General features: G+C 45.7%; 2 protein-coding genes across 4 annotated transcripts; both read right to left on the bottom strand.

Annotated features, from left to right (window-relative positions):
• Positions 1-20,512: 20,512 nt before the first annotated feature.
• On the bottom strand, positions 20,513-107,189 carry ZFP64 (ZFP64 zinc finger protein). Of its 3 annotated transcripts, XM_080685183.1 has the most exons (9): positions 106,987-107,189; positions 103,337-103,576; positions 89,684-89,845; positions 88,365-88,427; positions 84,012-84,263; positions 41,893-42,042; positions 41,609-41,671; positions 24,946-25,197; positions 20,513-21,744 (listed from the first exon to the last, which is right to left on the bottom strand). In XM_080685183.1, exons 1-9 carry the CDS (start codon positions 107,030-107,032, stop codon positions 21,041-21,043), a joined length of 1,932 nt encoding a protein of 643 aa, XP_080541309.1. In that variant the 5' UTR covers positions 107,033-107,189; the 3' UTR covers positions 20,513-21,040. The 3 variants fall into 3 exon arrangements, with proteins under 3 accessions (XP_080541309.1, XP_080541310.1, XP_080541308.1); XM_080685182.1 differs by lacking the exons at positions 20,513-21,744; positions 24,946-25,197; positions 41,609-41,671; positions 41,893-42,042 and adding an exon at positions 76,413-78,028 and having other exon boundaries at positions 106,987-107,154; XM_080685184.1 differs by lacking the exons at positions 84,012-84,263; positions 88,365-88,427; positions 89,684-89,845; positions 103,337-103,576; positions 106,987-107,189 and adding an exon at positions 47,266-47,430.
• On the bottom strand, positions 71,689-73,004 carry LOC308256824 (WD repeat-containing protein 31-like). Its single transcript, XM_080685185.1, has one exon. It carries the CDS (start codon positions 72,882-72,884, stop codon positions 71,781-71,783), a length of 1,104 nt encoding a protein of 367 aa, XP_080541311.1. The 5' UTR covers positions 72,885-73,004; the 3' UTR covers positions 71,689-71,780.
• Positions 107,190-144,179: the final 36,990 nt, after the last annotated feature.

The raw sequence follows: 144,179 nt of genomic DNA on the forward strand, positions 1-144,179 counted from the left end.
CACGGCTTCCACAAATGGAAATGGTGTCAGATCTGCATCATAATTGATCCTCCAGATTTCCACCCACAAAAGAAGGATGTGGTCAATAAGAACAAACACTACCCGGGCAACAGGAGCCTTTTGGCAAACGTTCCCCTCCCTCCACCCACCGAAGCTCAGCAGCCGACAACAACCTCAGCATAATTGCTCCAGATACCATCGGGGGTTCATAAAGTGTCCCGAAGAGCAGATCTGTGCTATTTTTTCTCCCTGAGAGTGAAATGCTAATAAATAGCCATGTTAGGAGTCGCCCCCCCGCACCTCCGCCCCTCGTAATTCTTTTGATTCTTCAAAAGCAAAACCATTTGAGGAGTGAAAGCTTTTTGCCTCAGTCCTTCACAAAAAACAAAGGGGAGGGGGGAAAGAGGGCAAAAATGAGGGCGAGTGAGAGAAAAAAGGAAAAATTGGGTAGATAAAAAGAAATTAAGCGCGTCATAAAGTCTGGCCTTTATTTTAACTGGGCTGCGGGTCCAGCTGTGCGGCCCATAATCCAGCTGGGAGAGGGGCCCCTGCTGGGTGGCTAATTAAAACAATTATCAATACAAAGAGGGTATCAATGGCATTCCAAGAGTCAAACAAAGAGATAAAGCACTGAAGGTTTAAATTGTCAGTGGCCGATCTCTTTTAAGGCGGCTCTGAAGAGGAGCCCGGGTCCCCAAGGCTGCCAGCTCCTTTCTGAACATGTTTGCTTCTGTGGGACCCTTCCTTCTACCGGGTTTATAGACATCAAAACATGTCAGTGATGGAATTAAAGCATGTACTTATAGGCTCAAAGACCTCATTGTCCTAGCCTGTCGGGATAGTGGGGCTGAATTTAAAAATAAGATCTTGTATGGGAGCAGGTCCCTGGCCCTCCTTCTTGAATCATATTTTCAAAAACAAGAAACCAGAAAAGATCCTGAGTCCTTTTTGCCCCAAATCAAAGGGTCAAAGTGAACGTCTACATAAAACGTGATTAAATATGAGGTACTTAAAAAGTAGGTAATTTTAGGAATGTTAAACATGTAGCAAGTGTGTTAGAATGTGATTGGCAGAATTAAATTTATTACCCAACAAAAATGAAATTTTTTTTAGTTTCTTAGACCAAACTTCCCCTCCCCGCCTCCCTACCTTCTAGCTTTTGTAGGTTGAACCCTTAGAGCAGTGGTCAGCAAACTGCAGCTCGCGAGCCATATGCGGCTCTTTGGCCCCTTGAGTGTGGCTCTTCCACAAAATACCATGGCCTGGGCGAGTCTATTTTGAAGAAGTGGCGTTAGAAGAAGTTTAAGTTTAAAAAATTTGGCTCTCAAAAGAAATTTCAATTGTTGTACTGTTGATATTTGGCTCTGTTGACTAATGAGTTTGCCGACCACTGCCTTAGAGGAACACTCTGACGCATAACGACTAAGAGCTGCATAAATTGTTTCTCTGATTATGGCAAATGTTCTCAAAAGGTGTAGAACTGAAGCCACAGGTAAGACCGAGGAGAATGTCCGGCAACTTTGAGTGGTTACAGAGCAGGACGAAATGTGGGTGGGACCTGGATTGAAATGTGGGAAGTGCAGTGTCCCGATTCCTGTGGGCAAAAGCAATCTGCCTTCTTGGAAACAAGCCAGCCTCCTACCTACGGAACAGGGTTCCAGGTATGACTCTGCACACACCTTGCGACTTCTCAACCTGCATGTGCAGCTGAAGGAACCCCTGGGGCTGCAACCTGATGACCAGCCACTGGCAAATGTTCCCCAGGGAGTCCCGTGGGGAGGGGGGCCCCCTGCTCTCAGAGCGGAGCTGGCTGTGACAGTGAGTCTGTGGGCTGTGCTTCAGGAGAAAGAACCAACAGCTCCAACTTGCCAAGGCTCACCCACCCTACAAGGAGCAACTCTCCTTAGAGGAGGAAGGCAGTGAAGGTCGAGGAGGCTGAGCTGAACTCAACAGTGGGGGTAGGAGCCCTAGAACCTTTCCCTTCCTCCTCCCCTCCCCCTCCCTCTCCTTTCTCAACTCCTCCCCTGCCTCTTTCCCTCTCTCCTCCTCTTCCCTCTCACTCTTCTCACCTTCCCCCTCCTGTTATTTTGCCTCCAATTGTGTGTGGGGGGGGAACATCAAGGGTCTCACTCTTGGCCTCTGTGCTATTTTCTCCGTCAAGTTTCTAGAAGGTTGTCTCCTCCTGGTGTTGAAGCATCATTACAGAGGTCGGAGAGACTGAAGGGAAACGGGCCCAAAGCATCCGCAACACACACCCCGGTGATTAGGAGAAGGAAGGAAGGAGAGGATTTGACCAGGATGAATTTCTTTTGCGGGGAGTGGGGGATAAAAATGTTGCCTGAAAAATAAAAGAGATGCTCTATTTTTAAATTATTATGTAACCAGAGCATTAATACAAACCACACAAGCTCCCCTGAATGAATGTTCAGTTCAGAATTTTTCTTGATTTGAACAAAACTCCACATGCAAGCAAAGGCTTCACAACTCTGCCCAATGCAACAGGAGGCGGTAGATACTGGGGTGTGTCACTTGAGTCCCCTCAAATTGTTTAGGCGATGGGAAGACTGGAACTCAAATGTGCTCAGTAGGCGGACCTTCCAACACCATCTGTGGGCCCAGGTAACTTATGCCAGGATGTCATAAATCAAGCCAAACAAAGCTCGCATGAAACATTTAATCCTCCTGCTCTGACACATCTACACCCTTCATGACAAAAGCAAAACACAGATATCATGCTATTAATTATGGCTCAAAGTCAGAAAACTATCCAAGATGAGAGAATTTACTTATTATTGCACATGTCTGGGTATTTTGTTGAGAGGCCTGTGATATTATTAGTATGAACAAATAGAACTTGTAAATTATATATTTATCCCATAATATTTCTTTTTGTTGCTTCCATTTCAGTAAAAAAATCACTAAGTATGTAGTTACAGTCAAGTTTTTACATAATTACATTCTAGTAACCAAAGGTTGGCAAACTAATTTTGTAAAGAGCCAGACAGTAAATGTTTTCGGCTTCGTGGTATATATATTTTCTCTCTCATGTATTTTTCTTATTTTACAAACCTTTAAAAATATAAAAACCATTCTTAGCTCATGGGCTAAATATAGCCCTTAGGCTGTCAGAAATAAAATCCTGTCATTTGTCAACCCCTGATACTGACAATAATCATCTAAGAGATGAAAAAAAGTCGAATGCAATTATATTCAAAGTATGAAAATTTGAACATATATTCATTAAAAAAGTAAATGTTAAAAAAAAATAAATAACTTCATAAATGTTTTAAGATATTTGTTCTAGCCTTGGCCAGTATGGCTCAGTTGGTTGGGCGTCGTCCCATGCACCGAAAGGCTGCAGATTCTACTCCCAGTCATGTGCCCGGGTTACAGGCTCAATCCCTGGTAGGGGACAAGCAGGAGGCAGCGATCGATGTTTTGTTCTCACGTCTATGTTTCTCTCTCTCTCCCCCTCTCCCTTCCTCTCTCTGAAAAAAAAAAAAAATCAATAAAAAACTGAAACCCTTTTTCTTCTAAAAACACTCAAAATTATTTAAGATGGAAAGGTAAAATACAAATGATAATTGATATCAAGTGTTATATCAAAATTATCTAAACAAAACTAAAATACAGATATTTAAAAGTTTCAGCTACATCCCACTGAATATTTGTTATAAAAATAAGACTATTTTAAATTCCAGCATTCAGTCCTCATCCCGTTGCCAATGTAAAGAATCTAAACATGTTACTCAAGACCAATCGATAAGCAAATCTGAGAGCAATAGCAATGATCTAATACTACAAAATGCTCCTTAACTGCCACGTGGGACTGGCACAAACAGCGTGTTCTTTGAACCCCCTTTGGATAATGAACTGAGACAATGAGACAAGAAAGCATTGCCAGGGAGACTGGCTATCCAAGTGTCCGATGCATGCATGCTTCGGGAGAGAAGCCAGCCAACTCCATTGTCAGCAGCAGTACAAGGACCAAGTCAAGGCATTCAGAAGCAAGTGCCTTTCGATTTGCAAGCAGAGGACCCAGATGTGAAGTGTCCCCGGGGCCTGACCATGTCAGTCACAGAGTGGATGTGTAGTGCCATGAGGGGGACGTTGCCACTGCTGAATACCAGACACTGAGAGGGCAGAGTTGCCCGTGATTTTTAATACATTTGTGTGTTTTCTATTCAGAGTCAGGGAAATGAGGAGTCCAGGGCAGGGGTCCCTCTGGCCAACCTGAAAGGTTGACTACAGGGGAGATTAAACAACAACTCGAGTGGGACCGGAAAGGGCTGTTGACACGCCATGGCAGAAGCACAGATGCCAGGAAGTGGCGGAGCCTTCGGCGACCTTGGAGCTGTGCCCTAAGAGAACCGCCCATACTCCGCCCTTACCGACACGCAGGGAAGTGGACCGAGCTGGCTGATCTCTCCAGACAATGCCAACTTGGGTTTCTATGTGAAAAAAGAAAAAAATCATACTGAGAAATAATCCCAGTTTAAAAACGAAAAAGCGCATTTGGAGGGAACTCACATCTTTAGGCGAGGTTTGCTCCCGACGCCACTACCATCAGCCCTCTGCTTATTTTTGAAGCGTTTATGATCAGTAATTCCTCATTTTGAACAATTACTAAAGCAATGACAGGGTCAAAAGTGTGGAAGAAGAGGAGGCAGGTGATTAGGTTAGAAAAGAGAGTGCAGGCTACATTCACACGATGCCACTGACCTGCCGGTTAGCAGAGTAGTCTCCGTCGCTGCACGGTCGTCTGCTTTCGGCTCCGCCACGAAGTTTAGATACTTTTTTAGAGATCTTCACTGTACTTCCACTTATTTTCAGGAACGTACTCCCGTGCATGTTTGAAAGTTGATATCTAAAATGCTTTCATATATTTAAATAGCTCAAAAGAATTCTGGGGATAGTAATTATTTGTTACATAATCTCTTTAAAGCATTCAAAGTGATCTAAATACCAAGTACGCTGGATTTCCAATGCTATCCGTTTAAATAACACATAATTGAAAATGTACATCATTACTGAAGCAGCTTTTCTCCTTAGGTCTGTACGTTAATTCTATTTTTCCATAGAATTTTATATTTATGTAATAATTGGGGGGGGGGGAGGCTAAGAAATCTTTTATTGATCACCCTTATCAAACTTCTTAGCATAAAATTTATATATAAATTTAGAAAGGCGGGAAGGGGAGGGAGGGAGGGAGGGACGGGGGGAGAGAGGGAGAGGGAGAAGGGGAGAGAGAGAGAGAAAGACAGAGAGAGAGAGAGACATCCATCAATGTGCGAGGGACACATTGACTGGTTGCCTCCTGCATATACCCCAACCAGGGGGCAGGGAACAAACCCAAAACCTAGATATGTGCCCTTGACTGGAATCAAACCTGGGACCCTTCAGTCTGAGGGCCAACTCTAACCACTGATCCACACAGGCTACAATCATCATTTTTAAGTCACTGATGAAAACAAGCTGAATGCACTACAAGATCAGAACGACTATTAACTGTTGAAGCTGGGTCATGAATGCAGACAGAAGCATTGAGATTCTCCTCTGTATTGTTTGAAATTTTCCATAATAAACAGTTCAAAATCATACTGAAGAAATTAGTATGACCTAAATGCTGGTTAATCATCCTAAACAACAACAAAATTATTTTTTTATCCTCATCCAAGGATATGTTTATTGATTTTAGAGAGAGAGGGAGGGGGGAAGGAGAAGAGAAAGAGAGAGAGAGAGAGAGAGAGAGAGAGAGAGGAGAAACACTGATCCCTTGCCTCCTGTACCCACCCTGACTGGGGATCGAACCTGCAACCTTATTGGTATACGGGATGACCCTCCAACCAACTGAGCCACCGGCTGGGGCAAAAAGTAAAATTTTATTGGCAATAACATTTTAAGAAGATGGATATGACTTGAATGGTCCTTTTCTTTGATGCTGATCAAGTAGCAGCTATTATCAGGATCTTTCCAGTGATAGTGGATGAATATCTAAACAAACACATACTTTTAAACATACAAATGGTAGCATATTATATGTACATTCTGCACCATACTTTTTTTGCATATGTATCTTCACATATGACCCTGTTCTATCAGTATCTATGTACACACACACATACATACACTTGCTTTACATCTATAATAATAAAAGCGTAATGTGCTAATTAGACTGGACGTCCTTCCGGATGACCTTCAGGATGAAGCTGGGGCTGCGAGGGAAGCCCGGGACCTGGGTGCCAGATGAAAGAGAATCATTGATCAGCTGCCTCCTGCACCGCCTTACTGGGGATCGAACCACAACCCAGGCATGTGCCCCTACTGGGAATCGAACCATGACCTGCTGGTTCATAGGTTGACGCTCAACCACTGAATTAACACAAACCAGGCCGTTTTACATTTTTTAATGTCTTTAGAGAATTCCACAGAAAGAATGACCATAAGTTATATAGCTAGGCCTCTCCCTACCGGGGACATTTAGGCCGTTTCCGATCTTTTGCTGCAGTAAATAACCTTCACAAATACTGCTCTGCACATCTCTGGGTTTAGCTTGGAAAACAACACACGTTTTTAAGACTAGTTCCACTGGAAGCACACCTTCTTTCAATAGTTTAAGAAATACCTTTCACAGATTTAAAAACTGATCAAAGTGGACTCTCGTGGCTCACATTCAGGGGGGACCCTAACCCCCCTTCCTGCTTTTCTAATTAACACTGGCCAACCTCCATGACCCGGGTACACATCTCACCTCTCATTATTCATCTTCCCAGTACCCCAGTGCAGCTGGTCACCCCCTTTTCTGAAATGAAGGACAGGGCAAAGCCAGCATTTATCGAGAACCTATGATGCGCAGGTACCATAGCAGATGTGCTACATGACATATGTTATCTCCTGGAGCCATCACAACAACCCTACAGAGCAGACATTGTTTAAAGATAAGAAAACAGAGGCTCTGAGAGGCCCCTTGCCCAACGTCGCAGAGCTGGTAAAGGGTGGGAATATTCATTCCCAGGTCTACTTGGTTTCAGGAATTCACTCATTGCCTTGGGAATCCTACAACATATGCCACACCATCCACGCCACCACAGTCTTGCACACTTTAAAATGACTTAGACTTATGGGAAGGTCATGCAGAGAACTCCATAGATGTTTCCCCCAGCTCCTCCTAACAAACGAAGACATTAACAGGGTACACTTCTGTTAACTAAACTAGACATTTTTTGGTATTTTACCAGTTTTCCCACTGATGTCCCTTTTTCCTGCTCTGGGATACCCAAATACCACATTGCCTGCAGGATTTTCTATTACATTTAGTTCTTTCTTTCCTGTTGTCCCAGCTCCCCATGACTTGAGGGCAGAAATATCATTGGGCATATGAAGTCTACCCCAGGGCCCTGAGGGACAGAGGTGGGCCCGCAGCATGGAGTCAAACACGACATGATTTCCCGGGCTGGCCTGACTTAGGAAGGTTCTGGCTGCATGGAAGGTTCCGGGGCCCCGGGGTATCAGGTGTGCTAATGGGCGTCCTGCAAAGCCAGGGCACATCGGCACCCTGTCACCTTATCTGCCAGGCACTGGAGGAAGCAGGAGATTTGTTCCTAGCATCAGGTCATTTCCTCCCTTCCGGTCGGACCGCCCAGCTCTGTCACCACCAGCCAGCGGACGCCATGGACAAGGCACTTAGTGACATCTGAAGGTGAGGCCAAAACTGGCAAGGCTGCTGGTCCTACACTCAAGGGTATCTTCCAAATCCAGAGTCCCCTTCCTGGGCAGGTTGCCACACAGCAATATGCGACGTCTAGACAGTGAATGGACAACAGGAAGTACTTTATAAAAGGAAAAGTCTGCCATGTACAGGTCCCCATGATTATCCAGTACCTACTACCCACAATAAGGTGATTTTTTTTTTTTCCAAAATGTGTGAGGTTCATTCATTTACTCGTTTAACAAATATTTACTGAATTCTTACGATACTCCTTGCTCTTTTTTTAGGGGCTAGGTAAAAGCAAAAAGCAATAAATGACAGAGTCCTAAGCTCAGCCTGAAAAGAGTTTATACGGATACAGAGAGCAGCTCAGCAATCAATTAGTCAATTAATCTATCAATCAATCAATCAATCAATCCAGTACATAGGCAGGTGAAATGTTTGCCAGTTGTTTAGTAAATGCTTTGAGCACCTCTGGATGCCAGGCGCTGTTCTAAATCCCGGAGATGTGATCAGAAAGAACACAGTCCCTTAGCTCTGAGACACTAAGACAGAGTCTGATAAAAGGGGAGTTGATTTCACATAGAAAGGGTCAGGGAAGAACTCTCCAAGAGCATATGTACCCTTCAATCTGGGATCTAAAGATACAAAAAGAGTTAGCCTTGGGAAGAGGGTGGAGAGCATTCCAAGCAAATAGGGCAGCATGTGTAAAGGGCCTGGGGTAGAAAAAAGTTGGCAGGCTTGAAGAACTGAGAGAGACAGAGAGAGGGGGTAACATGGTGGAGAGGGTGCCTGTCTCTTGAGGTTCATTTCCGCAAGTCAGGCTTGGTCTCTAGCCCCTGGGGCAGACACGCCCATATCTGTCTGTCCATAGCCTTCACCCATGCTTCTCCCTATTGCAGTGGTCGGCAAACGGCGGCTCGCGAGCCACCGTTTGCCGTTCTGTTGACTAATGAGTTTGCCGACCACTGACCTAGACTCTCCATTCCAATAATTACAGGCTGTTGTTGCTCCTTGTGATTAAGCCCCTATCCCAGTGGTTGGCAAACTCATTAATCAACAGAGCGGCAAACCGCAGCTAGCGAGCCGCAGTTTGCCGACCACTGCCCTATTGGCTTGCTTGTCCTTTACTTTTGAGTTGGAAAGAGTTCTTTGTTCATCCTGAATGTGAGTCATTTACTGTTACTGGTGTTTTCAATGTGGAGCTGTCAGATTTCTTTCTTTGGTGGTTTTTGTGTCTTTTGAAAAAAGTCATAAATGTACTCTTCCATATTTTCTCCCACAGCTGTCCGTTTTGTTGTTTAGGTTTTGTTACTTATGTAACAACAGGATTTATTTTTTGCAACTAAAGTAGAAAATATATAACTTTATTTCTTTCCAACTCAACAGTTTCCCCAGCCACATCTATTGAACTGTCCCCCATCATTCTCTTTTTAAATTATAAGATTTTAATCTTTTACAAATGATCATGTATTTTTTATAACAATAAAGACAACTAGTTAAAAGGAATAAAATCATATAGCGATGTCTAACTTGCATCTCAGTGTCTTGCACAATGCCAGGCACATAGTATGTGCTCAATAAACACTTCTGAACTGATAGCATCAACTATTCTGTTTTCTACGTAGTGTTTTGGCAATAGAATCTTATGTCAGCTACGGCATCATTACAGGTTTTTGGAGGTAAGATGATGACACCGGGGGTTTTGTTCTTCTAGTTTTTCGGAGAGATTATACCGAATCCCATTCTACAGATATAAAAACAGTGATGTTCGGTGCCAGGATTCTCTATTTCATAAATGAAATCAGCAAACTGCATATAATCTTCCAGCTCTCTTATGCCCTTTTCTAATTTTATTTTTTCTCTTATGCCTTTAATCATTAACAGATTATTCATATCACTCATTTTTAGCTGTTCCTAAACTAAGATACTCTTCCTTCCTTTCAACTATGTAAAGTTTTACGTAATTGCCTCCCTCCATCTCCCCCACCCATTCCCAAGGCACCCATTCATTTTCTGACATAAGCAGCTTTGTCAGCTACTGCACATTTCCAGTTTTTAGGCTGCCCTCAGTTACTGAAAATCCGGCAAAGCTGTATATTCATTTTTTTGCATGGCACCCATCCCCATCCCATTTCCTTGATCACTGCTTTGTTCAACTTTCAAGAATGACATTTAATTATAGGAGTAGAAACAGTCTTTGAGGCTATTAGCAATGAAATATAATCAATTGAAAATGGTTTCCTGATGGGCAATTTCCAAGTAGAGTCATCACCCAGCACCAACTGTGCTCACAGCGTTTGGTCGCCATGAGCATCACTGTCCAGCGAAAGTTACGGCATTCAAGGAGCCCTGTGATTTACATACAAATGCTATTTAATGTTGATGAAGCAAATGGAGGCCCATGGGATAAATGCCCAACATTATTCGGGCAAAAAGGCCAGATTTTAAATAATTTCCCCTTTTGCTGCTTACTGCAATAATTACATGTTAAACGAAGTGGTGAAATATCAAATGATTTTATGTCTACACAGTGCTTACTCTGCTGCTGGTAGAGGGTTGGTGGATTTATGTTTGTTTTATTGTTGTTGTTGCTATTAATCCTTACCCAAGGATATTTTTCCCATTGATTTTTTTAGAGAGAGTGGGAGGGAGGGGGGAGAAAGAGAGAGAGAAGCATTGATGTGAGAGTGACACATCAATTGGTTGCCTCCTTCATGTGCCCCAACTGGGGCCCGGATTGAACCTGCAACCCAGGTACATGCCCTTGACCAGGAATCGAACCTGTGACCCTCCTGTGAGTGGGCCGATGCTCTAACCACTGAGAACACCAGCTAGGGTGGGTTGGTGGATTTTATATTTGCACTAGAGGCCCGGTGCACAAAATTCGTGCATGGGGTGGGGGAGTTTGTCCCTCAGCCCAGCCTACATCCTCTCCAATCTGGGACCCCTCGAGGAATGTCCGACTGCCCGTTTAGGGCCTATCCCAGTGGGATCGGGACTAAACGGGCAGTCGGACATCCCTCTCACAATCCAGGACAGCTGGCTCCCAACTGCTCACCTGCCTGCCTTCCTTATTGCCCCTAACCACTTCTGCCTGCCAGCCTGATCACCCCCTAACCACTCCCCTGCCAGCCTGATTGATGCCTAACTGCTCCACTGCCAGCCTGTTTGCCCCTAACTGCCCTCCCCTGCAGGCCTGGTCCCCCGCCAACTGCTCTCCCTTGCAGGCCTGGGTCCCCCCCAACTGCCCTTCCCTGCAGGCCCAGTCACCCCCAACTTTCCTCCTCTGCCGGCCTAGTCACTCCTAACTGCCCTCCCTTGCAGGCCTGGTCCCTCCCAACTGCCCTCCCCTGCTGGCCATCTTGTGTCCACATGGGGGCAGGATCTTTGACCACATGGGGGCAGCCATCTTGTGTGTTGGAGTGATGGTCAATCTGCATATTTCTCTTTTATTAGATAGGATAGAGGCCTGGTGCATGGGTGGGGCCAGCTGGTTTTCCCTGAAGGGTGTCCCGGATCAGGTGGGGGTTCCCTCTGGGCATGGGGTGGCCTGGGCGAGGGGCCTGTGGTGGTTTGCAGGCCGGCCACGCCCCCTGGCAACCCAAGCGGAGGCCCCGGTATCTGGGGTTTATTTATCTTCTACAATTGAAACTTTGTAGCCTGGAGCGGAGCCAAGCCTTCTGCTCGCTCTGTGGTGGCAGCCATTTCTGTTGGGATTTATGTATCTTCTATAATTGAAACTTTGTAGCCTTAAGCGGAGGCCTGGGCCGGCCAGGGTGTGCGGAAAGCTTGGCTTCCTCCATCATTGGGGAAACCCAAGCCTCCCTCCTGCCGCAGCCATCTTGGTTGGTTTAATTTGCATACTCGCTCCTGATTGGCTGGTGGGCGTGGCGTGTGGGTGTAGCGGGGTGGTTAATTTGCATATTATTCTTTTATTAGATAGGATAGTGACATCTTGGTATTTTTATTTTTTTACATTCTTTTATTTAATATACTATACATCACTTAAACTATGCAAATATGGTTTTTTATTTTTAAAAAATATTTTTAATTGATTTCAGAGAGGGAGAGATAGGAACATCAAAGAGAGACTCACTCTTTGATCGGCTGCCTCCTGCACTCACCCGACTGGGGATCGAGCCTGCAACCCAGGCATGTGCCCTGATCAGGAACCCAACTGTGACCTCCTGGTTCATAGGTAGACTCTCAACCACTGAGCCACGCTGACTGGGTCATGTATGAGTATTTTTAAAGCTCCTCTACGAATGCCATTAGGAGTTACTGATGCAATAAAGATAAGCAGCTTATCCAAACTACACGGCACTTAATAATAAAAACCTGGTTTTGGAGAAGGGGAAAGGATACTTGCCATTCTGCATTGCTGATGGGTGCAAACTGGCACAACCTTTGTGGGAAGCAATTTGGCAACATTTAGCAAGAGCCTTAAAAATGTTCATGAACTCTGATCCAGTCATTCCATTTCCAGGAATCTACCTGAAGAAAATAATCCTACATACAGAAAGAGATGCACACATTAAGATGACAGATGTAGCATTATTTTTAATTCTAAATAACTAGAAGAAAGCCAAATGTCCACTGAGAATAATGAAAAGTAACTTATGTTTGTAAGTTGTATATGGCAACACGGGGAACTGCCATATTAGGTTTCAAAGTGCATACATTAACATATGCTAGATAATGATATAAAACATACTTAGTCAAGCAAAAGACTAATAGAGGAACACACAAGCAACTATTGCCTATGAGTTTGGGACTAGGTTATAGATAATTTTACTTGTCTTTTTTAAAAATATATTTTTATTTACTTTAGCAAGGAAGGGAGATGGAAAGAGAGACAGAAACATCAATGATAAGAGAGAATCATTGATTGGCTGCAGCCTGCACGCCACACACTGGGGATTGAGCCCCCATACTGAGCATGTGCCTGACCTGGAATTGAACTGTGACCTCCTGGTTCGTAGGTCAACACTCAACCACTGAGCCATGCTGGCCTGGTGGAAATTTTACTTTTCTACATTATTTTGTATTTTCCAAATTTTCTGCAAGCATGAATTTAACATATAATAGAAACAACTGACTTATTATAATTAAGATGAATTTTTTCTTTTGGTGTGAAAATACCAATGATGCGTTGTACTGTCCCCTCGTAAGGTGTTACTTGTTCTTGGGAGTGATGTTCTTTGGGAATATTTTATTGAAGACAAGTACCGGAGTGGAAGGTAAGTTGTGGATGGAATGAGGGACAATCCAAAAGGTCAGCTGCTGAAATGCCTACTGCGTGAACTAAGTGAATAAATTCTCGCTTTATCCCAAGTTAGAATCCCAGAGGGTAGCAGAGAAACGCACGAAAGCCATCAACCCCTCCAGGCTCATGCTGGGAAAGAAGAAGTCTGTGCAATCCACAGACTGATCTACGAAGAACTCTCTTCAGCTCGGCACCCACCCAGGGATTTCCGGAGACTGGCAGAAAATGAGGTTAAAATGTGCAAAGGTGGGAGGCAGGTGGAGAAGTGAGAGTCGATGTAAAAAATGAGAGATGTTCACAGAATTTTTAAATTCCAAGAACTTTTTCAGATTAAAATGAATGTATCGTGCATATTTAAAACATGGTTATCAAAGTGAAAAAACCAGCCTTGGGCAAACTACAGCCCGCGGCCAGATTCGGCTGTTCTATCGGGTTCTCTTGCTCTCCCCTCCACTCCTTTACTTTGAATTTATATTAGTTCACACAAACACTCCATCCATGCTTTTGTTCCGGCCCTCCGGTCCAGTTTAAGAACCCATTGTGGCCCTCGAGTCAAAAAGTTTGCCCACCCCCTGGAATAAACTGTCAGAGTGAGTGGGAACCTGGCAGGAAAATAAAGCTATTTTAATCATCTACTTAATACAGGCTGTTGTAAAAACAAGAACAAAACAGAAGGGTATCCTATATAATAAAGATGTAATATGCAAATGGTCGTTACACTGTGAAGCGTAATGACCGACCACGTAACGACCGAATCACGGATCAGCAGGAGGGTGGGGCAGCGAGCTACAAGCGGGCGGTGGAGAGCTACAGGAGGGGGCAGGGCAGCAAGCTATGGAGGGGGGGGAGATGAGGGGAGCTACAGGAGGGCTGGATAGTGGGCGGAGAGCCGCTGGAGGGCAATAGCCAGCAACTGGCGAGCTACTGGCGCACGGATTTGTGCGCAGCTACTAGTTAAAGTAATAAAAGCCTTCCTAGTCTCCCTACATTTCCTTCACTTACCAGAAATAGCCACCATTCAAGTTCTTTCATATCCTTTGAGACAATGTCCATACCTTCATTTTTAAACATCAGCAGGGACTGTACTGAACAGAGCAATGCAACTTACTTTTTGTTCATTTAATGATTGACCTTCAACCACTCTCCATGTCAACACACTGCACCAAACAGGCCTTTGTGTTTCTGGAAAAGCTTTGTGTGGTCACCGGCGAACTTGACCAGCCCTACACTCACAGAAACGTTGGTTGGTTCCTGCTAACTGCTCTCACGAACAAGGCTGCTCTGAACATTCTGGCACATACTCATTTGAACACTCCATCAAATTCATTCCACGGGAGAAAAACCTGTGCACAGAATTGATGAGCCAAAGGGAACTAGCAGCTTATATTTTGGTATTATCGCTAAATTGCTCTCCAGTAAGTCTCCCTCTAGCAGAGCATATGAATTCTCTTCCCCCGTCTGTGTGTGTGGAGAGCGGCTACAGTGTTTGGACAGGTTCAATCCTCAGACTAATGAGGAGGCACAGTCCTCTCATTGCCACGTGCAAGTCCCAGCTTGGAAGGCAGGGCCCTCCCAGCACTATTATAGCCAACAGCTATAGTTGTAAGCTTGAACCTATGGTCCAAACATGTGGCCCCACATGCCTGAGTGATGTGGGCTTGATAGAGTTCAGGTGCATGTAATTGAGTAGGATCGAAACCCACCAGAATGTTGTAAACATCTTGACCACGCCCTTACTTTGCCTCGTGGCATCTGGCTATAAAATAAAGACATGGCTTTTAGTCTATGGCGCTGTCGCTAGCTCTCCATCAGAGAGGCTCTCCATCAGAGAGGACAGCGTCCCAGCCTGACCCAGCTTTCTTCTCTTGTCTGTCTTTTCTCAATCCTTTACTGCCCTCTCAGACTCACTGAACCTGGCTGAGCTGCTGGTTCGGCACATAAGGCGCCCTGGTGCTGAGTATGCCATGGCCCTGCTGGCTCGCCACAACTGTGGAATTCAATTTTGTTTATAATGAACAGATGATTTCTGTTCCATTGTGTTCACTTATCTCTCTTATGTCCATTTATCTTCAAAGTACAGGCACTTTTTTACTTGGCCAGAGAGGATAAAAGTCACAAATACATGATTTGGGGATTAAGGAAACTCCTGCACATCCTCGTAGGCATGAGTAATTCAGAATTATTTGTAATTAATAACTACTCATTAAAAAATATAAATTCTAGCCCTAACCGGTTTGGCTCAGTGGATAGAGCATCGGCTTGCGGACTCAAGGGTCCCAGGTTCGATTCCGGTCAAGGGCATGTACCTTGGTTGCGGGCACATCCCCAGTAGGAGGTGTGCAGGAAGCAGCTGATCGATGTTTCTAACTCTCTATCCCTCTCCCTTCCTCTCTGTAAAAAAATCAATAAAATATATTTAAAAAAAAAAAAAATTCTAGCCCTGGCTGGTTTAGCTCAATGGATAGAGCATCTGCCTGCGGACTGAAAGGTGCCAGGTTCAATTCTGGTCAAGGGCACATGCCTGGGTTGCAGGCTCAATACCCAGTAGGGGGCGTGCAGGAGGCAGCCGGTCAATGATTATCTCTCATCATTTATGTTTCTCTCTCTCTCTCCCTCTCCATTCCTCTCTGAAATCAATAAAAATATATATAAAAAAATAAATTCTAATTAGCTGGCTCTTGATCTGGGGCTTACTACCGGTATGTGCCAGACACCCTTCTAGCTCTTATTTAATCTGCATAACAATTCTGGGAGGCAGGCACTCGGATGATCTCCATTTTTAGGTTAGGAAAATGAGGCGCAGAGGTCTTAGGTAACAGGACCAAAGTCACGCAGCAAATAAAATGACAGAGCCAGAATTCAACCCGGGCATCCTGACTGAGCCTTTGGGCTCCTGGGCACCGGGCCATATTCCAAGCTCCTCGTTGGGAGACACGGACGCACAGCTCCCTGCAACGCTTCATCTCAGCATTTACAGCAGGAAGCTCCTTATCTGCCCGCAGTGGGAGGCGCCCGAGCTGCCGCTGCAGCAATGGCTGGACGACAGGTTTTTATTTTTATGTTGCTTTTCTACCTTCCCTCCAGTGACCACGTATTGCTTCTGTAATAAGAAAGCAAAGTTATGTTAAAATATTGACAGTTCTTAAGGACAGAACACTTTCAATACCAGAAAGTGGCTCATCTCTAATGTCTTAGCCAACCTGCCTACCCACAGCCGCTCAGCATTAGGAGGGTTTCGTGACCTCAAACCACAAAACCACGGAGATGCCAGAGGCAGATTCAAAATTCCCGACGGTAACAGCTGTCATATTGCTGTCTCACACACATCTGGGAGAGCCTGTATGTCCACAAAATGTAGCACAGACTGAGCACCATGGGGTCTGCACCCGATGGAGTGTACCACTGGAGGGGAGTGAGATGTTCGGGACAGTAACAAACAATACCCCCTCCTCCCTCAAGCACGGTCTAATGAGAACTGTCTGCTCTGGGAGAAGAGGCGGTACTTCTCTGGGGCCAGGGTAGGAGGTGGCATTTGAAATGGGCCTTTGTGACCACAGATCACAGCGTGAAGACCATGCACGTGCAGAGTTCCTGGAGAGCCTCAGACCTGATGGACAAACACATGATGTCTGTTTTCTAGAGGCCGACGTCCCACACACTCACGTGAGGATCGAGCCATCTTATGAGCCGTTTATCAGAAAAAGGCTGTACATAGGTATTACACAGAGCCCTAATGGGTGATCCCTCCGAATGCAAAATTTGTTTTGGTGGCAGTGGGGGGATTAAGTATTCAAATGCTGGCACTTGATCTAGTCAGGATGGAAGCAACTTCAAGTTCAAATTTTACCGAAAAAACCAGACCCCAGAAATTCCTTTAGCACTGGAGGTCCCAACGTAGGGTCAGGGCTTGGATGAGAAGAAAATGATCTTTATTTCACTAGCCTCTACCTGAAACTGAGCAATTCTGTCCATTCTGGATGTGGGCACCAAACCACAGTAGCATTAGCAGGACCTGTGATTTGGCCAACAAATTAGATTTCTGTATAACATCCTGGTTGTTACGCAGATCTCGAAATACCACTTACGCTCATCACAGATCCCCAATGTCACAAGGTCACAGTACTACATAGTTATTGGTTCCTTCCCACCCACCCTCTCCCCAGACAAAACAAGAAATGAGAAAAGGACAGACGGGTAAGCCAAAACCAGCTGATTGTTATCACTCGGCCAAAAGGCTGAAAAGGACCCATTTTAGAGATGAGGAAACCGAGAAGCTGAAGCAAAATCTTGAGCCAGGTGTCAGCCAGTTATTACCAGAGGCAGGGTTTTCTCACCTCCTTCCTCCTCAACCCCTTAACTCAGTGGTCGGCAAACTGCGGCTCGTGAGCCACATGCGGCTCTTTGGCCCCTTGAGTGAGGCTCTTCCACAAAATACCACGTGCGGGCGTGCACGTACAGTGAGATTGAAACTTCGTGGCCCATGCGCAGAAGTCGGTTTTCGGCTCTCAAAAGAAATTTCAATCATTGTACTGTTGATATTTGGCTCTGTTGACTAATGAGTTTGCTGACCACTGCCTTAACTCAAACAAAAGGTGTTAGGAGTTACCCTTCTTTTGGACTGTTCTGTCTCCACCCTATTCAGGTCAATTTGTTACTCTAACAAAATATTTCTATATTGGAGACCCAGCCCAGCATTTGAGTTACAAATATGGATTCTGGAGCCATACTGTCTGGGAATGAAGCCTACTCCATCCTGGGAAGTTTCCTCACCTTCGTGCTTCAGTTTCCAAATTTGAACAAGGGGAGGGACTAGGGTAAGGTGAGTGAGGCAGCATTCTCAGGTGCAAATATAAAGTGGTGTCAAAAATCTCACTGATCGCCCGGCTGTGGTGGCTCAGTGGATTGAGTGGCGTCCCATGGACCAAGAGATCCCGGGTTCGATTCCCAGTCAGGGCACATGCCCGGGTTGTGGGCTCAATCCCCAGTAGGGGGGCCTGCAGGAAGGAGCCAATCAATGATTTTCTCACATCATTGATGTTCCTCTCTCCCTCTCCCTTCCTCTCTGAAATCAATAAAAATATGTAAAAACTTAAAAAATAATCTCACCGATCAAGGTGAATTCTAAATGCAATTTTCTAAAATCCAAAATCCAATGCAATAAAAAAAATCCACAATGAACAAAATGCCAGAATTTTAATTAGTCTCCAACTCTGCCCTGCAATTGCAGGGCTCCCGCCCTAACTACCCAGCCAACTTCTAATAAAATTATTTACAAAAACAAAGTGGCTGACCTGTGGTCATAGTTGCCAATTTAAAAAGCACTGTAGTGAAATATTATTCCTTGGCTACTGAGTTTTTGGTGCCCTGGGCGAATGTGCCAGTGGCCTCCTGGTCCCAGCTCTGGATGGCACGTGGAGAAGCAGATAAGTGAACACAGGCCAAGTTCTCAGGATAGCGCCTAGCTCAGAGGAAGGACACATCACCATGGCAACAGAATGAGGCTCATCCTTTTTCTTTAAGGAAGAAATTAAATGCAGGGACAAACAGAAACTTCATGTTCTATAGTATTTAGAAGGCATCAAACGTCGTAAGCAGAGGCAAGCAAGAGGAGGTTACTTTGATTTTTGGACTCTTCACTGCAGATTTCATAGGTGATTTGACTCAGGATCAAAAGGACCAGTTTTCCCAGTGCCCACCTGGAACTCCCCATCTTCTGCACCGAGCCCCACCTTCCTCGGAGGGATCCCTTCATTCTTAGCACTTCTCCCCTGCATTTACCCAGGACCACTTACCCTGCTGTTTGCACTCAAACAGGGGTCAGTAAACTGAGACCCTCCAAACCAGGGCCTGCTTTTTGTAGACAAAGTTGACTGGCACACCGCTATACCCATTTGCTTGCCTATTACCTGCGGCTGCATTAGTTACAATGCAGAGTAACTACAACAGCAGAGGTGACAGCGTTGAGCAGTTTTGACAGAGACTAAAGCCAGCAGAGCCCCACCCATTTACTATCTGGCCCTTTGCTGAAAAAGTTCACCCACCCCCTGGTCCAAGCAAAGTCAAACTACAAACACACTCATTCATCAATTTCCCCTTCCGACCCACACCAGCCTTGCAAACCAAGGTGGGTATAGAAACGGCTTATCTGGGCTGCACCACGCCGGCCACCCCTTGGCCATTATGGCTGTTTCCCATCTTATCTGGTGACAATCTGTATTTATTAGTCTCATCTTAGCGGGATGAGCCAGTCTATTCTCCCACTTCCTGAATTATTTCATGAAGTTTTATTGGAACACAGACTCACTCATTCTTTTTCTTACTGCCTATGTCTGCTGCTGTGCTAAAACCAGCGTTTACTCCCAAAAGAGACTTAGGGCCCCACGATGCCTCAGATATTTACTAGTATCTGGTCCCACACTTGTCACTGATCTCGGCTGCACTGGGAACCCAAACTCACAAGATGAGGCCAGGGTAGATCTAAGACCTGAAGTTCATGCAGCTGTTAAAGAAAAGAAAGTCTCCTAAGAAGGCCGATGTCTTTCCTGTTTATCCGAGGAGATAACACCGGAAGGAGAGGGACATTTGTGTGATTCTGATCTCTGGGCTCCCACTTGAGAGGTCAATAGCCCTCCTGTTATTAGAAGAGATGCGCAGATAAGACTCCTGCAGACAGCAGCCGGGTGACAGCGGGATCTGCACAACGCACCGGCATGCCGCGAGCCGCGACCACGTGCTTCTCTGAGCCACTGGAAACAATGTTCGAAAGCAAAGCAATGATCAATTCTATCATGGGGGGCAGACTCCTCATTTTCATCATTTCCTTACAACAAAGGGATTCAACATGGCATCACTCGCCTGACGTCAGCCCTTAATGCGATCAGGTTTGTTCCAACGACAAGATTCATGACAAAAGAAGCTGCATACCTCTTGCTATTTCAGAAGGGAAATAGTCCCTTTTATACAATCTATAAACATTTGTTTTCATGTCCCCTTTCCCACTTTACCGAAACCAATGGATTTAATCTGTCTTCACGGCATCGATTTTCAGCCTGATCAGGGACACACAAGAACTTGTATCAAACAGACTGTATTTGAAGAAAAGATGCCAAAGCAGGACAAAAAAAAAAAAAAAAAAAAAGCCATTTAAAATCAATCACAAACCACTGGTGTTCGCAGCCTCCTAAGCTAAGTACCTTGTCCATTTATAAGAGGTTTGGATGTTCACTTCTTGGTTGGTTCACACACGTGCTTCCTGTGCTGAAAAGACGCTGGTCTCAGGCTGTCCCATGTACCGCAGGCCCAGAAACCAGCCCAGAGCCCACTGAGCCCCGCGTCCCTTTTTTACACAAATCTTGAATTTTACAAAGCAGTGACAGGCTGAGCTTTTGTTAGCTTATCTTTGCTGCCACCTACAGGTCACACTGCATCTCCGGTCCCCACAGCACTGACCATGGGAGTCTGTGCATCTCTGATCCCTGAAGGAGGGGTGGGCGGAGAGCAGACCACAGCCTGTCCACGGAAGGAAAACGAGTGTTCCTCTTACCGCATTAGGCAGATGAGTTTTATTTTAAGATAACTGACAAAAGGAACCATACAAAAACGTATAAGGCGAACACTCTTCAACCAACCACCACCAGGGTTAAGAACTAGAGCTTCCCAGAGCCTCTGCGTACCCATCCTCACCCTAACCTTCCCCACTAACAGGTCAGTTTAGTTTTCGTGTCCCATGTAGTCTAAGTCGTTTAATAATTGCACCAGAGATGGACCTGTCTTAGAATTGGAGTCCATCATAAAGAAGCTGGTCCTACTGGACAGAGCAGTGCTCAGTCGGCCCCACCCTGGGATGACTGGCCACCTTGCCTCGTGGGTTCCTGGAGGGAAGACAGCGATGGGAGGCATCTGCTCTCCGGCCACAGGGACTGCAGCCCTGGCGTCTGGAGGCCCATGAGTTGGGGGCAGCCAAGCCCAGAGCTGGTGACTAAGCCTGGCTTGATGGCCACACACAATGGCTGGGAACAGCATTTGCCTGGGTTTCTGGGCAGCTCACCACCCTCCTTGTGTGATCAGAGGCCGGGCTCCAGGGCGGCCTCCAGCTGCCCCGCGGAGACCAGGGGGCCCAGCTGCCCTGAGGCACCACTTTCGGGCGGGAAGGTGACTAAGTCCGCGTTCTTGTTCTCGCTCTGGTCGCTGTGCTGCTTCCTGTGGCATCGCAGAGAGTCGTCCCGGACGAAGGCGGCCCCGCAGGTCTCGCAGCGGAAGGCCCTCTGAGTCACGATTTTGGCCACGTGCGGAGAGCCGCCGTCTCGGGGCCCCTCCTTGCCCTGCGGGGCCCGGTTCTCTGTTTTGGCCTCGTCCCTGTGCACCTTGTCAAAGTGCTTGGCCAGGCTGCTGGGCCGCTTGGTGTCGAAGCTGCAGAAGTCGCACTTGAAGGGGCGGTCCTTGCAGTGGACCCGGCTGTGCACGCGCAGGGCTGCCGCGCTGGAGCAGGAGTAGCTGCACTCGGGGCACTTCTCGGGGTGGTCGGCTTGGTGCAGCCGGCTGTGCTCCAGCAGGTCCGCCCGGTCCTGGCCCTGGAAGCTGCAGTGCAGGCACTTGAAGGTGTGCTTGATGCGGATGTGCGACTTGAGGTTTGCCTTCATGGTGCAGCGGACGTCACAGAACTCACACTTGAAAGGCTTCTCCCCGGAGTGCACGATCATGTGCCTTTTCAAGTCCGAGCTGATTTTGAACTTGGCGCTACAGAGCCAGCACTGGAAGGGGGTGTCCCCTAGCAACGGAAGGTGTGTTTCCATTAGAGCAGGCAGGCAACACAGAACTCCCCCCAAACATGTGTCAGAACACTTGGCTGCAAAGGGACAGTTGGGTTTTTGAACTCCAGCTACCTGTAGCCTTCTAATAAGACCATCTACCATGTATATTAACTCACTGAATCCTCACAACAGCCCTGTAAATGGGTACCATTACCCCCCTACCCCCATTTTACAGATGGGATAACTGAGGCTCAGAGGGGTCAACTTATTGATCCTAAATAGCAGGGATCTGAACCCAGGCATCGTGGCATCCAAGTCCATACTCCTCATGAGGACACTTCAGTTTCGATTCTAAACTCTCACTTAACCTGACATTTCAAAACTTAACACAGAAGGAGGAAGAGGTGCATACAGTGTTACAAACCACTGTCCCACACCCAGCTAACACTTAGAAGCATGCTTACTCCAGTGTTTAAGCTAAATTACATCTGTTAACTGCCTTGTATTCCTCGCGGAAGTTTCACATTTTTCCAACGACAACACCGAGTTTTATTTATAGAAGGAACACGTGAAGATGGCAGCAGGAGACACATACTGAGAAGCTGTAGCCTCCTTTGCACCCCGGAGGACTGCGAAGGGTTTTTAGTTCTTGTGGAGGTCGCTACTTTACGTATCATCGTCATGACGCTAAGCCAAGACGAGGTCTCACTCCTCCTACACGGGCATCCTTTCCCCCTGCGCCCTCCCGCATTGCGGGCTTCTAGCATTCCCTTCCAAACGGACAGCCTCACAACTGTGAGCCCATCAGCTTCAGAGGTGTTTTGAGGATTCCCTCTTCTTGGCAGGAAGTTCAATAACATTTGCGAATTCTCAAGCTTTAACTAGTTGTTTTCAACTTTTATTTATTTTTTTGTTAGTCCTCACTCGAGGATATTTTTCCACTGATCTTTTTAGAGAGAGTGGAAGAGAGAGGGAAAGAGAGAGAAACATCAATGTGAGCGAAGCACATAGATTGCGTGCTTCCTGCGCACGCCCTGACCGGGGCCTGGGCCAGGGAGGAGCCTGCAACCAAGGTATGAGCCCTTGCCTGGAATCGAACCTGGGACCCTTTGGTCCGTAGGTGGATGCTCTATCCACTGAGCCAAACTGGCTAGGGCTGTTTTTAACTTTTAGAGTCCAGCTCCATTGAGTTCTCTCTTAACGTCGTCAATGGGTTCTTTGACTTTAAGTGGAACGACGTGTAATGAAACCAGTTTTACCATAGGCTGATATAAACAGTTACATTCCTATCAACATTATAATGAAACAACATTGAACAGAACAGTGTGATTTGAGGACTGCTGTAGAAGTAATTTATATTATGACTGAGAATGTGATATTCATCAGAGCCAACTATGGATGTCCACCCCCTTCCAGGATCATTGCCACAACTGTGTCAGTTGATAATACACATCAAGGTTGAACTGATCCTCTTTTCCTGCAGGCGCATTTTCGGCCACATTTTATCATGCATGCTCTTGACTATACTGTTCATTTCTTGAGTAAATAGAATCTCATCATCATCGCAAGTTGTCCAGTCTTTTAGTTATGTAAGCATTTACATGGAATTTCTAATGAATTTTCTGAGTTTTTGATTGACTAATTTTTTTCTCTTAGCCTCCTATACAAGTATCTTCTTGCTATTTCCCTTTACTGCAATCCCAGCTAGCTATACTCAGATATTCACATATCAAATACCTCATGTCAAATTTTTCTCCCTTGTTTTGATAGTGTTTATCTTCCAGTACCTTCCCTAGAATGGTGGCTTTGAGAAAAATCTGAGTCCTTGTATACACCTTTGTCTATTCTGTCTTTGGACTTGAGACAGTTTGGCTGGATATAAAATTCTACATTCAAAATGATTTTCCAACTTTGAAGGCACCGTTCCACTGTCTCCTAGAAGCCAGTGTTACTGAGAAGTCTTTCTAGGTAGAGACTGCTCTAGCCCCTCCTTTGGCCCTGCGTGGCATCTTGTGAGGCCTTTCACGCCTACGGCCCCTTAGAGTTATGAAATTCTTTTTCTCATTTGATTTTCTCACTTCTATTTTCTTTTCTTCCTAGACCTAGTCAGCAACCAGACTTCTGGCTTCTTATTTGTTCTCAGTTCTCCAACACATTTTTTTTCCCCTGATCTCTGGATTTTAAAAAACTTTAGAGCCAGCAATCCTAGTTTTAATTCACACCTCTTTGTTCTTACTACCTTTTCATAGAACTGTTCTTGGATGTAACATTTCTGCCAGTGGACAGATACCAATTAGAACTGAAAAATTCTCATCTACCAACCAAGTACTCTGTTAGCTCCAGAATTAGTTATTTGTTAGACTTGGCGCTTTTTACACCATCATTTTCCACAAATGACTCATAATCTACAGTTGATACTTTGCTTAGGAAGAGTGGATCGGCCTAAGGATTAGACACAGGTGCCCTAGATATTTACCTGCTGGGTAATAGTTTGTGCCATTTTGCCAATAGGCTCAGCTTCTCTGAGCTCTGGGGCCTTGGCTGTCTACAAGTCCAGAACTCTCAGGACAGCCAGACACGGGCTGCAAGGGCTGGCTCCAGCTGCCTGGCTGCCTCCCATTTGTCTGCTAAGACAGTTTTCTTTACCCAATTTTAGATGACAACATATTTCTGTCTGCTTGCCATCTTCCATGAATTCACTGAAAATTCTCATTTTAGGAACCTTCTTATGAGACTCCCAACCCCCATTTTTCTGTGCCACGATGGATTATTTGGGTCTATCGATTGATCATTATTTCAACGGGGTCTCACAAAGAAGGGAAGGAAAAGCTCTTTGCAAAGTCCAATTTCTAGAACTGGAAGTTTGTAATCTGCAGTTATATTCCACTGCTTTTGCTACATGTTTCTGGATTAAACTATGCAATCAGAGTTTTAGTGAAAAGACTGAAACACCGAGTTTATACTTCAGATAATTCAAGATACGCCTTTGCTTCCTGGCTGCTGCACTGCGTCCTCATCCAGCTGCATTCTATGCAGTTACGTTAGGAAACCCAGCTGTTGGGTTTTCATCTTTTAATTAAAACCACAAGCTTCACCATCACCGCAGAGAGCCCAAGTTTCTTTGCTTAACCACCAGGTGTTTACGTTGCTTGTGTTTTAGGTAAATAAAGGTTAAGAAATTGGCAAGTCAGGCCCAAGTTTCCATGTCAGGGACTTACCCGTGTGGGACCGGAGGTGGACAGTGAGCTGGCTGGAGTTGCGGCTGGCGTAGGGGCAGAGCTGGCATTTGTAGGGCCGCTCATCGGAGTGGATCCGCAGGTGCTTCTTAAGGCTGCTGCTGTCCACGGCGGCGTAGTCGCACAGGTGACACTTGTGGGGCTTCACACTGGTGTGGCACCGCATGTGCATGGTCAGATTGTCCTTCCGGCTGAAGCACTTGTCACAGAACTCACACTTGTGTGGTTTGTCTCCTTCAAATACATCAAAGATTCAAGGATTTACGGGTTCCTCTTATCAAGATTACTGCAAAGAGATTTGACCAAAATGGTAGTTTGGGCACATGGGTCTGCCTCTTCCTTCTGCCCAAATGCCTGGTTTAGAACGATTCTTAAATCTAGATGCCCACACGGGGAGGAGGAGGCGCGTCATGCACTGGCAGCTCAGGAATCATGGAGAATTCGAAGGGACAGGGTAGATAAAATCAGACTAAAAAAGAAAATCACAGGCCAAACCCCATTTGGGAACATGGGAGTGGTCACAGGAGGGTCCTCCCTTATGTATACCAAACTGCAAGTAGCAACAGTATCCACCCTCCCATAGTCCCCCTGCCCCAGCTACTAGGAAATGAAGGTGCTTAGACCAGAGAAATAATGCAAACGGCCCAAGAAGTTAGAGATACCCTGGGAGACAGAGAACCCCATGCTCAGAACGTCTCTGCCAAATCAAGTGTTCCTTTCCTCCCTACAACCACTTCAGACAGATAATGTCCAAATACACATGATTTCACCCAGGAACCAAATGCTTGGGAAAGCCAGAACCAGGAAGACATGCCTAAATCGATTTGCTCAAGGTTGAAGTTGGGATTTGAACAGAGGCATTTTTGCTCCAGTATCTGCTACATTGTGCTGTCTCGGCAATCTTTTTTTTTTTTTGGACATGTCCAAATCAAGAACTTGAAGTTATAAAAGCAGTTTTCATTCCCAGAATATTTCCATTCTCTTCCGGTAAGTTGACTAGCAAAAGGATGTTACAACAGGGAAAGTAAAAGAAAAGATAAGACAGCTAGTTCTAGATTGGGTAGGACAGAACAGAGCAAATAATTATTTCTCAACACCAAACATGGCCATGGGTCTTAAGATGCCTTATCTAGAAAGGGTGGCCAAATTTAGAAGCCCAGAATGGTAAGCTATTAAAGGTTTCAGAAAGAAAAACATTCAGATCAGCACACAACTCCTCAGTAGCAAGATGGAAATCCTATATAATAAAGAGGTAATATGCAAATTGACTGTCACTCCCACACACAACATGGCTGCCCCCTTGTGGTCAAAGATGGCCGGCAGGGGAGGGCAGTTGAGAGGGACCAGGCCTGCAGTGGAGGGCAGTTAGGGGTGACCAGACCAGCAGGGGAGGGCAGTTAGGGGTGACCAGGCTGGCAGGTGAGGGCAGTTAGGGGTGACCAGGCTGGCAGGGGAGGGCAGTTAGGGGCAATCGGGCCAGCAGGGGAGGGCAGTTAGGCATTGATCAGGCTGGTAGGGGAGTGGTTAGGGGGCGATCAGGCTGGCAGGCAGAAGCTGTTAGGGGCAATCAGGCAGGCAGGCAGGCAGTTGAGCAGTTGGGAGCCAGCAGTCCTGGATTGTGAGAGGGCAGTTGGACATCCCTCGAGGGGTCCCAGATTGGAGAGGGTGCAGGCTGGGCTGAGGGATACACACCCCTCCCCCATGCATGAATTTCATGCACTGGCCTCTAGTAAAATCTATAAAGTTCAGCCAAAACCAGTTTGGCTCAGTGGATAGAGCGTCGGCCTGCGGACTGGGGGGTCCCGGGTTCGATTCCGGTCAAGGGCGTGTGCCTTGGTTGCGGGCACATCCCCAGTGGGGGGTGTGCAGGAGGCAGCTGATCGATGTTTCTCTCTCACTGATGTTTCTGGCTCTCTATCCCTCTCCATTCCTCTCTGTAAAAAATCAATAAAATATATTTAAAAAAAAAAATCTATAAAGTTCTACAGGAATTACTTAAATAGAATCCTACATTTGAACTAGCATTCAGTGGAAAAAGAAAAGCCAGCTGACAGATGACTCAGGGTATCATACTTGAATTGTATATACACATCAGGGGGAAAAAAGGAAGTGGATAAAATGTGGGATATGAGAAAGTAATGAAATGGAAAGTATTGCTTCCATACCACAAGAGAGAACCAACCATTAAGAAAAAAAACAACACACAAAATGTGGTAAAAATCAAACTAAATGTAAGTACAACAAACATAAATGAATTATATTTACTTGTTAAAAATTTCAAAAAGTCAGCCTGGCTAGTGTGGTGTGGTTCTGTGGTTTGAGCATCGACCTATGAACCAGGCGGTCAAGGTTTGATTCCTGGTCAGGGCACATACCTGGGTTACAGGCTAGTCCCAGTAGTGGGTGTGCAGGAGGCAGCCGATAAATGATTCTCGCTCATCATTGATGTTTCTATCTCTCCTCTCCCTTTCCTTTCCTCTTTGAAATCAATAAAAATATTATTTTCAAAAAATTTCAAAAAGTCAGCTTGATGTGCTTAAGAGACCTACGTAAAAATGACAAGGAATAGAAAATGATAGAAAAACATTCTAGAAAAATGCTAAAAGAAAGCAGGAATATCAATTTTAATATCAAAATTGTGATGATGAAAGCCACTAGAAATTTCATATTAAAGAAAAGATAAAACTCACCAAGTAGACGTGACTCAAACTTTTATGAATCTAACATGGTCTCACAAAAGGTTTTCGAAAAAGTCAGCCTGAAAATTGTAGGACATATTTTCAAACAATTTTTGTTCATGAATCCAAATCAGATTACAAACCTCCTATGGATGGGCAGTGTGAGTGCCATGTATCAAAACCCACAGCCTGTCACTTTTCTGTTGTTGTTAATCCTCACCCCAGGATATCTTTTCCATTGCTTTGTAGTGAGAGTAGAAGGGAGAGGAGGGAGGAGAGAGAGAAACATTGATGTGAGAGGACACACTGATTGCTTTTCTCCCACATGTGCCCCAATTGGAGCTGGGGATTGAACCTGCAACCCAGGTGCATGCCCTTGATGGGGAGAATCAAACCCAAGACTCTTTGGTACATGGGCCACAGCTCTAACCACTTAGCACACTGGCCAGGGCGCCATAACGTTATCACTTTAAAAAAAAAAAATGTATTTTATTGATTTTTTACAGAGAGGAAGGGAGAGGAATAGAGAGTTAGAAACATTGATGAGAGAGAAACATCGATCAGCTGCCTCCTGCACACTCCCTACTGGCTATGTGCCCACAACCAAGGTACATGCCCTTGACCGGGATCGAACCTGGACCCTTGAGTCTGCAGGCTGACCCTCTATCCACTGAGCCAAACCGGTTAGGGCTAACCTATCACATTTAAGTTCATTTTTAACAAAAGACTGAAAACAAGTGAACCATATGGGAGTCAAGAAACTAGAAGGAATAAATGAAGATTCCAGCACTTGATCAAGAAAACCAAATTTGGTTGTTAAAAGGGGAGGTTTGCTCAAAAAGAGAAGATTCTGCCCAGATGGTGTTGCTCAGTGGCTGAGTGTCAACCCATGCACCAAGAGGTCGCTGATTCGATTCCCGGTCAGGACACATGCCCGGGTTGGGGCTCAATCCCTGGTGGGGGCCATGCAGGAGGCAGCCGATTGATGTTTCTTTCTCATCACAATGTTTCTATCTCTTTCTCCTCCTCCCTATCTCTCTAAAAATCAAAGAAAACATTTTTTAAAATGTATTTTTTTTTAAAAAAGAGAAGATTCTAATAGACCAGGGTTTTCTATCTCTGCACTATCGCCATTTTGGGCCAGGTTCTTCTTTGCGGTGGGCTGCCTGTATATCGCAGCGTATTTCACAGCATCCTTGAGCCCTCCCCACTGGCTGCCAGTAGCACCTCCCTCCCCAGTTGTGAGAGTTAAATAACTCTCCAGATGTTGCCAAATGTCTCCTGTGGAGGGAGGGGAGTAATGTTGTACCTGGTTGAGGACAGAGGCGTTGCAAAGAGAAAGGGGACTATAGATGGTCAAAGTCAATCACAACTATCAAGTAGAACTTCACCCCAATAAATTTGGAAGACGTGATAAAATGGATGATGGTCCAGGAAGATATAAAATTACAAAGTAAAACGGATAGATGACAATGTAAAAAGCTGCTATGTCAAAGATGCACCCCGAAGTAAGTTGTTTACTACTGAGGTGTCTGCTATCCTTCCCGGGAGAATTCTGCTTCCCTGCCCCAGGGACTGCGGGTGTGTGGCTCGCTCTGCCCAGGGAAATGCGATCACAACTGATGAGTCACTGTTAGGCAAATGCTCTTCCGAGCCAGTGTGTCATCGTTTCTCTTGCCCCAGATGACCTGTAACATTCCAGATCAGGGATTCTTCATTTGGGACTTGTAGATAAAATCCAGAGAGTCAAAGATCTTGTATGGGAAATGATCACACTTCTGTTTCTAAAACTTCTAACTGAATTTCAGCATTTTCCTCCTGTTTTGAATTTGGTTAGCTGACCACACTAATAATGGTACCTGAGACCCTTGTGAAGAGACATGAGCCAGTTCTCAAAGCAACATTTATGTTCATCGCTGCTCCATAATGCAGGGAGTTAGTAGACCAGCCACAAGGTCCTAACATTCAATGTGGGGCTTCTCAGTGCTAATGCCAATACTAGTCATCTGGGGGGTGGGGATAGGGTGTCATTAAAATGCAGAACCCCGCCCCCTAACCTTGAGATACTATAATCCTATATAATGAAAAGGCTAATATGCAAATTGTCCTTTCCGGAGTTCGACCGACCAGGATTTTGACCATTCGCTATGATGTGCTCTGATCACCGAGGGGCAGCGCAGAATGAAGGAAGGCGCCGGCCAGCAGCCAGCAGCCAGCAGCCGGGGGAAGGAAGGTCCCAGCCGGCAGCCAGTCCTGATTGGCCCGGATCACTGGGGACCCTAGGGACCCTACCCATGAACAAATTTCATGCACCAGACCTCTAGTTGACATATAATATTGTGTAAGTTTAAGGTATACAATGTGATGATTTAATATCTATGTATATTGAGAAATGATTAACTAACCTTATTGTGGTCACAGCTCCATCACCTCTGATAATTACTTTTTTTGTGTGATGAGAACATATAAGTTACTCTTAGCAACTTTCAGGTATATAACCCAGGATACAGCATTAATACCAGTCACCTCACTGTACCGCGGATCCCTAGAACGTATTCATCTTATAACTGGAAGTTTGTGTTCTTTGACCAATATCTCACTTCTCAAGCTGAACTCATAAAAACAAAAAATAAAATACAGTTTCTGACTCAGTGGACCTGGGTAGGGCCTGAGATTCTGCATTTCTAACAAGCTCCCAGGGTCACCGGAATTCAGCATATTAAAATACCATACACTTAACACTTTGGTAGCAATTGTACTAAAATATAGTTTTTAATGGGATTTTACTACATTTAAAAAACTATTCTGGGAAGGGTCCTAGCTTCACAAAGTTGCCAGGAGTCCACAGCAGATACAAGGTCAAGCAATGCCTTTATCTGGCGTGTTCCAGACAGAGGCTCCCGCTGGGTCCTGCAGAAAAGCCCACAGGCACGGAGCTGTAATTCACCTGGATGGGGTCGGGGACAGGGACAGGTGGGGGTGGAGAGGGGACGCTGGGATGAATGGTGCAGTCTCCAGTTGCCACTGAGAGCAATTCTACCAGCACAGCCTCATCTACAGCCCCTCCCCACCCTCTGAAAAAAGGCACAAGCAGAGAGGATTGTGGGCACAGACGATCAAATGTCCTAGCAGTGTTTCCACATTGGATTAACTGTTTAATAGCATAGGGAAAGATAAATGCCTCAACTCACTTCATGAGATGAACTCGGATATCAATGCCAAATGAAGAAATACAAAGTGATATTAAAAATATAAACATTATAAGTCAATCTCTTTTAAGAGACCAGAGAAACCCCATGGGACCACCTTAAAAGGAGCAAAACATCTGAAAGTCAGCCATCATTCTTGATTTAAAATGGTGACAGGAGAGCCTTCCTTTTAGATAAGGAATTAGGATACGATGGCTTCTTCTCACTGTTGCTCTTCAACTCAGACCTGGAGCACTTAGACAGAGGTGCTCAAGATCAAGTAGAAAGACAGCAGAAAACTCATTACTTGCATAAGATAGTCTATCAAGACAATCCAAAAGTACACTTGAACTATTCGAGTAAATGAGGGTTTTTTCCCATTGATTTTTAGAGTGGAAGGTAGGGGGGGAAGGGGAGAGAGAGAGAAACATGATGTGAGAGAGACCCATTAATTGGTTGCCTCTTGCATGCACCCCGACCAGGGCTGTGGATCGAACATGCAACCCAGGTATGTGCCCTTGATTGGGAATATAACCCATGACCCTGCAGTGCATGGGCCAACCCTCTAACCATTGAGCAACATTGGCCAAAGCTCCAATTTCATTTTAAAGTGGCTTTGCTACTATGAGATCTCAATCAACTTTCTGCCCATTACCACGTTCTGAACTCTGAATTGGGAAGGGTATGGCAATGACTAAATTAAATGCAAGGTGATATATGGTGTTCTGCAATTCACTATGTTAATACAACCAGATGAAGAAAATACAGTATTTAGATTGCATTTTCCTTTATTGCTTATGGGCTTTCAATGAAAATATTGGCATTTTTATTTCTTAGGGATTTCCTGTTCATATTCTTTCCCCTGGGATTATCTTTGACTTGTAGGAAACCTTGTATGTGCTGAAGATTAATTCTACCTTATGTTACAAATTTTTTCTTGTGGGACATTTGTCTTCCCTTCTTAGTGGTGTCTTAAGTTTTAACTTTAGAAACATTAATCTGTTTTCTCTGTGGTTTTAATTGTCTACTTACACCATAAATTTGCCCTACCTTTCCTAATACATTATAGACTTTAATCCCTAACTTATTTAATATATTTGGAATTTGTGAATGAGGTGAAGGGCAATGACTTTTGTCCCAATAGACTGCCAAGTGTCCTGCCCCCACATTACCAGAGTTCACCCACGACTCCTCCAAGTCAAAATGCTGCCTTCAATTTGCACACACACACAGCTCTTTCTATGCTCTGTCCCATATTTACTTATTCCACTTCTATTTATTCACACTGTTTGATTTATAGCTTTTTGGTTATTTTAATTTCTAATAAAGCAAAAGGTTTTGCTGTCCAAGATTTTGAGGCTACTTTTGTGCCTTCTTTTCTCTTCCAGATGAATTTTACTCCCCAGAAAGCAGGTGGGAGAGTGGTATGGAAGTAGAGGTGGCAAAAGACCTCATCCTGTCATTGCTAGCTTTCAAACAATACCATATTCACTTTCGATAGAAGGACTTAGAAACTTGTGCAGCCTTGTGTGGCTCAGTTGGTTGGAGGGTTGATTCCGTCAGGGCACATACCCAGGTTGTGGAATCGATCCCTGGTCCGGGAAGGTACCGGAGGCAACTGATAGATGTTTCTCTCTCATGTTGATGTTTCTCTCTCTTTCCCCCTCCCTCCATTCTCTCTTAAAAAAAAAAATGCCCCCCCAAAAGAAAGACAATAACAGTTATATATATTCAATGTATAAAGTTGAGGAGAAAACTGATGCTGTTTTTATAATTACCTAGATATATTTACTGTTTACATTGACTTTTCTATATTTTCTTGCTTAAGATTTTACTGGGGAAAAAATAGAAATGAAGCATTTTCTATCTTGTTCTTCCTCCCGCTCACTCCTCACTCTGTTTCTATTGTCTATTTGAAAATTTAATTTTTCTTTCCATCCAAGACAGACTCCCATTTAAGGTATAAACGCATATACATACACATACATATACCCCAACATGACTTTAGAATACTATCTAATAAAAGAGTAATATGCAAATTGACCGTCACTCCAAGACACTAGATGACCACCCCCATGTGGTCAAAGATGCCTGCCCCCATGTGGACACAAGATGGCCGCCACAAGATTGCCTGCAGGGGAGGGCAGTTGTGGGCAGTTAGGGGTGACCAGGCCAGCAGAGGAGGGCAGTTGGGGGAGACCAGGACAGCAAGGGAGGGCAGTTGGGGGAACTCAGGCCTGCAGGGGAGGGCACTTGGGGGAGACCAGGACTGCAGGGGAGGGACCAGGACTGCAGGGGAAGGCAGTTGGGGAAGACCAGGACAGCAGGGGAGGGCAGTTGGGTGTGACCAGACTGGCAGGGGAAGGCAGTTAGGGGTGACCAGGCTGGCAGGGAGGGCAGTTAGGGGCAATCGGACTTGCCGGGGAGCAGTTAGGCATTGATCAGGCTGGCAGGGGAGTGGTTAGGGAGTGATCAGGCTGGCAGGCAGAAGTGGTTAGGGGCAATCAGGCAGAGGCAGGTGAGTGGTTGGGAGCCAGCAGTCCTGGATTGTGAGAGGGATGTCCAACAGGCGGTCAGACATTCCTCAAAGGGTCCCAGATTGGAGAGGGTGCAGCCTGGGCTGAGGGACACCCCCCTCCACCTGTGCATGAATTTCATGCAGCAGGCCTCTAGTAAATGTAATAAAAAAGACTCAATCCAAGTTCAAGGCCTGATTTTCCAACACTCCCCAAATAAGCCTTCAGCAAGCCTGCATGCTAGGCTCACAGATGCCTGTCCTTAGCCACTCCTGTATTTGCCTGTCACACTCAACCTCCACAGCCCTTGAAGTACAGTCTGGTAGTGCCAGGGGTCCTCAAGACTCATCTGGTTGAGTCTGTGGTCAAAGTATTTTCATAGCCCTCCTACAACAAGCTTTGCCTTTTTCATCGCTGGCATTGTCACTGAGGAGGAGTGATGGTGGGCAGGTCTGCTGACACCTGAGCTCTCCCTGCTGTCCCGACAGCCTTCACAGCCGCCTCCCCACCTCCCCACTCCCCAGGGAAGCCAGAGCCAATTTCACTTAGGAATAATATCCTTTCCAGCAGTTGAAACCATTTGATTAAATCTCTCCCCCTGAATAAGCCTCTTTAACACCCTGTGTGGTGAAAAGGGATGTAGGATGTGTAAGTTGTTGCTGCTGCAAACCACAATACACGGTTGTCTGACAAGCACTTGCAATCTTTATCCAGGCCACACCATTTTGATTTGAAACAACTGACAAACTATGGCTTTCTTTGTTTTTTGTTTTCAGATCTGGTATTTGGCCGAATGAGCTACGTGAGCCTGTCATTTCAAGGACAGTGACCAATACCACAAAGATAACATTCAAGAATGCTCTAAAAAGGGAAGTTAGGATTTCAGAACACAGATCCGCTACTCTGGGCTTGCAGCTTCCTGGTTCTTAGATTTTTAAAACGAGATTGGTAATATTAACAGAAGTGATTTTTCCCTGTGCTGTAATGAAATGAGTCAACATTTGGAAGAATTACAAAAGTTGGTAAGCCAGTGTTTTCCCAACAACCAATGCATGACATGTCAACAATCAAGCTTGGGTAAAAGCATTCAGAACAATGGATTTTAACTGAATAGTTTGAAAAGTTTGTGGATATGCGGTTGCAGATTCCATTTAGCCACTAATCTTTCAGAAACTACCATTTATTGTGTTGTGGTTTAGTGTTAAAGGAAAATAATTATCAGCAAAGGCTATCAACATATCCCTCCATTTCCAATCACATTCAGGGTGGGGCAAAAGTAGGTTTACAGTTGTTCGTATAAAAAAATGCAATAATCCTATCTAATAAAAGAGTAATATGCAAATTGACCATACCTCTGCTATACCCACAAGCCACGCCGAGCAGCCAATCAGGAGCAAGTATGCAAATTAACCCAACCAAGATGGCTGCAGCCACAGAGAGAGCAGGAGGCTTGGGTTTCCCCAGCAATGGAGGAAGCCAAGCTTTCCGCTTGCCCTGGCCTGCCTTGGCCTCCACTTAAGGCTACAAAGTTTCAATTATAGAAGATAAATAAATCCCAACAGAAATGGCTGCCGCCACAGAGCGAGCAGGTGGCTCGGCTCCACTCAAGGTTACAAAGTTTCAATTATAGAGAGGATTCAAGATGGCGGCGTAGGTAAACACCTAAACTGCTGCCTCACACAACAATTTCAAAACTACAACTAAAAGACAAAACGTCTATCACCCAGAACCACAGGAAAGCTGGCTGAGTGGAAGTTCTACAACTAGAAGGAAAGAGAAAAGAGCACTGAGATGTGCACAAGCGCCGAAAAGCTGAGGTACGGAGGCACACGATCTGGGCTGGCAGCGGGTGACTGGGAGTGCTGCTTTTTTCAACCCGAAGGGAGACAAGCTCCCAATTACTCCGAACTGCAGTTTCTGGGGGGACACGGGGGACCCAAACTCCTATGGGGAGAAGCTGGACTGTCTGCCATCGGGTTGGAAAATGAGGGTGGCTTGCTTGCAGGGCTGCGTGCAGGAATAACTGTTTACTGCGCTGGGGCACGCGGTCGGAGACACAGAGCTGGCTAACTGGCAGCCATCTCTGTTTGCCACGCCCTAGCCTAGTGACGCCCTGAGACCCCGCCCTGCACAACCTACAAACCCACCCAAGCTCCAAGCAGCGGCTTTAACATATGAATGGCCTGCCCTATCGCAGCTTAACATAGCAAACTTGCAGCCGGGTCAGACAGCTCCAAAACCTCCAAACCCCAAGAAAAGAGGAGAAAACTGTAGTTCTCACTGTAGCTCCTGCTGGGTGGCCTCAGACAGTAGCTGACCTGCACCCCATTGGAGATCCAGAAGCCAGTGTACCTAGTGGTCAGTGTGAGACACCAGATTTCAACTCCTCACATCCATAAGTGACACATTCAAAAGGCAGACTCAGTGAGCACCAAAGCCCCACTGCACCATAAGCGTGTCTCCAGCACAGCAGTTCTTCCATTATAGACACAGTGGGTCCTCACAGCCAATTGGCCTGGAGGTCAATTCCTCCCAGTGTACCAACAGCAATCAAGGCTTAACTACACCAAGACTTTGCACTCAGCCCACAAAGGGGTGTACCAAGAGCGTCCACCTCAGGTGATTGGGGAGGCTGAGCTATTGGCCCCTATAGGTCACCTACCACACAAAGCCACTCCATCAACACAGGGAAGCAGCCAAAATGTGGAGACAAAGAAACATGTCACGAATGAAAGAAATGGAGGAAAGCAAACTACTGGACAACAGAGTTCAGAACCACATTTATAAGGTTACTCAAGAATCTTCTAAAAACAACTGAGGAATTTAGTGAGACCTTTAAGGATCTTAATGAGAATGCCAAAAAAATGAAAAAAGGACCAGTCAGAAATTAAGCATACACTGTCTAAAATAAAGAATATACAGAAACTCAACTGTAGATCAATGTACCCCAAGAATCAAACCAAAGGTCTGAAATATGAGGAAACAAAAAACACCCAACCAGAAAAACAAAAAGAAAAAAGAATCCAAAAATATAAAGATAGTGTAAGGAGCCTCTGGGACAACTTTAAGCGTACCAACATCCGAATTTTTGGGGTGCCAGAAGAAGAGAGAGAGCAAAATATTGAAAACCTATTAGAAGAAATAATGACAGAAAACTTTCCCTACCTGGTGAAAGAAATAGACTTACAAGTTCAGGAAGCGCACAGAACCCCATACAAGAAGAATCCAAAGAGGACCACACCAAGACACATCATAATTAAAATGCCAAGGGCAAAAGACAAAGAGAGAATCTTGAAAGCAGCAAGAGAAAAACGGTTAGTTACCTACAAGGGAGTACCCATACGACGGTCAGCTGATTTCTCGGCAGAAACTATGCAGGCCAGAAGGGAGTGGCAAGAAATATTCAAAGTGATGAACAGCAAGAACCTACAACCAAGATTACTCTACCCAGCAAAGCTATCATTCAGAGTTGAAGGTCAGATAAAGAGCTTCACAGACAAGAAAAAGCTAAAGGAGTTCATCACCACCAAACCAGGATTACATGAAATGCTGAAGGGTATTCTTTAAGAAGAGGAAGAAGAAGAAAAAGATAAAGATAAAAATTATGCACAAAATGACATCAAATACATACCTACCAACAAGTGAATCTAAAAATCAAGTGAATAAAAAATCTGAAGAACAGAATGGACTGGTGAATATAATAGAATCAGGGACATAGAAAGGGAGTGGACTGACAATTCGCAGTGGGGAGGGTGTGTGAGGGGTGCGGGAAGAGACTGGACAAAAATCTTACACCTATGGATGAAGACAGTGGCGGGGGGTAAGGGCATGGGGTGGGGTGGGGAATCAGGTGGAGGGGAGCTATGGAGGAAAAAAAAAAGAGGAACACCTGTAATAATCTGAACAATAAAGATTAAAAAAATAAAATTAAATTAAAGTCCAAGGGGAAAAAACAAAACAAAAAAACCCACAAAGTTTCAATTATAGAAGATAAATAAATCCCAGATACCAGATCCTCTGCTTGGGTCACTGGGGGGCATGGCCGGCCTGCAAACCACCACAGGCCCCTTGCCCAGGCCATCCCATGCCCCAAGGGAACCCCCACTCTGATCCGGGACACCCTTCAGGGCAAACCAGCCGGCCCCCACCCGTGCACCAGGGCTCTATCCTATCTAATAAAAGAATAATATGCAAATTGACTGTCACTCCAACACACAAGATGGCTGCCCCTATGTGGTCAAAGATGACTGCCCCCATGTGGACAAAAGATGGCCACCACAAGATGGCCAGTAGGGGAGGGCAGTTGGGAGGGACCAGGCCTGCAAGGGAGGGCAGTTGGGGGCGATCAAGCCTGCAGGGGAGGGCAGTTGGGAGGGACCAGGCCTGCAAGGGAGGGCAGTTGGGGGTGATCAAGCCTGCAGGGGAGGGCAGTGAGGCATGACCAGGCCGGCAGAGGAGGGAAGTTGGGGGCAACTGGGCCTGCAGGGGAGGGCAGTGAGGCATGACCAGGCCGGCAGAGGAGGGAAGTTGGGGGCAACCGGGCCTGCAGGGAAAAGCTGTTGGGAGGGACCCAGGCCTGCAGGGGAGGGCAGTTAGGGGCAAACAGGCTGACAGGTGAGCAGTTAGGCATCAATCAGGCTGGCAGGGGAGTGGTTAGGTGGTGATCAGGCTGGCAGGCAGAAGCGGTTAGGGGCAATCAGGAAGGCAGGCAGGCGAGCAGTTGGGAGCCAGCAGTCCTGGATTGTGAGAGGGATGTCCGACTGCCCATTTAGGCCCAATCCTACTGGGATCGGGCCTAAACGGGCAGTCGGACATCCCTCAAGGGGTCCCAGATTGGAGAGGGTGCTGGTTGGGCTGAGGGACACCCCCCCCTCGCCCCATGCACGAATTTCGTGCACTGGGCCTCTAGTTAATACATAATGATACAAGAATGAGCTCTGTATTTTGTGTGCTCACAATTGTAAACTTCCTCTTGCCCGCCCTGTATGTGAGGCCAGGTTTTCTTCATATGCTTCAACCAAAACAACACATGACAATGGACTGGACTGTACACAGAAACAGCTGAGGACCCAGCCGACTGTGAAACCAGACATAAGAGTTTTGTGAAGGCATAAACAATGCTACTTTTTGGTTTGGAAAATACTTTTTATAAAAGTGTTATGTTAATATAGAATGGGTTTTCTGTTATTTTTAAACAAATAAATATTTTAAAGTTTCAGATTGCTAATGCCACAACTATAGATAAAACAAAAACTTTTTTTGGGGGGAGAGGAGGCTTTAATTTCTAAATGTAAAAGGATCTCAAAATAGAAGTTTAAGAACCACTGTCCTACCTCTTTGGCAAAGATGGGGCTCAAGACTTAAATGATCACCTACAGATGCTTCCCACCCAGGCTGGGTCAGACACACCACTAGCCTGCATGTCATTTCTCCTTTTTCTTGGTGAAGAGACTGTTCTCTTCACACCTGGGCACTTGGCCACACGGATTCAAGACTTCATTAATCCAATTGATGCGTGTAGCTTCTAGGATTTGTCTTTTTTTCCAAATAGATTTTTATTGATGTCAGAGAGGAAGAAAGAGGGAGAGAGCAATACAAACATCAATGATGAGAAAGAATCATCAACTGGCTGCCTCCTGCACACCCCACACTGGGGATCGAACCCACAACCTGGGCATGTGCCCTGACCGGGAATCGAACTGTGACCTCCTGGTTCTTAGGTTGAGGCTCAACCACTGAGCCACACCGACCAGGCTAGGATATGTCTTTAAGGTGGCAGTAAAGACCATGCCTGTGTGAGGAACATCCTTGGGATGTCAAACCAATAAAATAAGAGCCGGAGTCCCTGAAGCCATGGGGCCAGCCACCACACTGAGCGTGGGCTGTGTTGCAGGACAGAAATGCTTTGTTTCTAAGTCACCATTAGCTGGATCTCACTATTTCACTAACCACGAGGGATACTACTTCTGGGTCATGCCCTGAGAGAGATGCTGTGAGACCCCAGGCCGTCTCCTACTTTTCACTGGGTAAGAGAATCCGAGAACTGGAGCAGTTGCCTTGGACCCAGAAAAGTAGCCCAAGTATACATTTATTAAGGAGCAATCCGTCTGCACCACATCTGCACACCTGACTCATATCTGCACACCTGACTCAGGGTACCCACCGAGGACAGAGCCTTGCCTAGACTTCCTGTACCCCCATCATACTCTGCATGACTCCACTAAAACACTATTATCCCAGCCGCAGCCTCTCTCTCTAGGTCCACCCTAGCATTTGGGGCCTGATAACAGGGCCTGTCCTGTGCAGGCAGGATTCGGACAGCACTTTTGGCCCCACCCACTAGATGGCAGCAGCACAGCCACTGCTGAGAACAACTGCTCCACTGTTTCCTTCATTTCAGTCACCTGAGGTTGCCCAAACCCGCCATGTTGGGGGGAGACGGGGTTCTCAGCTTTGCTCCAATGGCTCCTGCAAGTTGCATGCTCTTACTGACCTCGTCATCCCGCAGCCTCATCTTTCAAGATGAGGATCATCCATTCCTTTCACTAAGAGGCCTCTCATGGTCTACCCTTCCTGGGAAAGAGCGACCCTTCATTCTTATTTCCACAGCACAGTGCTGACTGTCCAGAAAGCTGTCCTACTCCTGGTGCTGCAGCGTTTCAGCTGGGTATGTGGCTGCCCTTCCTGAAACCATTCCCAGTTTCCTCCCCGCCTCGATGCCTGAGCAGGCCTAGGTCTGCTCATCTCCCACTGGCCACAAGGTTTGCTGCTTCTGGGGCACGGTTGGTGAGGGAGGCTGTGAGCCCTCCCCCTCTACTTCTGTTTTCCACTGGATAAGGAATCTGGACCAGAGATGAAGCACTATGTTAAGGATGACAAAGCCTGTCTAACAGCTGTGGATCTCTTGCTTCTGAGAGAAATAAACCTGATAATGTTTAAGCCACTTAGCTTGGTTCTGTAAGAGCAAACAGACTAGTATCCTAACTCACACTACCTGGTAGAGGGTCTACACTACGAAGGTTGGCAGAGCTTTGTAAAGAGCCAGACAGTCAATATCTCAGGTTTTGTGTACCATCCCATTTCTCCAGTAACTACTCAGTGATGCCACTGCAGGGCCAGAGCAGCCACAAAGGTAGGGGGACAAGGGGCATGCCAGCAGGCTGCACGGGCCCACGGGCCAGGGTGTGCAGACCCTGATGTAGATCAGGGAATTCTTCCACTCCAGCATCTTATTTCTGTGTTCTTAGCAGCTGGTGGCACCTCGGAAGGCACCTTTAAGAAGCAACCTTACTGCTCTTAGCTAAGATTACTGTTCCAACCTGTCCAACTTCATCACATGCCCATTTAAAAACAACAGCAAACATTATCTCAGTAAATTTCTGAGGAGCAGGCTAGCTGATTAGTTCTGGCTATGGTTTTTCATTTATAATAATAGAAGCATAATATGCTAATTAGATCAGACAGTCGAATGACCTTCCAGACGTCATGAAGCTGCGGCGGCCGGAGCCGAGGCAGAGGCAGTTAGGGGCGATCAGGCAGGCAGGCAGAGTGGTTAGGGGTGATCAGGCAGGCAGGTGAGCAGTTAGAGGTGATCAGGCAGGTAAGTGGTTAGGGGCGATCAGGCAGGCAGGCAGAATGGTTAGGGGCGATCAGGCAGGCAGGCAGGCAGGGCAGTTAGGGGCAGTCAGGCGGGCAGGCAGGCAGAGTGGTTAGGGACAATCAGGCAGGTAGGCGAGCGGTTAAGGAGCCAGCAGTCCCAGATTGCGAGAGGAATGTCTAACTGCCGGGATTGGGCCTAAACCGGCAGTCGGACGTCCCCTGAGGGGTCCCGAATTGTGAGAGGGTGCAGGTCGGGCTAAGGGAGCCCCCTCCCTCATGAAGTTCGTGCACTGGGCCTCTAATTAGGTTATAACTGAGATAATGACTGGACCTGCAATACTGTGAAGGCTTGACTAGGGCTGGAGAATCTGTGTTCAAGTTCACGTACACCTCATACACAATTTTGCTCCTCCCAAGCTTCTGCAGCTAGATCACATGCCTCAAACATAGGTTCCTGAGCACTTTTCCCTTATCCCTGTTAGCTAACATTTTAGCCTATTTGTTACTTTTTAGGTCACAGCCCACCCCACTGGACTGAGTTTCATGAGACAGAGACCTTATCCATCCTGCTCACCCCTATATACCTAGCACGTAATTCTTATCCCTTTCCTTGTGTGCTGTTGTTTGTTTTTAACACTAAAATTCTGAGCAAATGGACACCTACCCGTATGGATTCGTAGGTGGCGGTCCAAATCTTTCATGCCGTGAACAGTTTTGAAGTGGCAACCTAGAAGAGAAAGAAAAAAATATAACCTCAAAAAGAAAGCTACTATGAACTGGAGTTCCGGTGAGGCACACTCTGAGCAGCGATGCTCAGGACCCACAGAGGATGGCCCTGCGCTGCGCATGCGCAAGAGAAGCACAGGGATGCGCTTAGTGCTCAGCGAGCGAGTTCCCGCAGCGCTGGACAGCGCCCCAGGGGCTCCGGTGCTCCAGGTTACCCTTTACCTGGGTAGCAGCAGTTGAATGTCCTCTCTCCGAGGGTCGACGTTTGTTGCTTTGACTTGGAGGGAGGAGCCACGACAGGGGCTTTCTGGGTGTCGCTGCTGTCGGAGGAGGGACAAGTTGTTTTGGGGGCATCATTATCTAGTTCTGAAGCTGAAATGGAGACCAAAACGTGTTCCTTAATTTCTCAAATATTAGCACCATGTTAAGTCCTATAATAGAGCAGGTGCGGGCTTACTCCACCTCCCTTCATCACTTCTCAAAAACACACACAAAACATGAAAACCTGAAAGCCACATGCATTCTGGCCTTAGAAAAGTCATCTTCATCTAATGACTGGTTTCCAGGATATATAGGGGACAAAGAACACAGCATCGCGACAGGGATGCGATGGCCAGATCCGGGCTGTAAAATTTGGCAAAAGCACCTCTCAACAACCTGCTTTGTAAGAGAATGTCCGATCCATCACAGGCCACAATTTTATAAAAGGTAATGAACACAAATTATGAGAAAAGTAAAGTAAGACAAGAACCAAAGGCCAGGAGTTATGATGGACAGAACAGAAAGCTGGATGTCACGGCAATGCCAGGCTATTTTTAAATGCTTACGTCCCATATCCGAACTTGTTTGCCTCAACGCAGTACAGGTCACAGACCACATTTCGAGCACCACCGCTCTCCAGGACGAAATGCAGTTGTTTCAGCAGATAACATGAAAGAAGGGGGGAACCAGGGACTAAGACTTGATGATGGTCTGTAATACCAGGATTTTTATTCCGATTTCAACAGACTGTAAAACCAATGAAGACGGTGGGAAGCTGAACCCAACTAAAAGCTTGAGAAGGGTTTTTATTTTTATTTTTATTTTTTTTTAAATATATTTTATTGACTTTTTTACAGAGAGGAAGGGAGAGGGATAGAGAGTCAGAAACATCGATGAGAGAGAGACATCGATCAGCTGCCTCCTGCACACCCCCTACTGGGGATGTGCCCGCAACCAAGGTACATGCCCCTGACCGGAATCGAACCTGGGACCCTTCAGTCCGCAGACCGATGCTCTATCCACTGAGCCAAACCGGTTAGGGCGGGTTTTTATTTTTAAAGTGGGAAGATAAAATTAGACTTTTACTAAAAACATTCTCATAGTTTAGAGAGGAATATTCATAAATTGCATATATGTCTGATTCACTTTAAAACAACCCCAGGGAAGGGGGATAGCTATATGGAAGAAACAAGGCCGGCCACCTGTCATTACCTGTTGAAGCCCAGCTATGGGTACAAGAGACCTCACTGTGTCATTCTATTTTCAGTAAGGTTGAGCCATGTGCAATCCTCGTTTTCATGGGCCCAAGTGATTGGATGACAATTTCATATAGCTCAATTTAAATACGCAGTTTAAAAAGATTCCATAACAATGATTAAGTACTCCCTCCTGCAGACGTGCGAGCCATGTCTGAAGTCTTTAAGAAAAAAGATCTCGACTAATTTATGAATTAGAGGCCACGGTCTGAGGCTTTTGGTTTACCCTCGTACAGAAGGCTGATTCCATTTTCCTTGAGGGTTTATCAAGGTAAACCTTCTCTGACCATGAGAGGCTGTGCAGCACATTGGTGTGGGCTTCGGTTCTAGGTACAGGGTTTGCTTAGCCATGAAACTAGCTGTGTGCCTATTAGCACCTTACTTAACCTTTCTGAGCCACAGTTGACTCACCTGTAAAAAGAAATCGCTGACCTGTCTCAAGGTTAAAAGATAGCAATGTAAATTCTCAGTATAGGGCCCAGCCTGTCTGAGTATACACTTCAGTTAGAAAGGACTGTGGGAGGCCCCTTAACAGGGTCTGAACAGGTGACCCAATCCTGTGGCTCTTAACTGGGGTTCATTTTGCCCCCAGGGAACTTTTGGCAATGACTGGGGACATTTTTAATTGTCAGGATCATGTGGGGATAGTGGCATCTAACAGGTTAAGGCCAGGGATATTGCTGAACACCATACAATGCACAAGACGGTCCCCATACCTGGATCAGCATCACCTGCATTGTGAGTTAAATGTAATGCCCCAGAGGGAGGGGGTGTTAGGGTAGATTCCCAGGAACCTGCATTTTAAAGCCTTCCCCAAGTGACTGTCTTACTACTCTAAACCTCTGCTATTCAAAGGATGGGCCACAGAGCACTAATATCAGCATCATGGGAGCTAATTAGAAAAGCAGAATCTCAGGCCCCACCCCACCCCAGACTCCGTCCTACCTACAGAGGCAACCTGCACTTTCACAAGAGCCCTAGGTGATTCCTCTGCACCAAGCATGTCAAACTCAAAGGCGAACACGGGCCAAATAAACAAGGCATGCAGCCTGCGGGCCACGAGTTTGACATGCTTGCTCTGCACGCTAAAATCAGAGAAGCACAACTCCACGCCCTCGCTTGTCTAACACAAGTGCATCAGAATCACCTGGAGGGCTCATTAAGACACAGGTGTCTTGGCCCCACCTCTCGAGTTCCTGATTCAGGAGGTCTGCAGTGGAGCCGGTGATTTTTCTAACAAGTTCCCTGCTGATGCTACTGGTCTGGGGCCCACACTTTTGAGAACTTCTGCTTGGGGAGGATGTAAAATGACTCAGAGGAGCTGCTCAAGATCACAGGGCTAGAAGTTTTCAGCCGACTAGAACCCACACTTGCCATCTCTGAAGCTCATCAGTAATGCCCCTCACAGGTAACCAAACCTGTACTACTTAGCAATTCCCCCTTTAAAAAGAAACCCATCAAACTCTTGAGTGTTTTAACCCCCCAGATAGAATTAGACTGAAAAGCTGAAATCTAAGTGAGAGGGATCTGACTGGGAAGCCAGCTAGTAAGTTTCAAATTCCAATTCTATCATCTATTACCTGTGTGACCCTAGGTAAGTTACTCAACTTTGCTGTTCCTCAGTTGCCACATCAGTAAAATGGGGATTTAGCCCCTAACTTAATAGGGTTACATGAAGATTATTAAATTTACCATCCATAAAAGAACCTTGTACATAAGTGAGCACTATGTAAACATTATTGGTTTTATTCATTGGTGTGTACATATGTGCACCACCAGATTCTTGGAGAGGGAAATGCATTGTGCAATGCAAAATTCAAAATAGGCAGAAGAGAGATGGATGAGTTCTGGTTATCAGAAAACTGTGCCCAACAGCTATCAAGGGCCACGAGAGACTTCCTTCACCTTTAGACACCCAAGGATCCCACGCTCTCCTGGGAAAGGTACAGCGGGAGCAGAGATCTTCTGCTTGAGGCGGGGTGGGGGGCGTGGGCAAACATTTGGCAGTTAGAACCTCCTTGAGCACAGTGGGCCTTTTTTAACCCTTTGAGAAACTGCTGATGTTCCTTTGTAAGGTTGTTGTCCTGCCCGTTACTTCCTTCTTTTACTGGTGGTGCCTCAAGTCTACATTATACTTCCTCCAAAGGTTACTTTGGTTGCAAAGCGACTTATTTGCAAGAGTGACCTAACTTAAGAAGAAAGGCAAGCCTCCAGCTCAGCGCCACAGATGTAAAATACAGGTGAAAAACCCCATCAGTTGTAAGGCTGCTTTTTCTCTGCAGTGGTGGCTGGTGTTGAGGTGTGTTTGGGGCATAATTCTGATTATGCCCTGCCCACAGGGGGTACCCCAGTACTGCAGGGTACAGAACACCATCCCCAACGCCTTGGAACACAGGCCCACTCCAGGGCCAGCGCTGCTGGTACACATAAAAAGTAGCCGGTAGCAAGAACTTTGAAAAACAGCCTGGGGTAATTCAGGAAGTCTTCAATAATCGCTCCCCGCTAAAGATTCAACATCCCCAAGTCCTTTCATGAGGACCAGTAGGAGGCCTGGTCCCCACCCCAGAAAGACCGCCCTTGTCCAGCTACCTGTCTCCATTCAAGGCCTTGGACAAAGAAGTAGTTATGGTATTTTGGTTACGGCAATTCACGCAGCCAAGCTTTAGTTTCAAATACAAGCTATTAATTTAGGAGTGGCTTGGTTAAGGTTTTTTCCCCTCCGCCACCTCCTGGGGAGAGGGTTTTCTTTTTTTTAAGCGCTGCTGGGGGTCTGAGCCTTCCCGGATAAGGGACTGGAGATCCCCCGTTCATAAAAACGCAGGAAGGGAAAAGACAGTGCAGTTAAAACTCCACTCCACTTCCTTCCTAGGAAAAAGGTATCAGCTAACCACGGGCGGGAGGGGGAGGCTAAGAGGAGGGAGGAGGAGGGGAGGCAAAGAGGAGGGAGGCGAGATTACTTAGTCTTAATCAGTGTCTGAGTGCAAGATAATCAGAAGCGGAAGCGCTTTAGAAATGCAGATTCCCCGACCTCCCCCCCCTCCCCCCGACATTCCAAGGGGTGGGGTACCTGAGAGTGGCCATAAGAATTTGACCAGTTGGCAAAGCTCCCTACCCCGAAGGCGCTTTAGAATTGGTGGCCCCAGGGGCCCCAGGGTGAGAAATACCGCCCCCAGGTGTTAGGGGAGCCAAGGGTCTTTCTGCTTCGCTGGGGCTCCAGCAGCTACGGGGCACCCGAGGTGAGTCCGGCAAGTCCGACTGTGGCACCGCCTACCCGACACCCCCTCTCCCTAGCGGCTCCACTTCTCCAGGGTAAAAGGCACAATCTCAAGGAGTCCTCGGCGTCCCCGTCACCCCTCGGATCTCGTCTGACCCACCGCAGGTTCCAGCCCGCCGAGCCCTCCCCTCTGAACCTGCGGTTCCCTCCACCTGGAATGCGCTTCCCCCGGGCATCGCTACGGCTCGCTCCCTCACAACCTTCAGATGTTCACTCCGCGGCCTGTCCGGACAACGCGTGTGAAAGAGACCCCTGCTCCCGGGCCCACACCTCCCTCCAGTGCTTTTCTGGCGTCCCCCGCAAAGCGCACCCCTAACCACTTCGCGCACCGGGCTCCAGCGGAGCCAGAATTCTGTCCGCCTTGTTCGCTGCTGTGTCCCTCTCCAGCTCTAAGCCCGGGTACCCGCTAAGCTCAGACATTTTCAGACATTTCTCCATCCTCCAGAAGGTCGCTCTGCGCGCGGGGCTCAGTGCCTGTTTTTCAGGCGCGCAGCCTCGCCAGAGGGCTTGGGGACCGGCATTTCGACACCCCTAAGGCAGCCCCGGAAGGGGTCCCAGGACACCCTGGCAGCGTGCCTGGCGATGCACCGCCGCTCAGAGTCCGCGCAGACCCAGGAATTCACGCAGGAGGGAAATTTACACGGTGGGGGAGGGGTCGGGGCGCCGCTCCTCGAGCCCCAGGACAAGTTGGAAGCTTCATCCCGTCTTCCACGCCCGGTGGCGGTACCTCGCCCCCGCGCGAGCCCGGAAACACCCGAGAAACGGCATCCAGCCCCCTGGCGGGGCGACCGCAACGCTACTCACCCGACTCCCTGGCCGCCTCGCGCGCCACCTCCGCCACCTCCCGGCGCGCGGGCTCCGGCTCCGCGCGGGCCAGCTGCTGCGGCTTCGCTTGCTTGCGCCGCGACATGGCGTGACGACCCGGCGCCCGCGAGCGGCCTACTTCCCACAACCCGGTCGCGGAGTTGGGAAGTCACACCCCTCTGCTGAGCGCGCAGGTCCCGCGATTCCGCGTCTCGGCTGAGCGGGGCGATTTAACACGAGTCCTGACGGCTGATTGGCCCGGGCCCAAGGCTTCGGGGTCCCGGGAGCGCGGTCCGCGCCTCGCAGGCCGCACCCCCCGCAGCTCCTGAGAAATGCAGACTCTCGGGCTCCGCCCAGGCCTGCTGCATCAGAATCTGCATTGTAACGAGCTCCCAGGTGATTCGCATGCACATTAAAGTTTGAGAAACCACGTCTGCATCTTAACAAGCTCCCCAGGTGATTCGTGTGCCCATTAAAATTTCAGAAGCGCCACTCGCCTCCAACTCGAATGTGCGCAGGAACCACTGGGGATCTCGTTAAAATGCAGATTCTGATTCGGTGGGTCTGGGCTGGGGCCTGAGCTTTTGGATTCCTAACGAGCTCCCGGGTGAGGCCCTGGCGGCGCTTCCAGATTCGGACTAAATTGGCCTGGACGGAAACCCGGGCGCTGCGGTGGTGGTTGTTAAAGCTTCCCAGGTTGTTCTGAGCGGGCGTTAAGGCACGACTTCCACTCGTGGCTCTCAGCCTTGGCTGTATATTCGAATTTAAAATTTAAATGAGGCCAGAGTGTCTCCAACTGCAGGGTGAACCACTGTTCTTGGAGAAGCCGATTAAAAATACAGATTCCGAAAGTTTTGGCTCCAGACGGCGGAGCCCGGGAATCCGTGTTTGCGCAGCGCCGCGCGGGGTCCAGCGCCGCACACCCGAGAAGCCCCAGCAGGCAACTGAGGCGTGGTCCTGGGGGGGTGGTGTGTGTGTGTGTCCTTGATGAGACCCGAGGGGTGTTGGGGGGGAGGGGGAGGAGGGGGGAGACACCAGGTGAACTACATCCTATTGGGATCAAGAAAGCCACCGACTTCCCAGGTGTTTACTTGTTCCCAGGTGGAGTTGTTACTGAAGGCGGGGCTTTGCCCCGAGCTTGCTGGGACCTGATAATCACGTGGAGCCCGAGTTAAAAAGACCCAAGTTCAGCTCCGAATCCGGGAGTGGTCTGGGAACCCGTATTCCCAACACCTCCGCGGGCGCGGGGGGGGGGGGGGCGGGGGGTTCCGCTGTGGTGAGTGCGGGCCCCGTGGGGTTTCTCCGCGTCCTGTAAACCACCTGCTGTGAGGTTACTACCGTTGACAAACCCTAGGGGACAGCCTGCGAGAAGAGCATTTTTATATTTCCCCAAAACCGAGCTGTTTTCCTCAACCTTCCTGTTTTCAAGTTGTGAGTTGATTCTAGGATGTTTGTGCAATGCGAGGTGAAGTCACTCAGGGTTAAACAAACAAAAAATTAAAGCAATTTTAAAGATTTCTTTGGGATGTATATACACATAAACGTAATGCCATTTGAAAACATGCCATGTGAAAACGTAATGCTAGGGTCTCCGTCTGGAATGTTGCAGAAGGACACTGGGTAAACTGGGGACAGTGGTCATTGCCTCTGGGGAAGCTGAAGGGGAAGGGCACCCAGCATGGAGGATGGGTGACATCTGACACCCTTATACTGCTGGAGCCATGTACCTGTGTATTTACCTGCCTGAGCTCTCTGCACTCTTCAGCTCTAGGGCACACAACTGGATCAATCAATCCTTGCTACAGGACACCTTGTCAGTACTGATCCATCCCTGGCCTGTATTTGGTTGCTTGTTTGTTCCTTAGCTTATTATGACATAATAAACACCAGGGGACCCACCACCCAAAACGAGGCCCTTAACCATAACCTACATCTCATCCACCTTCTCCTTCCCTCTCCTCTAGTTTAATAGCCATCAACCTAAATCCTACATATTCATTCCTTTTTCTTTATAGCAAGTTTTTTTTTTGCACCTACAAGTATTCTTAAAAATATATACCATTTTAATTTTAAAAGAACTTCATATAAAGGGTATGTAATCTTCCGGGAATTATTTATCCCACACTTAGTAGATTACGAAGATCATCTAAATTGCTGTAACTGGCATTTGTTCATTTTAATTACTGTGTAATCTTCCATGGTGCGAACATACCAGAGTTTATCGTCTGCTCTCCTGTGGATGGGCACGTGGATTGTTTCCTGGCCTTTGCCATGTGTGCAGTGTTGACTCTGATCTAGGATCTTTCTAAAAAGTGCCCTAGTTTCTTAAGTGAATGTCCATGTAGGTTGGATGGTAGGTGACTAGGAGATAATGGCACTGATTTATACCTGCCATGCAGGGCAAGAGATACTGTGGGGCCACATCCTGTCTTAATTTTTGCCAGTCAGACTCACACACAGTGATAGTTCACTATGAGCCTGCATTTTCACTGCGTGCAATGTTTCAAGAAAAACAAAACAAGATTGATGTTTTCCACAAATATAGTGACAGCAACTGATAACATCTGTTTCATTTTTCAAAGGCACTTTTTAAATATTTTACACTACATGCATTCAAAGTTGTGCTAAGTTAAGTTGACTGCTGTGTTTGGTTTTAACGATTTGATTTCAAGGATCATAATTGAAAAACTATAACACAGGATATAGAAATCTAAATGAAATTCAGGTATGATTGGCTATGCTGAATAAGTTGTTCTGCTCTTTCCATTCCATTTACCAAGGATACAAATTGACTAGTCATCTAAAAAAAAATCCAGCTTGTAAATGCTCACCTTCCCTGCTAATCATCTGGGGCTTTTGCAAATTCAATTGAAGCAGGTGCATCTCCATATCTTGAAGTGGATTTCCAACCCACGGAAGATGCTTAAACAGATTAGAAATTCTGTTGCTAAGTTTAACCACTCAGATAAAGGTGTTTATGTAATAATTTTTCATTGTTTTCAGTAACAGAATCACTTAAAAAGGGGATCAAGGCCAAATGCACATTTCAAAATACTTTCTCCATAGGATGTTCCTCTTGCAAACTACTTTCTCATTCTTTATATATCACCTTTACCCTGATTTTTTTTTAAATGGTTAAGTAGTCTCCTTTCTTCATGGAGAAAGTTAATAAATTTTCAACACTTGTCACTTCATAAAAGAAAAATGGAGAATATCTGTAATTTTGACAACTCTTTAAGTATTTTGCCAGGAGATGATGGGGCACCTCTGAACTATACAAAGGTTCTCCTGGTCACTCCACACCTCTTTACGGAGCACTGTGAAGACCCGGAGGCAGTGGCATGGAATGATAAGTGCAGCGTGGAGCCGCCAGAGTAGAATCCTGGCTCTGTCGCTGTGTGGCCTGGAGAAAGCTGCTCCGTGCCCCACTTTCTCATCAATAACATGGCAATGCGATACCTGGGGTGGTTGTGAGGACAGATTCATGTGTGTATAGTACACAGAGCAATGTACAGTACAGAGGCAGTACTCTCTACGTGTTATTATTTACAACCATAGAGTAAGAGTTACAGTTACCTATAATAATAGCTAACACTTATATAGAACTGGTGCTTCCAATTGACTAGGCACAGATATTATTTTACATGGAAATTAATTGGATGCAAACAAGCCTGTGTTGACATTACTCAGCCCTTCTGAAGTGTTTCCCATGCTTTGCATACCAGTTCCAATACATAAGTGAAGAATTTAATACTACTCATTTAACATTGCTCAAGTAATTGCCTTATTTTTCAAGAGAAATAGATAAAAATAAATTATCATGATCTCCCTGACCGTCCTAGGCCTCCTGGGGGTGCGCTCACCTCGCCTGGCGCGTGCTCCCCTAAGCCACCTCATTTGACTTCTGTCATCACCACTACAGTTCTCCACTATGAATACAGGACTGAACGATCCAGGTACAAGTGATTCCCAAATGGGGTGTACATCTAGACAGAAGCTAACCTTATTTCTTCATCGGCCAGGAATTAATTTATTTGTTTATCTGCTAGCAATGTTTTGACCCACATGACTTCCTGGTCTGTTGCAGGTGTTGGATATAGAGTGATATGCAAGACCAGCAGGGCAGTCAGAGAAGGAAGGAATGAAGAATGAAGAATGAATGAATGAATGAGGTCATGCATAAGGTCATTTCGGATAACAATGGGTGCTATGATCAAGAGGAAATGGGATAGTGACAGGGAGTCACTGGGTGGTGGTGGTGGGGTATCTGAGTTGGGCTAGAAGGGGCCCTTAGAGCTAAAGCCATGGGAAGAACCAGGGAGATGGCATCCTGGGAGAGGACACAACAGCAAAGGCTCCAAGGAGATCAGCTTTGGTGTGTTCAAAGCAAAGTAACAAGATTCACTGACAAGCTGGTTCCCAGAAAGGAAAACCTGGCTTGTAAAAAAAATATTAAAATGTCTAAGCTCACTTGTGATTAAAGACGTGCAAGTTAAAATAAACTGAAATACTGTTTAATATCCTGCCCGAATAAAAAGACTAAACACATATTAGTAAAGGTGAGCAAATGCTATGATCCCACTATTCCTGCCCCACCCTGCACTCTCACACGTACCATGCATCATGAGAATCAGCCAGGACCTTGCTAAAATGCAGATTCTGACTCCGGTGTATCTCAGAGAGTAACAGGCACAGATCACCTGGGGATCTTGTTAAGAATCAGATTCTGATTTCTGTGCTGCTCAGACTTGAATGGGAAGAAGAACGACCTGGAGATCTTGTTTAAAGTGGATTTTGGGTAGCAATCGTGCAAGGGGGGTTTAGCCTCACTAATTACAAGGAGTGAATATTAAGTAGCCAGGAATTCCTCTCTTTTTTTTTCTCCCACCTACCAGATCAATAATTATTGAGAAGGCTGATAGCATCTACTGCTAGCAGGAGTGCAGGGTAATTGGTTTCCTAATGCATTGCTAGCAGGAGGGTAAATGTTTGTAGTCACGTTGGAGAGCAATTTGGCAATAAAATGTAAAATGTGCCCTGCCAATGATCTAGCAATTAATTCTCCTTTCCATCTAGTCTTCTCCAGAGAAACATCTTCGCATGCGCACGAAGGACTGTGTCCGAGGATGTTTGTTGTGACATCGTTGCCACAGCCAAAAAAATTGAGACACAAACTAAATGCCCAATCATAGGGCAGTGGTTCGATTAAAGTGAGGGTTAGCCACACCGCAGAATACCAGGCAGCAAATACAAGTAACCAGCCAGATTTCTGTATACAATCCTGGCTCAAGTCCCAGATCTACTGCACTGAAAAAAATAAAACAGCAAGTTCTCCCAGATATACACACATTCAAATTGACATATACTTCCAATACTGCAACATGAAAACCCAGGATAAAAAGGTATTGGAAGGCAACACACTGGCTATGTGTGAAGCAAGGTGGGGGCAGGGGAACAGCTTTGAGGGGGAGGGCAGAAGGATTGAGGAACCTAAATTTTCTGTGTATTCGTAATACAGAAATACTTCCTTTAAAAATATGAATGTATTCACAGACTATAGTTAAAAAGTAATAAATAATTAAATTGTGATTGTGTCATACAATGGAATAAATTCTATATGACCATAAAAAAGAATAACATATTTCTGTGTGCTTTGATAGGGAATATTCTTCAAGATATATAAGTCTTCAAATGTTCAAATAACACAAATTATGCTGCTGTGTGTATGCAGATATATGTATGTAAATAGATAAAGATCTAACAGCATCTCTCTATATAAAATTTAATATATATATAGGGTTTGGCAAAATTAGGTTTGCAGTTGTGAGTATGCAAAACAGAGTTTATTCTTATTTATTAATTATTGTATTATTTTCTATATGAACAACTGTAAACCTACTTTTGCCGCACCCTGTACACACACACACACACACACACACACACACACACACACTTGTGAATGCGGAGGAGACCAAGGAGTTATTCCTGAGGACAGGGCAGCAATATTTGTGATGTGATTGTCTGAGTGATTGACATCTTGCTACATAGGTACATACCTTTCTGCAGTCTTTCAAGTTTTAAAATTTTGGAAAAAATAATAAAATTTGGCACACATACAAGAGTGTATAAAACATTAATGTGCAATTTAAGGAATAAAACTAACACTCATATAACCACCAACATTAGATCTAGAACATTCTTTGTACCAGGGAAACCCTTCACATGTTCCCATCCATGAGATTCTCCTTCTTTCTGCCACCTTGTTCCACTATTTCTAATTTTGCATATGATTTAAAAGTAGTTTTGCCACCCAAATAACACGTTGCTGAGTCTGGCCACCGTTTGAACTGTACGAGTAACTTTCCTCCACTTCTTTCAGTCTGTGAGACTGAACAGGTTGCTGCAGGCAGCTGTAGCTCATTCATTTTCACTCTCGCGTGACTTCCATTGCATGCATAGACCACATTTGGTCTGCACTGTCACTGCCAATGGGCGGTGTCCAACTTGGTCATTATGAGTAACGTAGCTGTTTAAACATTCTCGCTCAGGTTCCCTGACTCATGTAGGGAAGCTTCTCTTTACCATTAAAAGCTGCTTCTCCACAAGGTTCCCAGGTGACCTGTGCCCATGTTATAGCCTGAGACACACTGGGCCAGAATCTGCATTTTAACAAGCTCCCCTGGTGATTCTCCTGCATGGTAGCTTGGAAGCACAGTGAGGGGAAGGAATAGCTGGATCCCACCATATGCTCCCTTTCAACTTTCCTAGGAGATGCCTAAGTATTTTCCAGTGTGGCTATATCAACTTACATCCTCACCCGCATATATCATTTAAAATGAAGGAAAAAAAAGTACTAGTTTAAAAGTCACTAGGGCACAGTCTTAGTTGAAAAGGTGCATAACCAGATACAAATCTTCTCTTCCTCCTTCTCTTTCCTTTCTGCTCCTACCCCCACCCAGTCCCTCTCCGGAATCTGAAATGAAGAAATGACACCCTGGAAGCAGCTACTGTGTGGGCAACAAAGAGGATCAGGGCCTTTATTCACAGAGAAAATAAACAGCCGCCAATTCACCTGCTGGCTCCTCCAGGTTTGTAAGCTCCTGAATTGTAAAGGAATGTCATCTAAGCATAGGAATTTGCAGATTCTAGATCTGGAGCAGGGGTGGCAGCCTGAGGCAGTGAGTTGTTTCACCTACTCCTGAGAAAAATGAGTTTTCGATCCCTTTCAAGCAACACTGAGATCACCCAGACCTATCATCGTTTTCCATGTCTTATGCCACAGTTTCCCTGACTCTGACATCCTCTATGAGGGTTTGTTCCAGAGCCATTCATTTGTTTAACAAACATTAATTGGGTTCTATCTGGGTGTGAGGCATCATGCTAACCTCTAGGAATGCAACAGCAAACTTTCAAGGGAGTCACATAATAATCATGAGGAAAAATAAGTGAACAAGACAGTGCGATAAAGGTTCACACAGTGGTCAGGTAAAGCTTCCTGCAAGAGGCAGATTCATAACCCCAGATGTGTAGGTTTTGGGCAGGCAAAAAAGTGAGGTGAGGGGGCTTCCAGGCAGAGGGAATAGTTTGTGCTGAGACCAGGAGATGGCGCATCTTAGCAACCTCAGTCTCGTTGTAGGTGGGTGGAGTGCTGGATATAAGGTGAAGGAGGTAGGGGGAAGGTAGAGGCAAGCAGGATATGATTAAACTATTTCTATTTCTCCTTTCCCCTCTTTCACTATTAAACCTCAGACACATCCAGAGGCCAATCCTAGGCTGGTTTGGAAGGTTACTTTACCCTCCTTACCCGAGAAGCAATGAAGTTTTGGTGGTGGTGGTAGTAATGACAATGAAAAAAGTGAACATTCACAAATGTTCTCCATGAGCTAAGTACTGTTTTAGAAGATGTTTTACATGTATTATCTCACTGAGGCCCAGCTCTTCACAGATGTATAATTTTGAACCAGCTTTTAACCTCCTTGAGCCTCAGTTTTCTCATCTATAAAATGAGGATAATAATCCTACCTTCCTCAAATGGTTTTTCTTTTTTTTAAAACAAACAAATGTAATGAGATATGATTCACATACTATACAATTCACCCTTTCACTGTACAACATAATTACTTTTAGTAGTTCAGAGTTGTGCAACCATCACAGTTTTAGAATATTTTTATCTCCCTAAAAGAAACTACCTATTATCACTCTCCATTTTCCCCAGCCCTAGACTATTGATTTGCTTTCTGTCTCTACAGATTTGGTTCATCTGTCTATCAAACAGTTTTTATGAGTATTAAAGTGAAATATTAATATATGTAAAAGAGAGTGACAAACAGTAAATAATCAAGGATACTGGTTATTATTATTGGCAGTCATCTACCTACTATCATTACACCATAATAACTTTTAAAACTATTTTATAATCTACACTAATAAAAGAGTAACATGCTAATTGACTGTACCTTCGCGATGCCCACCAGCCTATCAGGAGTATGCAAATTAATCCAACAAAGATGAAGGTTAATTTGCATATGCAGGTGCCATGGTGACAACGCAGGCATTCCGCACCACCCTAGCCACTCCAGGCCTCTGGGCAGCGTGGGAAGGTGGAAAGGTGGCTCCGGGCCAGAGCAGAAAGGCGGCTCCGGGCTGGAGCGAAAAGGCAGCTCCAGCCAGAGCGGAGGCAGTGCCGGCAGCCAGGGGAAGGAAGGCCCATTCTTGCATGATTCTTCATGCATCAGGCCTCTAGTATAATAATGATAACTGTAAATTTACTGATTCTATTGAATACTGACATTGTGCCAGGCATGCTGGGGATACATCAGAGAAAAAGACAGGAGGGGTGTGTTTGGAACACTTATTTCAGCCATACCATAAAATAGGCCCTCCTATGATCTCATCTTTAGTTAGGCTATTGCTTTGGGTTCTTTAACAGAAATGAAGTAAAAGTGACTTAAGTAAAACAGAAGGTTTATTTCTGCTGGATGATGCTCCATGAGATCATCTAGGGACCCATCTCCTAGCTTGTTGCTTTTCTATCTCCTTGAGGCAAAGATCCAGACCAGTGATCTAGCCCATGGGAAGGAGCAAAGAGGAAGAGGAAGGCGAGCAGCTGCCTTTTACAGAAGTGACCAAGGGTATGTGTCATTCCTGGTTGTGTCCCATTGGCCAGAATTTAGTCACATGGTCACATGTAGCTGCAAGGGAGCCTGAGGATGTGGATTCTAATAGGGTGGTTGTGTGTCTGACTTAAACTCGGAGAACTTCTGGGACTTATTCTACAGACACACAGGCACACACACCAAATGACCCATCTACAAGATTATTCACTGTAGCACTCCTTGAAATGGCAAACGCCTAGAAAGAACCCAATTGTTTGTCTACAGGTCACTTGCTAAATCAACCATGGTAGAGCCACACAATGGAATACTCTGTAGCTGTAAAAAAAAAACAAAAAAAAAAAGCTCTTTATGTCCTAACTAGAGGCCTGGTGCACGAAATTTGTGCACGGGTAGGGTCCCTAGGCCTGGCCGGCAATCAGGGCCAATCGGGGCCTTCCGGTTGCCAGCCAGGGCCTTTCTTTGTTCTGCACCCTGATAATCAGCGCACGTCATAGCGAGCAATCGAACTCCTGGTCTCCGGTTGAACTCCCAAGGGGACACTTTGCATATTAGCCTTTTATATATATATATATAGACTAGAGGCCCGGTGCACGAAATTCGTGCACGGGGGTGTGTGTCCCTCAGCCCAGCCTGCACCCTCTCCAATCTGGGACCTCTCTTGTCATATCCTATCTAATAAAAGAGTAATAAACGGGCAGTTGGACATCCCTCTCACAATCCAGGACTGCTGGCTCCCAACTGCTCGCCTGCCTGCCTTCCTGATTGCCCCTAACCGCTTCTGCCTGCCAGCCTGATCACCCCCTAACCACTCCCCTGCCAGCCTGATTGATGCCTAACTGCTCCCCTGCCAACCTGTTTTCCCCTAACTGCCTTCCCCTGCAGGCCTGGTCACCCCTAACTGCCTTCCCCTGAAGGCCTGGGTCCCCCCCCATCTGCCCTCCCTTGCAGGCCTGGTCCCTCCCAACTGCCCTCCCCTGCTGGCCTGATCACCCACAACTGCCCTCCCTTGCAGGCCTGGTCCCTCCCAACTGCCCAACTGCCCTCCCCTGCTGGCCATCTTGTGGCAGCCATCTTGTGTCCACATGGGGGCAGGATCTTTGACCACATGGGGGCAGCCATCTTGTATGTTGGAGTGATGGTCAATCTGCATATTACTCTTTTATTAGATAGGATAGAGGCCTGGTGCACGGGTGGGGGCCAGCTGGTTTGCCCTGAAGGGTGTCCTGGATCAGGGTGGGGGTTCCCTTGGGGCGTGAGGCGGCCTGGGCGAGGGGCCTGTGGTGGTTTGCAGGCCAGCCACACCCCTGGCGACCCAAGCGGAGGCCCTGGGATCTGGGGTTTATTTATCTTCTACAATTGAAACTTTGCAGCCTGGAGCGGAGCCAAGCCTTCTGTTTGCTCCGTGGTGGCAGCCATTTCTATTGGGATTTATGTATCTTCTATAATTGAAACTTTGTAGCCTTAAGCGAGGCCTGGGCGGGCCAGGGTGTGCAGAAAGCTTGGCTTCCTCCATTGCCGCGGGCAACCCTAGCCTCCTGCTCTTTCCAGCTCTGTGGCTGCTGCCATTTCTGTTTGGATTTATGTATCTTCTGTCATTGAAACTTTGTAGCCTTGAGTGGAGGCCTAGGCCGCAAGAGCAGGCGGAAAGCTTGGCTTCCTCCATTGCCGGGGAAACCCAAGCCTCCCTCCTGCTCTCTGTGGCCATAGCCATCTTGGTTGGGTTTATATGCATATTCGCTCCTGATTGGATGGTGGGCGTGGCTTGTGGGTGTAGCAGAGTAATGGTTAATTTGCATATTACTCTTTTATTAGATAGGATATGACAAGAACTTCTGAACATATTATTGAAAAAAAAGCAAGGTATAGAACTGTGTATATAGTATGTTTTTGTTTTTTTTTTTTTTTGCAAAAGGAAAGAGTAAATGGAAGAGTATATTCATATTTGCTTATGCATTTGCATAAAGAAATGATGAAAGGCTATACTAGTGGTTGGCAAACTCATTAGTCAACAGAGCCAAATATCAACAGTACAACGATTGAAATTTCTTTTGAGAGCCAAATTTTTAAACTTAAACTTCTTCTAACGCCACTTCTTCAAAATAGACTCGTCCAGGCCGTGGTATTTTGTGGAAGAGCCACACTCAAGGGGGCCAAAGAGCCGCATGTGGCTCGCGAACCGCAGTTTGCCGACCACAGGGCTATGCAGTGTAGCAAATGCTGTTGCTGCCTCACCCATATCCCCTCGTCCATGTCACTTTGGTGCACACTGGACTGACTTCCAACTGCCAGCCCCTGTATGTCTTTTCCTGAGGGTTTTCTCTGATTGCCAGCATCCCCTCTGCCTAACTGTGCAACAACTTGAATGAGTTGGGCCCTTCATCTCTTCCCACCAGCTCAGGAGCAGCCCTCCACCAATGACCGCTGGGATTGCTGGACAATACCTCAGCTCTTGCCCTGCAGGTGGATAACTCTGAGGCACCAATTCCTCCCTCTTGTCCAGGGGCTTCCAGCAGGAGTAAGCACCAGCTGCCCACAGTGGTGAGAATGTTGCTAACACACTCTAATCTCTCCTCCCTACTGCTGCTGGGGAAACTCCAGTAAATAAAAAAAAATAATAATTAAAAAAAAGTTACCTGAACAAGCAGACCAGAAACAGACTCATAATAAAAAATAAATTTAAAAAAAAGTAAACAGACTTAGATACAGAGAACATTTTGACAGTTGCCAGATGGGAAGTGGGTTGGGGAAATGGGTAAAAAGGTGAAGGGATTAATAACCAATTGGTTGTTACAGAATAGTCATGGAGATGCGAAGTGCAGTGTAGGGACGATAGTCAATAATCCTTATAATCCTATATAATAAAGAGGTAATATGCAAATTCACCCTCATGCTATAACGCCATCACAAGATGGTGGCACGCACAGCGGGGGCGGGGCAGCGGGGGCGGGACTGGCGTCCGCTTGGCGCGGTTTCTGCTGGGGTTTCCCTGAGCCGCACATGCGCGTGTGCTGCAGGGGTCCTGGCGGCCGCTTTGTGCGACTTCTGCTGGGGTTTCCGAGGCAGCGCGTGTGCGCCGTGGGGGCGGGGCCGGCAGCTGCTGCGTGCGGTCCGGAGGCGGGGCATTGGGGCAGCACTCCAGGACTCCGGGCCATCCCATGGCTTGCTGGACACGCGGGGTGGGACTCCGGGACTTGGGGGGGGGGTCCCGGGTCTTGCGCGATTTCACACGATGGGTCACTAGTAGTATAATAACTGTGTATGGTGCCAGATGGGGACTAGATTTATTGGGATGATCACTTAGTAAGTTATATAATGTCTAATCCCTGGGTTGTACACCTGAAACTAATATGATGTACATCAACTATAACTGATAAGTAAAAATTATTTTTAAAAAATTATTTTAAAAGCAGTTCGTCTTAAGGACCGGGAAAGGAACACAGGATGGGAAAGAGACATCTCAGTGTATACCATCTTATACTGTTTGGACATTATGAATATATGAACTATTCATGAAAGACCTCACAAAAATGCGTTTGCCAGAGCACCCATTACTGCTTTGCTTACGGTATTTCTGCTTGATCCCAAACCACTTCTTGCCATATTGCAAAGGTGTGAATCCCCCATCTCCTCTCTCTCTGTTCTGTTAGGGGCACAAGTCCAAGGCTGCAAATAGAATGGGGGAATTAAGGGTGATGGTGAATCCCGGCATTGCTTGTCTGGCAGTGAGCAATGTGGCCCTAGGACTTTGGGGCCTCAGTTTCATCACCCGAGAAGTGAGCATAAACACTCATCTAACCTTTTTCTCAAAGTTGTAAGAAAAATGACCCCTGTTGGATCTAATCAAGTTCACCCTCAATAAGTCTGCAGGCCTAAGGAGCTTATGGATTGCTAAATCAATCAAACATCGGTCAATCAATCAATACGGTAAATGTATTTAACTTGAGGTGCTGGGTTTGTAAAATTTCTACAAAGAAGTAAAATGCATGATGTTTTTACCAAAGAGGCATTCACTGAGAAGTAATGTAGCCTCATGAATGCTCAAAAAGATATAAACTCTGACATAAGACAGAGCTGGTCAAGCCACAGTTCTACAGCTTGGAACAAATGGTTGAACATTTCAGGGCCTGGGCTTTCCCAATTGTGAAAAGAGCATTATTGCACTAGCTACTGTTTAGAGCTGTCACAAGGGTTGCTGAGGTAGCTGTAACATGCTTAGGGCATTACTTGGCACAGTCAATGAAAAATGACCTTTCCTCTCAATTACTATAGATACCCAGGTGGCTTTGGACTAAATTTCTGTAATGGAGCATCTTTTAGTTGGGGTTATATGCTTGAAAGCCACAAAACACTCAACTAATACCTTAAGAAAAAAAAAAATACGTTGTCTTAAATAACTGAATGGTGAGAGTGCATTTTTATTTTAGCTCTGGCTTGATCCAGGGCCTCAAACTCGGTCATGTCAGCTCAGTCTTGCTCTGCTCCTCTGAGCACGACTTTGCTGTGTGCTGGTTTCTCCAGGGAGTTCCTTAAAGGGGAAGACAGCTTCTGACATGGCTCCTACTAAGCCCTAACCCCCTAATATTCTTGCTCTTGGCTAATCACCTCCCCTACAGCTAGACCCAGAGACCCATTTCTAATGAATAGACTCTGACAAAAGAGATGAAATGTCACTTTTGAGACATGAAATTACAAAAGAGACACTGGCTTCTCCTTGCTCACCCTGTCCTGTTCTCTCTTGGTTGCTCACTTTTATGGAAGCCAGCTGCCATGAGGTGAGCTGTGCTATGGAGAGGCCCAAGTGGCACAATACTAATTACAGCCTCTGTCCAATAGCCAGTGAGGAAATGAGTCTTTCAGCCCAGTGTCCCACAAGGAACTGAATCCTGCCAACAACCATGTCAGTGAGCTTGGAAGCAGATGTATCCCCCAGTCCAGCCTTCAGATGAGACCCCAGCCCTGGCCAACAACGTGGTTACACTCTTGGGAGAGAACTTGAGACAGAGGATCTAGCTAAGCTATGCTTGCATTCCCGACTAATTGAAATTCTGAAATAATACATATGTTTAAGCCACTAAGGTTTGGGATAATTTGTTACATAGCAGTAGATAAATAATACATCTCTACTTGGAAGTTCAGGCAGGACCAGCCTTATATTTTCATAGATGCAAGGTAAAGAAAGTGCCTTTTTCCTGATCACTCAAAAAAAGTCCTATGACTCAGCCCTGGTTAGGCCTCAGTGGCTTACCTTGATTCATATGCCCATCCTTTAAGACCAGGAGTTGGCAAACTATGGCCTGTGGACTAAATCTGGCCCACTGCTTGTTTCTATAAATAAAGTTTTATTGGAACACAGCCTCATTCACTCACATGTATTGTCTATGGCTGCTTTTATGCTAAAACCAGAAAGTTAAGTACCTGTAACAAAGACTGGATGGCCCTCTACATCTAAAATATTTACTATCAAATGTTTCTGTTGAAACCAGCAACCATTTCTGTCACTTTAGGAAAAACATTGCTGGACCTTGCATTAGACCAATAACTTTGACCAAGGTCACTGGGTACCATGATTGGCCAAGTGTAGGACCTGCCTCCCCTTATGTAAAGGGTATGTCAGCCCCATTTGAAGCATATGGCTGAAAGTGGGGGTGGACTGGACCCCCAAGGGTCTTTGGATGATGGTACTTACCCACCTGTTTAAAGGCAATTTGGGTGTGTCTGTGCTGTCTACATGGATTAGGTTGAGAGCCACTCTGTAAAGATGACTGCTGATTTGCAAGAACTTTTAACACTCCCCAAAATTAAATGCTTGCTGAACCTTCAACATATTAATCTTTCAAGCTAATCTGAACTAGGCTTATCTTTCTGAAGATGCATGGTAGCTTAGAGTTGGCTCAAGATGAACAAAATCCTCTCTAGGAAGGTGTAACATCTCATAAAAACGGAGGCATCTCCAGGAGTTTGATCCTTTCATGCAGCTTCTCTTGGGAGGGGCCTGGTCTCGGAGCCAGTACAGACAGGCTGCCTCTCCACAGAGATGTCCAATGGAGACTAGTGGGTCTTCGGTAGATTGGATGGGGAGTCCTATGGGCAGGTTCTCCTCTCCTTTCCAATGAAAGGGAACTGACCAGAAATTAGGGGGGGGGGGGGGGGGGAGGGGAGAAGAAGAAGGAGGAAAAGAAGAAAAGGAGGCAAGACAAGATGGGAAGAGACCTGCTGAATTTGCATCCATATTTTATAGAGACAAATACTTTTTTCATTACATGTGTATTAAAAGTGGTTTTAAAGTAGAATTGTAGGGAAGACATCATGCCATTCATTCACATAAATACTGTACATTGGCTATGGCCATTCAGTAGGTCATCCTAAGTTGAGGATTGTACCAATAGTCTCTCGTATTAGTTTTTGCCATGTAACAAACAACTGTAACATCTCAGTGGCTTTCCATAAGAAATGCTGATTTTCCTTTTCACGGGTCTGTGAGTTCATTGGGGCTGTGCTAGGTTTGGCTCTGGGCTGCCAGTGGGTTCACAGGCCCATATGTCTGCTCGTGTCTCATTGGGCCATCAACTACACAGGCATGTTCTTCTCATGACAGGTCACATGAGAGCGAGAGGATGAGCCAAATTGTACATTCACATTTAAAGCCCCTCTTCCAATGAGGCCCACTGGTATTTCATTAGCCAAAGAGCCAAAGTGAAACAATGGCTTGGCCCAAAACCAATAGGGCAGGGAAGCACACTCAACTCACCATGATGCCAGCAGGCAAGGGTGGATGAATATAATTCTGTACCAGGGAGGGAATGCCAACTGGAAACAATGATCTCATTTACCACATTTACTAACATTAAAAATAGGAATACAATCACGTGGCTAAACACAAACGGATTGATAGATATATTTATAGTAATATCAATGTTTATATAAACATTACATAGAAAACCCAAATTTTGATCAGCTTTATGGCATGTGATATATTTTTCTGGAAAACTGACCCATGGGCTGTGGAATTCTAATCTTTGCTGCTTTGCACCACTAGGGTAAAGCACTGTCTTTATTTTACAGCATCTGGCTTGGCTTTTTACCAGTAACTAGAGGCCCGGTGCACGAAATTCGTGCAAGGGGGGTGGTCCCTCAGCCCAGCCTGCACCCTCTCCAATCCGGGACATCCCTCTCACATCCGGGACCGCTGGCTCCTAACTGCTCACCTCCCTGCTGCCTGATCACCCCTAACCACCTCTGCCTGCCAGCCTGATGTCCCTTACTGCTCCCCTGCTGGCCTGATTGCCCCTAACTGCCCCCCCCCCCCAGCCTGATCACCCCTAACTGCCCTCCTGCCAGCCTGATCGCCCCTAACTGCCCCCCCCCCTTGCCGGCCTGATCACCCCTAACCGCCTCTGCCTTGCCCCCGCCGTGGCTTTGTCCGGAAGGACGTCCGGAAGATGTCCGATCTAATTAGCATATTACCCTTTTATTAGTATAGATAATGGTAAATTAGAAGCTGATTTACATACCTGTTCACCCAGCATAATGATCAATAATGCCACTTCACTCTCAAAGGTGTCCCAGTTTGGATGGCAAGCTATATGATCATCTTATAAATACAATATAAATACAGGATTTTGTTCTCCAGAAACAAACCACCTTCCTAAGAGCTAACACTCGCCAAGAAGCACCAACCTTTAAAAAAATGCATTTTGCTTTCCCGTCTAGAAAAATGCTCGTTACAAATGACCTCTCTTCTTTCAGACCTTCATATGTTCCAGCCCGCCATAAGCTGCTCACCCCCATTTCTGTTTTCTGCATTCAACTGTGTAACTCCTAACCCTCATTTTGACTCTATGATTCAAGTCAAATGAAATAAACTAGCTGTGTGAGCCAAGGCCAGCTGCTTACTCATGCTGTTTCTCAGCCTCATCAGCCCTAAATGGTGATGGTAATAACAGCTCCCGGGTAGGACTGGTGGGAATGGTCCATGAGTTAATGTGACTGACACAGAGCAACTGCTCAATAGGTAGTGGACACCCTGATAAAAATTCACAAATGATTCTAAAAGCCTGAGTATAATGATATCTTAAAAACTATGGCAAAGAGTGGGAACAACTTTCTATCAGTTGATGAAGGGATAAATGAATTGTAGTATAGTCACACAATGAAATATTATTTGGCCATAAAAGAGGAATGCAATACTGATACAAGCTACATGGATGAACCTTGAAAACATTATGCTAAGTGAAAGAAGCCAGACACAGAAGATCCCATTGGTCTGATTCTAATTATGTGAAATTATAAAAACAGGCAAAGCAACAGCGACAGAAAGTAGATGGGTGGTTGCCAGAGCCTGGGGAGAGGCAGGGAAAGGACAGTGACTGCTAGTGGGTACAGGGTTTCTTTTGGGGGTGATGAAAAGGTTCTGCAATCAGCTGAAACTGGTTGCAAAAACACAATCGTAGTGAGATGTTTAAAAATACTTTCAAAGTTTATCAAATAGACAAAATCTACGGGAAGATTATAAGAACTGAATAACAAGTCAACATGCTTCATTCATAGATATCCACCAAACTTTTACAAAAATCATTTACATACATGGCCATAAAGAAATCTAAAATTGTCCGGCCAATGTGGTTCAACGGTTGAGTGTCAACCCATGTATCGAGATATCAAGAGGTCCTGGGTTCTATTCCTCTCAGGGCATATGCCCAGGTTTCCAACTTGATCCCTAGCAGGGGGCATGCAGGAGGCAGCTGATCAATGTTGATGCATCAGTGTTTCTATTTCTCTCTCCCTCTCACTTCCCCTCTCTCTAAAAATCAATAAAAACATATTTTTAAAATAAAAAACTAAAATCACAAGAAGTACTTTTACAGGTCACATTCTCAGACCATTATTATCAGAAACCAAAAGCATGGTTTCACATATTGGAACTACTTGAAAAATAAAAAACATACCTTGATATAACGCTCATATTTGTTCCCCCTGACCACCAAACCCAACCAACCTGAAACTAAAATAACAAAAGATCTAGACATTTATGAAAGGATGCTCCGGAGAAAAAACTATACAAATATGGGTGCCATGAAAATTTTTGAAAGACTTCAAAATAAGCAAAAGAGATTTCTGAGTATCCTGTTAATTTCCAGCTCTGGATTGTCTAACTCTATAGGAGTTAGTGCCTTTCATTGTTTCTGAGGTATTTTACAACCTTGTGGGGTATAGTAGAATATAATAATGCAAATAAATCATCTACATAAATGCACACAGACTGTTGCCCTGGAGATACCGACCAGTTGCATCTGTCTGTAAATTTATTTTTGTGTTTCTGATGGCTGTTGTAAGTATGCATTTGTTGAATTAATTCTCCTTTGAACCTGTTGTACGGTTTTACTGAATCCCTAATTAATTAGTTAATTAATTAAATAAAATCCCTAATATGTTCATTTTATATTTGTATGACAGTCATTTTAAGTTTTTTAAAAATTATCTTTTTTAAAAAAATATATATTTTATTGATATTTTACAGAGAGGAAGGAAGAGTGATAGAGAGTTAGAAACATCGATGAGAGAGAAACATCGATCAGCTGCCTCTTGCACACCCCCTACTGGGGATGTGCCCGCAACCAAGGTACATGCCCTTGACCGGAATCGAACCTGGGACCTTTCAGTCTGCAGGCCGACGCTCTATCCACTGAGCCAAACCGGTTTTGGCTAAAAATTATCTTTTAACATAGGTCAAGCCAAATGGAAAATATATAGCTTTAAATGCTTTCATTACTACAGGCTGAGAATAAGTGAACTTAGGGAAATTAGAATAACAAAATAAGTGGTAAGAAAAGCACAGAAATAATGCATAAAAAGATAAAAACTGAAATGAATAAAATGGAGGAGTAAAGAAAAGAAATAAAAGCAAAAGCTTTACTTTTACTTAATACAAATGACAAAATAAACTCTTGGCAAACTAAGGCAAAGAATGAAAATACAAAACAAAAACAACAGAAATAAGAAAGCTGCTAAACAAATGTCAAAGATTTAAAAATAATTTTAGAAGAATGTTAAATGGAAGGGCCACAGATTTGAAAACTTAGAGCAAAGTGAAAAAATTTTTTTCTTTTGAAAACTATAAATTACCTAAATTGATCCAGACTGAAAATTACAGAAAAAATTGGAAAGGTTATTAAGGATGTACAATGATAAAAGGCATCAGCCCAGATGATAAACAGATTAATTACTGAGATAATTAAATATTTGCTGGTTACTGAGAAAGAAGGAAAAAGTCCCAATTTATTTTCAGAGTAGAATAACCTAAAACAAAGAAACCAGCAAAACTCCAAGCACAAAAAAGAAAACTAGACATCAACTGCGCTTACACATGTAGCTGAAAGTAGTCAAGGAAAATATCAGTAAATGAGATCCAGCAATGCATTAGAAGGTGAATCCAACACAACCAAGAGGGCTTATTCCAGGAAAGCCAGGTGATTCAGCACCAGGCTATGTCCTGCACTGATTTACTATATCCTCATATTTAAGTGCAAAATCCAAATATTTATATCAAAAGATATTGAGAAGATATTTGATAATAGTAAGCAACTCACCCTAATGAAAACTCTAAGTAAAAATTAGAGTAGCCCTAGCTGGTTTGGCTCAGTGGATAGAGCGTTGGCCTGCGGACTGAAGGGTACCGGGTTCGATTCCGGCCAAGGGCACATGCCCAGGTTGCGGGTTCAATCCCCAGTAGGGGCATGCAGGAGGCAGCCGATCAATGATTCTCTCTCATCATTGATGTTTCTATCTCTCTCTCCCTCTCACTTCCTCTCTGAAATCAATAAAAACATATATTAAAAAAAAAATTAGAGTAGAAGAAAATGACCTAAGTATGTAAAAACCAACACCCAAAGGAACCATGTATTTTACATTAAATTTGAAAATTCTAAAACCATTCAAGTTAAAGTTAGAGATGCAACAAGGAAGCCAGCTGTAGCAACATTGCTTGAAGGTTCTGGCTACTGCAATAGGACAAGAAAACAAAATTAGTATATATACTGTCAGGAAAGGATAAAACAATCTGGAGATGAAATGACTATATCATAACCATCATATATCATATTTATCAGAGACCAAGAGTTTCTAATAAATACCATCAATTAATAATAATTTTTGCTACTAGAGATTGGGACTCACAGAAGATCTACCTAATACACAGACACAAACCCAACAGGCAGCCAAAATGGGGAGACAAAAAAACAAGCCCCAAATGAAAGAAGAGACTTCTCCATAAGGAGAGCTAAATGAAATGGAGATAAGAAATTTATCAGATATAGATGGCAAAGATGTTCAACAGCCTGAGAAAAGATATAATAACTCTGAAGAATAACACAGCACTAATAAAGAATACAGTGGAAGGAATACCAGATTGGGGGAGGCTGAGGATTGGACCAGTGAATTAGAAGACAGGGTAGAAAAAACCAATCAGAGAACCAAAAGAAAAAAAAAACACAATAAAAAAACAGGGGGACAGCTTAAGAGAGCTGTGGGACAACATGAAACATAACAATACCTGCATAATAGGTGTGACACAAGGGGAAGAAAGTGAGCAAAGGATAGAGAATGTGTTTGAAGAAATAATGGCAGAAAACTTCTTTAATCTGGTGAAGGAAAAAAAAATCACACTATTTCAGAAGGCACAGAGAGTCCCAAGCAAGAAGAACTCAAAGAGTTCCATGCCCAGACACATCATAATTAAAATGCCTAAAATTAAAGACAAAGCGAGAATCTTAAAAGCAGCAAAAGGAAACTGTTACTTACAAAGGAGTTCCCATAAGGCTGACACCTGATTTCTCATCAAAAACTCTACAGGCCAGAAGGGAATAGCATGAAGTACTCAAGGTAATGAAAAGCAAGGATCTGAAACCAGGATTACTATGTGCAGCAAGGCCATCATTCAAAACAGATGGTGAAGTAAAGAGCTTTCAGACAAAAAAAGGTAAAAGAGTTTTTCACCACCAAACCAGCACTGCAAGAAATGCTAAAAGGACTGCTGCAGAGAGAAGAAAAAACAGAGATAGAAAAAGAAAAACAAATGGAACTACATCAAAATAAAAAGCTTCTGCACAGCAAAAGAACCCATCAACAAAATGAAAAGGGAGCCCACTGTATGGGAGAACATATTTGGCAATGATACACCTGATAAAGGGTTAATGTCAAAAATATATAAGGAATTCATTCAACTTAATAAATGGAGACAAACAATCCAATTTAAAAATGGGCAAAGGACCTAAATAGGCACTTTTCCAAAGCGGACATACCAATGGCCAAGAGACATGAAAAAAATGCTCAAAGTCACTGATCATCAGAGAGATGCAAATTAAAACGACAATGTGGTATCACTCACACCTATCAGAATGGCTACCATCAACAAATCAACAAATGACAAGGGCTGGCGAGGATGCGGAGAAAAGGGAACCCCTGATACACTGCTGGCGGGAATGCAGACTCGTGCAGCCACTATGGAAAACAGCATGGACTTTCCTCCAAAAATTAAATAAATTTGACCCAGCGATCCCACTGCTAGGAATATATCCTAAGAAACCGGAAACACGAATCAGGAAGAATGTATGCACCCCTATGTTCATAGCAGCACAATTCACCATAGCTAAGATCTGGAAACAGCCCAAGTGCCCATCAGCAGATGAGTGGATATAAAAGCTGTGGTACAGAATACTATGCAGCAGTAAAAAAGAAGAATCTTTTACCCTTTGAGACAGCATGGAGGGACCTGGAGAGTATTATGCTAAGCAAAATAAGCCAGTCAGAGAAAGACAAGTATCACATGATGTCACTCATATGAACAAAATAAACTGATGAACAAAATAAACTGATAAACAGTATAGATTCAGAGACAGAGAAGCATGGAAGAGACTGTGGAATCTCAGAGGGAAGGTGGGAGTGGGTGGGAAGAGAGCAACCAAAAAGAATTTGTATGCATACGTTCATAACCCATGGACACAGACAATAGGGTGGTGAAAACCTGGGGTAGGGGGTGGGGGTAAGCTATAAGGGGTCAATGAGAGTAAAAAGGGGATATGTAATACTTTCAATAATAAATATTAAAAAAAAAAGATTTTTTGCTAAGCTAGCTCAATATATTCAATTATACCAAAAATAGCTATTCTTTATGCTTGCAACAAATAATTATTTTATTTTTTTTTGTTGTTTTTTTTTGTTATAAAAACATTTACATTTATTAATCTATTTTCTACTTAAAATGCACAGGTAAGGAATTTATACATCAAGCACATGTGTAGAGATTAGGGAAACAATTTTACCGTTAATAGAAGCCTGCTAATCCATCAGAGGCCTACTATTTCCTCACAGGTATGTTCCCTCTCACAGCAGCCCGTTTTCCTTTCCTGGGACCCCCTCCCAATCCACTCCCGTGGGTTTTCTGATTTACTGCTTGTCTTCCTTCTGGAAGAAAGGGTCAACTGTAGCACTGATAGGTGCTCTTGAACTTCCCTGAGACATGTGTCTATTGCTCCTAGGCATCTCGCCAGGAAGATCTCTTGGGAGCCAAAAAGTTAATAACTGGTCTAGAAAGTACACAATGTCATGGTCTGTCCATTTCTAAAGCGAACTTTATGACATCAGGCAAAGACAAAGGGAAAGGGAAAGAGAGGAAAGTAATCTGGCTTTGAGTCAGGCTGACCCAGGTTCAAATTTAAGTTCTTCTCCTTCCTACTTATTTGTAACCTTAGGCAAAGGACTAGATCTCCCTGAGCCTCAGCTTCCTCATCTGTGAAATGGGAATAACAATAAGAGTCAGAGAGAGAATAAATCTATAGGTGCTCAATGAAGCAGTTTCCATGCTCACTATCCCTTTGTGTTTTCAGAGTGCCAAGGGCCATAACTTAAGGAATCAATGGGGAAGCTGAACAATGATTAAAGTCTTAGAAAATAAGATCTAAGGAAAATAGATGACTGGTAAATGTGTGGAAAAGAGAGCATTTGGTCTGGACAGAGGGCAATAAATACCAATGGTTACCATTTATAAGCACCTGGTACCTTGCTTGGCATTAATATAGTTCTATTCAGTCCTCAGAACAGCCCCGTAAGGAACCTATGATTATGGCCCCATATAACAAGTGAGGATTTCATAACTTGCCCAAGATCCAGCTAAATGGAGAATTGGAGAGTCAAATTCAGGCTTGACACTTTGCAGTAGCTTAAGATTCTCCTGCCCAGGCAGTGGAGACAGCTTGAGGGAGCTGGACTTACAGAGGAGCAGGAGGGAGACAGGAAGATGGCTGTCAGCCACGGGAATCAGGGGCTGGCAGGGGCCACAGAGACAAATGCAAAATCTTTCTTTCCTCAGAAAGGGAATCCCTCTGCGGCAGCTGCCTCAGGCATGGGCTTACCTGAAGGCAGGAGGAACCCTATTTTCCCTGGAGGAAAGTGGGCTTGTGAGTACCAGATGGGATTGATCTCCTAGAGGCCGCACAAGGCAGATCTGAGCACCCTGCCCTCCTCACTTCGGGGGCTCAGTGGGAGCACACAGTTGAGTCCATGCCTCTACTTTATCCTATATGTCCTATTGTCATTGCAGATATTCCCTTTGCCTCATTCTGGCCATTCTCTGGAAAGAGCTTACATAAAACAATAAAAATATTAAAATGTACAAATAAAAATGTTTTAGCATTAATCTCGCAACCTCTCCATTTTCTTATCCACAGACGCAGTCTGGTAACTCCTATAATTCTGACTAGGTCCTTGGCGTTGTCAGCCTCTTCAAACCATCTCAGGTCTGATTTTCATGTAACCTCGCACTGGTCTAGCAGGGATCTGCCACCCTCTCTTCTACTATTTTGAGTAGAAGCCAAGCTTTTTGCTCTCTTGCGAGGAGCAGTGACTGGAGCTGAGTCTCATGTCTGCAATCTATTTCCTCTATGGAGCTGCACTATCCTTTCCCGTGTGGGTAATTTTGAGGCAAGCAAAGCAGAGTGTCTCTCCCCCTTGCTTTTCTTTCTTTTGTGGAGACATGGAACAGGTCAGTTCAACAGACTCAGAGCCTGTGTCTTGAATCTCACTGAGGCCTATGACATTGACCTAACAGGTCACCATTTGAGTCATAAATATTTTTTCTGAAGAGAAGTCCCAAGAGCTCACTAAAACTTGCATTTGGATTTAACATAGATTGAGAACCTTATGTTTAATCCATGTCTCTAAACTCTGTACCTGATTTTGAACCACTGGCTTCAAACTGACTTCTAACACTGATATACCTTCTAAGTGAACCTAAGCAAAGAACACCAACCCTACTCTGCTCTCCCCCGAAGATAACATGGAAAAACAAAGCCACACTGAGAAAGGAGAGGCCATGGCTTGATTTTGTCCAGCAAACTTCTCTTGGCCTCAGAATACCGCCACTTCCCGCAGTTCCAGCCCTGGGCTGTGGTCCACTCGGAGCAAGTGAATTCCTCTGCGGAAACTTGCACATAACAAGGAGGTGGTGTCGCCAATGGCCAGGGAAGTCAAAGGACCTGATCCATCCAGAGACAAGGTGAACAGGCAGGCTCCAGTATCTTGGTTCCAAATCTTCACCTTGCAGTCATGTGATGAGGTAGCAATTACAGGCATCAAGGCCAATGCTCTTGGTAGAAAGACACAGGATGCCACAGTCTGGAAATGCCCCTTATACTCACATATTCTGTTCCGCGTCTGTCTTAGGTCCCACAACGTGGCTTCACAGCCTTCTCCTCCAAAGCCATTGCTGCAGGAGAGACACCTGTGTCCATCCTCACTGACCTCACAGTAGGTCTGAATGTGTTGCTTTGAAGGAAATATATGAGCCACCTGGAGCCCCCGACTATCCCATAATCTGATGGTTTTATCTTCAGAAGTCTGTAGTACATAAGGTTCTCTGGGGACCCAACATAGGTGAGTGACCAGGTTCCTGGAGACCGAAGCTCTCTCCACACACTGTCCAGTCCCCACATCCCACAGGAGTAGGGTGTTGTCCCGAGAGCCAGTGCACAGCTGTGATGCGTCAGGACTCACAGCTAATCCGGTGACCACCATGGCGTGGCCCGAGAACTGCTGCCTGGGTTGTGAGGAGCCGTGCAAGTCCCACATCATGACCATCCTGTCCCGAGAGGCGCTGAAGAACTGGTTTGATTTGTGAAGACAGGCTATCTTGGTGATGTCATGTTCATGTCCTCTGAACCTTTTCACCACGTTTCCGGTTTTCCAGTTATAGGCCACAACTGTCTTATCTTTTCCTCCGGAGACACAGAGGTCTGAGTTCAGAGCAGCAACAACAGAGACGGTGTCCACGTGAGCTGGGCTATACTCATGAAAAGCTGTAGTTTGAGTTCTCTCTTCTATAATTGCATCGGGCCTGCTGTATTTATAAGTGCTGTGTTTGAGTTTGCTTTGCAGTTTCCCCATCATGGCACAGAACCTACACAAAATCTTCTGAGGAGGAGCTCGTTTCAGATGGCACTTGAAGGGTAGCATCCCTTGTGGCTGCTGGAAGTTGGAAGTTGTGTTCTCCCAAGTCAATAGGATCTTCGTGGTGAACTGCAGTATTCAATGCTTTGTAATGTTTATCCTTTGGAAAATACTTAAGGCAGCCACTTCCTAATCTCCATCGGCCGGCTGCCCAGCCGGGAGGTGAGGCTGGCGGGGGCGCGGAGCCGAGCTGAGCCCGAGAGCTTCTGCAACCTCCGCGCTCCAAGGCCCGTGCCCCCGCCCAAATAATTATTTTAGTTGAGTTTTTAAAAAGTAATTTTTATTTATTTCAGAGAGGAAGGGAGAGAGAGAAATATCAATAATGAGAATCATTGATCAGCTGCCTCCTGCACACCCCTTACTGGGAATTGAGCCCCCAACCCCGGCATGTGCCCTGACTGGGAATTGAACTGTGACCTTCTGGTTCATAGGTCGATGCTCAACCACTAAGCTATGCAAGCCGGGCTAAGTAATAATTATTTAAAATTGGAAAAAAGACCTATTTACAATTATAGTAAAATTCAGAATATGAAAATACAGGCTTATATAATAAGACTAGACTGTGAAGACGAAGACTATGAAGAAAATTATGTAATTCCATTGACTAATGTTTACAACAGCATTTGAATAAAAGTTTTTGGGTGGAAGATTTAACATTTTAATCAATTTATTCTTTTCCTAAGTTCATATATCACATTGATGCAATTCTAATAAAAATCCTCAATGGGTATTCTTTTTCTGGATGGGGGGAGGTACTGGACAAGTGACAGTTAATCTAGAAGTATGAATACCTAAGAATTGCTAAGAAAATTTTGGAAAAGATTATCTACAGTCTTAGTAAGTCCGAAAGCTATTAAGGTTTACCTTAATGCAAACATAATCAAATACGTGATGTTGGCAAACCAGAGAAGATATGAAGATCAATGGGGCAAAAGAGAGATTCCAGAAATAGATCCAAGTATACTTGGGTACTTTATCTAAAGGTGAAATTAAGATTTCCGCCCCAAGGGAAATAATACCTTGTTTAACAAACGGGCCTGGTATACGTGGGCAACCAAACTCCTACATCAAATGTGTACAGATATGAATCCTGGCAGCAGCAAGGTGCTAACTAAGCCAAACAATAACAATATTACAGAAAGGCCTCAGGAGGGAGGGCTTTCATAGGAGAGACAGGAGCCACAAATTAAGCAGAAGAATCCAACTGCATAAAAGGACAGTTATTTTTATATGGGAACAACACCATAAGGAAAGTCAAAAGACAAAGGACAGGAGAAGAGAAAACTCAGCAATATGTGATGGACATGGGTTCGAATCCTCGAGTTCCCAAAAACCCAAGGAAAAGAATGAGTGTGTAGTAGTTTAAAGGTCACAAGAGAGAAAAATGCAAATGATCAAATAGTCTATGTAGAAACAAATACAGATCAAAACACCAGCTGGGGAAACGCATAAGGACTAGACAACTCATTTCTCTCATCAGATTAACAAGACTTCAAAAGCCGGAAAACACCCAACGTTGGTGATAATTGGGTGTACACCAGCTGAGACTACCATTTTGAAATCTACACAGGTACAACCTATGGAAATGCACTGAAACTCCAAAAGTACTGAATATGAGGAATTATGTAGGATGTTTACTGTGGACGTTGTAATGGCAAACAAAACAAAAAACAACCTAAATATTCACAAAGAAGATGGCTGAGTAAAGCATGATTTGGTCATAGCCTCACTTTTGCTTAAAAAAATAAAGTCAGGGCCTGGCTGGAGTGGCTTAGTTGGTTGGGTGTTGGCTGGTGCAGCGAAAGGTTGCCGGTTTGATACCCAGTCAGGGCACATTCGGAGGACAACCTATCAATGTTTCTCACATCGATGTTTCTCTCTCTTTCCCTTCCTCTCTCTAAGCATGTTGTTGGGTGAGGAGGCATGCAGGAGGCAGCCAATCCATATCTTGCTATCACATCGATGTTTCTCTCTCTCTCCCTCTCACTTTCTCTAAGAAAAAAAAAATCAATTACAAAAAAAAAATAGTACATAGATAGGAAATAGTATGATCAATTCAACATCAACTCTGTAACTGGAGTAGAAAACATAGAGACATAAGCAGGGAAAAAAAGATCAGGAGAAACTCCATCAAAATGGTCCCAATGTTTACATCTGGACAGTAAGATTAGTGACTCATTTTTCTAGATAGTTTCCCATACTTTCTATATTTTAAAAAATATGTTTATTTTATTGATTTTTAGAGAGGAAGGGCGATAGAAACATCGATCAGCTGCCTCCTGCATGCCCCCTACTGGGGATTGAGCCCGAAACTTGGTACATGGGATGGTGCTCAACCAACTGAGCCACACAGGCCAGACCCATACTTTCTATCTTGAACACACATTACATTTACAATTAGGGGAAAAAATCTTTAAAAGCTGAAAAAAAGGGGTACTCTGGGTAAAAAGAGGTAAAAAAACAGGTTCATGACAATGGAAGTTTCCCTGCTAAAATCCAATAGCTGAGCTTCCTAAAGAGCTACAAACAATAATTTTAAAGCAATGACATTATTAAAATACTAACATTGGACCCCGCAAGCTTTTTCAATTTCTTATCAAACAATAGTTAATGAATCATTATTACCATCGCTGATATGAAAAGAAAGAAATTCTTGCAAAGGAAACACAATGAAAAAAAGGAAAACAAAAAGAAAGCACAATGAATATCAGCATTGTGTTCAAATAAGTAAGGAGCAAAGAAAGACAAGCCCAGCTCAAACTCTGTATCTATTTCCAACGGACAACTCTCAAGGGTTCCAACTTTGTCATTTTGTTATTTCTTTACTTTGCTTTATATCTTTTATGTAAAAGTAAGCTGATGTGCATGAGAACTTTAATTAAAGTGTGTGTATTAGGGAAATAAGTGTAAAAACTCTGATTAAAAAAAGTGTTCTTATATTTTAAATACACTTCTCTCACAAGAATAACCTAACTCACAATCCTTGCTGACATTCTGTGAGAGCATGCTTCATTCATTCAGTACTTACTAAGAGCCCATCATGAGCTGACGATCATGTGAGAGGCTGGAAATCAGAGATATGACCCTAGTTCATGTATGTCGTACAATCCTAGCTTGCTCTCTGGCGCCACCTACTGGTCAAATAGCATTTCCACTCAAATCACTTTAGGTACCACAGATATTTGACTGTTGAGGTAAGACGTTTCTCTAATACTTATAAGCGAGGGCTACACACCTTTGCTTGTTCAAGTTCTCCTTAATGATATGCTCATTCACATCCCCTCAACCTCAAATCATACTGTGACTACAAAATCATTAACATTCAGTATATTTTAATCATGTATTAATTTATTAGAAAACCTTTCCCTTTTTATGTTATTAGAACTAAACTTTTTTCTGGAGGGGGGTGTCAAATACCCATGTAACATTATGTAGAAAATGGTCCTTCATACCATAGATTTGTAGCCATGTATTTTGGGGGTGTTTCAAAATGGCATGTGAGAGGCTGGGAAGTACCATCTACTCCACAAGTTTAATGAGATGGAGAAAACCTTTATTAGAGTTGGGAAACCAAGTTGGAGACAAATGTACTCACTACTCAATGCATTTAATTCCAAGCTCTAATCATAATTATCCCGGTAACATTGAAGATTCTATAACAGTTACAACACTGTGATTCAAGAGGAGGTCTCAAAGTTATTACAGCATTAAAAATTACAGTAGGCAGTATAAAATTACAATTTATTATGGGGATGTGTGTTTTCACAATAATGTTTAAAAACATAAAGGGCATACCTCTTGCAGAATTCTATGTATGACTAGTCACATTTTCCCCCCTATTTTTTTTAAGCTCCCCCTTCCTTCTTTTGTTTTTTAATCTGGTATGGAATCCGCTGGGCAGAGCAAAGCTGGGTGGGCCCCTCCTTGAATGACAGAGTAAGTCTGCTTAGGTAAGTCTTGCTGGGAAGAGAATATGGGTGGGGCCGTGGTGGCCACAGCGATGTTCTGGCCCCCATCGCTCACCACAGTCACCTCGGCCGTGCCCTCCTGAATCAGAGCGTTAAGGCCTTCAAAGTCGGTGCAGGTAATGCCGGAGCTGGTGATAAAAGTCTGGTTGCCAGCGCCTTCCTGGGGGCCGCCTGGGGCCGCGGGGATGAGAGTCTGGTGCAGAGTGGCTCCGTCCGTCTGGTCATGCGTGGTCAGCAGCACAGTGGGCTGGGTCATGGCACCCACCTCGCTGGGGCACCCTGAGGGCTGGGGAGGGGCGATGAGATTGACCTGGCGCAGGATCTGCAGCCGGCTGTTAGCGGGCAGTTCCTCTGGGTTCTGCGCCACCAAGGCCGACGGCACGATGTTCACGGCGGCAGCCGCAGCCTGGACAATGGTGTTTGTCTGGGGCACCTGATGCCCCACAATGATTTTGACTCTCCCCTCACTGAACTGGGGCACTGGGCTGGGCTGGAGGGGGACCTGGAGGTGCCCCACCGTGAGGGGCGCGGCCGGCTGCTTGCTGGGGTCGATTTGAAACTGCAGGACAGTCACATCCGAGTTCTTGTTCTCGTTGTACTCACTGTGCTGCCTCTTGTGGCTGCGCAGCGAGTCCTCCCGCATGAAGGAGGCTTCGCAGATGTCACAGTGGAAAGTCTTCTTGGCGTCCAGCTTGGCCACCTGCCGGCTGCTCTGGCGGCCCGCGTCCTTCCTCTCCGAGGCCTCGCTCTTGACCTTGTCCGCGTGGAACTTCTTCATGTGCTTGCTCAGGTTGCTGGGCTGCTTGGTGTCGAAGCTACAGTAACTGCACTTGAAGGGGCGGTCGGTGCAGTGGATGCGCTCGTGGACGCGCAGCGCCGCCTTGCTGGAGCAGGAGTAGCTGCACTCGGTGCACTTCTCAGGGTGCTCCGACTGGTGCAGCCGGCTGTGCTTCCGGAGGGTGGCTTTACTGTCCCCTAGGAAGTCGCAGTGCGGACACTTGAAGTTATTCCCGCTGTGCTTGATGCGGATGTGGGACTTGAGGTTTCCCTTCATGGTGCAGCGGACATTGCAGAACTCGCACTTGAAAGGCTTCTCCCCCGAGTGCACGCGCATGTGCCTTTTCAAGTCCGAGCTGATTTTGAACTTGGCGCTACAGAGCCAGCACTGGAAGGGGGCGTCCCCTGTCAACACAAGGTGAGTTTCGATGAGAACAGGCAGGCAACAACCACAGCGGATCCCCCCGAAGCACACACCAGAAAATCGCCTACACCAGGGCGGCGGGTGGAGACCTTCTAACTGCAGCACCTAGCAGCCCCTGGGAGAAAAAAAAGGGGGTGGGGAGTGGGGGGCTTCTCTTCTTTCCCCAAACCTAAGCCACCACCACATGCTTGGTGCACCACCATTGTCTCAAAACCCAGGAGAAAAATGGAGATTGGAAAGTGCTCTTTAATTGTCCCAAGTAAAGTAAGATGTGTGAATATCCTCAGCACAGTCTTTAAAACAATCAAGCTATCGCTCCCAGGGTTACTATGACCACTCTGGTTCAAGGTTGTACCATGTTGCGTGATCCATTTGTTGTGACTGAGTTACATGTTGTAACAGACTGAAGGACACATTTCGAACCAGTCATCTCCGTGCTCACTCATCAGAATATTCTTTTTACAGGGATTCAAATGGCCAGCTTATACTTCAGGCAGATTTTCATTAATAAAGACGTGTTTATTGTGCAAACTTTATCCCACATTGCCAACTGCGTTCTTTGCTGGTGAAGTTATAAAATCCAGCCGCTTGACTTTCTACTTTTTGTTTATAAATTCATATTCGCTGAAGGATGAGCAGGGAAAGCGAAACTGCCAACATCTGAACGGCGTGATACTCCAAAGTGATTTGGTCAATGAGTGCCAGGTCCAGGGTATCTAAGGCACCTTGGTGGCCCCGCCCATGTCAGTTATTGTATAATTAGGCAAAACAACAGCAGCTAACATTCTTCAGGGTTGCTTCCCGGACGGCAGGCACTCTGCTGAACACTCCACAAGAATGGTCTCATCGGATGCTCCGACAGTCCCAGGAGGTAGGTGTATTAGCAATATTACCATTCACACCATTGTACACATGAGGAGCCTGAGGCCTAGAGACTACAGAACTTGTTCACAGTCACCTGGGAGCATGGAGCAGGGCCTGGACTCCAAGGCTCGTATGCTTAGATGCCAGGTAATTAACCATCGGTACCTATGGCCAATGTTCGCTGTCTTAGGCCACAGGCTTCAATAGACTAAGCCTGTGTTCCTGCTTTTAGGTGTAAGGCCTAACACATCACCATGAGCTGCTTAATTCATGCAATTAAAGATGACAGGGAGTGCCCTAGCCAGTTTGGCTCAGTGGATAGAACGTCAGCCTGCGGACTGAAGGGTCCCGGGTTGGATTCTGGTCAAGGGCACATGCCCGGGACTGCAGGCTCAATCCCCAGTGGGGAGTATGCAGGGGGCAGCTGATCAATGATTCTCTCTCATCATTGATGTTTCTATTCCTCTTCCTCTCTGAAATCAATAAAAAAAATTAAAAAAATAGCCCTGGCTGTTTTGGCTCAGTGGATAAAGTGTCAGTCACCCTGCAGACTGGAGGGTTCTGCCTTTAATTCCAGTCAAGGAATGCCTGGGTTGAGGGCTTGATCCCCAGTAGGGGGCGTGCAGGAGGCAGCTGATCAATGATTCTTTCTCATCATTGATGTTTCTCTCTCCCTTCCTCTCTGAAATCAATAAAAATATATTTAAAACAATAAATAAATAAATAAATAATGACAGGGAGGGGAAATAGCAAGCTTCAAGAAAATTGGGAAGCCCAAACCTAAACAATGCTTTATGTATAACTAAATACCACCAAGATCAAGCACACTAAATTCTAGAATGGTAAGCTATGGCCAAATCCGGCTCACAGCCTGTGTTTGTAAATAAAGTTTTATTGGTATGCAGCCACACCCATTTGTTTGTGTGTTGTTTATGGTCACTTTCAAGGCAGAGGGAGCGACTGTGACAGAGACTGTGTGGCCCACAAAGCCTAAAATATTTACTATCTGGCCCTTTACAGAAAAAGTTTGCTGACCCCCTTTTCATACCATCAACCCCCTTTTCCCAGTCAGGTGAAACCCATGGGCCCTTTCTCAGAATAATGCTTAAATATTCAAAGTAAACTAAAAATGAATAGGAATACAAAAGGAACCGATTACATTGAAGTAATTATTAAAAATTAAAAGAAAAAAACCTGTGATATGCAATGTATGTGCTTACCAATGTATTAAATAATAAGATCCAACTGCAGGTCCAGTGACTACAACCCTTTCTAAATAGAGAAGAGCATTAAGGAAATTCTGATCTTCCTGCAACCACTGGTATGGAAGGACCTGTGGTTTCTACTGGCAACGAGTTCCACGCACTGTGATCAGACAGGTTGCCAATTGCTGTAACTGAAGGACACATCACATTTCAGTACGGGTTAGTGAAAATGAGGATGTAAAATCTTTCCCCATCCAACTTCATGGACTTCCCAAATTCTATCCATGGCTACGTGGGTGGCCGTGTCTGTAGACTCAGAGGAAGACTCTCTGCTCCAGAATGTTTTACTAGGTTTTCCCGTTACATCCCTGCTGAAATTAGTGACAATCTTTTGCCGTTTTTTTTTTTTTAAAGCATCAGCAGAGGTGAAACCCAGAAAAAGCAGATAACCAACTCTCACAGAGTTTAACAACACTTTTGACATGAAAGTCAACGGTTTAAATCCCTTTGCCATCTTCTTCTTTATTCCCCTTTAACCACAGATTTATTTCTTAAATGAAGAGTGCCTACTACCTCATCCTCAGTGTCCGGCAGTGGGGACTTAATGGGTGTTGTTGAATGAATAAATCACTAACACATTTAAGTGGACAGATCTTTCTTGAGTTTAAGTTGCTCCTAAGATGACTGACAACATAGCTGATCAAAGCGAAGAAAGGGTAAGACAAAATCCTATTAATTTTACAATTTGTAAAATGTTTTAAGTGCCGCAGACTTAAAAAGGGGAAATGAGTACTCCATGGAGACACTGCATAAATGGAACACATTCAAATTTTTAGATAATACACTTTTCTGGACCAAGTTAAAGATGCTACAATAAATGGTAAGTTTATTCATGTAAATCAAAATGATTCTGAACCGTTTCCATAAATGAATCCTTCAGCTCCTCTAACTTAGGTTGGGGAGATTTCTGAAGATCGGTCGGGCATTAGTTATGTCAATTCTTAACGTGCTATATGCCACAAAAATGTCCCCAAAATTCCCACCTACCATTTCTCTCTGTAGCCATGGCCTCTGTCACATATGTCATCATGCATGCTCTCCTGACCTGCCATGACCTCAGACAACAGGACCCATCATGTCATCAGATTCAGCTCATGATACACTGCGTAAACCTGACATAGTAAATGGCTTGAAATGGGCTTGTGCATTGGGATTTGCTCGCTTGCACGTCCGTCATCCATCGCCGTGAGAAGGTCAAGCCTGGCCTGGCCCACTGGTCCCAGGAGGAGGAGAACAGGTGCGTGGAGCAGAGCTGGGGTACCACGGTAAAGGCCAGTGCACAGCCAGGCCACGGCCAGCTGAGTCTCACACTTGGAAGTGAGCCTGGCCAAGATCAGCAGAGCTGCCCAGATGACACCAGCTGATCCCCAACGTGGGAACAGAAAAGGCATGTTGTATCCACTGAGGTGTCGGGTTGTTACACTGCATTATTGTGATACTAGATAATGGATACAGATACCAGGATCGAGAAGTGGAGCGTTGCCACAATAGAAAACTAAGTTATGTAGCACTGGCTTTCGGAACGGTTGGCAGGAGAAGGCTGCCTGTACACCATGGAATGGCAAACATTCAGTAAAACTGTCACCTGCAGGAACTTAAAAGGTAGAATCTACACCTACTGAATTGTGGACTTGATCGAAGAGGTTAATTCTAGGCAAAACACCGAAAGTGTCTCACAAGCTGCACATGATGAGCTATCACAAGAAAGAGACAAACACACACAAAAAAAACTCTGGCCATTTTCTAAATGGAACTTAGAGAGAGAATACAGAAAATCAAAGATGCGCTGGGTTGAATAAAGATGCTCATCTTGCCTGGCCAGTGTGGCTCAGTGGTTGAGCACCGACCTATGAACCAGAAGGTCACAGTTCGATTCCTGGTGAGGAAACATGCCCAGGTTGTGGGCTGGATCCCCAGGGAAGGGTGTGCAGAAGGTAGCCGATCAATGATTCTCTCTCATCATTGATGTTTCTATCTCTCTCCCTTTCTCTCTCAAATTAATAAAAAAATATTTTTTAAAAACCACAAAAAGATTCTCATCTCCAGCAAGCAGAAGGTTTTCAAAGAAAACAAATTGTGGACAAAGATCCTATCCAGGGAGTTGATCTCAAGATGGCGAGGAATAGGGGACGGGGGGAAGGTGAGGAGTTGGGGAGAAAAGACTGAATGAGAAATGAAGGATGTGAATGTAGGTTCTCTGTTAAAATCTCTAAAAGAATGAAGCTGGTGCCACGCAGATTCTCTCAGCTGGACAGAGTCCTACAGGTCTCAAGGATTCGACCCACAGGAGGTTATGTGCCCAAAGTGCCTGCAGTTGGGTTCAGAGTACGGCAAGTCTTGGGAGGGACTGTGGTGTGGCTGCTGGCACAGACACACCACAAGCTCCAACGTGTTACGACAGCTCTGCCAGCGAAGCTGTCCCCAACCTGGACTAAAACTCGAAAGAGGTGCCCAGCTTTCGGCAGCTGAGACGCAGGCTGAGAAGTCTCCCAAAGGTGCGTGTTCACTCCTTTTCAGAAGTAGCCAAGAAAGGTGAAGGAAAGGATGTGCCACGGAACAATCTAGAAACCAGGGAGCTGAGCCAAAGCTAATCACGAACCACTCCCTCTCCACAGAGTGGGGGACCGGGGACACCGGTTGAGGGACTTCAGAAATGTGTGGACCAGTGACTGCCACGGGCCTCAGTCCTTACTCGTTCCCACAGCAAGGCGATTGCAGCTGTCCTGGATCTGTGCACTGGGAGTGGGGGATAGACTTGTCTTTTTACTGCAAGGGTCTCTAGCCAAGAGGACACGTATCCAAACCTGACAGAGATCGGGAGATCCTGGGCTTGGGAGGATGTGAGTGCATTTGCATGTCAGAAAGATGTGAATGACAGTGGGGTGGCCTCAATTCTTTATCCCTTCCTGCATCTCTCTGGCCTTTGCTATGTAACCTTGTGGTGACCTCCTCCTGCAGGTGAGCTCGGCCCCAACCCTTTACACCAGGCCCAAAATAGAATTTTCTTTAGCCAATGGGATACAAGTAGAGGTTTGAAATGGGGTTACACACTGAGACATGCTTGCTTGTATTACTGCCACTGTCATGAGAAGGACAAGCCTGGTCCCAGAAGGAGGAGATGTATGGGGAGCAGAGCTTAAACCCCCACCTACCTGCCCCAGCCAAGGCGATGGACCGCCAGGTAGCCCACAGTTAACAGATCCCCAGCCAAGGGCAATGGACACCCAGACTTCCCCACACATGTGACTGAGCCCAGCCAACATCAACAGAGTTGTCTAGCCACGCCCGTGCTGACCTGAAGTATGTGAGCAATGAATACTTAGTATGATATGCCCCTGGGGTTTCACGCTGGTTGTTACATAGCATCATTGTATCAATAGCTAACAGATACACTTGCCAAAAGGAAAACACACACAATTTGTTAAGTTACCTACTCTGCTGAGATTTTCCATCAAGCTGTCCCACGCTGAACTAATCAGAGCATACTTTAAGACGGAGGGAAATGACTAAACAACCATTATGCAGAAATGTATTAAAAATGCACCACTTGTATCTCTATTTCGTTTAGCATATCTCCTCAGTTAAATACTAGTGAGTAAATTATAAAGTTACGTAAAGCTATATACAGAGAGAGTTATAAATTGGAGGTTTCCCCTATTTTACTGAGGAAGGCACTTCTGGGCAGATGAAAAGCAAAACTGCATACAATGGGATCATCAAACGTCCCCAGTTCATTTACCCATGTTGTGCCTATGACGGAAGCAAGAGCAAGTTGTGCCTATGACGGAAGCAAGAGCAAGTCAGGGGCACAGAGCGGGAGCGGCAAGGGACTTACCCGTGTGGGACCGGAGGTGCACGGTGAGCTGGCTGGAGTTGCGGCTGGCATAGGGACAGATCTGGCATTTGAAGGGCCGCTCGTCGGAGTGGATCCGCAGGTGCTTGTTGAGGCTGCTGCTGTCGGCGGCGGCGTAGTCGCACGTCTTGCACTTATAGGGCTTCACGCCCGTGTGGCACCGCATGTGGGTCTTCAGCTTGTCCTTCCGGCTGAAGCACTTGCCACAGACCTCACACTTGTGGGGTTTGTCTCCTTCAAATACACAGAGGGCATCAGGAAACAGCGTAAAGAAGAAGGCTCATCTCCCACTGCCTTGTGAAGAGAGTAATATGTGATCACCAAAGTCTATTTAGAAACCCCCCAAGTGGGATGGGTGGTTGGCAAAGAGCTAAGATCTTGGAGGGGGGGTGGGGTGCCTCTATTTTGAAGATGAATCTGCTATTACTGTTATTTTCTAATTTTTCCTATGTTGAATATGAATTTCTTATTTATTAAGAATAGAATGCAACCCAGCCAGTGTGGCTCAGCGGTTGAGCATGGACCTGGCAACCAGGTCACTGGTTGATTCCCGGGTTGCAGGCTCAATCCCCAGTAAGGGGCATGCAAGAGGAAGCCGATCAATGATGTTCCTCTCTCACGCATGTTTCTGTCTCTCTGTACCTCTCCCTACCTCCCTCTCTAAAAATCAATAAATACATATATAAGAAAAAGAATAGAATGCAACTTAAATTTTTGAATTACAGCTCAGTAAAATAAAGTGTCCACTGTCCCTTGTATCCATTCTATTTCCCTTGTCACCACAGACGTACCCTAACCCTCAGACCCCTTAGGTTTTCGGGGCTCGTGGCTGACCAGCTGTGGACCACGTCTCTCGGCCTCATGTGCAGTGAGGTGTGATTCTGCGACCACGTCCTCGTCAGTGAAATGGCAGAGAAGGAAAATGTGCCCCTTTTGGAAAAAGAAACTGTGCTTTCTACCTTTTCTCTCTCCCCTCCTTCTTGTCAGCGGTAACCAGGACATGGGGTGAACTGGCAGGTGTGGGCAGGTTAGGCCAGCACACCTGCAGACGGTGGGGAACGTAACATAATGTACTGTGATGGCACAGAAGGAGCTTAAACCCCCACCTACCTGCCTGGACCACCTGCTTACCTCTGGCCAGGCATGTGACAGAGACACAAAGCCCTGCCTTGTCCGAGCTGGTGTCGGGTTTCTTTGCTATACCTGCTTCATCTGGACTCGCTAGACACATGTCAACTTGTCACCATACGTTTTTTGACATAAATTGTTCCAATCTCTTTTGTATCTGTGTGTACCTGTACTTTTTTTGGTACAAAATGACCTCTTGGCTGACATCAATTAAAACACGTCCTTTCTGAAAGGCACTGTGCCTCTGAGTGGTTTTACTGAATTCTCTCAACAACTGGGATTAGAATCCAGGACTGTCTTGCTTTCTTAGCCAAAAGCAACACTGCCTCCCCACTGACTACATCTTTTCACATCATTAATAACTACACGATGCCCTAACCGGTTTGGCTCAGTGGATAGAGCACTGGCCTGCGGACTGAAGGGTCCCAGGTTCGATTCTGGTCAAGGGCATGTACCTTGGTTGCAGGCACATCCTTAGTAGTGGGTGTGCAGAAGGCAGCTGATTGATGTTTCTCTCTCATCGATGTTTCTAACTCTCTATCCCTCTCCCTTCCTCTCTGTAAAAAAATTCATAAAATATATGTTTAAAAAAAACTACATTATTTTTATTGATTTCAGAGAGGAAGGGAGAGAGAGACAGAAACATCAATGATGATAGAATCATTGATCGGCTGCCTCCTGCATGCCCCCTACTGGGGGCTGAGCCCACAACCGGTGCATGTACCCTGACCAGGAATCGAACCATGACCTCCTGTTTCATAATAGGTTGACGCTCAACCACTTAACCACACCGGCGAGGCAATACCCACATGATTTTTAAGGCTGAAGCATTTCGTGTGTAGAGGTACCGTGAATTACTGAACCAATTCCTTACCTGGCCATTGAAAAGAGTAAAATAGGTATGTGCATACTGCTGTGGGAAGATGTCCAATAGTCAACGAAAAACAGCAAGTTGCAGTGATAATATATACAACATTACGCTTGATCTCCGCCAAAAGGCTGAGAAGCTATCGTATATACAATATTACCTTAGTAAGAAATGTAAAAAGTAAACTGTGTGTGTGTCTTAGGCTTGGTACAGGAATGCCAAATCTAAGAATAGACCTACTGGACGATTAAGACTGGTGACTTATGGGCACCAGACAAGAAGGAGATGGGATGCAAGTTAGGATTTTCACTTTTACTTTATATCAAATACGTAAATAACCAAGTACTCATATCATTGTCGGCCCAAACTGATCACTACCATCATAGAATAAACATCTGGAATTCAAGAACACCCCTAAAAATGTATGAAATATGACAATTTTATTATTAAAATGCTAATAGTCAAATTTAAATATCCAGGAACAATAATTTCTCATTATTGTCAGCTATTAGGTGGCCACTGGGGTCCCTGTCCGTGTGGCTGCAGCACTGAGCAGATGCTGGCCAGCTCTGCTGGTACAGAGCCCTGCTACTCCTTTGTTTTTGGTCAAATATAGTTTTACTGATGTCAGAGAGGAAGGGGGCGGGGGAGAGAGAGAGAGAGAGAGAGAGAGGAACATCAATGATGTGAGAGAATCATTTATTGACTGCCTCCTGCACACCCCACACTGGGATGGAGCCCACAACACGGGTATGTGCCCTGGCCAGGAATTGAACCGTGACCTCCTGGTTCATAGGTCGACGTTCAACCACTGAGCTATGCCGGTCGGGCGAGCCCTGCTATTCTTGCTCCTGGCCACGTCCTCTCCTCTGAAAGTAACTAAAGTAAGGACGCCTTCTTGTCAACTCTCCACCTTGAAGATGTTGGTGGACATACTGCAGTTATGTAGAAAATACCCTACGAAACCAAGCCTGGCTAACTGTATGTAAAAGGTGCTTTTTGAAGATCTCATGCACAGACTGAAGGTCGTGGCCCTTACTTATACTTTTTAAAAGATCTTTTGATTTTTCTAGCAAGAGAGGGTAGAGAGAGAAAGAGAGAAAAATACCAATGTGAGAGAGATACATCGATCAGCTACTTCCTGCACACCCCTGACCGGGGATCGAGCCTGCAACCCAGGCATGTACTCCGACTGGGAATCAAATCAGCTACCTTTCAGTGCATGGGACAATGCTCAACCAACTGAGCCACACCAGCCAGGGCCTTACTTATATATCTATAATGCTTCCCCAATCCTCATTAATAGTTACAGCACTGTACTCTTGCAATGTTGAGTATGTGACACTTGACTGATGGAACTTCAGCACGTGAAAGCCACATGGAGAAATTCACTTTTTGTTACATTGAGAATGCTTACCAATACTTGAAACTTAAAACTGAACATTCTGATCATTAGAATAAATTCAAGTGATATGTCACTGTGAGGTTGACTGGATCCGATGGTGGCTGCCAGTGCAATAAGGCAATCATTGGCCAGGGCCAAGGAATATCAGAAACAACCGATCTTCCAAATGCTGAGGCCAAAATGTGGTCTTCAGGCAATTAGTGACACCTAAGCCAGATCTCAGTGTGTCTCGATCTCATACACTTGTTTTTAAATTTATACATGTCTGTATCATCGAATTAGGGGTATCTCATACTTTGTTAAAAAATAGTGTAAAAATGCAATTCCTTTTCCTTGCAGAAAATTGGGGAGACATAAAAACAATATATTAAATAAATTTAAAATCACTAGATATAATCACATTTTTCTTTTTTCCACACACTGATTATTTTCTCTTCTTTTGATAAAAAGTATTTATTTATGAAATCCCCCCTTCAAAATTGCATGAATAACACACTCACTACATCCAATCATACGATGTAAAGATACATAAAAGAAATGTTACTATTCTTCCCCCTCATTCCTCTCTTCACGAATCATCTCTCTCTCACACACAAACATCCAGAGACACATTTATAGGATCATCTCCTCAAAAATGACAAAAATAGGTGCATTTAAATTTTAATTCATTCTGGCAAATTAAAGTTCCCAATGGCTGTAGTAGCAGTTCACATTTCCACTAGTGAAGTTCGCTCAGGCCTGTTTCAGTCCTGGATTTCTCGCTTTAGGCATTTTCTGCCAAAATCATGTTTAGGAACAGCATCTTGTTTTTATTTATTTGTGTGTGCAATGCACTGAGGTTCTATGTCATGTCCTGAGTCTGACTGGTCTGGATCCCCAGCTCTTAGCACAGAGAACATGTTCAGGGCATAGGTGCCAAAGAAATGTGACTTACCTGTGTGGATTTTTAAATGACGCTCCATGTCCTTCATGCCATAGGCAGTCTTGAATTGGCAACCTTAAAAAGGCAAGGAGAGATTAATTATAAGACATAATCACTTTAGAGTGGAGAAACTTGGCAGAAACTTCCTCAACCAAGTGATGAGAGTTAACCCGCCAGAAACAGGACACACAGGTGTCCTGTGCCCCCGACGTGATGAACCAAGGTCATGACATCACTCCTGCGCTTCCTGCCCACACTGCAGAGCCTATATCTAATCGGGAGGAAACCTCAGACAAACACAACTGAGGGACACTGTACCCAATAAATGGCCTGTACTTTGTAAAAATGTCAAGGTCATGAAAGAAAAGCGCAGGATGAAAACTAAATGCAATGTGTGATCCTGAATTGGATTCGGGACCAGGGGGAAAATGTTTTTCTTTTGACACAGAGACAATTGGTAAAATCTGAATAAGGTCAGTAACTTGACAATAGTGTGTATAAATGTGAATTTCCTGACTTTGATGATTGTACTGTGGTTATAGGAATTTCCTTGTTCCTAGGAAATACATATTGAGGCATTGAGGGACAAAGGGACAGCATGTCTGCAACTTACTCTAAAATGGTGTGAGGGGGAAAATACATAAATATATATGTATATAGGAAAAATGACAAATTACATGTAATATGTTAACATTTTGAAAATCTAGATAAAAGAATACAGAAATTTTTTTGGAACAATTTATTATTATTTTTTTAATATATTTTTATTGATTTCAGAGAGGAAGGGAGAGGGAGAGAGAGAGATAGAAACATCAGTGATGAGAGAGAAGCATTGATGGGCTGCCTCCTGCACACCCTCCACTGGGGATCAAGTATGTGCCCTGACTGCGAATCGAATTGTGACCTCCTGGCTCATAACAACACTCAACCCTGAGCCACGCCAGCTGGGCTTGAACAATTTTTGTAACTTTTCTGTAATTCTGAAATTATTCCCAAATAAAAATTTGTGGTTTTTTGTTTTGTTTTTTAACTAAGAACAGAACAATCTTTCTAGATGTCTTCCTAAGCTACCACCCCACATGAAAAATTCACAGGAACCTGAAACTCTCACATGTCCCATTTCAAAGTCCCATGGCTGTGCAAGTCTCAAGAGCCTCTGTACATGGTGACCCGGGATAGCGGAGGTAGGGCGTGGGGATGATGCACATACGGGGCTCTGACTTGTAAGCCAGGGAGTTTGGAGCATATCTACGTTGAGTTCACGATGTAGGACCCTGGAACCTGCACTACGTCACATCCTTCCCACAAGCAGGACACAAGGCTGCCTCTACCTGGGTAGCAACAGTTGAGCCTCTTCTGAGCAGGGGGTGCCGAGGGCTTTTTGACACGTGACTTGGAGGGCAGAGAGATGACAGTGGTGGTCTGGTTTTCGTTGCTTTCTGTGGGCAGATACGTTTGGTAGCCATGCTCAAAAACAAACTCTGGAGCTGAAACTGAAAGACAGGGCGGTTATTAATTTTCATAGTATGAATACCCAGCAGCCATTCCTTTTGCCTACCTGCCTCTCTAGAGCATGAACGTGTTAGGTTGCTTTCCCAGCCTCCCTAGCTGCTTAGGCGTGTTCACGTGGCCCCGTTGCAGCCAGTGAAGCATAGGAGGAGACATGCTGGGGTTTCTGTAAAAGATTTTCTCCCGGATTAAAGCCAAACAAACAAGTGGGGGAAGAGAGATAGCGGAGGAATGCTCATTCCTGTTGCCCTGGTTACCCCACCACTTCCTGTCTTTGGACATGCTGGAGTGAGGATGTGATGCCTGCCTCTGTGGCAGCCATTCTGTAAGCACAAGGGAACAGCAAGAAAAGCAGATGTTGAGCCAGAGTCGTGAAACCATCCAAACCTAGGCTTCTTTAATAAACAAGGAATGTCCCCATCATTTACACCAGGTAGGTTTTCTGTTAATTCAGGCAAATGCTTTAGGTACTTTCTTTTTTTGTTTGTTTGTTAATCCTTACTAGAGGATATTTTTTCCATTGATTTTTAGAGTGGAAGGAAGAAAGGGGGAGTAGGAGGGGAGAAGGTGGGGGGAGGACATCGATGTGAGAGAGACACATCAACTGGCTGCCTCCTGCACATAACCCAACTGGGGCCGGGGACTGAACCTGCAACCCAGATATGTGACCTGGAATCAAACCCAAGACACTTTGGTGTGCGGGCCAACACTCTAACCACTTAACCACTCCACCCAGGGCTTTACCACAAAAATCCTAACAAACAAGTGGAAACAAACGGATTGAAAAAATCCTGGGAAAAACTACAAGTTCTCCCAAAAACACTCTTTAACACAAGTACTCCTAAAAAAAGTAATCCCGTACTCTGACTGAAGTTCTGAGGGAAAAAGAAAAAAAGGGGACCGCACATATTTATCATTATACAAGATACAACAGGTAGTCTCAAACCTCTTTATTTAAATCAATACAGACCTCACGTCATTACCTATTTGGGCTGTGGCTGAAGCAACAACATCTCTGCCACAGGTTTGAGGTGCTGTATTTTCTCTTAAATATCTTCATTCTCTGAATGTAAGGCATTATAGATTGTAAGATGTACCATTGTTTTGTGTATAACAGATTTTAAAAAGCTGCCAATTAAACACCTGACGATGCAATGCTTTCATATTCCTCATTTTGTATCAAGTATGGATATTCCTTAGAAATTTCACACATACTGAATGGGTCCTTTCAGACCTCCTTGGCTGTTTGGACCGCCACCTCCTGGACACTGTGGCAGGAATGAAAACATCATTCTGATGCATGTCAAGGAACACCTGGTTCCATCAGCATCTGGTGTTTGAGTAAACCCATGGCTTCCATTGTTCTCAACTGAAACGTGCAGAAAGAAGCTAAGCGGCTTTTGCTCAAAGTTGGCCAAACCATTCTGAAAGCGGATGTTCCGCCTTCACGCCAAGTCTCTCAGATGTGTCCATCAACCACACCTGCCTCTACTGACATGTCTCATCTACTCCGTGGCCTTTGGCTCTTGGCTCCAGCTTCCTTCGCTCTGTCTGGACCCCAGGCAGCAAGCACTGACCTACCTAGGAACTTGCTACAAAGGCAAATTCTTGGGTCCCACCCCAGCCTATGGAATCAGAAACTCTGGGGTGGACCCAGCACTCTGCATTCTAACAATCTGCCCAGGTGAGTCTGAGCCTGAGAACCACTGGCCCAGATGGCCCTTTTCTGTGCATCTCAGCAGGAAGAGTTAGCCCAGCTTTGTCTAGCGGAGGCAACCCATCTTTCTGATTGCTGCTTCTCACGAACAAAAGGGCTGTTCCTCCAACACAAACACGTGCTTCATCACTATCAAACTGAGCCCCTATGATGGTTTCCAGGTATCTCTGGGTAGAGTTACTTTTCATCTTCAACCTGAATCATCACGCAGCATCTGGGAGATGTTCTAAACAGCAATTAAACTCAAGGTGCGTAGTTCCTGAAAAGGTACACGACTCTGCCGAAGTGACCAAAATGTGCTCCATACGCTTAAGTTTGTTCACAGGTCCAGAGAGCGTCTCGTTTGTGACTGCCTGTTGGTCGACAGCAATCTCACTAATTCTAAGGTGCACCTCCCTGTCAGGGACCTTACACTGTGCTTTGGACCGATGTGTCCAGGTCCAGCTGTTTACTCTGGGAGACCGCAGGCCAGGTGTGTGAGCCTCAGTTTCCTCCCCTGTGAGCAGAGATAATCACTGTACCCACCTCATAAGGTTGTTGCAAAGGTTAATGAGAGAAGCAGAAGCCAGGAAGTGCCCATGCTCGAGTCTACAGGTGAACAGAACTGGGCAGTGGCACTAGATTCTCAAGGGGAGTTTGACTGAGACCCAGGAAGACCAACCGCCTGTTTGCCCAGGGCAGAGGGTCATCCAGGACACAGGATTTGCAGTGCTAACCTAGGATGGCTGGTCATGTGCTCATGACCTCCCAACTTTCTGCTCCACAACTTTCTGCACAAAAAGAAGGCTGGCAGGTGTGTGTGGTGGGTGGGTGGGGGCAGGGTTGTGGAGTGGCCAGGTCCCCCACAGCCCAGCTCAGGGAGTCCCTCTCAGTCCTCCCGGGAGGTGAATGCAGGGTCCCTGTCCTCCTGAGATGAGCATGAGACTCCCTGGAGATGGGACTCCCTGGAGATGGGCGGGGCTTCGACTCCTGACCTCCTGCCGGCCCCTCTCCTGTGAGCCTCAGCATCCCAGGATTTCATGGAAGGTCACAGCAGAGGGGGCTCCCGGGAGTAATGTAAATATTAACCAGGTTTCAGATGTGTGGCTTGCAAACATTTCCTACCATTCTGTAGGCTGCCTTTCCAATCTGTTGTTGCCTTTGATGTGCAGAAGTTTGATGCAGCCCCATTTGTCCATTCTGCCTTGGTTGTGTTGGAGAGACGGCAGGAAGCAAAGGGCTAGGCACCCAACTGCAGGGATCATTTAAGAGGCAGGGCTACTCACACATAACATGTGAGTCACCCAAAATAGATGTCTCCTGGACAGAATGGGTTTGTTCAAGAGCTTGGGCTCCTAAGTCTTATCTTCCTGAGTCTCGGTTTCCTCACCTGAAAAATAGGGGCGATTCCCATTCCTATCTCCTCAGGCTGTTGTGAGGATTAGAGATCAAGCCTGTGAAACTGTTACTGCTATTGCCATTATTCACTGATTTATTCAGCAAAAATTTACAAAGCACCTACTGTGCGCTGTGCATAGAAACACATCAGTGAGCCAGAGGCAAAACCCGTCTTCATGGAGTTGGCACTCTAGTGGTGAGCGTGCAGGCTAAAAAAAATTTAAATAAATACCCTATAGCTAAATGCTATGAAGACAAATACAGCAGGGAAGTGGGACAGGAAGTGCTCGGGGCATGCAACTTTAAGTAAGGTAATCCTGGAAGGCCTCAGTGAGGAGGTGACATTTCAATACAGAACACAGAAGTATGTAACTATTAATTGTCTTCTGTTGCAGGTGTCTGGAATTCAATAGCCAAGTAACCCAGGCTTGTTGGAGCCTCCTGGATGGCTTTATCAGAGTCCCCCTTTCAGGCGCCCCCACGCTCGGCTTCTTGCCAGGGACACTGTGAACAATGAGACCTGCGGGTCCCACAGGAAAAGCCTTCAGGTGGCCTTGATCACGAAGGGGCTGCTTTGGGTGTCTCAGTGCAGTTTGATGTTGGAGTAGCCACTCGTTCCCAGGGATGAGTGTGAGTGTGTATGTGTTGTGTGTGTAAACGCCAGGCTGACCTGGGACCAACCTCTGTCTCCACCACTCACTAGCTATGGGGTCTTGATCAAACCATGTCGCTGCTCTTCAGTTCTTTTGCCAGTAAAATGGAGATGTGAGCTGTGACTGCACGCTCATACCTTCCTGTCCTAGCAGACACCTGACAGGCTAATCAGGTCCACTTGCCCTGGAATTAAGAATTGGGACTAAGACTGCATTTTGGCGTGGACCTTCCTTCTGCAAAAAAAAAGCATAAAGCTTGGGAGCTGTCACGCAGACGGCGTGCTCCTCCCCATGTAACAAGCACACAGGCCGTCCTGAGATCTCTTTGACATGCAGGTTCGGAGCCAGCAGCTCTGGGAGGGCTGAGGCTGGGTTCCCAACAAGCTCCTGAGCGGTGGGCATGGTCCCGGGCCACACTTTGAACCGTTAACATCTGAAATCCCAATCACATTTCTGGTTTCTGGTGTCCATCGCTTTTTAAATTCTTATTCTTTTAAAATATATTTTTATTGATTTCAGAGAGAAAGGGGGGGGAGAGAGAGAGAGAGAGAGAGAGAGAGAGAGAGAGAGAGAGAGAAACATTAATGAGAGAGAATCACTGATCGGCTGCCTCCTGCATGCCTATCAAGCCCGTAACCCTGGCCATGTGCCATGATTGGAATCGAGCCTGCAACCCCGGGCATGTGCCCTGACCGGAATCAAACCCAGACCCTTCAGCCTGCAAACCGAAACTTTATCTACTGAGCCAAACTGGCTAGAGCCACTTTTTAAAAAATATATATTTTTATTGATTTCAGAGAGGGAGAGAGAGAGAAACATTAGTGATGAGAGAGAATCACTGATTGGTTGCCTCCTGCACACCCTCTACTGGGGATTAAGCCCACAACCCGGGCATGTGCCCTGACTGGGAATCAAACGCTGACCTCCTAGTTATAGGTCAATGCTCAACCATTGAATCACACTGGCTGGGCAGCATCGCTCTCTTTTGAGTTCCAGCTACATCCTTGCCCTTGGTCCTTAGTGACTCCCTATTTCCTTCTAAATAAAAGTCTCCTCTTGGGCTTAAACTACGATAGCCAGAGCAGGGGTCTGTCACAGGCAAACAACAAACCGTCCTCCCTAAAACAAAGTGAACCTGCGCTAGATTGGGAATTCACTGAATAGGAACAAAAACAACACCACAAGTGGAATGGAGCTTTCTTCCCACTTCCCACACCCGCTTCCCACTCCAAGTGCTGGGTTCACTTATTCATTCAGATCTCTTGAGCACATACTATGTGCCAGACACTGATGCCAATAGATTTCCTTCCTTTCTCCCCTTTTCCTGGTCCAGTGGTTCTCAAAGTTATCATGTACCAGAGATTCTGCTGGAGATACCAGGGGTAAAGTCTGGGTATCTTTATAGCTGTATTTTTTAACTAGATTTTTATTGATTTCAGAAAGAAAGGGAGAGGGAGAGATAGAAATATCAATGATGAGAGAGCATCACTGATCGGCTGCCTCCTGCACATCCCTCACTGGGGATCCAGTCCACAACCCGGGCATGTGCCGTGACCAGGAATCAAACTGTGACCATGACCTCTTGGTTCACAGGTCGACACTCAACCACTGAGCTACACCGGCCGGGCTATAGCTGTACTTTTAAATAAGATTTCTAGGTAATTCTTCCTTCCCATCAGCTCTGACTCCTGTTCTGGTCCAGTCTACAGAGACTGCAGTTGGGTGGCTCTCCAGAGGGGCCCTTGGCTTGGATTCCACTGCTGAGCCCTCTTCTCTGTCCCTTGGTGGCCCAGTCGCCTCCACGGCAGTGGGACTGGGCCCGTGTCCCATCTTAGCCAATGGGGTCTGGAGTTTCTGGGAAGCATGTCCTCCCTGATAAAGAGCAGCTGTCCCTCTCTCCATCTGTGGACAGGGCTGAGCGAAGGCTTGAGGCATAAAGCAATGGCAGCCTTCTTTTCACCATGAGGTGCATGAGGGTCGAGGCCAAAGGACAACACCCACCACCAGACACCAAAAAGACGCAAAGAACCTGTCATCTTTGAACTGTGGAACGGACCCTGGGTGTGCCCTGCCCGTTCTTGTCCGAAGAGATAACCAATGTCTTGCTGCCCGGCCCATCTGTAGTTGGGTGTTCAGGGCAATGGAAAGCATTGGCTGGTTCTGATTCCCAGGACCCTGCCTGGGTCCATGGGATGTTATCCTGGGGAGGGGTCTGGGGTCTGCCTTTTTCACTCAGCTCCAGGTGGTCCTTTTGAGAGATGCTGCCATGAGTAGTTTACTAAGGGACGGTGTGGCTTTGAGAGCGGTTCTGGCGATTTCTGGCTCTATCATCCCAAACAAGTTATTTAACCCCTTTGTTCCTTATCTTTGTTGAAATGGGATGACTCTCAGTATTTAATTTACCATTGTGAAAAGGACTTCAGACAGATTACTTCATAAGAACTCCTTAAGAATTAGCTATGCCTGGACCAGGAGGTCACAGTTCAATTCCCTGTCAGGGCACATGCCTGGGTTGCGGGCTCGATCCCCAGTAGGGGGTGTGCAGGAGGCAGCCGATCAATGATTCTCTCTCATCATTGATGTTTCTCTTTCTCTCTCTATCTCCCTTCCTCTCTCTGAAATCAATAAGAATATATTTAAAAACAACTACAAAGAATTAGCTAGTATTATTGTTGCCAGATTGTATGACAAATCATTACATAGTTTGTCTTACTACATCATTCATGTGCTCAACAACCTTCAATGGTTCCCCAGCTCCTTCAGAAAAAAGGCCAGAGATGAAGCACGGCTCCTCCTACTACTCCCAGTGTCATCTCTAGGCACTGTTATCAGATCTTGCCTAGAGCTGCCCCACCCGTAGACCACCATTAGGAAATGCCCCCTTTCCACCATCTTCCTCCCACAGGCAGGCGATTCTTTCAAGACTTATTATATGTTTGGCCTCACAATATTTTCCCTGGCTTTCCCCAGGGGACTAACTACTCCTTTTACTTTCTGACAAGGCTGTGCTCATCACACATGGCTGGGCGTGCATGTCTCACACCTTGGTTCTCCTCCCCTGCTCATGGGCCTGCAAGTCTCCAAGGGTGAGCATCTCCGTATCTCGGCTCCAGCGTCTGGCGCACAACAGTCCCAGAGCTACTGTCACTGGGCCCCGGGATGGGGCAGGCGCCAGGCCTTGTGCTTCATGCACGTTAATGAACTTCATCCTTACAGCTGAGCCACCAGCTCCTGTTCTCACTCGGTAACTGCTTCATTGAGTGCCTGTGAGGTGCCAGGCCTGCATGCAGGGAGACTGACAGTCTAGTACAGTGGTCGGCAAACTGCGGCTCGCGAGCCACAGTTTGCCGCTCTGTTGACTAATGAGTTTGCCGACCACTGGTCTAGTAAACTAGAAATTAACCCACTAATTAATGGCTCACAGGCCAAAACAAGCCTTCAGATTCTTTTTTAAGGCTTTCAGAATCAACGAGGTGTGTTTGGTCTTCCCTATGTCAATGTCCTCTGGCCACAGACCTCTGGGACACACTTGCAGGTGACTAAGTTTATTACTCACTGAATGGAGGGAACCCTCAGACCATGGGAGCCATGGAATCTCAGTGACAGGGTGCTAGAAAGGACTCAGATTTGGGGCTCATGCTAGGTGATTTTAGGGGAAGGTTCAAGGAAGCCTGCAAAAAAAGTTGCCAGAAAGTGGGGGAGCCTGGCCGGTGTGGTTCAGTGGTTAAGCGCCAACCTATGAACCAAGAGGTCATGGCTCAATTTCCGGTCAGGGCACATGGGTTGTGGGCTCGATCCCCAGTAGGGGGTATGCAGGAGGCAGTCAATTGATGTTTCTCTCTCATCATTGATGTTTCCATCTCTCTCTCCCTCTCTCTCTCTCTCTCTAAAAATAAATAAATAAATAAATAAATAAATAAATAAATAAATAAATAAATCATATTTAAAAATAAAAGAAAAAGTGGGGGAAAGTCTGTGATTTGACATCTTAATAAATATTAGCGAGAAGCAAAGGAGGCTAAAGCTGTAACAGGTAGAGAAGCAGACGTCACTCAGATGAGTGTGGGGGATGTTTGCTATTTTGTGGCTCCAAATGATGACGAAGGCATTTTTTTCTTCCGGTTCCTCCATGGTCACAGAGTGGCCCTGACTATGCTGATGCTCTGTGACACTGTTTATGTTCGACAGAACAGCATGGCCTGTGAGAGCCAGCCCGGCTCCTAGCAACACCAAAACCTCCCTGACGATGGATCCTGGCTGTCCGGCCGCTTTCCTCTCTCAGCTGGCTGCCCACGGCCCTCCCACTCTCCGTCTGCTGCATCCACCACACTGTCAGACCGCCAGCAGCACCTCACTTCACTTCTCCGGCCAAGTAAAGACTGCTTGCCACCAAATGCCTGGTTAATTACTACTGTGGTAAGTGCTAGGTGGGAAGCAGTGAGAAACCTAATCTCAGACATGGAGGGAGGGGAAATCATGGCTAGCTTCTAGGTGGAGGTGACTTTTAACCTGGAACCTGAAGATTGAAAATTAACCAAAAGAGATGAAAAGGTAATTCTAGGTCAGCCGTGGGCAAACTACAGCCCGCGGGCCGGATCCGGCTGTTCTATCCGGTTCTCTTGCTCTCCCCTCCGCTCCTTTACTTTGAATTTATATTAGTTCACACAAACACTCCATCCATGCTTTTGTTCCGGCCCTCCGGTCCAGTTTAAGAACCCATTGTGGCCCTCGAGTCAAAAAGTTTGCCCACCCCTGTTCTAGGTTAAGTGATCAATTCAAGTAATACTGGTTGGGGACCTGCCATGAGCCAGGCCCTGTGCCAGCATTTTCCGGGTGCTGTATCATATAATTTTCACAGCCTGATTCACCGGACAAGAGCTAACACCGAGTGCTAAGTGTCTTCCATGCATGAGCCCTACAGCCTGGTTAGAACCCGCCAAGGCGACTGCAACCACATCACTGCTATGTTACAGTTGGGGAAACGGAGACACAGGGGCTAAGTGACCTGCCCATGGTGACCGCAAGTGCTCACGGCAGGAGCTCCACCCAGTCTGGCTCAGGGCCCCGGATTTCTATTTATTACTGTCCCCACTTTATAAACGGGACACCAAGAGTCCTTGGCTCCTACGGCCCTATGCAGCCAAGACTCGAACCCAGGCCACTGCCTCCAAAGCCCCACAATTTAAGCCAGAACTTGAAAATGCATGTGGGATGCTATTTTTCCCCACCAGCATCAACATCTAATTTTACTGCTCCTAGAGGCAAGTTCTTCAATCCAATGTGAAACAGGAAGCTTCCAAAGCCAGCGGCGGAGAATACATTTTACTTTATATCCAACTATTGTAGGACAGAGAGAGACCCAGGAGCTGAGTGAGGAGGAGGTCAGCTTAATCAAGGACCAAAGAGCGAGAAATAAGCCTGGACAATGTCCGGGAGAGGGCATCTGGAGAAACCTGCTGGTGTGGTGTCCGGGTTCGGGCTGCGGCCTCGGGTGGTGAGGGGCTCTCCCACCTGGCTGGGACCGGAGTCCCCCAGGAGCTTGTTAAGCACCAGGTGCCCGCGCCTCAGCCAGAGGTGCAGCTCCGGGAGGCGGAGCCCAGGCACAGGGGTCCTTAACAAGCTCCCTGGGGGCTCTGGTCCACAGGCAGGTCTGGGCACCGTCACGAGTGGGTCACTGAAGCCCAGGCTTGGGGGGAGCTGGGTTTAGAAAACCAAACTAAATTGCGTGAAAGGAAACCAGCAAGATTCTGCTTGTTTTGTGGCACTTGCGCAGGAACGATCGGAAAGAGCTGCCGAGTCGGGCAGAAAAGCTGCAGATCTCACCATCTGTTCCTTCATCTCCTCCTTAAGAAAAGCAGTCGCTTACCGAGTCCCAGTCCTCTGCCCCAGGTCCTTTTTGTGATCACTGCAGTCCTCACAATACCCGGTGATATCAGGTATCAGCCACCTAGCTCTATGCCCTAATAGTGTTAGGTACCATAATGATCTCTTTGTACAGACGAGGAATTGTTCTTTTTAATCCTTACCCAAGGGTATTTTCCCACTGCTTTTAGATAGCATGGAAGGGAGGTGGGGGGAGAAGAAGTGGGGGAGAAAAACATCAATGTAAGAGACACATCCATTGGTTGCCTCCTGCACAAGCCCCGGCCGGGCTAGGGATCCAGCCTGCAACTGAGGTACGTGCCTTTAAACAGGAATCGAACCCAAGACCCTTCGGTGTGCAGGCTGACGCTCTAACCACTGAGCACACCAAGGAGGGCCAGATGAGGAATGTTAATCAGAGTGCGGAAGGGACTTGCCCAGTCCAGGGCTGTGGGGCGTTAGACTGGAATGTGAGCCCAGCAGTCTGTCTCTGGGGCTCGGCGCTCCCTTCGACATGTGCAGTGGGTGCCACCATGAGTTGGGCAAGAAGAGGACTCCAGGTCTGGCCTGAGCGTACAGGACGGTACGCACAACTGAGGCACAGCAAGAGTGAAGGAACGTGGGCAGTGGAAATGCTGAGATGGGTGTCATCGGATAGAGGAGGAGCCATTGAGTGTGGGGTCAGCTTCACCGATGAATGTCACTTGGGCAGTCAGTGGTTCATTTACTCAACCCAGAATGAGCACCCTGCAGCTTAGCACCTTCTTGGTGCTGGGGATGCAGCGGTGAACATGAGGGGTGCAGCCCTGACCTCATTCATGGTGCTTATGGTTCAGCGATGGGGCAGACCTTAAGGTTCTTGCCCAAATGATGATTGAGTTATGGAACTTGACTTGGTCTGAAAGAACAGTGTGTGTGTGTGTGTGTGTGTGTGTGTGTGTGTGTGTGTGGTGTCAAGGAGGGGGGTTGGAGGAAATGCCTCTAGGTGCAGCTCTGAGGTCCACCTAAGAATTAAGTCAGTTCCAGGCAGAGGAACAACACGCATGGCGGCTCTGAGGCCAGAGGAATCCTGGCTCCTCTGGAAAACAGAAAGGTGTGCATCGCGGCTGCTGCAGTTCACAGGGGAGGGGGAGTTCCAGGATAAGCCAGATGCTCTGTGTGCAGACAGTCATGAACCTAAAACAATTAGGCGGAGTTGGCGTCAGCCAGGCAAAGACAGGAAAGGTATTTCAGGCAGAGGGAACATCATAGGCAAAGGCTCAGAACACAGAAGGATGTAATTAACAGCCACCAATAAAGTGTGGGCCTCGACGCCTCCCCACACTGCAGCAGCACGGCATAGCGTGAGGTTACTGGGCGTCTGCCTCTGAGGACAGGGAACTGAGTCTGCAGAGAGAAGGCACCCAGGGTAAGGGCTACGATACCTAAGTCCCAGGACTGTATGATCTGTGGTGGGACCCTGGCCATGTCCCCTCCACATCCATAGCTGCACTGGTCTAGCTGTAAAATGAGAAGGTTGGACCAGGCCCATCTCTAAGGTGTATTTTAGGTTTCAAATTTTCTTGGTGACTTCCTCTAAAATAATAATTAAGATAAACTCTGGAGGAAGTGGGAAGACCTCGAGGTATTATTATTAAGGTTTGTGAGGTGATCGGTTAATTATATTTCAATGTTTTAAAACTCAGCAGAAACATTATTTTGGGTGCATTAGGGAAACAACTACAGAACTTTGCTTATTCCCAAAAAATTCAAACATCACAACAACATATATTTGATGAAGAGAAAGTGGGTGATGTTCGCCACACCTCAGCTCCAAATGAACTGTTTGGTAAACATGAGAATATGCTTAAAAAAAAAAAAAAAAGCCTGTGGCTCAGCCAGGCTCACAGATGTATTTTGTTTGGCCATCATCAAAGTTGTAACGTTTGGGAAATTTCACATTTGGTTGGCTTCTCTGAAAACTCAAGTATATGATTGCATCCAAAGAGCAGCTTTCTCTGCTTTCCCACCGTCCTCACCATTCCCTAATGTGCACAGTTTACATTTCTCTCACTGGTATTACCTGCCTCATTCCTGTTCTAGAAGCTTCCCTTGAATATAATGATATATATGTATGCATCTGTATGAGTTTTACACTTTGAGATTTTTCTATGTCTGCATATAGATCTAGCTCCCCTTTACAAGGCCAAGTTTTACTCCACTGTCTGAATCTCTGATATTGATTTATCTAATTTCCTCTTGTTGTAGACATATAAAAGTTCCACTCTCTTTACAGTATATGCTATAAAGTTTTATAGGATAAATACCTGGGAGTGGACTTACTGGGTAAATGTGTTTTATGTAAATTTTGAAAGGTGAAAAATCTTAAATCTAACATTAAAAATTCGAAAGATATCACAAAACCACCCAGGTTATGTGAATTTACCTCCCCAGAAAGGAGAGCAGCTCCTCCCCCAAGCCTTGTCGACATGCATGTCCTTCACTGCTGAGGCAACATGCATACTTTCATGCACTTTGCCCTTTGCTGACTTTTCCAATTGGTTCTTTTTCTCCACCTCATTGATTTTTAGGAGTTCTTTATATATGACTAGTAGCCCTGTGCATGAATCCGTGCGTCAGTAGTTCTTTGTGGGACCTGGCTGCTCCGTGCCCGCTATCCAGAGGCTCTCTGTGGCCCAGAGGCCCATCTGCCGCTGGGCACAGAACACTTGCCTCATCGCCATGGCGACGAAGCAAGCATTCTGCCAGGCCATTCACGCTGCCCACTCTCAGTGCCCCCCCTCCCCCGGGACAGGGGGGACTCTGGCAGGGCTGAGTGGACTGGGTGCCGCCATCTTGTGGCTATGGGCACCGCCATCTTTGTGATGGAGTGACAGTTAATTTGCTTATTACCCTTTTATTAGATAGGATGAACATTAGGCCTTAGTCATATATGCTGCAATTATCTTCTCCAGTTGTCTTTAGACTTTTCAATACATTGTTTATACTTTGGAAAAATTGCAAGTTAATCTGCAACTACTTACACACTTCTTTTCCTTTGGGGAGGGGGTATCCACAGTATTTTTTTTTTTAATTTAAAAATGTGAATGCCTTTAGCTAAGGAATACGTTCTCTTAATTCCTCACAGGACCCCACAATGTCAGTGCTAACTCATAAATGGGTTACTTCATATTTTAAAAGTTTTCTGTCTGACCCCTTAAGACAGATTATATAGGTGTACTAGTAAGTGTAGGTGTACGTGTGTGTGTGTGTACACATGTGTGTGCGTCTGTGTGTATAGTATTTACTCTAGGACTTCCATGGTTTCATTATACACATTTAAATTTGGGATCCATCTACACTTTATTTTTGGTGGAGTGAACAGATACCACCCAGAACTGGGATGAACTTTTCTGTGTTCCTGGTTGTAGCCCAGGGGAGGAAGGCATCAGTGCCTGCTTATAGGGTTAAAAACAAACAAACAAAAAACCCTCTTTTTTTTTTAATCCCTTAATATAAATAATGCAAATGCAAAGACCATATACATATTCCCATCACCCAAAATAACTATCTTTTTTTTTTTTTAACTGCAGTGCATTTCCTGCGAGTATTCTTCCTCTTAGTATTAGGTTTTTGCTTTAGAAACTTGTTTTTTTTAAATTTTGTTTTGTTTAACATGTGACAACATTTGTAACTGCTAACACTTAATGTTTTAACCCAGCAGTTCCCAAACCCTGCTGGGCGGCTGGTTTCCTAGTGGAGCTTGTTAAAAATAATGAACCAGCAACCCTAGGGGGTGGACCCTGGGAAACTATATTTTTCACAAGTTTCATAGCGGCGTCTGGGACATGACCCACTTTGACCGGCTCCACATCCCCCCGCCATACCTGTGATGGTCTGGGTCTCCGAGGTGATGGTTCTGGTGGTGGTCTGAGTCTGGGTGGCAGGCACCGTTTCCTCGGATACGAACTGGACGGTGCTTGGGGCCGCCCCAGTCGTGCTGGTCAGCTGGCAGCCACTCTGCTTGTGAGCTACAAAGGTGTCCAAGTTGTTAAACTGCTGCTTGCAGATGCCACAGATATGGATGTCGGGGGTCAGCTCGACCAGCACCGTTGTGCCCCCAGGAACTCCATGGGACAAAGGGAAAGTAACAGGTTAATCCCCAACAGTTTGAAATTACAATACAAACCAAATCCATGTAGGAAAACAGGGCATGGTGGCAGACATGGCTAGTTGCCAGCTCAATGTCCATTCTACTTCCCTCTTCTTCCTTGCAAACAGATTTCCAATTCTGTCCTAGCAGTAATGTACCCAGACCCAAGTAATGGCTCATAACACATTTTTGTCCTTAGGGGCACTAGTGGCATTTTACACGAGAATGTTCTTTGATATGCATGTCTGCCTGTACTTCAAAAAATCAGCAGCCATCTACTAGCCCAGCTAAAGAATGGTTGTACCGCTTTTTCTCCCCCATAAGGATTAAAAAAAAAGATAATCAAAACAAGAAAAAAAAGAAAAAAGAATGGTTGTACTTTCCAATCATGAAAACTAATCCCTCGCCCTAGCTGGTTTGGCTCAGTGGATAGAGCATCAGCCTGCGGACTGAAGGGTCCCAGATTCCATTCTGGTCTGGTGCACATGCCTGGGGTGCGGGCTTGATCCCCATTAGGGGACATGCAGGAGGCAGCTGATCGATGATTCTCTCTTATCATTGATGTTTCTATCTCTTTCCCTCTCCCTTCCTCTCTGAATTTTTATATGAAAGTATATAAAAATTATATATATATATATATAACTAATCCCTCTACATTTCCAAATCCTATCCACCCATCCCCTCAATTGTAAGAACCACCGCTCCAAATAATCTTGGTCCCCTACATACTTGGGAACCCCTGCAGCACACTGCTAAAGGAGTTTCTAGAGAAAGTTTGACTTTCATGATAAAAAGGGAACAGACATTTTGCCTTGAATGCAGGTGTGATAACAGGGGCTTGTGCAGCCATATTGTAACTATGAGAAAAATATTAAGATGCCTACAGATGCTGGTCCTTACTTCATTGATCTCCTAAATCAACCAATTCCAGACTTCTCATTAGGCTAGTGTAGATCAGTTTTGTTACTTATGGCCAAAATTCATTCCTAACTGACAGGGACATTGTGTCTCCCGAGTAATGATACTAAGTAGTAATACTGTGTTAACATTTACAAAGTACCTGCCACAGTACCTGGCACTATATTAGAAAGTGCTATGGAAATGTTTTTTTTTTATTTTTTTTTTAAATTTCTTTATTGATTAAGGTATCACATATTTGTCCTCATCCCCCCATTCCCATCCCAAACCCCTCCCCACGCATGCCCCCACCCCCCTGTTGTCCGTGACCATTGGTTAGGCTTATATGCATGCATACAAGTCCTTTGGTTGATCTCTCCCCCTGGAAATGCTTATTGAATAAAGAAACATCACTAGTTAATAAGTCTCTAACATGAGAACCTTAATTTTTATTTTAAGAAATTTCTTTGTCTTCTTATAAGGAAACTCATGTTTATAACAGTTATATATAACAGAGTTATTTCCTTATAAATTTTTTATAACAGAAAATTTAGAAGAGAAGCAGCATGTGTACCACAAACATTACAAAATATTTTCTTCCATTCACCTTCAATTAAGAATTGTCTTTCAATTGAAAATTGTTTAAGATCATAATGTATTGTAAAATTAACCTTTCCCCCACATAAGATCACATAAGCATTGTGCTACATCTTTAAAATGTATCTGTAAATACAATTACGTAATAATACATTCACATTATTTCATGTTACCCGTGCTTCATAAATTTCAGTACTTATTAGGCCTTTATATTATTTCTAACTTTTCCCATGCCTAAATTATATGAGACATACTTTGCGCATATATGGCTGGCATCCATGTATCAACTTTCTGAAAAAATTCCAAGACAGTTACATTATGTTCAATTTTCCCCAAGTCTAACTAAGACAAGAGATCTTTGTGGGGAAATGCAATGTGGTTGACTGGCTGAGGAGCGAGCTCTGAGGCTGGGCGTGGCAATGCTTTATCAGCCATCTTGCACTTAAGTACTTTGAAATCAATGGATGGGAGGAAGGAAGCCTTTCCTTCAAAACCTCCCGCACAGTTGCTGAGGTGCTCGGGGGACTAACTGGAAACGAGGGACCAAGAGATGATGGGACCTGCATCGGGGACGATTCCAATGGAACACGGCTGATGCCCAGGATGAAATGGGGAGAAGTTTCTGCTTCACAGCCTGGTTAAAAGGCTTCAATGAGATGGTGCTTGTAAAAGGCCAGTGCAGGGGTCCCCAGCCCCCAGCATGTCTCCTGGTTGGGTTATTACTGAGGCACCCCACTTGAACTGGCAAGGATCCCCCTCTGAAAATCTGGAGTGATAAAACATACCTACCTTTATAGTGAGAATGAACTGAGACCAAATAAAAAACTCTGGGCACAGCTCGTGCTCACCACCAACAAAAAGAATTTATTTTTCTTTGCAAAGTTCTCCAAACCTGTTTCAGCATCAGAATGAGCTGGGGGAGGTGGGCTAGGAGTTAAACATGGACACACCTGAGTCCCACTTCCGAGAGGGGTCCTAAAGGAGGCGGGATGAAGGGGCGCTGGGGTTTAGGAAAATCTGTGCTTTTCACAAGTTATGCAAATTACATACCCAGCCAAGTTTGGGAGCCAAAGTCTCCCAAACTGTTAACAGGAACAGCTAACAGGCTAAGCGCTTACTATGTGCCAGGTGTCTGCAAACCCTTGTGCCAGGCGTTCTCAAACTTTACGTGCTCCCGAATCTCCCAGGGAAAGGGCGGATCTCTCTTCCCCTCCATCATCCTCCAGCAACCCAGCCCCGACCAGATGGGTGGGGCCCCGAGAGCTTTCTGTTTTTTAAAATAAGCGCCCGCGCTCCCAGGTGGCTAGCGTGCGCGCAGTCCCTGGACCACACTTTGGGAAACAATGCTTCGGGCGAAACCAGGGACTGCTTGTCTCATAAGGAATATAAAAATGAACCCCAAACTCCGATGAACGACGACGGCTCCATTCCCCATTCAAATCTCCACCTTTAATGTGGACAAGGCTTTGCAGTAAGGCGGCAAGCCCCGCCGGCCAGACCTCGTGAGACCCTCCGACCCCCACACTTCAAGGATCTGGGGTCACCGAGGCAGAAGTTTTCCCACCAGCGTCGCAGCGGTTACCCCAAATCTCCCAAACTCCACGGGGGGTGGGGGGGGCGGGAAATGTCCCAAGGGGGTGGCAATTGTCTGAACGGCATGCCCTCCCCTTCCAAGGGGTCTGCGAAACTGAAGAGCGCCCCCAGCCTGGCGCCGCGTAGGGTGCCCGCACCCCAAACCCACCCCGGCGCCTCCTGCCCAGCGCGCCCGCCGCGTTCTCCGGGACGCAGACACGGCGTCACCCCGATTTCGGGGCCCCGGGCCTGCTCGCTGCGCGCGGACGGGCCTGGGCCCGGGCCCCGGAGCGCGCACTGCTCCCGGGAAGCACTTACTTTGCACGGAGCCGGGGAAGCTCTCGCCCTCGCTGGTCGCGTTCATGGCCGCAGACGGGGGGTCCCGGCCGGTGATGGGGTGGGGGGCACTGGTCTACATGGTAGAGGGCTTTTCCTTTATTTTTCCACACCCCCCCCCCCCGCCCTCCTTCTCCCAACTCCGGCGGCGGGAGGACGGATGTAAAGCGAGCTCCACTTCCGCTGCCTAGAGGGCGCTAGGCCCGGCGCCCCGGCCCGGCTGCAAAGCGGCTCCAAGGCGCTGCGCACCAGTCCCGGTACCCGCCGGCCTCGGACTCGCAGGGTCCCTCGGGACCTAGACGGCGCACCCGCGTCCGGGAGGGTAGGGCGGACACGGGTGGGAGGGCTGTGCCCACTCCCGCAGCCCTGCGGTCTGGGCCGATGCGTTTGGCCTCCCCTGCTCGGGCGCCTTTGCACCTGCAACCCTGGGCGCCTGGTCCCCGAGGTGGCCCAGCAGCCGCACCGCTGGGATGGGGGGTTGGGTTGCGGAGAGGGCCCCCTCGGGCTGCAGTTCTGGGTGGGTGCTCCTGTGGGCCTGGGAGAAAGCCCGCCTGAGCGTCAGCGCGCGGCTAACCGAGCGCTGGTGGGTGCCCGGCCAAACTGGTGAAATAAAAGAGGACCGTGATCACGTAGAGAGACTAACACCTGGGACCAAGCTTCGAAGACCCCTGCCCCAGAGGCCTGGGAACCTTCCAGGCACAATCACCTGGAGGGCTTGTCAGAGCACTGTCTGCTGGTCCCGCCTCAGAGTTTCTGATTCAGTAGGTCTGGGGCGGGGCCTGGGAACGAGCATTTCTAAATTCCCAGGGGAAGTCCCTGCTTAGAGAGACCATCCTTGGCTTGTCTAGTCTAATACTGCGGCCCTCTTCCCCCCACCCAACCGCCTTGTCTCCCTCCCTCTGCTTTAGCTTTCTTATTAGAACTCATTATATCCAACTTTATACTATCTGGAGTCTGTGTATCTATATCTATCTATCTGTCTGATCATAATTTATTTGTGTATTACATTTCCCCTTCCCCCTAACATTCAATAAGTCCCCTTGAAAGTGGGATTTTTTTTTTCTTTTTTAGAAATCTCTGCTTCACTGATACATCTGTCCCCAGCAACTTGGCCGAGAGCCTGGCACATAGCAGGCTCTGGGTAAATAAGGTTGTAACGAATGGAGTTGCCTCTATGCTTCCTTTAAGGGTGTGTCCCTTCCTCTAGGGACTCTTTGTTTATAAGTATTTGCAATGTGCCAGGCACTGTGCTAGACCTCGGAGATGCAGGGGTGATCCAAAAAGAGAGTTTTGTGAGTGGCTAGCAATGCTCATCAAATCAGCAGGCTTCTTGCTTGACAGTGCTAAGGTCTCAGAAGACATAAAACAAGGATGTGATAGTGGCTGTGGGAGTGGTCAAGGAAGGCCTCTCTGAGCAGGTACTACTTGAGTGGGGATGGAGGACGGCAGAGCAAGAGGCCTGAGGCAGGGATGAGCTAGATGTGGATTGGCTGTTGTCCACCAGTCCAGCTTCCTGCCTGCCAGTCCTCTCCTGCTGTGCTCAGGCCCCTACCACAGCCTCCCAGCTGTTGCTCAAACACCAGCTCTCCCTGCCCCTGAGGCCCTCTCTCTGCTTTTCCCTGGTCTTTGCAGGACTGCTTCTTTCTGCCAGTCAGGGCCAAATGGAATGTCCCTTCCCAGGGAGACCTTTCCTGTCTCTTTTTTTAAAAAAATATTTTATTGATATTTTACAGAGAGGAAGGGAGAGGGATAGAGAGCTAGAAACATCGATGAGAGAGAAACATCGATCAGCTGCCTCCTGCACACCTCCCACTGGGGATGTACCCGCAACCAAGGTACGTGCCCTTGACCGGAATCGAACCTGGGACCCTTCAGTCCGCAGGCTGACGCTCTATCCACTGAGCCAAACCGGTTTCGGCCCTTTCCTGTCTCTTATGGAAAGCACCTGCCCCCTTGGGACTCTTTACCAGGTCACCTTCACTATACCTGTCCCTAAGTAACACGACTAAAATGGTGTGCCGCTGAGGGCAATATTTCTTTCTTATTGCTTATATATATACTAGAGGCCCAGTGCACGGATTGGTGCACATTGAAAGGAAATTAATTAGAAGAAATATTTTAGAGGCTGGCGAGGGACCACGGGAGGGCTCCAGGGCATGTCCAGCCCATCTCACCCAGTTCCCATCGGCCAGACCCCAGCGGCAAGCTAACCTACCAGTTGGAGTGTCTACTCCCTGGTGGTCAGTGATTGGTTGAACGGTTGGACACTTAACATATTAGGCTTTTATATATATAGATATGTGAGTGTGTGTGTGTTGTATTCATGTATTTTATAAAATTATGACTAAAACTTACATGCTGTTTTTAAATCTCCTTTTGGGGTATATATTATGACCATTAGGTAGGTAAGTTGGATGTAGTCCAAGTCGCTAACTATATATATATATATATATATATATATATATATATATATATATATTGATTTCAGAGAGGAAAGCAGAGGGAGAGAGAGAAAGATAGAAACATCATTGATGAGAGAGATTCATTGATAGGCTCCTGCACACCCCACACTGGGGATCGAGCCCACAACCCAGGCATATGCCCTGACTGGGAATCAAACTGTGACCTCCTGGTTCATAGGTCAATGCTCAACCACTGAGCTATGCCGGCTGGGCTGCTAACTTCTTTATGGAGATGTCAACTAGATTGCCTACTTCTGAGCTTCATGAGAAATGCATATTTATTTAGTGTCAGGTACTGTTATTTGTGTGTGTATTTGGGTGGGTGTTGTTTCTTTCACATGCAGCTGAATCAAATCTAATCAAACGCAACACGATGCTTACTGTTTCATAACTGGCTTTGATTCTGAAGAGTTTTCACAGTTCGGTTGGTGCGTTAGGAGGACCTGTGTAGTTGTTAAACGAGCAGACACACCAACCCCATTTGTGGAGACTGCTTTGGAAGGTCTGCTCTGAAGTCTGGTACATGTGACAAGCTCCCTGGGTGAACCTGGGCACTCAATACTTGCAAACCTCTGCTTCCCACTCTTGTCATGGTTGCATAATATTTCATTCTAACATTGCATCATGATTCATTTTGGGTGCTATTGGGTGCTAGTGGTTTTTTAGATGTAAGTAACATATCTGCAGTTGCTTTGTTATTGGTCGATGTGAACACATGTCCACACCAGCCATTCTGAGCAGAGCTGCAGGATCCGTTGTTCCAACACCAGTGGGAAGGGCGTTTTCCTCCTCTCCCTTTTCAGATCACTCTTTCAATACAGGTTCCCTCCAGATTGACTTGCTCAGTGAGGATGACATTTCTTACAAAGTTAACAGCCTTTGTTTGGCTAGAATGTGCATGGTTTATTCTGTTCTCAAGTTTTTTACCTCTTCTCATTTATTAGATGAAATACAATTTAGAAATGGCAACCTCCCTCTGAGGTTCGGACATAATGGGCAATCCTACTCCGTGTTCGAAATCTAGAATCTAAAATAAATTTAAATCTGTTGCCAATGCTTAAAAGATGATAGATTTCTCATAAAAATCGGGATTTGGAAAGTTTTTTTAAGTGTAAAGATCTGGCAAATCTGAGCCTGGATTATCCTGTAGTGACACGTGGCTGCGTGGAGCCTGGCCTCTCCTGTTTACCCTCTCCTTCCTATACTTCTTCTTCTTCTTTAAATATACTTTTATTGATTTCAGAGAGGAAGAGACAGGGGGAGGGAGGGAGGGAGAGAGAGAGAGAGAGAGAGAGAGAGAGAGAGAGAGAGAGAGAGAAACATCAATGATAAGAGAGAATCACTGATTGGCTGCATCCTGCACGTCCCCCACTGGGAATCTAGCCTGAAACCCGGGCATGTGCCCCTGACTGGAATCGAAACCCGGACCCTTCAGTCCGCAGGCACTCTATCCACTGAGCCATACCAGCCAGGGCCTCCCTACACTTCTGACATAAGCCTGAATATCCCTTTGCTAGGTCATCGCCCTTGTGCTCCATGTATTAGAATTTATTCAAAATTTCCATTGTGTTTCTAATAGAAGAAGAGAGTTATCCTTCCCTATGGTTTAAACTTCTCTTTTGACTAAAAATCTCTACCAAGGAATTACCGGCATCACATGTGCTATGTCATTTAATGCCTGAACAGCAGAGAGGCGACACTTCCCACTATTTTAAGAATGCAGAAACTGAGTGTCACAAACGTTAAATAAATTTCCTCCAGTCGAAAGGGCAGGAAGGACTAGCTCAGTGAAGCATCTTTGAGGACAAGTAGCAGAAACGGTAGAAGATCAGAGATTGGCCTGGTGTTCCAAAAAATCAACCTGTTAGAATTATTTCCCTGCCTAAATAATTTCTGGAAGGAGATTTCCAGACACTTTCTTAAATTATTAAGAGAATATACAGTTTTTCTTCTGGTAATATTAATCATAAGAGTAATGAGATCACAGTCACCGGATTAACTGTCATATGTTTTGTGAGCAGAGATATCCTTCTCTTAACAAAATAGTTCATAATTGCAGGTGATCAAAATTTGTTCCACAGCAAACATGATAACAAATATAGTTTTCTATAGCAATCATGTATAGTCCACTAAAATCTAAGTTCTCAGGACAGGAACTTATATTTTCTTGTGTTATCCATCAGCACTGTAACGTGCCCGGTATATAAAAAGGGATAGATGGATACATGCATGTGTATATGGATGGACGGATAGATGTCTGCATGGATAGATGGATGGATGGGTGGACAGATAGATGGTATCAAGGTTCCTTTGGAAGATCACTATTAAAGCAAACCTTTGACTTTTACAGAAAAGCATGTTTCCCTTTTTAGTAAACGTGTGGAGAGTGTGCTATAATGACAGAATCTAGAAAAATTATAGATCCCATTTAAATTGGTAACTGGTATTCAAATATTTTTTAATTGTATGCTTTTATTTTTATTATTTTTTTATTGTCTAAAGTTTTACATATGTCTCCTTTTCTCCCAATTGATCCCCTCCCCCATCTCTTCCCAGCCTGGGCAAGCCCCCACCATCCCAGTGTCTGTGTCCATTGTTAATGTTAATATGCATGCATATAAGTCCTTTGGTTGCTCTCTAATCCCCCACCCCCTACCATGTGTCTTTAGATCGATCTATTCTTGTTCATCAAATTATGTTGATCATTATATCCCACGTATGAGTGACATCATGTGATATTTATCTTTCTTCGACTGGCTTATTTCGCTTAGCATGATGCTTTCCAGGTCCATTGATGCTGCTGCAAATGGTAAAAGTTCCTTCTTTCTAATAGCGGCATAGTATTCCATTGTGTAGATGTACCACAGTTTTTTAATCTACTCATCTGCTGATGGGCACTTAGGCTGTTTCCAAATCTTAGCTATTGTAAATTGTGCTGCTATGAATGTAGGGGTGCATATGTCCTTTCTGATTGGTGTTTCTGGTTTCTTGGGATATAGTCCTAGAAGTGGGATTACTGGGTCAAATGGGAGTTCCATTTTTAACTTTTTCAGGAAACTCCATACTGTTCTCCACAGTGGCTGCACCAGTCTGCATTCCCACCAGCAGTGCAGGAGGGTTCCTTTTTCTTAAGCCTTCCTTATTTTTCTAGACCAGTGGTCAGCAAACTGCGGCTCGCGAGCCACATGCAGCTCTTTGGCTCCTTGAGTTTTTAGCAAAGGCCAGCTTAGGAGTACCCTAATTAAGTTAATAACAATGTACCTACCTATATAGTTTAAGTTTTAAAAATTTGGCTCTCAAAAGAAATTTCAATCGTTGTACTGTTATATTTGGCTCTGTTGACTAATGAGTTTGCCGACCACTGTTCTAGACAAAGGTGGGCTAACTCAGGGCTTTACAGTCTCAAAAGCACTTGTTTCAACAAATTCAAAAATTCTCAAAAGTACTTCAGAAAATTGTGGCCCAAGGTTTCAGCTGTAAATTTAATGAAGCTGGTGGGAGGGCTGTGAGTCCGCTGCCCTCCGACCCATTCCTCGCTCCCCTGCTCAGCGCCGCACATGGCAGCCCCTGTGTGTGTGTGTGTCCAGGTGTCTGGGGTTTCTAGCTTCCTATTGGGCTTGGCTAATGGGTGGAAGGGAGAAGCCAGAGTATTTCTTCCCCTCCCTCCCTATTTTGGGGACAGTGGCTGCAACCAACCCCTCTATGGCCCAGATCCCAGAGGGGTGCGCTTTGGCCTCAGCTTCTTCCATGTGGCTCTGGTTCCTCGGCTCTGAAAAGTCCACCTCCTCTCTTGCTTCCCAGCCTCCTCCCTGGGTGGAAGCGGTAGAGCTTCCCGCTGTTATTAGTCTCTCGGCTGCCTAACCATTGCCATGTGGCTTTCCAGCTCTTTCACCACCTGTGCATCCATTTCCTGCATTAAATCACTTAAGTCCTCGGGGCTGCTTCTCTTTCCTGGTTGGGTCCTGACTGACAGCTGGATGAAGGTTTGTGGAGCTTCTAAGGTGTGCCTTGCTTTTCTGGATGCTGCAGGTGATTCTTAACTGGAGAGTGCCTTAGCGTCTCCTGGGGGACGTGCTGAGAACACACCCAGCTGCCCTGGGAAGGAATGGTGGCTGGGCGTGTGGTCCAGGCACGCAGCATAGAGACACGCCTGGGTGACTCCAGCGAGCATTCCTGACTTCATCACTGGAACCTGATCTGAAATCATGGAAAGGGACGAGGGGAAAATTTATCCCAAAACTGATTCACCAGCAATATTTACCAACTGCCTGCAATCCTGACATAAACATACAAGTCAAGGAAGAATCATGTGACAGTTAACGTAAGTGCTAAGACCCTCTGTAACAGGACATGATCAGACTCAACTTGTTGGGCATTAAGTGGTGATTGCACAACCAATTATTTGATGAGAGCTGGCTTTGAGTCTTGTCTGGCACCTGACTGAGGGTGGCACACCTGTATTTTAACAGCATATTCACTTGAGATAATTTCACACAGGCAAGCATACACAGGCCTGATTCTTTTCACTCTTATGTAATTAGCACAGGAACATGAAAGTACTCAGTCTAAAAAAGGGTACATGGTGAAAAGCGGGTGCCTCTTCGATCTCCCCTACCCCCCCATTTTCCTGTCCAGGTAGCAGCAACTATTACCAGTTTCTTGTCCACCCCCTTCCCCAATTATACTGTAATGCAAACAACATTTTGCATTCTGCTTTTTTTGCATAACAATGTATCGTGGGAGATATTGCTTATACATGGGTCTAGATTTACACCATTGCTTTAGGAGGAGTTCATTTTTCCATTGTGTATGTACATATATTAAAATTGACTTCCACAATACCTATTAATGGACATTTAGTTTGTTTCCAGTTCTTTTATTACTACAAAGCTGCACCGAATATCTATACCTATATCTGTACATGAGAGAGAGTATCTGTAGAATAATTTCCTAAAATAGAATTACTAGGTCAAAGAGTACATGCATTGAAAATGTTGAAGTGTTCCAGGGGTTGTGCCACTTAGAACTCCCGGCTAGCTCGTCAGAGCACCTGTTTCCTGCAGCCTCGCTCACAGGTGCTATCACATTTCTGATCTAAGCTGACGGGTGAAAAATGCTCTGTGGTAGATCTAATTTGCATTTCTCTAAACCGATGCAAGGCTTGAATTTAAGCAAAGAAAAGCAAACTCTCCACAGCCATTTCCAACAAAGCAATGCAATGTAGTCACAATCTGTATAGTTACTGACTCCAAAGAGGTTCAAGTATAGCGCATCGATGGGAAAGGAGACACTGTTTCAAAGTTGGAAAGTCAAAGAGCTAATCTGAAAGTACAAGTGAACCTGCGGGTGTCCTCAGAGTGTTAAAAGTCAGGACTAATACTGCGAATTTTCAGATGGCTTTGATAAGATAAAAATCAAAGCAGATATTGGCTGAGCTGTTGAAACACCCTCAGTGACACTAGGTTTTGAAACCCACTGATCTAGTTCTCATGTTATAAAAGAGGAAACGGAGGAGGCCCTTCCCTTCTTGTGGGAATCCAAAGCTACCTGTGGAAATTAAAATTTTTTTCAACCTTTTTGGAATATATTTTTATACCCTTTCATTCTGAGATAGTTTAAGAGTCACCAAAAGTTACAAAAAATACTACAAAGCGTTCTCATGTACCCTTCACCCAGTCCCCATAATAGCGTCAGGTTATTTTTGAATTGCAAAAACTTTCAAATGCTCTTTACCCATCCAAGTTCATAGAAAATACAGAAGGCAGCCATGTCATGATTGTACTGATAATGTAGACATTTCATTATAATGTTCTGGAGCTCAACCAATGTGGCTCCAGGAGGTTACGGTTTGATTCCTGGTCCAGGGCACATGCCTGGGTTATGGGTTTGATCCCCAGTGTGGGGTGAGCAGGAGGAAGCCGCTCAATGTGTGGCGGGCTGGAACGGCCATGGCATACTCAGCCCCAGGGCGCCTTATGTGCCGCACCAGCTCAGCCAGGTTCAGTGACCCTGAGTGGGGGCGGTGAAGGATTGAGAAAAGACAGACAAGAGAAGGAAAGCTGGGTCTGGGTGGGACACTGCCCTCTCTCCTGGAGAGAGACAGCACCATGGACTACAAGCCAAGTCTTTATTTTATAGCCAGATGCCACGAGTCAAAGTAGGGGCGTGGTCAAGATGTTTACAACATTCTCATGGGTTTCAATCCCACTCAGTTACATGCACCTGAACTCTATCAAGCCCACATCACTCAGGCATGTGGGGCCACGTGTTTGGACCATAGGTTTTCAGTGGTTGGCAAACTCATTAGTCAACAGAGCCAAATGTCAACAGTACAACGATTGAAATTTCTTTTGAGAGCCAAATTTTTTAAACTTAAACTTCTTCTAACACCACTTCTTCAAAACAGACTCGCCCAGGCCGTGGTATTTTGTGGAAGAGCCACACTCAAGGGGCAAAGAGCCGCATGTGGCTCACGAGCCGCAGTTTGCCGACCACTGGTAAGCTTACAACTATAGCTGTTGGCTATAATTGTGCTGGAAGGGCTCTGCCCTCCAAGCTGGGACTTGCATGTGGCCATGAGAGGACTGTGCCCTCTCATTAGGCTGAGGCTTGAACCTGTCCAAACACTGTAGCCGCTCTCCACACAATGACTCTCATCATTGATGTTCCTCTCTCTCTCTCTCTCTCTCTCTCTCTCTCTCAATCTCTCTCTCTCTCTTTCTCCCTCCCTCCCTCCCCCCCCCTTCATCTCTGAAATCAATAAAAATATATATTTTAAAATGTCCTGGGAAGCGGTTAGGATCACACTTTCCACTGAAATTAGTATTCCCCAAAATACAAAGGTTCAAAATCCTAGATACTATCTCAGGGGTGGGCAAACTTTTTGACTCGAGGGCCACAATGGGTTCTTAAACTGGACCGGAGGGCCGGAACAAAAGCATGGATGGAGTGTTTGTGTGAACTAATATAAATTCAAAGTAAAGGAGCGGAGGGGAGAGCAAGAGAACCCTCTGCTCTTTCGGCTGCGCGGGCCCCGCGGGCCATAGTTTGCCCACGGCTGTACTATCTTCTAGAACCCCTTGGAATTTTCTAAATGTTAGGAGCCATAAAGGTGTTTTTTGTTATACTAATGAAGTAATTTTTGGAAAGACCCTAGGGTAGTGGTTGGCAAACTCATTAGTCAACAGAGCCAAATATGAACAGTACAACGATTGAAATTTCTTTTGAGAGCCAAAAACCGACTTCTGCGCATGGGCCACGAAGTTTCAGTTGCACTGTACGTGCACGCCCGCACGTGGTATTTTGTGGAAGAGCCACACTCAAGGGGCCAAAGAGCCACATGTGGCTCGCAAGCCGCAGTTTGCCGACCACTGCCCTAGGGAATCTAGGGATGGGGGCTGGTTGCCTGGGGAATCAACCCCATTAACTTCCTTCTCTCCCATCCCTCCCATCCCCCACCCCCTGCTCCTGGAAGGGAAGAAGAACTGACTATTGAGTTCAATCTTCAATGGCCAGTGATTTAATGAACCAAACCTCCACAAAAGCCTGGGGAGGGTGGGCTTCAGAGAGCATCTGGGTTGCTGATCCTGTGGAGATTTGTGGAGAACAAAAAGCTCTGTGGCCCTTCCCACAGGCCTTGCCCTAGGCATCCCTGCCCTCTGGCTGTCCCTGAGTTGTACCCTATTATAATAAACTAGAGGCCTCCTGCATGAAATTTGTGCATGGGGGAGGGAGGGAAGAGGGGTCCCTCAGCCTGGCCTGCACCCTCTCGCAAATGGGACCTCTTGGATGTCTGACTGCCGTTGTAGGCCAAATCCCAGCAGTCGGACATCCCTCTTCCAATCCAGGACTGCTGGCTCCTAACCACTGGCCTTCCTGCCTGCCTGATCACCCCTAACCACTTGCCTGCCTGCCTCATCACCCCTAACCGCCTCTGCCTCGGTCCCTGCACTCAGGACCCAGGCTTCCCTCCTCTGGCTGGCTGCAGGAAACTGGGACCCAGGCTTTCCTCCCTCTGGCTGGCCGCAGGCACCTGGGACCCCAGGCAGCTTCTCCTGGGCCCTGGCTTTGTCAGGAAGTACATCTGAAATGATGTCTGGTCTAATTAGCATATTATCCTCTTATGAGCATAGACTAGAAGCCCGGTGCATGAAAATCGTGCACTCAGAGGGTCCCTCAGCCTGGCCTGCATCTTCTCGCAGTCCAGTAGCCCTTGGGGGATGTCCGGCTGAAGACTTAGGCCCTGCAGGGAGTGGGCCTAAGCCATCAGTCGGACTTCCTTAGTGCTGCTGTGGAGGTGAAACAGGCTCCCACCACCGCCTCTTCACTTGCCAGCCATGAGCATGGCTTCTGGCTGGGTGGTGCTCTCCCTGTGGGAGCGCACTGACCACCAGGGGGAAGCTCCTGAATTGAGTGTCTGCCCCCTGGTGGTCAGTGCACATCATAGTGACCAATTGTTCCGCTGTTCGGTTGATTTGCATATTAGCCTTTTATTATATAGGACTAGAGGCCCAATCTATGAATTCGTGCAAATTGGTGGGGTCCGGCTGGCCCAGCCCCAATCGAGGTGGATTGGGGCTGGGCCTGTCAGGAGGAGGAGATGGCAGGAGGTTGGCTGGCTGGCCTGATCAAGGTCTGATCAGGGCCAGGCCAGCTGGGGGAAGGGGCCGTGGGTGATTGAGAATGGGAGGCAGATTGGGGGTGGGGCTGGCCATAGGGAGGGGCTGTGGGCGGTGGGCTGTCTGGACCCACTCCCGAATCAGGTGGGGGGTGCAGATCAGGGGCCAGTGGCCTGGGGGAGGGGCCATGGGTTGTTGGCTGGCCAGCCCTGTCCCTGATGTGGTGGGGGGGCCGATCTGGGGTGGGGCTGGGTGGGGGGAGGGGCTTCAGGAGGTTGGCGGGCCAGCCCTGTTCCCTATTGGGGTGTGGGGTGCGATCAGGGGTGGGCAGCTGGGGGGAGGGGCTGTGGGCCTATCGTGGTGGGGCAGGTTGATTGGGGGTGGGGCTGGCAGGAGGGGGCGGGGGAGGGAAGGGGCATTTAGCTGGAGGCCAGCTCTTGATTGGGGTGGGAGAATCCAATCAGGGGCAGGCTGGCAGGGGGGAGGGGCTGCGAGGTTGGCCAGCCGGCCCCACCCCCTGATTGGCCAGTTCGCTGGCCATAGTGGGTGTCATAGGGACCAGTTGTTATGGCCGTTATAGCTGCTGGCTTTTTACATATATAGATTGGTAATCTAGAAAGTAAGATGTTTCTCTGAGTTCTGTGAGACACTCTAACAAATTAATCAAACCCAGTGAGGGGTAATGGAACCTCTGGTCAGGCTATCTCAGAACCACAGGTGACACCCTGGGCCTGCTATGGGCTTCAGAAGTTGGGGCGGGGAGGATGGTCTTGTAGGACTGAGCCCTTGGCCTGTGGGATCTGCTGCTATCTGCAGGCAGCATCAGAGCTGAGCAGAGTTGGACACCCAGGTGGTATTGGGGAATTTCGAGGTGTTGGGAAAACACACACATCAGAACATGTGACCAAGTCCTGTTCTGTAAGACACACAGGGAATCTGCAGCTTCTGAGAAAGATGTCTCCCCCCCCCCCCCCCCCCGCAAAGAAAGAGGCATGTAAGAAGGAAGCCTGTCCCCACTCCATTCCCAGCTTCACCCTCAATGCTGTGGGCACTGAAAGGAATTTATGACTCTAGCTTCAAGGACAGCACTATCTGGGACGGCTCACTCCTTTTTCTCTTGGCCCTGATTTAGAAAGAAACATTTTTTTTTTTTCATGTTAACTTTTTAAACTTAGTTTTAATTTGTGTCTACGTTATACAGGCACATAGTTTCCAGGGTTAAATAATTCTACAAGGTCAATGTCTTTTCACCCCTATTCCCTGGGCCCCAGAGGAATTGTGTTTAGATAAATAGTTGATGTTTACATTGTGTAAATCCTAGTTGCAGCTGAGCCCCAGTATATTCTGGTTACTTTTCCTAATCTTCACAACTCTTTGTTTTCATGAGAGTCAAAAAGAATCTCCTTTTCTGTTTGCTTCCTTTCCTGTGTCCTAATTCCTCTGAATGAGTCACCACCAGTTGCTGGAATCTCTTCTCAATGCATTCAAACACATGATGGTTCTGTGGATTCCATCTTTTGAAGAAGACTCTTCTAGCTGGATTGGGGAGCTCAGCAGCTATTGTCTTGGGATGTTGTCTTTACCATCGTCCTGGGATTTCTCATGTTTCTCCTCCAGACAGAACCCCTGGCTTTGCATATCTTTTACCTTTCCCTGCTTGGTTTAGAGCCTTTCTTTCGTTGTTCTCTAGTCCCCTGATAAAGGACAAGGGGGTACATGGTAAGAGTGAACATGTATATCCTCATACTTTATTGACGATTTGTGTTTAACATTCTAAGCTTGGTAGAATATTACACTGAGCCGTGAGAAGGAATGAACTACTGATACATGTAAAAACTTGAATGAATGTTTAAGACATTATGTTGAGTGAGAGAAGCCAGTCTCCAAAGGTTGCATACTGTCTGATGATTCCATTTATGTGATATTCTTTAAAGGGCAGTACAGTGGTGACAGAGGACTGATCCATGGTCACCAGCGTTAAGGGGGAGAGGAGGGTTTGACTACAAAGGGGCAACACAGGGGATATTGGGGCGATGGAAATGTTCTGTATGCTGACTGTGATGATGGTTACCCGAATCTGTACATGAGTTAAAATTCACAGAACTGTACACTGACAGGAAAAAACTCACTATATTATTAAAGAAAAACACTCTAAGTTAAAATTATAGTTGATTTGGGGGACATCTGTAATAGTGTTAACAATAAAAAAAGTAAAATTATACTTGACTTGTTATTCACAGTCGTTGTGTTCTGTAGTCACATGACTGCCGGACGAGGGAACACTGAGCCTCCACCTGCAGGAAAGCCAGGGACAAGTTCCTTCCAGCTGCTGTCATGACATTTTCACCAACCACCAGTGCAACACCTTATTTTGTGTGTGTTTCTGTTTAAAGATGCCTTATCCTATATAATAAAGAGGGAATATGCAAATTGACCATCACTCCATCACAAAGATGGCTGCACCCACAGCTGAAGCCAAGTTCCCATAAGGAGCCTTAATGAGCAATCAGTAGGGACCTGAGACTATGCCCTCCCCTTCCCCCTGCCCCGGTGCCAGGCCAGGGGACCTGAGATCATGCCCCCCGCGGGTAGGGCTTGACGGGGGACCTCAAGATGCATTTCCCATCCTGGCATTGGGCTAGGGGACCTCAGGCTGCTTCCCCTGCCCCAGTGCCAGGCCGGGGGATCTCAGGCTGTGCCTGCCACCAGGTGGGGCTTGACAGGGGACTTCAGGCTGCGCCCCCCACCCCAGCACCAGGCCGGGGGACCTCAGACCGCACCCCCTGCCTGGCGGGGCTTGATGGGGGACCTCAGGCTGTGCCCCCCACCCAACGGGGCTTGACAGGGGACCTCAAGGCACTCCCCCTGGCCTGGTCTGGCCGGGGGACCTCAGGCCTCTCCCCCTGCCCCAGCGCCAGGCTGGGGAACCTCAGGCCACAACCCCTGCCCAGCAGGGTTGGATGGGGGACCTGAGGCTGCACCCCCCCACTTGGCAGGGCTTGATGGGGGACCTCAGGCCATGCCCCCCACCCAGCGGGGCTTGACAGGGGACCTCAAGGCACTCCCCCTGGCCTGGTCTGGGCTGGGGGACCTCAGGCCTCTCCCCCTGCCCCAGCGCCAGGCTGGGGGACCTCAGGCCTCTCCCCCTGCCCCAGCGCCAGGCTGGGGGACCTCAGGCCCCTCCCTCTGCCCCGGTGCCAGGCCAGGGGACCTGAGGCCATACACCCCGCCCAGTGGGGCTTGATAGGGGACCTCAAGGTGTGCTTCCCATCCTAGTGCTGGGCTAGGGGACCTCAGGCTGCTGCCCCTACCCCAGCACCAGGCCAGGGGACCTGAGGCTGCGCCCCCCTGCCTGGCAAGGCTTGACAGGGGACCTCAGGCTGTGCTCCCCATCCAGCGGGGCTTGACAGGGGACTTCAAGGTGCACCCTCAGTGCTGGGTTGGGGGAACTCAGGCCATGTCCTCTGCGCAGCGGGTCTTGACTGGGGACCTGAGGCTGAGCCCCCCTGCCAGTGGGGCTTGATGGGAAACCTGAGGCTGTGCCTCCCTCCTGGTGCCAGGCCGGGGGACCTGAGGCTGCCCCCCCCACCTGGCGGGGCTTGACAGGGGATCTCAGGCTGTGTCCCCCACCTGGCAGGGATTGACGGAGGACCTCAAGGCATGCTACCCTTCCCAGTCTGGGCTGGGGGACCTCAGGCCACGCCCCCCCCCCCCCCCCCCCGGTCCTGGCACTGGGCTTGGGAACCTGAGGCTACGCCCCCTGCCCAACAGGGCTTGACAAGGGTGGGACTGGCTGGGTCTGGATCTAGCCCAATGCGGGGCAGGAGAGGGTCCGGCCGGGTCTGGGTCTCATGCGATTTTGAGGTGCATGTGGGTGGGCAGGGACTTGACTCTGGGTCCTGTGGTGAGCCCCAGACTCTGATAGGAGAGAGGTTTTCTTATACATTTTACTAATTTTCTTTCATTTCTGACACTTCTATTATAGAAAAAGGCAAATAGCAATATTAAATTATTTCCTCTAATTAATCCCCTTTTAATGTGCACGAATTTCGTGCACCGGGTCACTAGTTTAATACATATTGCCCATACGTTAGCATTGAACTCTGCCAACAGTGCTGATACTTATGCGAAGCAGACCAGTGCTCCCTGTAAGCTCAGCCCAGTCTCTTGCTTTTAGGAGCACTAGGTGGCAGGCACTTCAGCCTGTGCGTGGGGACCATATTAAACAGTTGGAAACCACTAACAAAAATCAGAAAAAAATGCGGAGAATGCGGCACTAAATAGACAGAGAGGCGGACACTTGCTTCGCAGCAGAGAGCTGAAAGGGGCGCGGCCGCCTTGGTGGCCCTCAGCTGGGAATGTTGTGTTGCTCACGTTTCCTGCCACTCTGCACCTGTTCCCGAATGAGCAGGGAAGCATTGCAAGCATTGGTTTCAGTGTTAAAAGTAAATGTTAGCGAGCAGGTAAATCACAAATACTGAGCTCGTGAGTGCAGAACCCACTGTAACTATCCCTCAGAAATCTGAAGGCGTTATTCCATTGTCCTTGAGGTGCCGATGTTACTGATAATACAAGTCCAATGCCATTTATTGTTGTACTTTTAGATGAAAACTTGGTGTTTTTTTTTTCCATCAGCTTTTAGCTACTTTCCTTTAGTCCTTTAGTAGCCTAAAATGTTTAAAAAATGTTTATATTGATGAGAGAGAGAGAGAGGGAGAGAGGGAGGGAGGGAGGGAGGGAGGGGGAGAGGGAGAGGAGGAGAGGAGAGGAGAGGAGAGGAGAGAGAGAGAGAGAGAGAGAGAGAGACATCTCTCAGCTGCCTCCTGCATGCCCCCTACTGGGGATTGAGCCTTAAACCCGGGCATGTGCCCCTGACTGGGAATCGAACCTATGACTTTTTGGTGCACGGGATGATGCTCAATCAACTGAGCCACACCGGCCAGGCCACCTAAAATTTAATGGTAATATTTATTGTTTGGGTCTGTTTCCACCCATTGCACGGGATGCTCAGAGGATTCCTGTCATCTCATCACTGATGTCCTCTGATATGAGTCCTGGGACATTTGAATGATTTTTTTCTTCCCCTGTTTTCACTGTTCTTTTCCGAGAACTCCTGGTGTTTGGCATGGGAACTGGTCTTCTCCTTTCCCTACTTATCATTCCCTCCAACTCCATGTCTTGGTCTTTTTGCTCTACGTTCTGGGATATTTCTTCAAAAGTATCTCTCAAGCTTTCTACTTAGTTTCATATTCCTGCTGTCATATTTTTAATTTCCCAGAACTCTTTGCTCTTATCTGGTTTTTTAAGAATGGCACCTGCTTCTCATCTATGGGCATATTATTTCCTCTTGTCTGACCACGTCAGTGCTTTGGGGAGGGATCCCCGCCCCGCCCCCCGCCCCTCCACCCCGCACAGCTTTGGTTTCCTCCCTGTAGCCTGGTCCTCTTCCATTCGGTTGTCTGGCCTTTGTCTTCTCGGTTTCCTCAAAGGTCTTGTGCCCTTGGCTCTCCAATCTTGCTCTAGAAAGAGGCTCTAAAGAGCTGACTGGCAGCTCTGAGAGCATGGGGTGGAGGGGGTGACTTGAAAAACTTGGGCATCTGGACTGTGTCACTGCCCAGACCCCTAACTTCCTACACCCACATGTCAGTATACTTAGGTTTCCTTTTTATACGCTGGGCAAATTTTCTAGAATATTTTTGCCCACCCACCTGCCTAAAGAGTATCAGCCTTCTTGCTGGTGGTCTTGGGAGGTGTGTGTGTGTGTGTGGGGGGGGAGGAAGGTCAGGGTGGTCTCAGCAACCAGTATGTAACCCTTCCCCTGCCCCCTCCGATTCTGGTTTAGTCCCTGTGCCTGAAGCTCCCTGTCCAGGGACCTTCTCTTGAAACCTCTCAAATGACCACAGACGTAGTGCCTTAAACAGGAAGTGGCTTGTTACCTGCTGGTTCTGGAGGTCTCATGTCCTAAAACCCAGGTGGTGTCAGGGCTGCTTCCTTCTGGAGCCAGGCTGGCTTCCTAGTTCCCAGTTTCCCTCCAAGGCTCCCACATTCGGTTCTGGGCAATCGTGGACTTGTTACTATAAAAAAGGACTTTGCAGATGTGATAAGTGAAAGATCATGAAATGGGGAGCTTTCCCCCGATTGTCTGGATGGGTCCCATGTCATCACAAGGTCCTCATTAAAGGGAGGAAGGAGGATCAGAGTCAGAGGAGGTAAGAAGAGGTGGTGCGGGGGAGAGAAATGGAAGATGGAGGAAGGGGCCAGGAGCCAAGACATGCAGGCAGCCTGCAGTAGCTGGAGGTGGGTCCCCCCAGAGCCTCCAGGAGGAACTCAGCCCTGCCAACAGCTTCCTGGCATGCATCCCACTTCTCCCCTCAAGAACTAGAGGATAATGACTGACTACATTTATGGCAATTTGTTACAGCAGCAGTAGGAAACTAATACACCTCTTTGCACATTCACTTCAAGATTCCCGGTCTGTGACTGTGTCTGTTCTTTGACTTCTCCTTTGACCTGGCTGTGCCACCTCCACAAGCAGTTGAATTTAGCCCAATGAGTCTGTGTATGGACTTCAGACCTCCAGGGATGTAAGATATTAAATTTGTTTCCAGCCATTAAGTTTGGGACAATTTTGGTACAAGCAGCAAGAGGAAACTTCCTCTACTGGGGGACACAAAGAAAATCTTAGTCCCAGTGCCTGAGATGAAAAGGTTGGTGTGGAGATGTGCTTGAATAACTCACTAACTTAATAAATAACTCAACATGAAGCCCGCAGCCTGAATTAAAAAGTAAGCTTTCATTGTATCAGGATCATTTATATGGATTTTGAAATGTATTCAAGTCCCCAAACTCCTATTAATGTAACAGAAATTCAAGTGAAAGTGTGAGCAACATGGATCTTGTTGGGTCAGCAGTAATGTCTGACTGTGGGACATGAAAGGTTCCCGGCCTCCTGCAGTCACAGGAAACCAAGCCGGTGTTAATGAGGCCACGTCCAGGAGGTGTCAAAGGCAGGGGAAGCTATGCACCGAGAGTCACAGACTTTAATCTCTTCTCCTACATTCCAAATGCGACTTGATGGTTGAAACATCACAACGGACTTCCTTTTTGATTTTTACCAGAGATTTCACCATTCGCTTCATTTCTTTGTTGGCAGATATGTGACATATTTTTTTCCCCAAAAAACTTATTCAGCACTTCAAGGTGTCATTACTCTTTAGTCATGTGTCTAGCATATTTGGCTCAAGTTTTTTTTTAAAAAAAGGGGGTGGGGCGGGGGAATAGTTTTGGTCTGCGTACTTGGCTGAACAGGCTCAGAGTGAAGTGGAAAAAGAGAAAGGAACAGAATTGAACAAGAAGATTTCAAGCTCATTCCTGGCATGCATCCCACTTACTTATTTTTTAATGGCCTCCTACCTGGGAAATAGCTCAAGAGACACAGGAAGAATTTGGGTTAGGGCCCGCCTTTTGCTGTGGATACACCAAAAAATGATGTGTTACAGGTCTAGACCCTGATACTTATATGAATGTAACTTTATTTGGAAATAGGGTGTTTGCAGATGTAAATAAGATGCGATCATACGGGTGTAGGGTGCACCCTGAATCCAATATGTCTGGTGTCCTTGTAAGAGGAGGAGAGATACAGACACGCACGTAAGGAGAAGGCCCTGTAAAGGCAGAGGCAGAGATGGGCCACCAGCCAAGGAACACCAAGGATGGTCAGCAACACCAGTGGCTAAGCAAAGGCACGGGACAGATTCCCTCTCCTGGAGCTTCAGCGAGAACATGGCCCTGCTGACAGCTTGATCTTGGGCTTCTAGCTCCAGAACTACGGGAGAATACATTCTCTTGTTTTAAGTCATCCGGTTTGTGGTACTTTGTTACAGCAGCTTCGGGGAACTAATACAGCTTATCAACCATGACCCAGCTGGCATTTGGGGCTGGGTCATTCTTTGTTGTGGGGCTGTCCTGTGCACTGTAGGAGGTTTAGCAGCATCATTGGCCTCTACCCACCAGATGCCAATAGCACCTGTCCACTTGTGACAACCCAAGTGTCTCCAGGCATTGTCAAATCACCACTGCTTTATAGTTGAGGAATCTTCTGTCCCTTGAAATGATGGGGGTGTAGCTAGAATCACTAACTATAAAATTAACTTGTTCATTCTTTCGACCAATAACCACTTCTGGCTGCTGACGACTCTTTGTGAAGTGTCGCTTTCCTAAGCAACATCCTCCAGTCCTGTACTTCCCCTGGCATGTCTCCCCCTCCAGGCAACGGATGGGCTTGGCTTTTCTGTGTTTCTCTCCTTGGGCCCCACAGAAGTCCCCAGGAGGTCATGCTTGAATGCTTAGAACAAGGCCCATCTCCACGTGGCTGCACATTGCCTGCCTTGCACCGTCTCAGAGGGACAACTTGGTAAAAATGCAAATTTCTGGGACTAGAATATTGACTCCAAATAAGTGAGGGAGGGACCCCAAAATGTGCATTTTCACCAGCCCATCCTGGTGAATCCAATGCATGCTAAGTTTGTGACATATTGATGTAGAAAATGGAAAACAATGTTAATTTAAATGTGTGGTTACTGATCTCTCTCTCTCTCTCTCTCTCTCTCTCTCTCTCTCTCTCTCTCTCTCTCTCACACACACACACACACACACACACACATCGAACTTCTGGGATACAATTATACTTTAAAGTCCTTTCAAGATTTATTTAGAGAGGCTAAAGGTTGGGAGGGAGAAATACTGAGTGGAGCAGCAGTAAGACTCCATTTATTCCCTTGGAGATCCCTTTGGCTACACATAGGAGAGAACTAGATAATGATGGCAGAAAGAGAAAGAGAGAGAGAGAGGAAGAAAGAAAAAGTGAAAATCTCTCTCTCATATCTTTTCCCATAAGGACACTAATACAATTCATGAGGGCTCCACCCTCATAACCTAATTATCTCCCAAAGGCTCCACCTCCAAATAGCTTCACACTGGGATTAGGGTTTCAACATATTAATTTTTTTTGGCGGGGGGGGGGGGTGGAGAAGGAGACACAGACATTTAATCCATAAAAGCTGTCTAGAACTGCTCTGTTCAAAATGGTAGCTGCTGGACACATGTGCCATTGAGCCCTTGAAATGTGCTTAGTCCAAACGGAAATGTGCTATGTGAAATAGACACCAGATTTTGAAGACTCAGTACCAAAAAGAGGGGTAAAAAAAAGAACATGAAAGATCTCTGTAGTCATTCTTAATATTGATTAGATGTTGAAATGGTATATTGGACTATAATGGGTTAAACAAAATGTATAGTCAAAACTATTTCACCTTTTATTTTTGTGAAAATGCAGACATTAAAGTATTTCTTTTGGACAGACCTGGTTAGACCCTTGCACCGCAGTCACCAGTTAAGGTCTTTCTAGCTCCCCCTGGAGCAGAAGTGGCTTCAGGAGCGTGGGACGAAGGAAGAGCCCAAATGCTTGGCTGGGGAACAGGAGCCCTGTGGGTCCAGGTGCAGGGGAGGGAGAGGGATGCACAGGGCCACGGAGAGGCATCTGCTCCAACCATGTGATACTTGTCCCATGACTTTGTTACATTTTCACTCACATGGGCTCCTTTTGAAACAAAATTTCACCATAAGCGATAATATTGTGGTATCTCAGGCTTGGAATGCTAGTAATATTTGTTTCTAAGACACATTAAGATAAACACTACTGTTAAAATAGAACCATATTCCTCTCTTGTCCCACCAATGGTGCCTAATTTGGAACATTCTGGCAAAAACCACTGTTCGTTAATTTTCAGTGAAGGAATTTTGTTGAGAGAATTGTCAGTCATTCTCTGGTAAGTAGAATTATAACATTCCTCCTCTGATTTTATGGCCATTTGCCATTTGAATTCTTCCAATGTGTTACTTTGACACTTAATGCAATGTTTATGCAACAATCATAAAAATTAATTGTCTTCCTTCTTGAAACTATTTAAAACCCTCGTCCTTGGCCTGCCTTATTGACATGTGAACATTAAAGTATGACTCGGTGACAATAATAATTTTACAACAATGAATAAGAGTCAAATTAATTATGTTAAAACAGTAATTTGTCTGCTTCCTTTCTAATATGTATAATTATTAGTTTTGGGGAAGTGTGCAGAAAATATTAAGCATATTGTCAGAGTGGAGGTTCAACCTCTGAACTGATGTTTACTTTTTCTTCTGAAATGTATTGTTCAGGAGTTTCCTTTTTGTCAGGATCTGTTACTTGGTGCTCAATAAATTTTAGGGAAATTCCAGAAATGTCTTAGATTTCCAACCAGTGGTTAGGAGGTGTCAATGGCAATAGTACCAGAACTTTCTGTTCATGCAAACTTTTTTTTTTGCAGGGGGTTGTGGGTGGGAGGTAAGGGGAATAGATGTTTTTTGGGATCATGATTAGAATTGTATTATCTTCTAATTTTGTTTGTTTGCCAGGATATCTATGCAGCTAAAAATAAAAAGCACATATGATTTATTTCTTCTTTAAATATTAACTTAAATATATCTCCTCAGAAAATCCCAATTTAGACTTAATATTTTGGGTACTATTCTCTGACATCATCTCAGATGGTATAAAGAGACAAATTTAACCTCTATTTTTTGGTTATTATACTTAGTTTATCACTTTTGCACAAATAATTTTTCATATGTATATTGCCCTGTGTATTTTATATGTACACTGAGTGGCCAGATTATTATGATCTCTGAATGCATAATAATCTGGCCACTCAGTGTGTGTGTGTGTGTGTGTGTGTGTGTGTGTGTGTGTGTGTATATATATATATATATATATATATTAGAGGCCCGGTGCATGAATTTGTGCATGGGTGGGGTCTGGCGAGCCTGGCCAGGGGGAGGGGACATGGGCGGTTGGCCGGCCTGCCTGCTGGTCGAACTCCTGGTCAAGGGGACAATTTGCATATTAGCCTTTTATTATATAGGATATACACTGAGTGGCCAGATTATTATGCATTCAGAGATCATAATAATCTGGCCACTCAGTGTATACTGAAAGGGAGCCCTAAGTTTGTGGATGTACAGAGGGGTTCTGGCAGGTGGAGGTGTAGCTCCCCAACTCCTCTCTACTGTAATGTGGCAGTATTACCACAAATTATAGGGTGCACTGTGTAGCTTGGGAAGCACAGGCAATGAGAGCTGTCACATGTGGCTATTGGCCGGTTCTCAGGGCTTTCGCTAATCCTAGAGCTGGAGCCTGCCTCCCTCGGCAGGGCCAGCTCACCTCCAGCTTCCGGTGGGTTTTGGCAAACTCCTCTGTCTCCCAGGCTGGGACCTGCCCCTGAGTGCTGAGCTCTTTCTTCCTCTCTCTTCCTCTTCCACGTCTTTGGCCTCCGCTTCCGCCCACATCTCTCTTTCTAGAAGGCAGGGTTGGAAGGAGGGTGAGTCATGCAAGTAGAGGGGTGGATCTGTCCTTACATTTTTTTTTTAAATATATTTTATTGATATTTCACAGAGAGGAAGGGAGAGGGATAGAGAGCTAGAAACATCGATGAGAGAGAAACATCGATCAGCTGCCTCCTGCACGCCCCCTACTGGGGATGTGCCGGCAACCAAGGTACGTGCCCTTGACCGGAATCGAACCTGGGACCCTTCAGTCCGCAGGCCGACGCTCTATCCACTGAGCCAAACCGGTTTTGACTGTCCTTACATTTTTGACATTTGTTCCTCATAGATTTTATGGTTGCATTATTTTTGATTTTTGAAATTATTGCATTACAATATTATTTATTTGGATTACTGAGCTTTTTGGTGTCACCTTATAGTTCTTACTTGTCTCACCCTGACCTGGCCCTGCTTCCAGCTCTTTCATGGGAGTCTTGACAGTCCCTGACAGTTACTGAATCCGGGTAATGAGTATAAGGGGCATCCAACTGTCTGTGTTGATCTGTTTTGCCTGGGGTTTTTCAATTAAAAAATACAACCTTACAAATACGATACAAATACATATGCATGCAGACAAGAAAGATTTGTTGTATTGCTTTATATATGTTATATATAAATCTAAGTATTCATGATAGCATTTTTTTCTTACATTAAAATTTCTACATTTATAGCATTATAAAATTTTGGAAAATATTTTTCTAAGTATAATGAAAAAGATTAAAGTTACCCTTATATGCCACCTTTCAGAGGATCACGGATAATATTTTTATGTATTTGTATCCCATTTTTGCTGTGTCTGTCTGTGTGTGTTTGTGATCATATTTTATAATCTATGCAATTGACCCCTCCCATTTTTTGCTCACTATATTATGTCATTGAACATGCAGAAATAACTTCTTTTATGTTCAAGATGTTAGCTTTAGGAAGTCCTGTTTGTTTGTGAATGTGCGTACCACAGTGTCATACCATAGGTACCATGTTGTGTTATATATCTATGCAACAAGAGATCATGGCTATTTTCTGAGGTCAGTGATAGTCTCTGATCTTCAGTGGTTGCCTGTGTCCCGGCGAATGACTGTCTATCAGTGTGCTGCTGGAGAATGTAGGCTTGAGCATCTTGACTGCCTGGCCCGATCCCTGCTCTGCTCCTTACTAGCCATGGATCGTGGGCAAGGTGTCGGAGCCACTCATGTCTCTGTTCCATTCCCTGTCAAGGCAGAAAGTAACAGACATGTCACAGGGTTGTTATGAAGCATACATGAGCAGATGTCTGTTACGCCCTTGGAAGAAAGCCTAGCAGATCATAAGTAACCAATAAAAGCGACATGTCGTCAACAACAATGTAATCATTTAACCTTCTCTGACTAGATATTTAGGTTGTTTTCTGCTCTGCTTCTTAAGGTAGTGTTGTAAGCATCACCCTTTTCTTAGTTCAAGTCCTTGGAAGTGGAAATATTGGATTCAAAAATGCAAATGTTGCCCGGTTGGTGTGTCTCAGTGGTTGAGTATCAACCTATGAATCAGGAGGTCACATTTTGATTCCTGATCAGGGCACATGCCTGGGTTGCAGGCTCGATCCCCAGTGTGGGGCATGCAGGAGGCAGCTGAACGATGATTCTCTTTCATTATTGATGTTTCTCTCTCTCCCTCCCTCTGAAATTAATAAAAGCATATAAAAACAATGCAAATGTTCGTAAAGCTCATGCTAAAGCATATAAAAACAATGCAAATGTTCGTAAAGCTCATGCAGAAGTGCTCTCTAGAAAGGTTGAGCCAATTTCTGTTTCCAACATCAGCTGAAATATTTTAAATATCCCTTTTGTCAAGTTATATTAGCATTATTATTATTATTTTACATTTCTTCACCAGATATTTCCCTTTCTAAGTTCCTGATAGTCACACTTTTAGCATTATCCCCCGATACCTCATGTAGATGACATTTTTAATTCCTAGCTGAACCAGTGTTTACTATAGACAAAGTGAGTATTGTTTGAAGTAGTCTGCAGTCTTTTGTTTGAAAAGAGAAACAGACACAGTTAAAGAGTGTATGTGCTTTCTCTTACAGCCTGCTCAGCACAATAACCATTAACAGGTTGTATGGACCCTTTAAATAATCATTTGTAAATAAGTGATTTACAGTAAATAACACAGTGAGTTATTAAAATGCAAGCAGTGCTCAAATATATCTATGAATACTCATTCATTTATAAATTATTCTTACTGAATGCAGAATGCTTTTGGCATTCAACACTATGTCACGCATAAACATTTACACTGTATATGCAGAACGGCTCAATTTTTCAAAATGGTTGCAAAGCATTCTCTACCCTGATTACATGACTCTAACAAAATTTATTAGCCATTCCCTATTGATGAGCAATTGTCTCCAATCTGTTAATGTTATAATTTGGTGCATCCAACATCTTCATACCTATATTTGTGTTTATTTGTATGTGGGTAACTATCTTAATGTTCAGTTGTTGGGGTGATTCATTTAAAAATACGAATGCAGTCAGTAAACAAAGATAAAGTTAAGATTGGAGACAATACAGTTGTAATCTCTTTTCCCCCATCGGTTGTCGGAGGTATTCTAGCATAAATAATAAATGAGCTTAATTAAAAACAAAACGAACCAAACAAAAGAAGACTTCAGCCCAAATTTCAGTTTTAGAGTCTTATTTTAAAAGAGACAACGTAGAAATTCACAAACGTGTGGAAACACCCCTCCCCATTGTGTCCTGTTTTTCCTTCTTCTGCTGGGAACTTTAATTTTTAACTGTAACCTAAACCACCTTTAAAACAAATCACTTATTGCAAAGGTTTGCTCTGTCATAATTGCCTGGTTATTTGGGTGATGGATACATCATATCTAAAAACAAACTAGTTATGTTTTGAAATTTATTTCCACCTGCACTATCTAAACCGCCAAAGAGGCACACACTGCATGGATAAATATGATAAAAAAGAAGATGGATTTAGAAGCACGGTGCTCAGGTTTAGTATTTAGTCATTTTTATTACATGGTTGGGTCCACACTGTAAAAGAAGCCCAGCCGAGGAGCTGTTAATGGGTGTGGGATTTTTGCCTGTTCCCTTGTCCTGGGAAGGAGGTAATTCTAGCCCAGATGCTCTCGAATGCTTTACAAGTAATGGAAACCAAGTGGGAAAAGCATGTTTTATATTTAAAGGCTGACATCCTCAGAGAAAAAAAAAATTAAAGATTCAGAATCCTCGGCTGTGATTCAGGACCTAAACACTTCCTGCTGGTTTCAGAATTTCCAGGAGGCCCATCACCGCCGGCGGGAGGCGCCCAGGGCTGCTGCACACTTAGGCCAGTTTATCAAACTAACGAGCGCCAGAGTGGTGCTATTTCCAGGCTCAACTCCACGAGGGAGGGACAGAGAGAAAACAAAACCAAAATTCAGACAGAAGAGTAATCCTAAGGGCCAGCCTGACAGCAATTTATGAACTCAGACACACCAGTTCTTACCCAGAGTGATATCCTTTGTGGAGATTTCACTCTACAAATCTTACGTGGGCTCCTCAGGCCGAAGCCTTGTAGATAAAGCACTATGGTTTTGCACTGGGTGATGTTTATTGATCCAGACCGAACAACAGTCCCACTGTAGGGCTTTTTCCAAGAACATAATATTTGCAAATAATTGTGGGATGGGAAGACTGTGTTTTTCTCTTATTGGGCGCTTAGTGCTTCTTTTAAATTAACAGAAGGAGAAGGAAGTTTTAGAATTTATTTAGAGGACGTTTTTCTTTCCTTTGGGATTTGACTGAAGGTAAGGTTGGGAGAAGAGAGTGAGTTTCTGTGTAATTTGTGTCATCTGAACAGCCATGGTATTGGAACATGAAATACGGCATCAATAGACAATGAGGAAAGAAAATAGAGCTTGTATACAAATGTGTATTCCTTAAAGGCTTTTGTTACCTGTTATTTTCGAGCTGTGCAAAAATAAGGCACATGTCGGATACACTCATACTGAGAGTAACATGCCATATAATTTAAAATGCTAAGTCCATCTTGCAGGTTTGCCTTATGCCATGCCAAATCATTTTGAAATTCAACTTGTGTTTAAATGGATTATTCAAATATTGTCAACCAAACATTAAAAACAATTTATCAGAGGTGACTTATTATAGCTTCGTTTCAATGTTTACAGCATAACCACATACGGATTTTTGAGTTATAAAGTTGTTTTAGCTTTACGCATTTGGGTTCTTATTCTTCTTTTTCATTTTTTTCTTTTTTCTCTTCCTTATGCTCTGTGGGGCATATTTCACATATATTTCAGATGAAGCATGACAAAATTTTAATTTGTCCTACACGTATTTCTTATTTTATGGTAGAAAAACTAAACAGCATGTACAAATAATCTGCTAATATTTCTTAACTGTTGTATTTGTGCCCAAGAGAAGAAATTTTTCCTGGAATAGCATTAAAAAAAGAAAAGAAAGAAAAGAAAAAGAAAGTATTATGTATATAACTCCTGTACTCTGAGTTACATTTTAAAAAATTTTAACACATTATTATTTACATTAATGTTTGAAGTATTTTCTCTTGAGGAACTGTGCTTTTTGCAAAATGACCTACGTTTCAAGAGTAACATTTTTGTAAATGATAATGGTAAAATTTATGTTCTTGGACCTTCAGGCCATGATTTATTCTATTCTGAATCTAAACAAAAACATCCTTTCCCAACCGAATGGCCATCTATCCTGGCCACGTGATCGACTGCTTTTGCCTTAGAAAGGCATGATCGCCTGGTTCTGTTTTTGTTATCAGTAATTTCATACATGAGTCATGAAGCCCATGGACTTACTCATGCTCAATGTATACATATTTACTGACATTTTGACTGTCTATGGTTGGTACTGTTGGGAGAAGACCTTGGATTTAGTATAAATTAAAACGTAAAGCCTAGGCTTGCAATTACGTATGCACAGGGTGGGGCAAAAGCAGGCTTGCAGTTGTTTGTATGGAAAATAATACAACAATCTTACCTAATAATAGACAAACATGCAAATTGACCATACCTCCACTACGCCACCAGCCAATCAGGAGTGATATGCAAATTAACCCAACAAAGATGGCGATTAATTTGCATACACAGGCGCCCAGTGACGGGGGCTGGACGCTTGCCATGGAGATGACGCAGGCGTTCTGCCCCACCCCCGGTCTCTCAGGGCCTCTGGGCAGTGTGGGAAGGCAGGGCTGGAGCGGAAAGAGGCAGCTCCAGGGCCTGAGCCGAAAGGGGCTGGGCTGGAGTGGAAAGATGGTGCCGGCAGCCAGGGAAAGGAAAGCCCATTCTAGCACGAATCTTCGTGCATCGGGCTTCTAGTTATGAATAACAACACAAGAATAAACTCTGTGTTTTGCACACTCACATCTGTAAACCTACTTTGCCCACCCTTTTCTTTTTTCCTATAATGCTGGAAAAATTAAGAGTAAGAAAAATCACTCTGGGGAAGTGAATGCTGCTCCCCTCTCCGCACCCCATCACTTGAAATGTGTAGAGCAGGGCTTCCTGCAAAGAACAAGAAGAAGGTGATATTACCACTAGTTTGCATTTTACATTGTAGTTAACAGTTACTTTCCCCTCCACGCCCAGCATGTCCCCCGTCTTCTAACAGGAGCTTGAGTTATTTTTCAGAAATTATCTTTCCCTCCATGAGCATAGTCAGTCAAAATGTTCTGACTTCCCCTATAAAGGCCAGTGAGGTCCCCTGCAGAAACTTCTTATTCCATTGCAGCCCAGGGTGGACCAGTGACCCCAGGTCAGTGAATCAGCCTGTCTCACCCCGGACTTCGAATTGGGAGTGAACTGATTGGAGATGGAAAGAGGGCCAAGGGCAATGGTCCCTGAAGGACATCCTACACTAAGTCCCACCTTGTTCCTGATCCTGGTTCATGCCTGATTTTGCAGACTTCCCATAAATTCTGGAGGCTCCCCAATACCCTCCAGGGAAGTTTTTTCTTGCTTTTACTGGCCAGTACCATTTTCTGCTGCTTGCAGCCAAAGAACTCTGATCGAGTTTATGTTTTTTTCTTAAAAATTTTTTTAAAATCCTACCCTGAGGATATGCTTTTATTTTTATTGATTTTAGAGAGAGAGGAAGAGGGAGAGAGAGAGACACCAGTGTGAGAGATCTCAGTCTCCTCTCATATGTGCCCTGACCAGGAATTGCACCTGCAACATTTTGGTGTACAGAACGATGCTCCAACCAACTGGCTGGGGCAAATATATGTTTCTTAGTAACCATACTAGGGGCCCAGTGCACGAATTCATGCACCTTGAAAGGAACTGTGGGCTGTGAGGTTGTGGTGGGCACAGGGGCGGGTCTCGGCCCATCCTCTGCACCCAGCCTGGCCCCTCCCCTTCCCACCATGGCCCCTGGTCCCCTGTCTGCTGGCAGCCCCACTCCTGCCACCACCGTTCCCATGCACTGACAGCGCTGGCCCTGCTCACACCCACTGACAGCATGGAGTGATTGGGGCCAATGCCAGCAGTGGGTGCAAGCGGGGCTGGCACCGTTAGTGGATGTGAGCTGCAGCTGATGCCCCGATCTCCCCTCAGGAGCAGAGGGAGGCAGAAAAGCCCTCAGGGACGATTGAGGCCAGCAGCTGCTGCTCGCACTTGCTGACAGAGCTGAGCGATTGGGACTTGCGCCGGGTGCTGGCAGCAGGTGCGAGTGCCGGGCGGGACCACGGTGCATGGGAGCAAAGAATTTTCAGTAACCACTAGAGGCTTGCCCTGATGACAGTGACCAGTGCCCTGCCTTGGCCTGGCACCCCCACTCACCTGCTCCACCATCCCGCTGTGGCCGATGCCCACCATGATCAGCATTCTGCTGCCTGCTGCTGACACCCACCATGTTCCTTGTGCACACCCTGGTAGTCAGTGCACATCATAGTGACCAGTTGTTCGGTTGTTCAGTTGTTCTGCCATTTGGTCTATTTGCATATTAGGGTTTTATATATATAGATTGGAGTGGTTAGCAGGTATCACCATCCGCATTCTACAGATTGGGAACTGTGGGTTCAGAGAGGCCAAAGGACTTACTCAAAATCTCACAGTGACTAAGTGACAGACCATGATTTGTTCCCACCGTTTTGATCTCTGTTTCAGAGGTATGTCTTCAAAGGTTATTTTCATTTCTCTTGGTGGCAGAGCATAGCTTAAATACCAAACAGTCCTGTGTTTGCATCTTGGGCAATGGCTGAAACTCTCTGAGCTTTATTCCCTCACCTATGAATGGGGATGTTAATAATATTTACTCCAAAGGACTGGTGTAAAGACCATGTAAGAGAATAATCTCAAAAGCACTTAGCCCACTGCTTGGCATGCAACAAGTGCTCAATAAACATAATTCTGAAACGAGGAGTCACAACATGAAGTCCAGGATCTCTGGATGTTGTATGGGGAAGAAAACTATAGTGTCTCAGCAGCAGAAAGTTGGTGAGATGGAGGAGACCCCTCAGAACAACAGGCCTGGTTGGACCGAACCAGGATCATGAACCGGTTGTTGGGCTGTTCCCAGAGCAGCTGCCTGCTTCCCGAGCCCTTCAGAAGCCACCGGTGTACACATCTGCTCGCTCTTACTATGAGGGCCAAGGACAAATCAGCACAGATGTTCCCCACAAAGATTTTGTGATGGTCAACCAAGACTGCTGGGTCACGCTGGTAAGCAAGGAGATTTACTGCACTTTAAAGAACCTAAAAGGCAATGGGATGAGGTAGACAGAGCGGAGGTCTCAGAGTTTGAATCCTGACTCCACCCCTTACTGGCCAAGTTTGCTAGCTTTTCCCTACTGTGGGCTCCTGGCCTCGCTGTCCAATAGAAGCTTCAGTGATCCACATCTGTACTGTCCAATATGGTAGCCGCTAGCCACGTGGGCTGTTGAGTTATGTACCTAAGGAACGGAATTGGTAATTTTACTAAATGTTAATTAGTTATAATCTAAATTAAAATAGTCACAAGTAGCTCACAGCTACTGATTTGGAAATCTAAGCTCTAGAGGAAGAATAGGCCTGTGGTAGAAAACAAAGAAGCTCTACTCCCTTTGAGTGATGGAGTGTAAGTTAGTGAACCAGGAACATGTGGGTGTGGCCTCTGTTGCTGAGATTCTTGGGGAAGTGCATGCATTCAGACCATAGACCATGAGGCTGGGACAAAAACTTGTGTAGAGAGGGTGGGGAGCAGCCTCAGGAATAAGAAAAGAAGGGCCATAGATAATCATTAGGGTCTGCTATGGACTTAATGCTTGTGTCACCTCCAATTCATATTTTGAAGCCCTAATCCCCCATGAGATGGTATTTGGAAATGCATTTTTGACATGAATATGTATAATATCAGAGGTGTGCTTGCTAACTTTCCCCTCATCCACAATGAAATGAATGTGTAACTGGCAGAGTGTAGAGTCGTCCTTTATGCCACCCGAGTCCAGACGCTTCACTATTAAGTGGTTTATGTACCTATTTGTCACCCCTGGGTGGTTAAGGTCTCTAAACTCACAACCGTGTAGCGCCCTCTATAGGAAGGCTGGTAGATACAGGGTGACCAGAGTCCCCGTTTGCCCAGGACTTGTCACTGCAGGGTCCACTGCCTGGAACTCCTCAGTCCTGGGCAAACCAGGAGAGCTGGTCACCCTCCAGTTGGCACACTCATAACTTACATCCACTCTCCTTTTAGAGCTGGCCCAGTTAGTCCACAGATGTTGGGCCAAGGTGGCCATGGCAAGAAGACACCAAATAAAAGCCATTCTAGACGTGGAAGTAGAACATTGGATATATAAACAGACTACTGCTCAATCACTACTTAATTGTCTTAACTTGGGTCTCCCCAGTAGCAGCCTGAGATACAGATTCGAATGCAGTAGATAATTTGGGAGGGGACCTCAGGAAACATGGGAAGGAGTGGGACAGTGAGACTATGCTTGAGAGCAGCCAATAAAGGATGTCCTATCGAGGAAGTCACCACTGGAATTGGAACCTCACCGCCGTGGCAGCTGGGAGCCAGTGTGCACTGATGCCTCCATGCAGCCTTGGGCGAGGCACTTTCCCTCTGGAGTTTTATTTTCTCCAATCTTCGAGAAGCTGGATTTCCTAACCTGCCGGCAGGGACCCCTGGCAGTATGGAAGATGGCTTCAGTGTTTCCTAGACGAAAGAACACTGACTCACAGTGAGAAAGGGATTCCTGATTCTTGTTTGTCCAGAAACAAGATGCGAACGTCTCCACTGGGGGTGGGGTGGGGTGGAGTAGAGGATTGGGGGTGTGGGGGTAAGTGAGAGGAAGAGGGGGGTGGGGCTACTTTCTCCTGGACACCTCTCTCTTCTTGCAGCCTTTCCCCTTTTTTAAAAATATATTTTATTTTATTTATTTTTAAAAATATATTTTATTGATTTTTTACAGAGAGGATTAGAGCATTAGAAACATCGATGAGAGAGAAACATCGATCAGCTGCCTCCTGCACACCCCCTACTGGGGATGTGCCCACAACCAAGGTACATGCCCTTGACAGGAATCAAACCTTCAGTCCGCAGGCCGACACTCTATCCACTGAGCCAAACCGGTTAGGGCAGTGGTCGGCAAACTGCGGCTCGTGAGCCACATGCGGCTCACGAGCTGTGGTTTGCTGCTCTGTTGACTAATGAGTTTGCCAACCACTGGGATAGGGGCTTAATCACAAGGAACAACAACAGCCTGTAATTATTGGAATCGAGAGTCTAGGTCAGTGGTTGGCAAACTCATTAGTCAACAGAGCGGCAAACCGCGGCTCACGAGCCGCATGTGTGCCGACCACTGGGTTAGGGCATCCCCCCCTTTTTTTTTTAATAAAAGAGAGTAGGCCTCAATCTCAATGCAAACCACAGTTTCTAGAATGTAATACTACAATCTTCTTTATTTTTATGGTTAGTTTCTACTTACAGCATGCAACCTCGGTCTTTATTTAAAAAGTCATGCTAATTAATGGCAAACATTAAGTAGATTAGCTGTGCAGATGGGATATTAATATGGTAAAAATCATGAAGGCGAGATAGTGACAAAAACAAACCCTAAATGTCCTCCTACTTCAGAAGTTTATAGTTTCTGTGCTGCTTATTGAGCCTTGTTTTGGTGAAACTCCTTCTGTTGACCTTCTCAATCAGAAAACCTTCTCACGATGCTGGGGTTTTAGAAGCCTTTTCCCTTCACTTGTGTGGTGTGTTAGACAGGGAGAGACTGTGATGACTGATTGGATAAAGAACGCCAGTTCTGGGAATTTTTCTGAAACATCCCTTATCATTGTCTACGTCAGGCCACAAGACGGCGTCAGCAGATTTGCACTGAAGCTCAAAGAAGAGAAGTGTTTGAGAGGGACAGTGGTGTCCCACCTTATATTCATTTGGAATCATGCCTATATTCAGTTTTCTAAACAAAGGAGGGCACTTGAAGAAGAAAAAGTGATTGTGGTTTCAAGCTTTGCTGGGCTTAGAGAAGAAAAAGGTACTTTAAAGACAAAGCAATTGCACTTAATTTAGTAGATGAAAGAAACATTAAAAATGCAATGGCTTTTTATTTTTTTACAAAAAAGAATGCTATGATCTGAAGCAATCTATTCTAAGCAGAGTCTGTTTTATGAACAGCAAATCTGCACGCAACATTTTCTGCAAATAGGTCAAATTCTGAGTATTTTGTATAAACACTACACCCCACTAGAGGGCGGTCTTTAGTTGTATATTTAACATTTTCTTCCTGTTTGTAAAAATAATAATGAAAAAAAATGACTATAGGGCTATGAATTCTGATACAATGCTGGTTGAGCATGTTATGAAATTTTCTCCCAGACATTGTTTTATTTTCAGCTTATATGTGTGAAATTCGACTTTAAGAAGTATAACATGATCCCGAATCCTTCAATATGTATAAAATCCCTACGGTATTGTGGCACGCCAGAAACCAAAGACGTAAGTTTAAATTATTGAAATCCCATAGGTCTTTTCACTATTGTTTCTCTCTATATGTTACTTCACAAAGAAAATGTATTGTAAGTATTAATCCCGTCTCCTAAGATCTTTTGCAAAAAGACAAAGAGAACTGGTGTGGTCTAGGTGGGGGGTTCTGCAGGTATTTCCAGAGTGATGTTTGCTTAAAACCATTTCCAGAATGTCTGTTTAATTTGTTTTTCAGGATTTTGGTCATTTAGCTTGTATTGTCTTAGATCCCCAATAACATGGCTTGCTTCTCTTTCCTCTGGTTCCAGTTTTTCTAGGTTCTTTACCTTTCTCTTTGGATTTGGGCTCCTCAAACTACCCTGCCTGAGGGGCTGGTGTTCTTGGAACCACTTTTAAAAGTAAATTATAACTTTCCCCCCACTTTTCAAAAAAGAAATTAATCAATAGGAGTTTCTCGGTTTAAGTTATTTCATTGTATGACATTTTTCTTAAATGGTTACAGTGTAGGGCTATAGTTTGATATGACAGGGATGTGATGCAGACATGCAAACTTTAGTTATTTAAAGTATAATAAACTGATTTTCATGGTGTTTTAGAAAAGTCTTCATCCAAACATGTTTGAGAATTCTGACAATGTCCTGGAATTACAATTCTTTTTAATTTTTATAATTAAACATATAACATAGAAACATATGCCTCCCTACAAATGCAAACAATACACGTAGTATAATTTTTAACACACAGGTAAACACGATGGGCCTTCATTATCCCTTCCTGAAAATCCTCTTCCTTCCCCAGAAGTAGTCGCTGTTCACGTGCAAATGTGCAGATTTCAGACATTTTTATGGATATTCATAGTTTAAAAGGAACGGTTAGTTTGTATTAGTTTTACCTTATGGACTCATAGCCCATGGATTGACATATTGCCTTTTCTAGTTAACAATGTGTCTTGGCAAGCTTTCCATTTTACTACTGCTGACCTTCTCAACCAGATGTTATATCTACCTCATTCTTATACCACAGGAGAATATTTCAACGTCTATGTACATGCTCTTTCATTACTTTTTCCAGAGATGGAGGTTGAATCAATTTTTAAAACATTTCCAACAGCCCTGCAGAATACCTTCGCTTACACACCCTTGGTGCCCACGCTGGTGGGTCTGCAGCATGGACCTCTTGGGGGTCTCTAGGTCACAGAGCAAGTTTTACCTTAAAAAAAAAATAGTCAATGTGGATCTGTTTCGATTGATTTTTAGAGAGAGAGGAAGAGGGAGAGAATTATCGATCTTGACTCCTGTACGTGCCCTACTGGGAGTCGAATCTGCAGCCTTTGGTGTACGGGATGAAGTTCCAATCACCTGAGCCACCTGGCCAGGGTACGTTTTACATTTTTAGTTGTCAATACTTCCACCCTCAGGAACATATTCTCCCACTCGGGAGTCGCCTGATGGATCTGACCGGGGAGATGGTCAGGGAAGTACCTGAGGGGACCACCGGGCTTTGGGGGGACAGGGGGAAGCCTCTGAACCTCCACGAGTGGATTCTCTGAAAACCCGAGGCCTCTGGTTGCTCAAGAATGTGGCTTGATCCCAGCTGCTTCAATTCCTTAGAGAAGAGGGCTTGGGGACCATTGTTCCGATAAGGCAAACCTTCCTGTGTTAAAGAAAAAAAGAGAGTTCTGTCCGTGAGCATTTGTTGGGTGCCTGATTTGTGTAAGCTACGGTGTCGGTCATGGTTTGGAATTAAAAAAATCAGTTAAATGGAGCCTGTGCTCACAGCGAGTGCCGCAGTAGCGGAGTAGGGTGAGGTCACAACTCAATCTAATTCCGGGCCTGACAAACCACAGATAGTGGACAGGAGAAAGGACAGAGGAAGAAGGAGAGGGGGAGGGAGAGGGGGAGGGAGAGGGAAAAAGGGGGGGGGAGAGAGAGAGAGAGAGAGAGAGAGAGAGAGAAATAGAGAGAGAGTGAGAGAGAGAGAGAGAGAGGCCACCCAGCTGTGGAGTATTAGGGAAGGTTCCTGAAGGAGGTGGCATACCTGATGGGCCCTGAAAGACGGGTGAACCTTCCACAGGTGATGATGAAGGGTAGTTAAGGTAGATGAAACAGGATTAACTACTATTTAAAAACAAAATGTATGCATGTAGTAGGAAATTTAGAAAACATACACGCTTTACAAAAATCCCATTAATTTGACCTCCTAAGGACAATCACAGCTAAAAGTTGATGTATTTCCTTTGGGTAATTTTTCTAATCCTGTTCTGTCAGAGGGTTCCCCTGGTCCCAGCTGAGGGGTCCATAGTGCGAGGGGCTCAGGACAGAGGGGGTGCAGCAGCCTTCCCCACCTGGGGAGGGCCTGCCGACCTGTTAAAGGAGCTCCCAGGGCTGCCACCGGAATCTGCATCCTCCCTTCTCAAGCTCGGCCTCTGGGATACACCCCTGGCTGATCGCCGATTCTGAGAGGCACCTTTCAGTGTCCCAAAGAGAAAGTCAAACCAGTTGAAGGTGCTCATCCAAACATCATTACTTGTCAAGATGTTAATCAACACCACTGGGCGGTTTTCTCCACAGACCCCATCATTCCAGTGCAGGAATGGTGGCAAGGGGTGGTTGGAAGAAACCCAGGTTAAGGGAGAAGTTTCTACGCGTTCGCTAAGCAAACATTTTTTAAAAACATATTGTAAGCACCAGGAAGACAAAGACCATACCTGCTTTAGGCTGCAGGTCTCCCAACCTGGGGAAAGACATCCTTCCTACAAGAATGGCCACGTGTCTCCTTCTAAACGCAGCAAGAAAGAAGCAGAGACAATTGCATTATTTCTTCTCAGAGACAGTTGGGAACTTCAGATGGTGCAGCACAGTAGCCCTCTGTTATTCTCAGGGGATAGTTTCCAGCCCCCTTGTGGACGCCTGAAACCAGGTACCCAGAGATTACCAGCAACTGATAATAAAATAGAACAATTATAACAATGTACTGTAATGTACTCACTCTCCTTGTAGCGATGTGACATAATAAAATGCCTGATTAGTTGGAGAACGTGCACTTTTCTACACAAAGGAAGCACTTTATGGCTTCTCTTTGGCACATCGAGTTGCCAGCATCACTAGTCTTGTGCTTTGGGGCTGTTATTAGGCAAGCACCTGGATACTGCACTCGTCAGTCCCATAGAAACGGCTTCTATGTGGCTGATGGGTGGGGTGCTTGGGGAGCATGCGGGGGCGTGGGATGTGGGGGAGCCACCATCTACAGCATGGAGATGCTGGATGAGGGATGATTTCTGTTCCCAGTGGGATGGAGCCGGATTGGAGAGGTTTCATCATGCTACTCAGAATGGTGAGCAAAGTAAACATATGAATCATTTATTTCTGGAATTTTCCATTTAATATTTTTGGACAGCAGTGACCGAGGGTAATTGAAACTGCAGAAAGCAAAGCCACAGATAAGGGAGACCACTGTATATTTTAAGCATACATTTTTGTTGTTAATCCTCACCTGAGAATATTTTTTCCATTGATTTTTAGAGAGAGTGGAAGGGATGGAGGAAGGGGGGGAAGAGAGAAAGAGAGAGAGAGAAAGGGAGAGAGAGAGAGAGAGAGAAACATCCATGTGAGAGACATAGATTGTCTGCCTCCCACACCCACCCGGACTGAGCTGGGAATGAACCTTCAACCCAGGTACATGCCCTTGACTGGGAATCAGACCCGTGATCCTTTGGTGCATGGGCCAACGCT

Source organism: Plecotus auritus (assembly GCF_963455305.1).
Source record: "Plecotus auritus genome assembly, chromosome: 8".
Taxonomy (NCBI): domain Eukaryota; kingdom Metazoa; phylum Chordata; class Mammalia; order Chiroptera; family Vespertilionidae; genus Plecotus; species Plecotus auritus.

What these genes read in the sequence shown, in the direction of transcription:
- LOC308256824 (XM_080685185.1), bottom strand. Translation starts at nt 72,884, where the DNA reads ATGCTACCCTTCAAGTGCCATCTGAAACGAGCTCCTCCTCAGAAGATT.
- ZFP64 (XM_080685182.1), bottom strand. Translation starts at nt 107,032, where the DNA reads ATGAACGCGACCAGCGAGGGCGAGAGCTTCCCCGGCTCCGTGCAAA. An exon ending in GCTCAACTGTTGCTACCCAG is followed by an intron (nt 88,428 to 89,683) that starts GTAGAGGCAGCC and finishes TGCCTTTTTAAG; the next exon opens with GTTGCCAATTCAAGACTGCC. An exon ending in TCATTTAAAAATCCACACAG is followed by an intron (nt 84,264 to 88,364) that starts GTAAGTCACATT and finishes GTGTATTTGAAG; the next exon opens with GAGACAAACCCCACAAGTGT.